The 144,179-nt window shown below is 40.2% G+C and overlaps 2 protein-coding genes across 5 annotated transcripts; one reads left to right on the top strand and one right to left on the bottom strand.

Annotated features, from left to right (window-relative positions):
• Window positions 1–33,706: 33,706 nt before the first annotated feature.
• On the top strand, window positions 33,707–96,318 carry LOC138205532 (semaphorin-3F-like). 4 transcript variants are annotated; one of them, XM_069161687.1, is made up of 19 exons: window positions 33,707–34,095; window positions 35,901–36,069; window positions 72,594–72,754; window positions 73,124–73,186; window positions 73,459–73,578; window positions 74,853–74,942; window positions 76,651–76,744; window positions 79,067–79,186; window positions 79,443–79,582; window positions 80,806–80,920; window positions 87,312–87,381; window positions 87,483–87,627; window positions 87,859–88,081; window positions 89,187–89,275; window positions 89,425–89,466; window positions 90,488–90,645; window positions 90,986–91,053; window positions 91,301–91,434; window positions 93,417–96,318. In XM_069161687.1, exons 2-19 carry the CDS (start codon window positions 35,952–35,954, stop codon window positions 93,864–93,866), a joined length of 2,400 nt encoding a protein of 799 aa, XP_069017788.1. In that variant the 5' UTR covers window positions 33,707–34,095; window positions 35,901–35,951; the 3' UTR covers window positions 93,867–96,318. The 4 variants fall into 4 exon arrangements, with proteins under 4 accessions (XP_069017788.1, XP_069017699.1, XP_069017958.1 ...); XM_069161598.1 differs by having other exon boundaries at window positions 90,488–90,647; window positions 90,973–91,053; XM_069161857.1 differs by lacking the exon at window positions 74,853–74,942.
• A 6,283-nt stretch (window positions 96,319–102,601) lies between these two features.
• Window positions 102,602–143,339, bottom strand: LOC138205439 (caM kinase-like vesicle-associated protein). Its single transcript, XM_069161500.1, has 11 exons — window positions 143,136–143,339; window positions 112,651–112,758; window positions 112,413–112,544; window positions 109,798–109,872; window positions 108,954–109,092; window positions 107,389–107,509; window positions 107,210–107,285; window positions 106,895–107,031; window positions 106,633–106,711; window positions 105,616–105,703; window positions 102,602–105,455 (listed from the first exon to the last, which is right to left on the bottom strand). Exons 2-11 carry the CDS (start codon window positions 112,743–112,745, stop codon window positions 105,099–105,101), a joined length of 1,299 nt encoding a protein of 432 aa, XP_069017601.1. The 5' UTR covers window positions 112,746–112,758; window positions 143,136–143,339; the 3' UTR covers window positions 102,602–105,098.
• Between the last annotated feature and the right edge of the window lie 840 nt (window positions 143,340–144,179).

Here is a 144,179-nt window from a genome sequence, read left to right as displayed (position 1 = left end):
GGTAAAGCATAAGAAAAATATCTTTAGTGTTGTGAATCAAGAGAGTCTGAGACACCTCTCTGTGTTTTCTGGAACCAGCCTTGAGTCTTAGAGCAGAGCAGCACTGTAGGGAGGAGGGTCAATAGTTTGCTCTTGCACAGCAGGCAGAACATGTTCCTTAAAAAGTGTTGGATTTTAGTGGCTGTTGAGTTTTTCAGTGTGTCTTAGCTGTTCATTCTTGCAAATATACACCTTTGCATTACTGAACTGCATCCTTGTTAGTGACAGGCAACCATGCCCTACCAGTTAGCAAATAATTGTTGGCAGGTCAGACATGACGGGAGCAGCAGTGGGCAAGAGAGGAATGATAGGTCGCAAAGAGAAAAGGGGATGAAAGGGTTAAGAGGGCACAGGGAGGGTCAGAAACTGGGTGCTGTGAACAACTCTGGGTGAGCAATCCTTTCAGCCAGGGTGTAGGGTGTCTCTACACAACATGCCAGCGTTTATTTAGCACCAGGCAACAAGTTGTAGGGAAACCCAATCTCCTTGCCGCGAGCCAGCCGCTCCTCCTTCAGAAAAGGCCGCCCCGATCTTCATGGCGTCTCCTCGCTCTCTTGTCTCTCTTTCCCTGCATGAAGTCCCCCGTTAGGTGACGTTTGAAGCCTCTTATAGCCCACCACTCAAGCTTTTCTACTGTGACCAAGTCACCGCCTCTCGTGTTACATCAGATGGTGGGTACTCTGTCAATGATGGCCCAAGGGCAGATGCATGAAGTTGTAAGGGGGAGGGTTCATCAGTTACTTTCCAAGTATGGCAGTTTGAAAATACTCCAAAAGAAAGGGGAGCCTGTGTACTTTCTGGACCATCTTCACTATATGCAACCAGATCGTGTACGTGTTCCCACGGAATCAACACGATTCAGAGTAACACTGGCTGACCAACCACGCTGATCATACAAATAATTTCTAAATGATCTATATGTCCTATTTTAAAAGATGGGTTTTGACCTCTCAGCTGTATATTCATTATGGAATCTGTTCACAACATTAATGAAGGATGACATAACTGGTTTAAAAAAAGAACATCTCAAGTCGTTAATGGGAGTAAGTTAGTGCCTCTAAATAAAGTTTTCCATCACACAGCATGGATTATGAAGCGAACACAGAAGGTGTGTTTGCCAGCTGTCACCCAGAGCTCGGACAGGAACGACCCTTTGGCTTACTCCTATCTCATTAGCATGCTAACAATGATTAGAAATTATCTGTATAGTATTTGAAGGCTTAACTGTTACATGGTGTTGTTTGGGGTGGCGTGTCAGGCACATGCAGAGTCGTGTCTGTCTAGCTTGATTAATGATGGGCAAGGTCAGCTAAACAAGCTCCCCGGCTCTCCATTTCCAGACAACAACCAGAGGTGTATGGTTCACTGTTTTCATTCAGCGGTGGATTTATCAGGACCGTGTTATCACGGCTGCCTGTTGCAAGTCTCAGGACCAATGATGTGGCTACAAGTGGTACCCCTAAATGGACTTTTAACTTGAAATTCAATGACCAGAGCAAAACTTGGATGACTTAATATATTATTTTAAGAAAGTCAGATCTTGATAATATATGACGTATTACACAATTTTGTTAGCGAAAGACTTCAGTATGGACAAAAAGAGACGCGAGAACTGAGTTACAAAATGTCTTTAAAATTCTGTGAACAACAACTATGTATTTGAAATGTAAGCGGAGTGGTACCAGTAAAAAATTATAGCAGAAAAAATTTTAACATTTGTTGCATTTTTAGCAGTGTTAGGGATGTGGATTGAGGGATCCTGGTGTCCAACCGGGTATCACACCAAAGTGTACCATACACCCATCAGTCTGACAAAGGTAGCGTGTGGTTACGTTTTACCTTGCCTAGGTGTCAAAGTAGGGAAACAATTCTGGTTTGAGTTAAATGTGACATGGTCGCAATTTGGTTAAGTTTACGTGTAAAAAAAACACTTGGTTAGGATTTGGAAAAGATCATGGTTGGGATCAAAATAAGTAATTTTATGTAATTAATGTTATGTAAGTTATTTATTACGCAAGTTGAATACGTTATATTATGTAAGTAACTTACTTATGGTACTTTCAAGAAATCCACTTTGATTTTTGCTTTTTCAAAGACTTGAGCACTTGCCTCCTGGGTGATGGTCCTGTGCTTGTTCTAGTCAACCATCCCCAATCTACTAGCTCCGTGGACTTCATCACTCTTTGTACTTTGTAACATTACCTCTGCCACATGACCTTTTTCAAGGACCCTGAACCTACATGGATGTCTTTTCACACCAAGGTGAAGGAAAAATTGACACTGACTTGGTATTCTCAGGTGGACTGATGGGTGCATAACACACTTTGATACCGATGCTGCAGTGTTAGTTGGAGCAACACTTTAGTTCAGACTGAAATATCCCAACAATTGGACCACTGATGTAGAATATTGACATTTATGTTCCACTGACATTCCCTCTACAACCATCATGAGGTGAACATTTTGGGTTTTCATGAAATGTCTCCTGTTGGATGGATTGCCATGAAAACTGGTATAAAAAAGTAAATGCTCCCCTAAAATGAAAGCCTCATGGACTAAAATTCATAGTAGAAAGAGTATAAATCAAGATATTTCCAGTTGGAGGTGTCCTGACAACAGACAAATGTTGTATGACACCCAGTGTAACATGTAGCAAACCCACCCAACTGTTGTTGTAACAATTATGCAAGTTATGTAGTCCAATATGCAACCCCATAAACCTAATAATAGTATTCATGTTCAGGCTAAGATATTATTCCATAGTACAAATGAATGAAGAATATACTGTATATAGTGTAATTATTGCTATATTCTAAATTAGGTGATGAAAGTAAGTCTAGATGACCATGTTTATCCTGTCTTCAAATTTTCTAAGCCTACAGTGATGCTGTGCTGCAATCAGTCTTTAACAACGTATATGTCTGAATAGCAAATAAGAAACAGACATTTAACCTCCTTCCAAATTCCTGTACATATTCTACTGGAAGTATTCAGGTGTGCCATTTTCACATTTTTGTTTCACTTGGAAGCAATTTCTCATCAGCAGTTCAGTATGAACCACACATTTTCAATCACAACCCTCATATGAATTCTATTATCACCTGATAATCTGTTAAGCGATGAGCCATTTGCAGAGTTTGAATGGAGACCCGATACTGTGAAAGTCTGTGAAAAATCAAGCGCAAACAGTTGTGTGATGAAAAGCAGATGTACAAAAACAAAATAAAAAAGTAAGCTCTAAAGATGATGTACTATGTGGTAAAACCCTTCTGGTCATATGACCCATTTGCCTGATGTACAGTTAGCTTCTCAGGCAGATAACTGAAAGGGTTGTGAGGTTACGAGAGGCCTGAAACCTTTGGTCAGACGGGCCCCATGTGCAAGTGATAAAAGTGTAAAAACACTAAACAAAAGGCATATGAGATGACATCTCTATCTTAGAGGACCTCAACATTCTTACAATAATGATAAGGACTGGTTCCCTGTGTGCCTGCATCACTGTCCAACAAACTGAGGTCAACTCCAGTACATGAGCCTATCTCTCAGAGCCGAATACACAAGCAGACCAATAACCATTCTTGAAAATAAAGGGATCAGCTAAAAGAGTTTTAAAAAGGCACATTTCTCTATTTTCTGGACCGTAGAGATTGATTTTATTGTAAATATCACCACTTTCTTGTGTTATACTGAATGATTTCCACATAAATTATTTATGTCTGTGATGAAAGCAAAGCTGGTCCATGCATTCTACTGTAGAAAGCGATTGAGAGCTGCAGCAAATGATGTGTAGCCACAGCCCACAAGCAATCACAGAGATCTAAGTCAAATACCCCTATTCCCTATCATGGCACAACAAAGGTTTTCCCAGCAGCCACTTGGTATTCCGTGCGGAGAACTTGCGTGAAGACGCCTCGACCCACAGCGGGAGGGGAAGCCACAGTCTTTTATATCAGGCATTGTTTTACGTATGTCTGCCTTTTGTTTTGAAGACCAGAGATTAAGGCTCACTGAGAAAAAGGCGGGTAATCCTCAAAGCAATGCAGGCAATTAAAGGTGATTAAATGATAACATCAATTTATGAAATATGGTTGTTTAATGCTAGTTATCTCAGGAGATATAACCAAAGGCTCCAGAGACATGCAGGTAATTAACAAGGCATGATAGGTGTAAACACCAATCAGTCGCAGGGGAAACACGCTCAAATGGTGCCGTGTTTTGTTCATTCACTCACACAAGCTGAAATCACAGTGTTTTGACATTGTGCAGACCCCAGACATACAGTCGATTGCTTGTTTGCTTTAACCAGACGTTGTACAAACATTCACATTTGGTGATGCTCAACTGCCATGAGGGACTACTTTTGGTAAAGCCTGTTTCCAGTCTGCTGTGCAATGAAGCAGTGGCAATAAATGTACCACAAGTTAAGTTTTTTTTCTGGTACGCTTTGGCTGGTGGTCATTGTAGACAGAAACATAAGATTACCTCCATATTGGTAAAATTTAGACCTCATGATTTACACCTAATGGCAGTATCCATTTTCAACCAGTCTAGTGAGTAATTATTAAGCCCTTTTCATGAAACTCCTTTTTTACTACAAAAGACTAAAATCTTGAAAACATTTTCAACATGATTCTAAAAGTACGAGTAGTGTGCAAAAACATAGCAATTCAACATGCATTGGCCCTGATACACAACACAGAGTTTTAGAAACTGCTGTTTTGCTGAGTACATTCTTGTTTCAAAGTAAGGAACTAAATCTTATTGTTATCTTGACCCCTTTAGGCCGAGGCTATTTTTTTTTTTTTTAATTTCCCACTAAAATAACCTTCCCCAGCTCAGTCAGTAAAACTGCAAAACTGTAAGGTCAAAATTAACCTTGAGCTAAGGACCAGAAATACTTGGAGGAATTTTTGGATACAATATGTGTCAATATCCTAATCACCAGGCATTGTGACATTTGAAAGCCTCCGGCAAAAATTAACACTTTTTACTTCCACCTAATCTGTAAATTAGAGTATATAACAGCCTTATAATGACGTCAATAAACATTGATTTTATTGAACCTGTTTTAAAAATTCTCAACTGCAACGCTACCAAATTTGATACAACAGAAAAGAAGCACAACAAATGTTACATTCATTTTTGTCTTAGTAGTACGAGGTGACTTTTTCAATGATTGCCACTCTTGGCAACCTTTGAAAAATGGCATGTATTCATTATATATATGTCCTGGTCCTGGTACAAGGACTTCCTGAGAGAAACTGGTTAAAATGTTTTACACCACTTGAATCGTGTGTTTTCAAACAATGTATAGTTTGTCAAATTTGATTTAGAATGAGCTGATTGCAATGAAAATACAATGACAGAAATTTCACTTTGTCAATATTCAGGTCTGTGAGTGTTGAGGGGTTAAGTATATGCGGCTATATCGTATAGTAGGTTGGACAAGAGAAAAGCCCTGTTCACAACCAGCACATCCACTATGTAGCATATCCCCCACTGAGTAGAAGATGGTCCTAGATTCTGTCAGAGTCATTAAGATTAGTTAAAAGTGTTAGCTACGATCGCACTTGTGGATTGGGCACAGTTTACACTCCAACAACCCCAACCAATGTTCGCCAATATGCTGAACAATCAATATAAGCTAAGCAGCCAAACCATGTTAGGGTTCAAATCATTTTGAGTCTGAGCTCATGTTTTCTCAAACATATCAAAACTACGGTGTAATACAAGAAATTTCAAAATGAGAAATGGAAAACCTACGTTTTTCTTCCCCATGTGCAATCAAGAACCCATTGTTAAAATATTTTCAAAGAATTTTTAGTGGTAAACCTGCCATCATTATCGGTGTAAACAGCATATTTGCCAATAAGAAGCAAAACTGTTACACCAGGATATTTATGTTTTTTTTACTAACTGCAACCCAGATCTGTCACTAACCTCAATCTGGTATTTTAGTTGTCGAACCATAACCACAGCCACAACCACATTCTTATTTACCACACTCTTTCCCTAATCTTATCAGATAACCTTTGACCTCTCTGCTGAACAGTCTTCTGAGGAGTCCAATACTAGTCTTAACCAATAATAAAGAGAAATAGACACAGGAAATCTAATTTCAAGTTGCAGTTATGGTAATACATTTGTGCTCCCAGTACCTCCAGCGAGAAAACCCATAGGGTCTGCTGGCCTTGAAGAAACTGTACTGAGTGCAGAAATTTATGTTCTAGGTCATGAGCTTATTAGGACTCCCTGCTTCACAAGAGCACCAACTGGTTTTAATAAAGTTTAGAATAAAACCAAATGCATTCAATGTGAGTTGAAAAAGTAACCCCGAACCTCGAACTAGGAGATTGCATTGCTTCACTGTTAACAATTAACATTTCTAAAGCGAAGTTTTGGGGGGGGAAATCCAAGTTTTTTTCATTGTACACAATCTCTTGTGTTTTCTGATGGAAATATGTGGAAAAAGAAGATACAACAAAGCTGCATCAAGGCATTGCTTTTGCATAAAAATGCATAATGTTGCAGTACAAAAGCCGTCGGTATTTAATTTCTCCTGTTTTCACAATAAACCTGATACAACAATGAAGCATACAAAAACATTGATGAGTGATCTAGCCAGTCAGTCTTCCACCCTTCTCTGCTTAGTTTAAGGATGTAGGTGACAGGATTTTTTTTTTGTCCCTCCAGAGGCCACACACACTGATATAATTCTAAACAGTCACCATCAAGAAATCACAAGCAATACAGAGCTACATTAAATATAGCCAACGTCTGCCTTGTTTCTCTGGAACATTTAACACATGTTGACAGAGTAAGCGGCCCTGTGCACCAAACCATGGTTCAGCTTTGAAGAACTCAGACTGCTCTTCTACTGTTTGTCATAAGGAACTGATATTTTGTGGATAAAACATACTACATTGTGAAAAAAATGAAGAATGAACACCAGATGCCATATACAGTATACATTTGAACCAGCGGAGGCAAGGGCACTTCCTAAATATACTAGCGTGCCTCGGATTCAGTTTTGAGTTGTTTTGCCTTCAGAGCACGCCTGACTGATAAGAATAGAGAGATGACAGATGTGATAGCTGAAGTCATTTGCTCCCAGTTTAGAGTTTGGGAACTTCACCTGAGACTGGAAGCATCCACTGACTTTTTAGGCAGATGCATTTTTGATATGGCAGTAAGAATCTGTGAATTCAAGGGTAACTAAACGTTTTAATTACATTTTTAGGTTTTTAATACACTAATTTTTGTTTATCTATCCAGTGTAAAAAGATTGTCAAAACCATAAAAATGAGATCCAACACATAAACTGAAATATCCCTTTAAAGTATTGTTTAAGTTTAAGGGCCGAGATGCATTAACACAATAAACTTAGACACCTCAATTTCAGTTTGTTCTGGGAATGTCATCACTCTATCCATAATTGAAATATGAATTATTTAGTAGAACACCTTATAGGTCACCCTTGCCAAATATTTCTAAGGTTGTATAAGAGACTTCCAGAGAGAGTGAAACGGTCTGTGTGTGTGTGTGTGTGTGTGTGTGTGTGTGTGTGTGTGTGTGTGTGTGTGTGTGTGTGTGTGTGTGTGTGTGTGTTTGTATTTGTATAAGTGAGTGAGAGTGCATTAACCAGACCCTCAGGCTTGACAAGTCTCTAGAAGGAGGGGAGAAGCCTGTCACAGTGCATTCAACTGCCACCAACTTACACTGAAAATCAGCTAAGCTCTGCTCTACATTCCCTGGGTTTAACCCTGTAGGCTGCAGCTACAGGTCAACTTATAAAAGGCAGATATCCGCTACACTGCAATATGATGAAAAGAAAGGAATGCGGCCACCTTTTCTGTGAACATACAACACAGAGAACTACTTTGGCTCTTCTTTCCGGTCACACAGTGTGCAATTCATGCTTACTCTCTAATGAAAGTAGGATGTGGAGGCTAACTCATCTAAATGCCAGGTCAGGCCTTCACCGTCAGGGCTGTTTTTCCACCCGTCCTCTCATCGTGACCTGGCACTTTCTCGGAGTTCACTTCTTTAAAAAGCCCCATTGAGCCTCTGCTGGCATGGACCTCTGCTCCAGATCACACAATGTTGCCTGTTCTCCACCTTTTAGTTCATTCATTAGTGACTCTGAATGCAAAGTGTCCGTTTATGTGTTTTGGAAGCCCTTATATTGTTATTCATCCCGTTTTTCCTGATCATGCTGAGAAGTTTAGCCTGGTAACGTTTCCATACATGTGTTTCAAATTCCTCAGGGGAAGTGGGATAATAAATGCATATCTATCAGTAAAGATTTAGAGTGTAAAGGTAATTGAGATAGGGGGAATTGAGTATCACATTTCTCCAGTAAAAGCATTAATTTCAAGAAAGAGTAATGACTGACTTCAACTCAATTACTTCTTACTTTGATCTATACAAGATGGTTAAATTATTTTGTTTCGGTGTCTTTTTGCCACATTGTACACTTTTTTAATTAGCTGCTTAAACAGTTATTTCTGTAATTGTATTTCTTAGTATGTTAGTATGCATAGTTTGTTGTGAATCACAAGCAAATATTATCATAATTTTCAGAAATAGCAATGACATTTCTTTTGCCCAATTGGGACAGAGGAACAAGCTGTTAACACAACAGAAACAAATGATCATTTATTAAAAGCTGCTTCACCAAAATAACAAACATTTGCCAGATCACACACTGGAGTGGCATAATCTAAATGTAAAATCATATATTCATTGTACTTTTAGCTCAGTTTTGATGTCCTGCAATGGATGAGAATTGCCATCTTATTTGGATGCTCAATGTTCCCCATGTTCATGAGCTGGTTGTGGTTTATGAGAGTTTTTTTGCCTTGTGAAAATAGTTCTCTGGTCCTGCTGGCAGTCAAGTTGATAAAAAAAATATGAGAGTAAACCAAAACAAAGAGCTGAAAAATACTAAAATGCTAAGTAGAGCAAAGAGGCACTGCAGAGTAAGGTGCAAATTCTCTCATTTATTAGTTCTAGCAATCTATTTCTCATACACAAGGTAATTTAATCAAATGGTTATTTAAACTAGAGTTACCGCCTCATGACTGCATGCCTCCACCACCCAAGTTTCAGTTGAAATTCACGTGTTTGACCAGACTCATATAATATACTGTTTGTAGCAAAGACTTTGACACACTTTGAACACATTAGGATTCTTTCCTAATTTGTTCACATTCTTGGCCAATAAAGCCGATTCTGACAGAAGACAACATTGTAGCCATGACAGTAGACAATGCTTCTACTAAAGACGTTGCTGCAAAGAAGCTACACATTCAAAAATGTTGATACTTTACACACATCTTCAACCTGACGACATCGAAGATCTATTTAATCACCACAGTTTCAAGGGGGACATAGGAGTAATGTCACCACCTCAGTTTCCGAACAAATGCAAAATATGGTCACAATCTCCCCTTCTGTTCCTGAGTTATGGCATTGCATTTACCAATGTAGGATGGATGTGATGCCACAGTGACCTTGACCTTTGACTAAAAAAAAAATCAAATCACTACAGCCAAGAAAATATTTGTGCCAAATTCGAAGAAATTCCTTCAAGATGTTCCTGAGCTATAGCTCTCACAGGAATCGTTGGGTGGAATTGATTTGAGGTCACAGTGATCTTCATCTTTGACCACCAAATATATATTTTGTTTTCTTTGAGTCCAGGTGAACCTTTGTGCCAATTCAAAAAAAAAAAAAAGGGATGGGATAGACACGAGGTCACCCTGACCTTTCACCACAAAAACCTATTCAACTCATCCCTGAGTCCAAGTGAACGTTTGTGGAAAGTCAATATCCTTAATTTTGCTTTTTCAGTTACAAATATGTTACAATATGTCCAGTAGCATTCCTTGTGAGATGAAGTACTGTACTGCCTCAGCTTCTCTTTTTTTAATGACTCATGGACTCACTAACTTGAGTGGGTGGAGTTGATGGAGGGCAAGGGTTCTGTGCTGCAATCAGCAGGAGAGTAATTAGGTCTTCCTGCAGACCTCACTGTGCGTCAGCCGAAGCAATGAAATGTCGTCACACACTGAAAACAAGGCACCTCCCTTCACCACTGTTGCTTGCTCTGACTCAACTCCTCTTGAGTCACTGACATTTAACTTGACAAGAACAATTACCTTTTTGTATTTATATATTTATTTTAGGGTTATAGTGATAGTGTACACAGCGGAATTATAAACTTGAATGGTGTGAACCAAACCACTCTGTTACCTTGCCATATTCCATTGTGTGAGATCTCCTCTACATAGTCTCACATGCATCACACTAGTTAGTAATTCTGGTTGACCCGTACCAAATGCACATCTGTATTTGATGATGCTTTTAAGTTGAGTTCAAAGTAAGGTCACTACAAATTACAAGAAAGGTCACTGCAGTGTTTTTTTTACAGAATGACACCTGGTGTTTTAACTAAAGACAGTGACTTATGGCCACAGAGGGAAGTGTCATTCCTTTACTAAGATACTGTCTTTTATTGGCCATTTGATTTTTTTTTACTGTAAAACCCCCAAAAATAAACAAAACCTGCTCTGCCCACATTGTTTCAGCCGAGGATGATGGACTCCAAACAGTCATCACCGTACCCATGTGCAACTTCCCTTGTGGAACAAGTGTGGCCTCTAATTGCACATTGCACCCAGGAATATGGGTAAATAAGGGGATTCAATAGAGCGGTGTTAGTTGGTGCCCTTGGCCAAACACTGAGTTTAGATGACATCAGCTTGTTCCTTTTAATGCATTATCTTCTAATCCTCTCTGCTTTGAACAAGGCTCACCCTAAAGCCTGCCGATAATTGGCTGTCATAAGTGAAAGTAGACAAGGACTGGGCTTGTGTGGATAATCAACTAGCTGGTGAAGAATGGAAAATCAGAAAGGAGGAAGAGGGCTGTTTCTTTTTCTTCTCAGCTCCAAGACCTGCAAGCTCAGCAATTCAAAGCTTGTTTTGTGAGTGAGAGTAAAATCTCTATCTGACCAAGATATTTCATTACATGTAAATGTAATTGTAACTCTGTAATGACAGAATATTAAAAAAAAAAAAAAAGTGCTGGGTGTATTTTACCAATGTACAATGTAATTGCTTTACTGCATAATATGTACTGTAAAGGAAGGGTGGTTCTTCTGCCAACTTTGGGTGTTTTCACACCTGAAAATTCAGACAGAGATCTGAACCAAAGTTTGTGTTTTTATTACATAGATTTGATCTAATTTGTTTGTGTTTTACACTGCAATTTTGCAAGCACAAGAAAGAGGTTTGCATAACATACCTACATCCTGGTGTCATCACCTACGTGGGCTGCATTTTTCCACGCTTGATTGACACTGATCAGTTTGTAAACAAGTGTGCGTCTGCTGTCAGCGTGTTGACAGTTCAGCTGGTAGAAAATAAAGTAGGATTTTCAAAATTTTAGTTTTTTCAAATTAACTTTTAATTTCTTTATCGGACCAAATTACAATTTTAATGCTCTGTCGTCCCCTCTCCCTCCCTGATATTGGTGCTAAATTTTTGCTTCTCTTCGGTTCTTTGTCTTCCTTTATTAATGGATGATGATTGCCTTCCTCAACTTACTGTAATTAGTCCGAAAGACTGACCCATCCAAAAAAAAAATGTTTTCGAAAACAAACTAAAACATGTTTTATCTCTACCAAGACCACCTTTTTTGGTCTGATCAAATTTTAGTCCTTTTTCCCAATCCATTGCCCAAGGCACCTTTATGTGCAGCAAAGCAAAATTTTGAGGTCTAGCACTTGATTCATTTGACTGAATGAAAAGCTGCACTCCTTCACTCCTGCGAACACTCAGGGTGGGAAACATGCTTTGGGCATCTCTGAAATACAGAACTGAAGACGTGCAACTTGTGTTTACATTGCACTCAAACTCCAGGCTGAGAGGATTCATTCAATTACATTGTTTTAATTAAGACAAACAGCCAGTGGTACCAAAGAATATGCCCATTGCAAATTTGATGCAATATCCCAGCTCTTGTCTTTTGGTTTATGTCCAGCCACTTCCATGCATCATTTCCTGTGAATCCCATGTGCATATGCACACCATTTGAATCCAGTGTCAGAATGACTTCACCAATGACTGCAAATTTCTACATACACATGAAAGGACACTCATATGTTTCAATATATTTAACGACATATGCAAAATAAATAAAAATGGCCTTAATACAATTAAAAACTGAAAGATTATAACTTTAGTAGGCAACCTCTGCCTAGAGAACACCGGCTACTTACTTTAACAGACAGAGGGCCATTTTAATTTGAAATATTATTGTCAGCTTGCTAATTAAGTTATACATTTGATAACATAACAGTATAACAGTTACAAAAACGGAACTGTAGTAATTTAATCAGACATCATTTCTAAGGACAGTGTCCAACCAAACTCAAATGCTGAAACAATTTTCTTTTGTTGAAAAGGAGACCAAATTTAACATTTAGTTTTGGCATAGAAAGATTTGTTGTAGAACCACAGGGAAACTTTTTATCAGTAAATTTAAATTCAGATTGTTTGTAATAATTCATTATTTTTAAAGCTTATATAGGGTGTTATAGATATAGTCAATGTGAAACACATTGTACAAAGTTGTACCTGTGTGTTTTGTTGTTTCATTATTACAAAGCCATGCAGCTGTGTCTGCAGAAAATAGAATTGGAAATTGCAAGCAGGCTGACAAAGCGAATGCAATGTAATTTCTTCAAATGGAGGAATTGACTTTAATACAGAATTTTGCAAATTAATTTCATCCTGCTCGTAACACATGTACTGAAAGAGTTGTAATCTTAATATGACAGGGAATAACATGCAATCTACATTTGCTACTCTGGTTTAAATTGTAAAAACTCTCATGAATGGGCTGCAGGTTAGTAAATACAATACACACATTTTGGTATATTTATTATTTTATTTTTGTGATCATTTCAGTGGCAGTGGAAATGGATTGTGTTTGGTAAATCACTAAATGTGCCACAGGCATATTGTTGAGAGTTTCAACACAAGCCAATCTCTTCATCTCATGTTGGCTGTTCTCCTCTTTCCAGTTTCCTTTTAACCTCTAAATGGACGAATAATGACCCAAAAAAAGCACACAGTTTAGTGAAAAATAGGAATTTAACTTCTTATAGATGTTCACCCTAAATGATATCGTGACAGCTGTCTTCATCTGCAGAGTGAATGTAAGAGAGAGGCTCTCTTTTGAAGTGTGAAGGGTAGAGGCAGTCACTCTTTGCAGGTCAAAGTAATTACAGAGCGGCTTGAAGTGAAAGGCCATGGAGGTCAGAGAGAAGTACCTGGTCTGGCCTCAGATTACTACCTGCTACAGGCTGACCACCCTCCAAAGGTTACTGTTAATACTGGAATCAGCCCTGTGTGTCGGTAACAGCATGCTTTCAACCCAATGTGGCTCACTTTAACAGCATGAAGAAGACTTTTAGTGTTTGTGAAACAGCCTCTTGTCTGTGAAAGGGGCCAGCTGAGGTGTTTGCTGTCACTGTCACTTTATCATGACTGCAGAGTACCTCTATTAAAACATCACACTTTGACTAAACCTCCCTATGTTGTAGCATCCCAGTATCACACCAAAGTGTGTAATCAGTCTACTAAAAGATAGCATTGCAGTGCAAGGCACCTTAAGTTTAGGCACCAAAAACCCATGTGTTTGGGAAAAAGATCATGGTTTGGGTTAAAATGTGACATTGACATAATTTGGTTAGGTTTTATAAAAAGATCATGATTTGGGTTCAAATAAGTCATTTTACAAATTTAACGTTGCTTATGTCACATGAGTTACTTAATGGTTGTTATGCACGGTAAAAATGTTATGTTCTCCAACTAATCCATACTGATTTTTGCTTTCTCACAGACTCGAACACCAGTGCTCCAGGTGTAAGTCATATCAAAACACCCCTGACCCCTTCCTTACCAGGACTTTATTGTTGTTTGTACTGTTACAGCCTTCTTCTTCACCTCTGATCATACGTGTGTGCTTTTAAAGCTTTGGCAAGACAAAACGTGACCCTGGCATGTTATTCTCTAGTGGACTTTTGAGTACATTACACGCTTTGGCATGCTACCAGGCTCTGCTTGCTTTGTTTTGTTAATTAGAATTTAAGTTGTTCCACACCAGTGCAATTATGTATATGTTCTGCTGTTGCCAGATGTATTATTTTGTGGATAGCCAACATATATCTTAAAACCTTTCTCTTTGCCCTGCTACTTGTTCTTCGTTTCTGTCCGGCATCTCTTAATTCAGGGATCATAGCCTTTACTAATGACCAATACAACTGAAAGCAAATCTATTTACTTAAAATAACCATGTTCAGTAAACTTTCCTTTTTTTTTTTAACCTTAAAGAAGTTTAAACCCACAGGAGAGAACAGTTAATATAGATTTTATTTCTTAATACAAAATAGAATAATAACACTGTCAAGATATCAAAGAGCATACATGGCAGCAGCCAGCTACTAATTAGTGTAGTATTATCTGTAGCTTAATTCATTATTGATATAGCTGAAAGCTGCAGTTGTATTTGTATAATTTCTTAGAATATCAAGTTAGGAGTAAATAACGAATATTAAAGATATTGTTTACAAAAATTCACATTTAATTAGCCAAAGGGATTTGATATATATTATGTATATTATATATACAAATGTAAAAAATTTCCAGATTTAAAGGCTTTAATTTAAAAAACTAACTTATTATAAGGTCAGCTCAGGCTAATTTGTTCAATGGAGATATGAGTAATAAAGTAAACAAATGTGATCGTGTGGGCCTGCTCGTAAGTTGGCCCTGTTACTGTCCTGCTGAGCGTGACGGAGCTACTGCTGGTCCACAGCTGTCTTCTGGCTTGAGGACATTATGATAAAACACTGTAACATGTAACATGTGTGCCAACAGAGAGGTCAGTGTGTGGGAAAGCATGTCAGTCAGTGTGTGAATGTGTGTGATAGGTCATAACCCCAACAAGCAGCATTTTAGCACATCCATAAATCATTGTCCGATCAACGTTTTCTGATATATGTGTGTATATATGTCTCTGTCTCAGCCAAAATGCTATGGTAAAAACACCCTGTGCATACCTCATTTGCTGAAGCAAAAAAAAAAAAAAAAGATCGCCAGCTCTTTTTTGCTGATGTTGATCTCTCTGTTGGACAGCCAGATGACATTTGTCACCAGTGCAGCTGAGATATAAGTGACTCTCAGCCTGAGATAAAAGAGGATGTCACTCAGCATCTGCAACAACCCTGCCCACCTGCTCCAAATACCGCACAACCCAACAGCTAATGAGATACCTGGCTGGATTAGCAGAGGGCTGCTGGAATACAGTATTTCATTAAGGGTCACTGCTGCTTGGCTGATTCCAGTCCAGCTCTGGTATCGAGCTTTGGCAGGACATGGCTGCAGGACAATGAGGTGATTATCTGTCACCTGATAACGCTGCCAAATACCAGCAATGCCATGTTGATTGAGCTGCTATCAAATGCCAGGATCTGTGGCTCTGGGGAACAGGTGGTAAATGCTTATCAGAGCTTCAAGAGACCTCCCCCAACCCCAGTCCAGTCTACAGTTTTACATTAGCCTGGCAAAGGCCATAACAGGGTTAGAAACAGCAGTCTGCAAGGTCTCAGTTCTAAAGTGTTCACGTTCAAAGATTACAATTCCTAAATCACTCCAAACTTCAACCAAATGTTTTAATGGCCATTAAATAAAAATACAAATACAATAAAAATACAACTCCCATGCTTTGTCTTGCACCTGAAATCATATGCTTGAAAGAAGTAACAGCTTCCAAAACAGGTTGTATCCAGTGAGGCTGTCTAATTCTAGCAAAATGTGACATTTTTACTTGAAGATGGTTTACTCTGGTTGTTTGATTACCTTGAAAGAGCAAATACAATTTGGCAAATATGCCTCAACTGAAAAAAACATTTCTAAATGATTTTTCAGTAAGCTGTCAGGTATTATAAAATTACATGGTAATTATTTTAGTAATTTAAAGCAACTTTCATTTCAGTTGCTCCCAGTGCTTTAGGTCAGCTATGGCTCATTCGTAGTGAATGTTTATATCATTTGGGGAACAGATTTAAGCTAAATAGGTGACAACACAGTGCTGACACAGCTATGGCTCCAGTTCATAAGAGATAAGCAGCCATGGTTGCAGGCATGAACAGGTGCTCGAGCGTACATGCAGCTCACTTGAACTCGACCTTTTAACCTGTTCCTTCAAACCCTCGGGGAGTCATAACTTCAACTTTGCTTTGTGGGATAAATGAGCAGTTGTCCTCTGTCAGTTTGGTTGGAAACACAACAATCATATACATTTGGATTGAAACATTAAGCATCTGTCATCAAACAGACCCCATTATGTGAGTCTTGTGGCCAAGTGGATGTTTTAAACTCTGCGAACCACTACTACCCTGGCAGAAAGGTTTGTGTATTAATTCTCTTCTTATGTCGTCCGATAGAAAAATATTGAAAACAATATTTTGATTTGTGTTAAATCAGTTGAAATTCAGACATTTGACACACAGGGAGTATAAAATATTCATGTACTTTAGAAAACAAGATGCTTTTTCTTTAATTTAGCCACATCTCCCATCCGTCTGTCCCATTCTCGTGGATCCAATAACTCAGGTATGCTTTGAGGGACTCTCTTCAAATTTGGCACAAGTGTTAACTTGGACTCAAAGATAAATTGAGATTGATTTTTCTGGAAAAAAGCAAAAGTTATCTTTGACCTCATGAACATTTTGACTCTGGACAACAAACTGCCACTTTGGTAGGCGGAAGCAAACATCTGTGAGGGGGTAATTCTGGTTCTTTTTAATTTGCATGTCATCATCGTTAACTATTTAGAAATATAGCTGTTACTCATTATGATATAGAACACCTTTTCAGAATCCACTGTGTCTGTATGTAACCTAATATATCATATTGAAGAACCTCCTATTGTGCTCACAGATGTATTGAAATCTCCCCATCTCACTGATAAAGACGCACATGTAGATGTAAACATCGCTCTTGGACGTGTCCGCTAAGGGTGAATGTTTGGCAGGTTGCTGAGAAGTCAGGGTGGTGAATAATAACCATTTATGAGAGAAACAAATCAGCTCTCCAGGTCACAAGCTGTAAATTATGGCTGTTATAGGATTGTAAAGTTTTCATGATAGGACAGACTCTGTGAATCTGTGCTGAACTGAAGAGTTAGATGCAAACCTATCTTCACTTAGGCTACTAAGTCCATGTGTGATTTACAGAGCAGGTCTGTTAGTGCGCATCAAATCAGGCATGTTCATGAGGACATTTATAAAAACCCATAAACCCTCTCTGATTGTCCTTCATGTCAACAGAGAGGTACCAGTTATTTATGGGAGCAGCTTCTTTTTACTAGTTAAAGTTTGATTTCTCTTTTAAAGATGGATTTTTGTCTTCACAGGATTAATACATGTTTCAATCTGTTATTAATAATTCATATTTAATTCAGCACTGTGTTGTAGAAACAGCAGCACTGGCAGCATGAGGGACCCACAGCAAAAGGGCCAAAATTCTTGATTCATCACTTCACAACACAAACATAACTATTATAAGAAAGGCTCCTTGCGAGGTAGTTTGAGTTCAAGTCAGCACCTTACCAAGGACTTGGTTGTCAAATAACAGGAGAGATGTTTAAAATTATTCACATCAGATGTCTAAATTTGGTTCTGAAATCACAATAAAAAAAGGCTGCAGGTTTTTCATTCTGATGATTTTGGCATCACAAACAAATAAAAAGCCAAATGTGTTATTCACAGTCACCAGTTGCTATGGGCACTTCACAATAAATGGAGGATGAGCTGTGTGCAGCTAATGCTGCTGAAAGTACCATTAGCATGGCTCTGATCTCGCACATGAAAGCGAGACATGCCAGACTTCCTTCACCCAACTGGAGGCGCTTACATGGTCTAGACACACAATGCTGGCAGAGAATCCCTCCCTTTAACTATGGGGTGGTCACCATGGATACCACATACTCAATTTCTATTATTCTCTGTGTGAAGGCCATACTACCTCAGAAATCCAACTCAAAGCATCAGAAATGAAAGCTTTGACTCTTCTTGTCTGGTGAACTATCACAGGATGGCGGTCATGATCAAACTGACTATTAACTTCATCTTGTCATGCATGAGCCACACGCATTGGTTAGAATATGGTGAAAAATGTAAGGTTTAACAGTTAACTGTGTTATGAGGGATTTAAATTTGACTTAATCAGACACATTCTTAACTCCAGTATCAGAGCCCATGTGTTACTACAACCCCACATGTACACATTCATTCATGCATGTGTAATGACATAAAACAATTTTATATGCACACACTACCACCTCAAAATGCTTTAATAATTCAAAACCAAAAGTTTCTCTGCCTGTTTCTCCTCTGTTTTTATCAGATATTCCTTTTGCTTGGTTGTCCTCCTGGGAGCAACAGTGCAAGGCTGAAGAATTTCAGTCTGGTTTATTCATTTCCCTTCACTTCCATCTTGATGTCAGCCTAGATCAAACAGTGGCATCTTGTCAGCTACAACTCACCTAACCTGCCATAGCCACACTTTTGTCTTTTAAGAATTGACTTTGTTGTTTTCAAAAGCATCAGATACTTTATTAAAATGTGTCTGTGTTATTTGTGCTATTCTGGAGGGCAAGAAGACTATCTTGATTCTGTGTCAGTATTAAAATCTGACACTTATGCAGACCGGAATACCACTTTCAGCAAGGCTGAACTGGGCTCTTGCTCTTCAACATAATTTTGAGACTGTAAGGGCCCTGGACTAGCCTGGATCTGCCTACCTCTTACTCACAGCTTTGGTCTTAACTGTGATTATAGTCTGGAAACCCTGTCCGCAATCAGGTTTGCTCTGCCACACTGAAGGGTCGACCATTCAGCAACCATTATGGGTGGCTAAGTGCAATAATAGTAAAGTTACAACGATGGTGGCAGTGGTAGGTTTGGGCCACAACATACCGTATGGTGGTCAATGCAGATTGGTTAAAGGCTACTACAATAGTTACAAAATTAACCTGAGCTCTATGACCATTAGAATGTAACAACTGGAAACAATCCTCAATGGAGTGTTGCCAGACCTGTATATTATTGTAGTGAATTTGGGTCTGGAATCACCAGGCTGGCATTGGCCTGCTGCGAGGATATGCACAGCCTCGGACTTTGGGAATCAGTAGTGTTGTTGCTCTGCTAATCAACAGGTCTGAGTCTTGTCTTGTAGTCCATATCCTCTATTCCCTGTATGGCCCTAAATAAAATTGATATTGTCACCTGTGTGCATGATTAACAACATTGACAGTCTACAACCATGATGTTAGTTTTGTGAGTATGTTTCTACCAATGCTTTTAAGCTAAATGCTAATGTCAGCGAGCTACCATGTGCGATGTGAATGTTTACCACATATTATACTTTCCACATTTGTGTTTGTGAAATTTGTAGTATATATTGTTTATACACTGATGCTCCTCTAATGATAGATTGTAATTTCATATAGTGCCATCATCAGAACAAAAATTCACTTGGTCCTGCAAAACTAATCATGATTAGTCAGCAATCGTTTGTTCCCATGCTTTAAAGAATGAATGTCATCCTTGTGGAGTTGCTAAAGAGTTGCAAAAGTATCAGGATATTAGCTGACAACCATTAATATCTGTACAAAATTGGTGACAATCTATGTAATGGATGTTGAGATATATGTCAATGAATACATGACAAACCTTGACATGCTGGCAGAGCTAGGTGAAAACTCAGGGGATCTTCAAAGTCAGCCTGCTTCCTCATTTGGCGACCATGAATGTCTGTAGAAGGTTGACAAACCAACATTGTCATCAATAGAGCAAAAAAAAAAAATATGATTTCTAATAAACCCAATTTGGTGCTGTTGTGCTGAATTTAGAGGGAGTTTGGTTATTCAATCTGTTAATTTGATACTGAGCATCATGAAGGTGAAGAAGTTTTTTAGGAATCTTGCAGACTTGAAGAACTGTAGATTTGCCAGTCCTGTGAGTGTGGGGAAAAAATGGACATTTGGATGCAGGCTATGTTCTATGGTCACTTAAACAAAACTATACAAACCACATCCTGTGTTCAAGCTAAAGGTTGATGGTAGATTAGAAGAACATTCACTCCGGTGCAAACTTAGATTTTTGGCCTTTCAAAGGAAACTCACCTTGCAGCAGCAGTACAGGTAAAAGAAAAACAAGTCTCTCATGCCTCATCAGCATTTGCTACTGGAAAGACATTCTAGCTGTTCTTGTGTTGCTATAAATAATACACTATTTCCTAGTGACAGGCACATTTCCCTGTCAATGGACCACCACTGTTTTCCAGCTTGTGATGTAAATACCCATGGTGGGAAACCCCAAAGGGTGGGGGCACAGGTGTGCATGAATGTTTTTGTGTGTATGCAATGGTATGGGAGTCTGGGGTTGTGAGTGTGTGTGTTTGCATGGATGTGCATAAGAAAGAGAGCAAAATAAATAAAGAGAGAGACAGCAGAGCTTCTATCAAGCAGTCTGGGTCAGAGTTCAGTAAGCAGCTCGCTCACTACAACCTCTGAGGATGTTTCAAAGTGTTTGTTTGCTCAGGCTGAAAATGGGTGGATGGATTTGCCTCTGTAAACTGTTGGCAATTCTTCATTGACTGACAGAGGTACATGTTTTACATATAACAGACCTGGAGTAACTATTCTTTCACTCATAGTGTGCATGTTTGAAATGTATTCAACCTTTTACGTGTTGGGATTTCCACGTGACGACAAAAAAAAAAAAAAAAAAAAAAGACAAAATACGTCTCCTCCACCTCTTTTGTCATGGCACAGTATGTTGAATCTCCTCCTTGCTTATCTGTCCTCTCATCGCCAAGCTGTGTCTCTAACCAGACCCCCATCAGAGAGGTGCTTGCTAATGCCTGAGTGTGCTGTCGGGCTGCCTGCTCGGATAGGGGGATTATCTGATCACCTGCTCCACGCTGCATTCCCTCGCTCTCTATCTGGGAGAGCTGAAGTATGTAGTTGCAGGTGCTATTTTCCTCCTCAGCCCTCCCTCTCTTGTATTTTCCCTCTTTACCTTTTCTCACCAGGACAATCCTCCAATTACTCACCATTGTGGGTCGCTATTGACACCATAAATTGCCATGCATCCCTGCAGGTATTTCTCACGAGAAAACATCTGATGTAAAGGCAAGAATACCCTCCAGAATTGTTACTGTAGAGCCTTAGACAAAAGAGCCTTTCATCCTTTCTTATTCAGGAGGAAAATAGTCTGAGCCCTGGGGATATTTGCTAACATGTTCCCGTAGTGGGTCATTTCCTACTGTAGTACTTCAAATGAAGACAAGCTAGTGAAATAAACATTCAAGCCAGATGGTATGGTGTTACATTGGAGCCACAGAAATAGTACTGTCCTTTATTTCTAAGTCAAATATCTCAAAGTGATTTGTGTAAATTGCTGTCCAAGCTGGGACTGAATTCTCAAACTCACACCCCAAGCAAACAGTGATTGCCCCCCTTCAATGAGAACCAAGCCTGCATGCATAGCCACTGGCTCCAGTCTGTGCTGTTGTGAGCTGCTCATCCATCACATAATGACTTAAATCCAGAATCAGGACAGTTTCTCTGATTTAGGATTTATTTTTTCCTTCTGGTTTTACTTTTTATGAAGCGTTAATGCTGACCCTGTCATCAATATTGCCTGCAGAGAACTAACAGCAATGGATCCACCCTTTGATAAAAAGGAATGTTTTTTAAAGCCTCTTCTAATGACCTGGCACCAGTGTGACTTGGTGACATGCATATATTGTCCTCAGACTCCCTTCACACTGCATAACATAATTAGATAGAAGCCCCTGAGGCAATTGCACAAATATGTTTCTTTCTTTATGCAAAACCAAAGAGGCCACTTTGAGGTTAGTTCGTTTTCTAACTGTGAGTGAAAGGTTGCTTCTTTTTTTTTTTTTTTTAAGTGTGAGTCATACTAACGTGCCAAAAGAAAATGTCGTGCATCGGGTTAGTGTTTGATGCCAGGGAGCAGATCTGGGCTGGAAAAATTCTCTTGAGGTGACACTGCCAATAGGTCGTATAAGGAAAGCACAAAGGGTTTCAGGGAAGGACAGAAATCCAGCCAGGCATAGAAACCAAAACAGTTTGTGGTTCAAAAGGTTCATGCGGAGTACTGTTTGATGAAGTCTCTTGCTCTGTTTTGTAAGGAATGAAAGCCAGCATCATTACCAACAGCATGTCACTGACAGGACTGCTGTGTTAATGCTAAATTGAAAACTATTAAAGGACATGACAGATGGTGTTTAAGAGAAAATGGGGGGGGGGGGCTTTTTTTTAGCACAGTTTCACATAACCTGCTCAAATATCATCTTGGTAGAGTGCGACCCACTGCATCACTCACGGCCATCAATAATTAGAAGTGCATAAAACTAATGACTTTGTCATCTGGAGCCCTGGGTAAAACATCTGTACTGTGTAAGGATGAGATGACATATGATCGTGATGTCTTCTCTAGCTGTCCACTCACATATGAACAAATTTCCAGTGGCTCTTTGTTATTGTTGCTGATGTAAAGGGATCCTTTCTGATGGGAAAAGTCAGGCTGTACTTACTTGCTTCACTAATAGGTACTTAAAAATAAAGATAGTAACACTGTGATTGATAATTCACAAGATTATCGAAATCTTATTAAAGAAGATCTTTTAAAATGTTATAATAGTACTTCCTCTATTTGGCATTACATGTCAAAACCTGCATTAGCAACAATGCAACTCAACTGCCAACAGTTCCGTTGGAAATCTGCGTGTTATACTTGTAAGAACCCTCAAGCCACACGCCCCAAACAGAGATGAGGAGCAGGCCACACACTCACATTTTTTGTTTTTCATTTTCACATTTAAAGCCTTCAGCCCCCAACAAAGTTTTACATCTACTTTTTCTTTGTTTAAAGGGGAAAACCTCTCATAAGGCTTCTAGAATGTTAGAGTATGCTACAACATCCTAGTATCATTTTTCCGTAAAGGCAAAGTGACATTCATGAATTTGAATTTGATTGAATACATGAGTACAGTGTCATGGTAATTTGGTCACTGCCATCATGGTACAGCTCAACTGTTGTTTTTTTTTACATTAGTCAAACTTAATCAATACTAAAACAAAACAAAAAATACTAAACATTGATATGAAAACCCTGCAGACCACTGTTTGGTCAGAGAGAATCATCAAAATCACTGTTTCTGCACGTGCAAAACGTGACATCCTGCAAAAACACCATTGTTAATTTGCCAGGCTACTATAGCAGACTCATTTTATGTATTCATTGGACCGCTCGATTAATGACAACCTGCAAAACCACATGGTGGTGAATTAAAGAGGTGAAGACGTTCCTCTTAATGGCTGTCGCTGAATGGATTCATGCAAATGTGTGTGTTGCGTTGAGGGGGACGTCACTGTAGTTTCAAAATCCAGAAAAGTACCTGGTACCAAAGGCATTTCGAGGTCAGTAGAGCTGGTACCGTCTGTGGCAAAGGTGCTTTATTGACTATTACACTCACAGATATATGACTCAAACTGGACTTCTCTTGCATTTTTGAATGGCTGATAATTCCTTGGTGGTTGCCACATCACTATATGTTTATAGAAAAGAAAGGAAGTGTTATTGAAGACATCCAGGGCCACATTATGTTCATGCCAATAGCCACTCCCATGACATCATGCAATCTCTTTGGTTTTGGTTCACACCCAAACACAGTAAAGGATTAATGTATAAAAAAGGATTGATCCTGTTTGTGTTAAGTTTGCAAAAGTCTATTTTTCTGATTAAGGCTAAATCCAAACTTGAAACTTGTAAAGTATGAGTATCATTTAGCGATGTTGACATGTTACTCAGTTCCCAAAGAAATTAATTCAATCCAGGCTTTGGCCTTTAGTGCTGCTGGCGCTGTGTAGTCTACAAACTGAGAAGCTGAGCGGCCCAGACATGCAGGGCCCACAGCCCCTCCAGCACTATGGCAGACAACACAAGCACCTCACATAGAGACCACGAGTTTTCACAGTACTTAAAACACAATGTTACTAAGTCTTCTGTCAGCCTCAGAACTCCCATGCAGGGGTGCATCTATGCTTTTGTATACACTTTAGGCAATAGGGGGTTATTGTGCTCAAGCTAGAGGACATCAAAGTGTTTGCACACCCTGCAAGTGCTACAGTTGCAGATGGTTTGAAGATAATTCTGAGTATGGCCGTGCACATCTTTCCTGTCAATCTTTATTGGAATCATGTAGAGATATTTATGGATACACTGAAGGGCCAAATTGTGTGTTTTTGTTATGTCCTCAGGCTCACACCTGCTGTATATCAGTCACAGTAGCGCAGCAACAGTTAACATGAGTCAGCAAACGGATTTGGCACAGAGGAACAATTAGTTACAGGATGCCGAGTCAACAGGTTATTCCCTTTGCAATAAGAAGTGTGTTTCCATCATAACTGGGTGGTGTACATGCGGGTAGTGTCAGGCACACCCTTAAATAGGTATCAATGGCAGTGGTATCATGTGAGCTGGTACGGACAAAAGAGGCAGCAGTAGGGAGGAAAACAAGAAGTTTGCTTCAGCATCCCTCCTTTGTGATTTAATGGGTTGAACAACTTTCTGGAAGAGTAAAACCAATTTGTGTCATATTGTCTTCAAGCAGATGCAGCCCTCCATAATATGTGACCCGACAACACAGAATGTACTTCCTGGAGAAATCGTATGCATGGTGCTGGTTTTGACTTGTGTGTTTTGTCAAAATTCTAATTGCCAAAAAGGTCAAATCATTTTTTGCGGTATTTATTTTCTGACAATATAGTTAGAAAGCCACTTTCTGGATGGGAGCTAGTTAACCCAGCTTGGTCGCTTGTGGCACGATCCTACCGTTAATAAAGATGAATCTCTAATGTGTGATAGAAATGTGCCTCATTCTGTTTTGTTTACCTCACTTTCCTCTAGCCTTTCTACAACTTCTAGGGAACATACCTGACCTTTCATCTGGCTGGATGACGGCTCATCATTGGGTGGAGATGGCACTATTAAGACCAGGAGAGCAAGAGGTTTACCTGGTGAGAAAAGTTTAGCCCTTTATTACTTCATACTGGTGTATTACATTTTATTAAGGTAAAGAAGTTTTTCTCACAGAATGTTAAATATTGTTCTAAAATGATGGCTGAAGAAAGATGCTCAACAATATTCACAGTAGTACAGTAAGCAAACTGGTTTTCAATTCTCAAATAAAGATAATTTAATTCGTTTGAGAGGGTGTTTGACTTAATGGGTGGGATGGGTGAGGGTGTGGGAGAGGAAAGTTGTATCCTGTCCCTGCAGAAACAATAGTTGTACAGGCCAGTACTGAAGGTTTGCAGGATTAGTTCATTTAGATAATTTAAGATAGCCTTTGGGATCTGGCAGGGGCGACTCCCAAAACCTCATCCAGGCTAGTTTACATGGTGCCATACACAAACAAAATTTAAGCTCAGGAGAACAAAAGTGTCACCATATTAATGGTTTCACTGGGTGGCTAAATTCCTCTAATGCCTTTGCTTATTTGTTTAGGAGGTTTCTTTAAAAAAGAGAAATTCACAGGGAAAATTAAGTTCAGGTGTTTGCAACATTCAGGTTCAAGGAATTATTTTATCCTCATTACAGATGCTATAATTTTATATACTTAGTCATGAATTCTAACATTGGTTTGGTGCTTAAGGCAGTATACCATGTATTGGTCTTTGCTAATAATCTCGACAATCAATTCATGATGAGCAGCAAAGGTGCAACTCGCCCAGCTGGTAAAAATGACGTGAGCTTAGGTGTATTGGTAGAACCTAAATATGGGTTCATTACACTGGGTCATGACCTTAGTGTCCTATCGAAAGGCAGGAAGTGAATAGGAGACCAAAGGAAGTGTTGCACCCTGACCCACTAGTAGTCCCATGACATCCACAGGAAGTATCCGTAGAGCAAAGGAGTGCCAAGTGAACAGCACAATAGATAGCAGGCCAGTGGGAGAGAGTGCAGAGCGCAGATTTCATATTACTATCTGCTTGTGTGTACATTCACTTTTATTATCCATGGTGGGAAACTACTGCATCTGGTGTCTTTTTGGCCGACTTGAACTTTTCAGAGGAAAGCTTCTTACATGGGGTTACTGCTTTTCAGTGAGACGAACTGTCAGCCTGAAGAGGTCCACGCATGCTGACAGAGACAGAAGGACTGCTCGTAGTTATTAGTAGGATGGTTGTGTAATGGGGTTGTGGTAAGTGTTTAAGTGTTATAGTAACAGCTTCTGCAGCTGTAGGAACAAAGTGGGTGTCACATGGCTTCTTTTTTAACATCAGTTGCGAAAGATAAGGCAGCAGAACTATGGAATAAACTGAGTCTGGGTCTGTATTATAACTCAACAAGCTCAACAAAAAAAAGCAAATTATACAGACACAATATATAAACATTTCAATTAATCATGCAATTATTTACCTCAGTGGAGTAAATTGGTAAAAGTTGGAAACAGTAAGTGGTTAATTTAGATTTGAAAAATAAAAATAAAACAGGGAGAAACAGTGAACCTGGCTCTTTCTAAAGAGAACAATATCAGCCTACAAGCAACTCCAAAGCTCTTAAGCAAACACCAAAGTGTAAAAAGGACATGTGGTTTTTCCAAAGGTTTTGTAGGGAGCTATTTCTTGACTGGAGGCACTTACAAAGTAACCAACTCACTCCAAGATATTAGTGCTCCTTGTCAAAAAATAATTGAGCACATACAGTAAAACTGTATTTTTACTGTACTTTTACATACTGTAAAACAGCAAATTGACATTTAGATTCTCGCAAGAATTTAACAAATATAACATTGTGAGCCTTAGAGGTGCTGGTAATAGGGCATTTTGCTGTCCTCAGAGCCAGGTTTTCTGTTACCCCTAAGATAAGCTGAGAGACCGCTGACAAGAGCTATATTTTTTATCATCTAACTTGCAGTATTTTTGGTAATATATCACAGCATTGGCCCACGTAAAAGAAACATTATTTTCTGGAAATTAGGCCTTAGAAAGTGGGGAGTCCTTTTATATTTGAGGACTGTGTTCACACCATTCTGAATGTTGAGGATACCAGTTTAACCCTACACTCTTCAACAATGGGTGTTGTGAGACGAGTCTAAGCTGTTTTCCAGCCATTTCATTTTTTTGCGGAAGTTGTTTTGGTGAATCATTTGCTTAGAAGTGAACTCAGGCATGACGAAAAAAACAAAGCAGGCCTTCCGTACTGCATTATCCACTTTTTTTTTTTTTTTTTTAATTCAACAGTTTCAGCGTGTTGGTTCGGGAGGAGAATGTTGACTGAAATAATCGGCTAGTGGCAGGTTAAGCGACTAACAACCCTGAACCCTGACCCCTAGAGTTCAACACATCTAGGGCTTAGATTCTAAATGAAGAATTTCATCCAAACAATCCAAAGAATCTTTGGAAAAGAAAAGCCCTTTTGGTTGTGCAATTCTCTGACAAAATAAGGGGACATGCGTCATTTGAATAAAGATAGCAGCTAATCTGTGTGGGCCCTTCCCCTCTTTCCTTGACATTTATTGCTGCATTGTCTTGGGATGGTGAGCAGGACCTCCAGGTTTATTTTTTGTTTTACACATTCTAATACATAATCATTGTATGTGTTAAAATTATTTCTTCTACATGTGTATCTAAATACTTCCGTGGTTCAGTGATGTAATCCAGTTTTTACCTCTCCCATGGGTTGTAGCAACACAACATCAACTCTGTCCTAGTCCTTTACCTCCCAGAAGGTTGGTGTGAAGAGGAAGTATGACGCATACTGAGTATGAATCATATATGACCCACCTATAGGAGTTGGTTGTGTGTGTGTGTGTGTGTGTGTTTTAAAAAAAGAATAATCAGACCCAGTCCTCTACTGAATGAAATCACCATTCCGACTTTGCTAGATGGATTATTTGTTCAAATTTTGCCACTCAGCTTTACAGTGACAGCCAAAAAAAAGACCCTACACAGCCAGTGTTAGAGAACAGAGGTGTATTGAGAATCCCAGAGTGGGTTGGCTTTTTCTCCCCGGGCTGATGTCTCGGTTTGTGATTTTATTCAATTACAGAGTATTTACCTTTCACATAATGTCAACACTGATGTGGAGCAGTGGTGGGTAAAAATTAACTCACCTGTTCCGCAACACACACATTATATTATGTCCAAGACACATTTAATTCAACTGACACAGAAATACATGTGCACACACACTGTGGCATGAGTTTGTTTATACAGCTCGGTCAAGACCAGCGTACGGTCCTCATTCCCTTGCCCATTTGATGTGTGAAAAGTGGAAGGAAATCAAACCCATTTCCTTCATTCTGGCCGCTGTGGGTTGTGGTTCCCTGGAGTAGAAGGGGTGAGACTGGCAGTAAAGTATCGTTAGGCCGGGCGAGTCTGGGAAGTGTATGGAGCTCCACATGCTGCCAAAAACAACAGAGGAAACTGTTGCTCAAACCACAGGTAGGGGGAAAGGAAGGGAGTCCAAACACTGAATTGTAATCTTCGTTCCAAGGAATCACAGTTTCATTCAGTGTGATCAGGAAGCCTGAAATTCCCTTCTCCTCCTCTGTTCTACCTAATTTGCTTGTTTAACAGACTCACTATCTCACTCACACTCAGCCTCCCACCTCAGGAGATGAGAAAAGTTTGTCCTAAACACTCTTGTATTATTGAACAAGTTTTATACTCTCGAGAGTTTTTCTGTGATCCAGATATGATACTTTTCTTTTCTCATTTAAATGCTAATAACTTTGAGGACATCATCTCGACAGAAAATGCTGGGAGCGAAGCTTTTCTCCTATCTGGTCGCAGCACAAGGTGGGCACCTGCATGCCTGCTCAATTTGAAATATTACAAAGTCTTGTTAGAGAAACAAGACAGTTTAAGCTTAATTCGAAGGCTTTGTGCATGTGTATGTGCACAAGTATGTGGCCGTGTTTGTGTGAGAGTGTGTCAGCTGCAGACCTAATCATTTCAGGAATCAGTATTATGCCTGACTATCAGGTGTAATGCTAATGCGAAACAAAGAGCACATTATAATTTAGATTCCTCCCCTTTTCAGAGAGAGTCAATGCCTATGCTGGAAGCAACACCTCAGTTTGTCTGAAAAGCCCAAATTAGTGTTATCTTATAATGTGGTAATGTATTTGTTACCTCATAGTTGCTTATTTAAATAAAGATAAATGTATTGGTCAACTTCTTTGCTTTCTGACTGGGAGTTTGATGAATTCATCCAAAAAAGAGCCTAAAGAGGCTAAATGAACATGCAGGTACGGAACCCCAAAATGTCCAATACTGAATAAAAAAAACATGACATGATGAGATAAATATTGAGATGAATTATTATGTAAAGTCCCATATACATTAACCACACATTTATTAAGAACTTGAGACAATATTAAAATCAAACTTTATTGTGAAATATTGTTAAGTTAATTTCAAGTGATTCCAAAAGGCCTATTCTCAAAAGTTAGCTTTAAGTTCATCATGTCATTTGCCACAACGACACTTCTTATCTCTCAATGTCATTTTTCATAACAGTGGTGCAGCTAAATCTACAGCTGTTGTTGAGCGTAATTGATTGGCTGAATTATTGGAGGGTAGAGGCTACACCACTGCACAACACAAAGCAAACCATATGAAATATAATGTGACATAATGAAATACAAAGTTGCATGAAAGGGGAAGTGACCTTTGGTAAAAGGACATTTGAAAAGAAGAATATAACTCATGAAATCAAAATGTACTTCAATAAAACAAAAAAAAAAAAAAAAAATCATCTTTAAATTATTTCATATATTTCATGCATGTTTTGTATCTATTAAATAGAAATTATAGCTTTGCACATGCTAGTGTTAAGTGGAAGACTGGACTCCTCTTGGCTGCTGCATGTGGTCATTCACCACGGCTAAGCTAAAATTAGCTGTTGATGGTCTGTTAGGACTTTCTAATGGTAATGTGGCTGCTTGTTAAACCTCAATGATGTATTTAACAAGCAGCTGTGGTGGCAAGTACACCTACTCAAGGACTGTACGGAAGCATTTTGAGGTGCTTTATGTTTGCATTTTGTGTCATTCTATACTTATACTGCACTACATTTCAGAAAAAAACATTATACTTTCTACTTCACCATATTTATCTGCCAGCTCAGTACTATACTGATTGAGATTTTGTATCATAATGAACATAAATTAGGTTTACCTTCAACCAACTGCAACATTAAAATTCCACTTACACATTAATGTATGAACATAGTTTAAAGACTAGTGAAATGTGTCAAGGTACTTTCAACAGAGTTAGTTTCTGTCACAAAAAAAAGTCTGAAGTATTGTGGTAACTTGTAATACGTCACAACTTTCTTCTAATAGTGATGAGTTGTTGAACTTTCCTAACACTGGTTGTGATACATATTTCATTCTGAAAAGAAGAAATAAAGAGTAATGATCCTACAGTTGTGAAACAGACAAAGCAAAGCAAAAACAACAGAAACATTTCATCACTGCATTTTTATATCAGATAGAACCTGAGATCTTTTACGGTTCAGTACAACACAACCCTCCAAAACAATGTCTATAGAGATTCCAGTGTGTCACATCTCTCCACACACACAGAAACTTGGATTCCGTTACCGATGATCCCTTGAACTGTTAGAATCACAAATGCTGATATAACACCTGGCATCCGTTTCCGCCCTGCAGGCAGAGTCACAGAAAGCAATGTTCACACCTCATCTGGAATGCAGGTTCTTCTGCAGATCATTAAAAACAACTTCATACACCACTTAGATAGATGTCAACAGCAGCTCGGAATCGTGCACTGGCAAGATTTGTATCAGAAATATTACAGTTCAGGACCACTTACGAGCAAGAAATCGTCCTGTGCAATGTACACAACTCACCTTGGATTCCCATCGAGCAGAACAGCACATGCACACATGGACTATATGCAATCAGGGCTGATAGCTGATTTTTTTTTGGGTTGCTTTCAGAAAACTGGACGGGTGAGGAATGTATCTGTGGAGGAGCTCAAGGCCCTGGTTCTAAGAAAATCGGCCCTGTCTTTACTGAATAGATAAGTTGTCTCCAAAAGGATGAAGTCCACTTGAACTCATCAGACGGATCCTTTTCTATTTGACCTCTGCCAAGTCACTTTAAAAAAGAACCTTTATGTCGAATCAGACTGCAGAGTGAAGGCTACAGAGCCAACGTCATGACTTCATATGGAAGAAAAGTCGAGCAGGACATCTTCTTTTGACCTCATTGAGCCGAGAGTTGAACACCTTTACAAACTTTCTCTCTAACATCCCGACAGGCTTAATGGTGAATCGCCATTAAAGCTCCAGATTGAATGAGAGGCAGATAATGCAGGTATGAAAGGACACTGAATGGAATATGATTAAAAATGGGAAAATGTTTAATTTTCTCAATGAGCTTTAGAAAATCTTCACAGGCGGTAACTCAAAAACTTTGAAGCGTCCAATCAGTGTTTGAATAGACGAGCAAATTAAGCACTTTAATGTCATTTTTTCATGTACCATCAAATGAATTACATTTCTCACCCTTTTTTTCAAATCAATTGGTACATAACCAAGATAAGACTTTTAATTTCTGATAAGTCGGACCCAACAATCATTACATTGTCTGTGCTCTAAGTCACTAAAATTGACTTGGCAGGTCAAACATTCAATAGAAAGAAGTCAATGTAACTCTTATAAACTTGTATGCATAAAACTTTTACCCGCCGAATGGTAAAGTTAATAGAAGTTATTTTTATGTCCTTAATACACACATTTAAAAGTATAACTACGGTAGGTAAAAATGAATTTGTCAGCATGTAAATATTGAAAAGGATTAATTTTAAAGCCACTCACTTGTTGAGAAAAAAGTGACCACATGCAGGCACCGTTTAAGCCAATTCTTGTTGAAAATGTTCCCTCCACACCTCATGTGTGGGTGGCAGATGGTGGCTCACTGGTTGTCACAGAGATAGAAGATGGAAATCAAACAACTCCTTGGTGAAAGACTCTCTGCCGTACCAGAGCAGCTGCAGAAGGGATAGGAGACCTAACCAGAGATGGTAAACGCAGACATTCACACAGCATTTGTTTTTTTTTCTTCTCTTTTTCTAAATTTATATCAAAGCAGGGATTGTTAATGTGGCAATAATAATACAAAACGGCTTTGCTTCGCAATACGTCCTAATAGCCCATAGGCTATTATTATGTATTGACTAATATTGATGTCACTGCCACTACCTTCATTTAAATGTAAATGTTTGTCATCATCTCTCCACCAGACATTGGAGTTGTTATAATTTATATCTTCATGTCACAGTTGATCAAATGACTGCAATATGATAGGTGCAGCTTGTAGTGACAAACCCAGAGAATTCTCACCTTCTTTAAGCTGATTGGTTTCATTTTACGGGGCAACAAGTGTGATGGACACCAAGCCAAACTTTATGATTAGCCTTAATCCCAGCCAATCCTCACAAAAGCGGTCCAAATTTTATTACCCATAATTATGTTTAAAACACTCCTTTAGTTGCCTGGTTTCGTCATTAAAATACAATGAATCCCAACAAGCATTACAATAATGAACAATAATATCCGCTGAGTGTTTTAGAGAGCAATAATAAGCCAGAACTTCAAATGATGGCTAATGGTGTACCATATATTCTTCATGAAGGCAATATATCAGTGTTGTGTTTATATCAGATTTCAGTAGTTCAAACATCAGCAAATACTGACTAAGATGTCATGCATAAACCAATAAAACTCACTTGCATCTGATTGAAGAATCTTAAAATGTGCTCAAACATGCAACATGTTTTTATTATTTATCACTGCTAACAATGGTTATTGAATCATGACGTCATTAATAGAAGCCGAATTTGGGTTGCCAGGTTGTGAAAATCCTTTGGGCTGGTTCTATTGTTTAACCACTTATTTGTATAAAAGTGCGGCTGACAGCTGCTTTTTATTTTAACATGTTATTAAAAGCCTTTGTTTAATTTCTTATTGGCTCAGACAGAGAAATTCACAGGGAAGTATACTAACAAATAGAAAAGATGAGAAGCAGACAATGGGATTTTTAACAACCCAAAAACCAAATTGTGTTATTCCCTTACAACAATTTTTTTGGATAAATAATATTAAACTATTGACAAATCAATCATAAATCCACATAATCTCATAAAAACTTACTTTCATTCACTTTTGTCCTATGTGTAGTTATGAATATAATTAAACGAAAATACAAATATATTTAAAGTAGCTTATATCATGTAAACGACCTGTTTGGCTCTCTGACAGCATGCCGTGGTTTAAAACGGTGGTAAATCACGTCTCCCATGGCTGGCTGGCTGGCTGATGGGCGGCTCGGCTCGTCGCTGCCCGCCCTGTGGGTGTGTTTAAGGCAAATAGGCCTCTGCATCCACCTGCTAGCGCCCTGCCTCCCTCCAGTCAGGAGCTCCCAACTTTCCTACGGAGCACACGCCGCGCGCCCGGACCTCACTATTCACCGCGGGGACTTTTGGTTTCCAACTGATTTATTTTCCCACGAGATGTTTGATTGCGCTTGTGTGACAAGACAGCATCTCCTCGCCTCGCGGTTTCGCGCAAGGTTGAATTAGAGAAACATTATCTCCCTTTTACAACTGTATTTCTCTCATTGTTTCACTGACAACTCCGGGGCCAATACGCACGCGGCGCGCACAGGTACAGACTTTCCCCCATCCCAGCCCACCCCTGAACAGGGACTGTCCAGAAGCCGCGCCAGGATTTTCTATTGTTATTATTGATTTCAACTTGGAGAGAGAGAGGGATCGATCTGTTGGAATTGGTTTGTTCAATGACTTGCAAGGTTGGATCTGAACTTATATTCGGAAAGCTGTGAGGTAAGCCTAAGTGTACTGCTTCTTTTTGCTTTTTATTTTCAATTTAACCTGTTTTACTATGACAATTATATACAGATCACCTGTTTGCAGCTTCGCACCCCTTTATGTCCTCATCTATCATTTGTAACATACCCCACTGACTGTTTTATCATCTCTTAAAGGCTAAACATTGAAATAGAAATTCCAATTTACGATTTCTATTCCCCAATGATCACAAGCATAAATCTTAAATGATCATCATTACTGCTTATTTCATAGCTGTGCAGTTTACCGTGCGCTCTAATACCACACCAGACTGTTTACAGTTCTGTCGCCCATGTGTAGCCAAGGCTGCCAGTCTGTTACGCACAGATTTTAGTCTATAGCATGTTTCAGCAACATTTAACATCATTTTTTTATTGTCTGCTGCTGAAGAACGTGGTGATCAATATCCTTTATTAATTCAGTTTTAACGTCATTTTCATACTTAGTTGAGGCTTTTTGTGTGTTTTAATTGATGTGAAATGTAAAAAAAAAAAAAAGGTTTTAAATGGTCACCAAATGCAAGATATTGCTTTTTTTTTGTCCACTGGATTAAACCATTACTTTATCCACTGAGCCCCGCCCAACCTAAAATTTTAGTTTTTTTTGTATATAACTTTTAATGAAGTATTCCATTGGTCCAATACGTGTCAGTTAATGACTTAACATAAACAATGAAGCTGCTATCAGTATCCTCAGGCTCCATGGACGAAAATAGATGGACTATAGGTTTCCATAAATGCTCCCTTTGTACACTTGAATTTATGTATTCAAAATTCCTTAGATGAAGTATATATATTTAGTTTCATGGTATAATGTGAGAGTGTGTATTTCACAATCCTCAGTGTCATTTGTGAGCAGTGTCTTGCTTGATTTCATGTGCATGTGTGAAGGACTTGGCCTCTGTCTCAGAATAAACAGCTGGATGGTTAACAAATTGTCAGTAAACAGCTGAGGTTTAAACAGCTGCTTATGCTCATAAATCCGCTCCAGCCGACCCGTCTGAGTAACTGTGTGGTTTGAGATGGAGACCCGGTCCAGTTGCAGTACAAAGATGGGGAGACAAGCTTTTGTGAGTGTCCAGTCAGTGAGGTCAGGGTTCTATATGGGGATCGAGAGGTGAAAACAAGTTTCATTGGCAAAAGGTGGCCTGTTAGACAAGTCTTTCTGATGATCCATGATGTATGTGTGAATCATTGGTCTCTCCCTGGTGTTTGTCAGTCATTAACTCAAGACTTAATTGGGGGCCACTACTGCTTTGTTTGGGGGGTTGTTAAGCTGTTCCAGTTAGTGTTTGAAGCTGTCAGCATTTGTAACCCCTTTAGCAAGCAACAAGTAAGAATTGTATTATTAAATTGCACCGTGTATCTTTTTTTTCTCGAGTAAGTGTGAGTATAACCTGGTATTAGGTGAACCTGTAATTACAGAGCAGCAGCGCACACGTGTAGTGTCATGAAACAGGAATGTGTTCTGGGTGCGTGGAGATGAGCAGGAGAGTCAGTGCAGTCTCGCCATCACTTTGTCACACTCTGGAAAACAAACATAATTTTTACCAAATGGAAATGTGTACACATCTCTAAAAGCTTGGCTCCTCTCCATCGGGACTCATGAAGCTCCCAGAAATCTGGGCGTAAATCTTTACACCTCGGTGCTGCGTCGCCCAAAACTCGCAGGCATGGGGCCCTTGGGAGCTGTTGATTTGACGTCACATAAATTAATAAATGAAAACAGTATAAAGTTGAGATGGCATCTGCCCCTCTCATGTTTTCTTCTTCTCCTTGCAGACTTTTGTTTTTTAAAACCTCTCTTTGGGTGCCATTGGAGGTCGCTCCACCATGCAGCTGGACGGTCTGTGGACGGTCCATGCCCTCCTGGCACTGTCCGCCTTGGCTTTTGGGAACCAAGTGAGCAACGACCCTTTGGCTGCACCCCGAGTCTTCGTCTCCTTCAAAGGTAGGAACCTGATCCTCCTCTTCCACTCTCCTCTTCCCTCCCTGCCTTTCATTCTTGGTTTGCTGCTGGTTTTCTACTATTTTTAACTGTTTAGATGTAATGCTGGTTTCTTTAATTCTGCCATGTGTTTGCTCATTGAATGACTGATGACATGACAGTTGTGTAATTGGAGCGATTGTGGCTTGAATAAGTGCTGAAGGATTTTGCAGAGGAAGAACATACAGCATCACCAGAGCCGCACTGAGCAGACCGCAAACAAATCATGCAGTTCTCATACGCTGTCCCCTCCTCAGACCTCCAGGCCTTGTAATAACCACCAGATGCTTCCACTGGCCTATATTGCACAAGCAATTAAAAACACAAATAGTGACTGAGCAGATGCACTATTGCCTTTGTCTTGTTCGTACTCATTTTGAAAGAACATACATGATTACTGTCTTAGGTAATCACGTGGCATCTTTATCTTCAATCTTCTTTATTATAAAATCCCTAAAGTGGAGCAACAAAGAGAAATGGGATAATAAGGAGTATGTAATAACTCTATGGCCATTATGTGATTATTCCCTGGTGACTCAGACGGGTACTTTAGGGGGGCTGCATTTGTGCCTTTTTTTCGGCGGCCGTACAGATTAGGTGAGATGGGTTGCCGGGTTCTCCGGAGCGCAGGGAGAGAGAGGGTATTATCGAAAGCAAATTGCCAGGATCAGCCAAGCAGAGCGACGTCCCTGGGGCCTGTCCTGCTCTGAGATCAAGCCTTTGATTAGCATCCACAGAGGGAGCGAGCGGCAGCGCCCCTGTTTGCTTTGCTTTCCGTTTCCCAGCGCTCCCCCTAGTAGTACAAGTTGACTTAATTAAGTGGACTGGCACAGTTCATTGTTGAAGGCGTTTTTCTGCTTTAATCAAGTGGGATTTAACACATCAGTGAGCGCACATGCAGTGCTCAGCAGTTTTTTCATTTTCCACATATCATTTTAGTCAGCGGCAGTGTTGTTTTTAGAGAACTGTATAAATTGTGTGTGGTTTTTTTTTTACTCTATAAGCTTTTCTATGAGCAGACAAGCGTGCGTATAGGTGCATCTCTGGATGACTGAGCTCCCCTGAAAATATTTGAAAGCAGTGGACTACACTGCTCTTTGGCTGACAAGGAAAAAGCTCAGCTCTGCTGCTTACCTGTATGTGTTTGCCTCTCTAGTCAATATGAATTTCACAGTCTACTGCTGCTGCCTCTCTCAGAGGAATGCACCCCCCTCTCCATTCAATATTATGACTCTCTGCTTTAATTGCTTTTAGAGAGGCCCATGTAGTCCTTACCTTGGCAAGCTGGCTGCACTTCCCCTGATGCATCATGATGGGTTAAGTTTTTGCTTGAGCTGTTTGAGGAAGGCAGTTTGCCTCTGAGCAGCAGCTGTAATGGAACACAGCAAGAAGACAAGTGTGGACAATATGCAGGTTTTTAATGTGAGACTGCAGGAAGGAATGGGTTAACTGCCAGGTTTATAATTACTGATCATTATGCCAGTGAGTCACACTGTGATGAAAAACTTAAATTGCATCTATAAAGCTGCACGTCTCTCTCAGTGTTGAACTAAACACATGTTCCAAACTGATTAACCCAGTAGCTGAAAAGTGAGGTTAAGAACCATGACCTCCAGCTGGGAGGCCCTCACTTCCCTAATAAAGCAGGTAGAGTAAATCATGTAACCTAATTGCTTTGCTTTTTGCTCCATGTCCTGTGCACAGATTTTATGACAGGAAAACACATTCTGTGATCCAGCACAGTCTCAAAATACTTAAGACGTTGAAAAATGTATCTGCTTATAGGCATTTCAACGAGATTAGAGTTTGTAAAGTCTGACGGATAAACCTTGGAAGTAGACTTTGTTCAGGCTTATCACGTCCTCTGCGTTAGTAAGCTGAGGAGAAAGGGCAGAGTGAGGTGGGCAATAGAAGCCTGCCGCAGTTCAAATAGCAAGTAGTCGTAATCAGTGTCAGATGAGCAAACTGAATGTTTCAAAGAATGATCCACCGTTCATAATCAGTTTGCATTTTAAGGTTGACTCAGACAAGACTGCTGTCGCCAGTGATTCCCAGAGGGACTCATCAGATAGTCTACCTGGAGCTGCTGAGTACTTATTTAATGCCCGCTTCTCTAAAGTGAGACATTTCATTAGAAAATACTTCCCTTGTTTTTCTTGAAGGTAGTTCAAGTTGCTATTTATTTTTTCTAAACCGACTGCATTTTATTATAAAACCCTTTACTTAAAAAAAAAAAAATCTAAATATGTGTAAAAAAAAAAAAAAAAAAAAAATCATGAATGGAAACAGCAAAAAAACAAAACACTAGCAATATCTCAAAAAAGTTTTTATGTTCGGCTGAAGTGGTATAGTTGATGTACGGATGAAAATAAAATGTGAATTTTGTGAATAAATGGTGAAACGTGAGACTTTAACGTCCATTGCATCTTTCAACGAGAGGACTGCAGAAAACATAAACATCATATATGTGTGGATCAGCAAGGATACATGAAACAAAAAAATATTACCATCATGTTTTCTACATTGTTTTCAACAGGGGCTATTTTAATGACATTCATTTATCCTGTACGGTTAAATGGCATCTGAGTGGAGAAGTAGCACCACCAGCTCACAATGCACACAACACCTGTAAGTCATCATAACAGTTGTTGCATTGATGAGCGTTTTCTTTTGTTTAGCACATTCTTTGGAATTTTCATAGTAAAGCAATCATTCTTGATCTGCATCTGTTCAAATTTGGCGCCTTCAGATCATTTTGTATGGCTGTCCATCACTGAAGTGAAATGCTGAATTAACATATCAAAGGATTGTGTGTGCTTTGCCGCTCTGGGAGACTCCCAAGTCATTCAAGAGCCGTTGTAGTTTAAAGCCATTAAAGGGTCAACTGATTTACATGTGCTGTTTGTTTTTTAACATTCTTTCTCTTGGGTCACACTGTGAGGTACAGAAAACATGTATTTTCCTAAATGGATGAAACGCTCTCTGGAAGTTCTTGCCATGCCATGTTTTATAAAAAGTGTAACATTACTACTGTTGGCCCACATTCAGCTATGACATATTATATTTGAGTTCATGCATTAAGAAGATCCAAATCTAAATCCTTACTTATGGCTCTCTGCTATTTCAAGCCTTATACCTCACATGAACCTCTGCCTCATCTGGGCTGCCTTGACTTCATTCACTTAAAATAATCACACAACATCTCTTTCCATCCATAGTGACTAAAAGCCTTTAGTGGGGAGTTTTTCTCAGTCTGCTTTGATAAAAAAAAAAAAAAAAAGGCAGCAGGTAAACACCAGTTTAGAGTAAACAGATGCATGTGGTCATGAATCTCCATCATTGTAAATTTTGACTCTGGAAAGTCTTTGCCGATATAATCTACAGCTGATGGCAGAACCATGTCCGACACCACAAAGAGCATGTGAGAACTAACACAGTGCACCTCACATATTTTCTTTGTTTTATTTTCATTGTTAAATAAGGCTCCTCTGCCAACCACGGCAATTATGGTCAATCAGTACAAAGGTAGAGTCCTTTAAATGCCATAACATCATAAGGATTACAGTGCGCAGACACACACACACACACACACACACACACACACACACACACACACACACACACACACACACACACACACCCCTCCTCCCTGTACATAAGGCCAAATCCACCGGGATGTCACCAGAATGTGGGTCAGCTTTGCTACAATGCACATGCTCACTGCTCGCAGTGCAGGTGGTAGTGAGAGAAAGCCGCTCAGGCTCATCATTATTCCAAATATTTCTCATCCGCACGCCCTCCTGTGAACAGCTAACAGCAGGCTACTATTTTTACTCCTCAGCAAAGTCTTGAGACTATATCGGGCATGAGTGTGTGAGTGTGTGAGTGCGTGTTTTTGTGTGGGTGGCAGGGTAGAGGGTTAGAAACTCCCCTCCGGGGTTAAACGCCAGGCATTCTGGTATGTGTGTTTCTGAAGTGTGGATTTTTTTTCTTTTTAGTTTGGCTTTTAATTCCCGGGAATAACAAAAAACAAATATTGAATCTGAAAATATGATTTAGAAGCAGTTTAAGAGGGAAGAAGTTGTTTTGATGAGTCAGCAGTTCTCTATCAGTTCAACACTGGGCTTGTCCTTTTACTGCCACCCTGTCACTTATGCTAGTAAATGTTTAACCTGTTAATACTGCTGTTAACACAATACATTCCACTGGTCACTTTCTTCTTTGCACTTCAGAGGTATACATTAGTGGTCAGAATTATCTTGCACTCTTATCACTGTTGGTCTGATCGGCTATGACAGCATGCAATTTGAGGCTGGAGCCTCGAGTGTTTACTCAGTATTAAGTGTTTGAATGAGCAACATAAATGTGTTTTTTTTAGTTTTTGTTATTGTTTTTGGCAAACTTGCGTCCAGCCTCCTTCTGCACTGGGAAGTAAAAAAAAAGTTCTGAGGCTGTTTCTGCTTTGCACGAACAGAGCGCAGCCCCGTGATATACACAGAGCAGGAGCAAGCAGTAACTTTGGTGAGTAAGTATTCCAGGTTATGCCTCCACAATCATGAACAATCGTTGCATATGCAATTTCACCATGGACATGAAACCTGAGCAGAGAACACACATCGAATTTTGTGTCAAACTTTTAGGGATCAGAGAGAAGTCGCAGGGAACCAAACCCGGCAAGTAGGGGGGGTTACAACTGTGTTGCGGGTGAGAAACTCGCCCGTTTTCAGTTGCACCCTGAGAAGTCTGACACTGGGGGACAAATTCACGCTGTGCACAACCCCATATATATCATTGATATCTGGTTATGCTCCTTACCTGACGCACCTTCTTCAATCTTGGACAGTGATGTTCTGCCCCTCTTGAAGTGTGAATGTCACTGGAAATACCTCGCCTGGCTCATTGCGTCATAGCTTTAGGCTTTATAAAGCATTTCAAGGGTTTCCGTTGCAGATTTCCTAAGTTTGAAACGAAATTCGATGTGTGCTCTCTGCTCAGGTCCATGGTGAAATCAAACGTGCTCACACACCAGTGGTAAAAAAAACAAACACATGTAACACAAGTGCTGATGTTGATCAAGAAAAACATCTTTGAACACTTACTCATTAAAGGTATAGTATCCCCCTGCTCCATGTGCATTACTATTATGCACTCTGTTTACGCATGTTTTCATCGCACCTGCTATATTGGCTTAAGGTGATCATTACTGACAACTCCCTGCCCAGTCAACTTTTGTTGCAAGGTCTTTATGATAGACAGTCCATCACCCTAACTGTAATATTGTAGTCCAACCACAAGTAGAAGCCATGAAACCACTGCCCCAGTAGTCTGCTGATGTTTGGCTGTGATCTCTAATTGCTGTTTGTGAGGGCCGAGTCCATGTATCCCCACGGCAGCAAAGAAATGACTGCCGAAGCATTGAAAACCGCTATTGCTTTGGCCATGTCCCAGACCTCAGCTTGTATCCACAGCAAAGGCCCAGTTATGTTTAGTGTAAAACTCTCTTCTCCCTCAGCAGGCACACAGAAGTCATTTGTAGTGCTGTGGTTAACCACTGAACGCAATCGGCAGGGTGGTGATGGTGGTTTAAATGCAAACGCAGCTTGGTCCAGAGCAACTTGCACTCTGCTGCAATCCAGCTTTCAAGAGCGTCACTTAATTGTAAGGTCCTGGTTGGCCAGAAGCCATTCTTAACTGTGTAAAACGTTTTAGATTCGATTGAGTGGGTATAGAGAAGAGTGTGGATATTAAGGTGAAAAGGGGGCTGTAGTGTGAGGTCTAGTCTGGGCCCTGGGTTACTGAAACAGTGTCAATGCTCAACTGTGGTGCACATGAACTTAACAATAAGCAGAAACATCCATTCCTCAAAATTTATGGAGAGTAATTGTACTGCATTTAAAGCCACACACCTCTGTGGAATAATATATAGTTCATGCATGACCCCATCCTGCCTGTACTTGTGTACATTATGAAGAAATGGGAGAAGCTTTATTATACATTTTAAGTAGCTTTGTTTCTGTGCTAAAAAAAAATTTAACTAGAGATTTGTCTAGAAAGAATTCAAGGCTGAATTCATGTCAGAAGGGGATGCAGCCCACCTTGAAATGCATTCATCTCTTTGACAAAGCTTATTTCTGAGCACACAGTGGCATGTTTTCACTTCATTGAATTTCATTCAAATCTTGCTGCAGTCATACTAAAATTCAATGTGATTGTCACCTGGCCACAGTCCTTGTCCAACTTTCGGCATGAACGATTATCTGGTCAGAGGTAATCACTGAGCAGCATACATGTCGAAAATCATCAGACTGACAGGTCAGGAATTGAGGATCGATTATCTGTCTGTCTCTGAGGCCCTGTAACCTAAACTCTGCCCCCTGCTTGGTGGATGACTGATAGCACCATGATTACTTTTTATTTCCGCACCACTTAGTAGGTTGTTTTGATTGGAATGCACTGAAGATGAAAAATAACAGTGCACTTTTTGTGTTGATTTGTCACATATAAACCACCAGGGGACATTTCTGTAGATAATATATGAGCGTGAACATCATACAAATTCTGCATCTGTATGTTTAAAGCAAACCTATATTCTTAGCTTGTTTGTATCAAAATTTCTCAGCATGATAACAAAACTTTTACCCACATCAGTAATTAAAAGTGATGTTATGTATGTAGTGCTTGATCACCTTTAGATGTGGCACAAATCCATCACCAAAAAGTTTTGTTAGCTAAATTAAATCATAAACATCAATATAACAGAAGACAGCACTGGCACCATCCTCACCTCTCTGCTTGTCAGGTACATGTGTGGGACAGAGGTGTTGCCTGAAAAGATGAGTATATCGTCACCTTTCACTACATTGCCCCCCGAATCCAGCAGGGAATCTCATGTCCCGTCTCTAATGGTGCCAATTTCCCTCTGTAAACAAAATCATGGACACAGTGTCATCTCATAGCTGTGTCAGCCAACCATAAGTGAGCCTCCCACCCGCCGCTGATGCTGCAGCTCCTGGAATATCTGTTTTATTCTCTCCTTGCCATGCTTATTAAACACACACAAGCCTTTCTTTATGATGGTCCATGAATTGAGTCATTGTATTTCAGTGTTATAGAATATAGCCACTTGGCACCTTGCTCTACTTGATTCTCATGCCATATGGCTGCAAAGTTGTAAAGTGTATCGTAGGCTGCTTGGGTGGTCCTAATGTTCGATAAAAGAGGAAATAGTATCAGCGCTTGGATTCTCTTTCTCCGACATATGGCCGATGGTTGCTGCAAAATATTGTGTGTGTGCTGGTGCAGAAGTGTTAGTATGTAACGAGGCTCTTATGCTTCTTCAGGGAATTATCGAGGACAGGGAGAACTGAAGGTGACAGAGTTATATTTAAATGGTCTAACTAAGGCTACAACTAAGAACAAATGATAAATTGATTAAAACAACAGTCAAATAAATAATGCAACTTATTCATTTCACTATCATTTTAATCAATTTTATCATTTAATTGACAAAATGTAGAACGAATGAACCAGAACCCAAGGTGACATCTCCAATACCTTATCTGCTGAGTACCAAACTTTGATAGTTTTACGGCACCAACTGAATTGCTTCGATACTAAATGTCCTGTCATTCGGAACCAAATTCCCATACCTTGGCTCCATCCACACTAATATATTTTCATTTTAAAATGCATATTTCACTTGCTGTCTTTTCTCTCTTCCTGGCATGGGAACAGCAGTAAATGCAGAGGCACCATGGGGTTTGGGATTTCTGGCATGGCAGCGTCGCTCTCTTTTAGCATCTGCAGAAAGAAGGATATGTTGTGTTGAGAGCATGGTGTTCCCTCTTTGGTCAGGGTTTCACCTATGGAGCAGCCTCCTGAGTCGGGTTACGGACCGTGTCAGTAGCTCGCCACTGATACCGAGATCGTCTCTCAAAAAGACTGAGGACCCAGTGTTGTCTGTTCGTCTTCTCTTTCATGTGCATGTTGTTGCATCTGTTGCCCCGGCCTGGAACCCCCTCCTCACCAGACTGGAAAATACCAGCCAAATTGTCCAGATACTGTGAATCACTTTCTCTCCATCGGTGCAGCATCTTCTCCACACATGTTTTGGTTTATGGGACTACAATTGTGCTTTTTTCCAGCTTTACCTGAAGTGGCCAAAAATACAGAGTTTGAGCATCCATTACAAACAGGACAGCGCTGATACAATTATGTCTTTTAACATGTTGGAGCAGTAAGTGATTCCATATGTTACAACCAAGTAATAAGACAGTACTTGGTTATTTACTACAATCACAAAAGCTGCCAGGGTAAGGTTTTCCTCTCCATATAGAAGCTGGAGACGATGTCAGTCACATCGTGGGAGCGCTGTCAGGTGTGATTAAATGTTTCATTGATGTGGAGTAAACCATCATTCACCATCTCTTGTTATTGTACTACCTTTTCTCTTTGTTCAAGAAATCACTTGTACATAATGATGTTGTGTTCTCAGGCTTAACATTTTGGTGACCAGGTTGGTATCTAGCACACCTGCCAAGCTTCAAGGTTGGTCTTTTTTTTCAGTGGCATAATTAAGACTTCCTGTGGGACTTCATGTCTTTTCTCACTGGTGAAAGGAGGGCATTAGTGGAGACTGGATGAACAGGTTGAGGACTCAGACTAGCTTTGTCTCCGCACCGCCGCTGGGGCTGAGCATTGTATATTCTTAGCACTAGTGTTTCTCTTGTGGCAGATTAGGGTGTCAGGTAGAATAATGGTCCAGATGGATTAGATCAGTTCTTGGATTCAGCTCAAACCTGCATCCAAGTTTCACAATGGGTTTATGCTTTAGAATGTGATGTTGTGTGATTTATTTTGTAAAAGTGTTACTCATGAAACACAGGGAGAACATATAGAAAAGATGAGAAGCAGTCTGTAGAGGGGAACATTCATTCAGTGGCCACCTGCATGTATGACTCTAAATTGAGCTACTTTTATAACATTTTTCTTTGTCTTGTCACCTTGACAAAGGAACGACTTGCAAATAAATCGTAGACAAGAAGTTGCTTTTGCTTTTTGGTGCATGAAAATATGGATGATCTTCAACATGTAATGATCTCCTATCTGGGCTTCAGCGCGTCTCTTAAAGCCACCCTGTGAAAGCACTCCCTTCAGCCCCCTCTCCAAAACACTACAAACCGCCTTGTCTTCAACCTCCGCAAATTCTTCCGCATCACCTCCCTCCCTCCCTCTCTTCCACTCGCTGTCCGTAGCAGCTCCTATCATATTCAAAGCCCAGTGCTGCCACTCCGGTCTTTGAAGGTATCTGCCCCCCCGCCTCCCTCCCCCACCCTGTACCTCAAGCCCTGTGGCTCCAACCCTGCACACCACATCACCCACTCCCTGCTCTGCGTTAAGGTGCAAGAACGCGCTTTGGCTCGCTCTTCGCTGCAAAAAGCCAAGTCATCACTTGTTCACTCTTGTTCTTTCCTTCCGGCTCCAGAATGGTTACCGCGCTCCAGCTTGAACAGAGGAGTCACTCCCTTTCTGCGGTTATAGGCTTTATAGTTAACTGATCGAGAAGTACCTCGAACCTCTGAATCATATCTGCTTCATGAGCTATCTGCTTTAGCTCACACTAGCTGCTCTGGAAAGCCTTTTCTTTGTGTCTTTAGATTGGATTTTATTCATCTCGTATCACACATTTTCCTTACATTGGCATTTTGTAGTGAAAGGCATAGGAGGACCACTGGATCCTCACTACTGGTTTGATGTCATTTGATTGATTTTGAATAAAAGGTTATTGTACTCCCCTGCCCCTAGGTACATTGCTCTTAACTTTAAAGTATCCACAAGTACTCAAATGTAGGACTGAGGCATGCTGCACTTCCTGGCGAATAGGAGTGTTCATGGAGGTTTGTTTAAAGCCTGTCTCCATGCATGCGTAGATCCCTGAAGATGTTAAGTATATGGGAGTTTCTTAGAAAGGTCAAGTGGGAGGGCATGACCCTGACTGGAGGGGTCAAGGCCACTGCTCCTTTCTGATCTACAACCTCATCATAATTTCTCACCCTCTGTCAGTGGGGGATTGAGTTTCAGATGTGTCTTGCTGCCGACACTGCTCAGACTTGCACCCACTGATATGACCTCGTCTCTCTGAGGCCTACAGTAAATCCACCAGGGAGAAGTTAGTGCAATGATCTATCACGCCAGAGTGAGGCAAAAAATAATTGACATGTACAGATTGTATATTTTGTGTTGTAAGTACAGCTGAAATGTTGTGCAGGACCATCAGTTTGTTAGTAGCTGAGGCATATATTTTTCACAAATTAATAGTGCGTGCATTTGGTCCCAAAAGCATAATTATGTTAAAATATATATTTTTTAAATTTACACTTTTACTTTGTAAAACTATCTACTATGATGAATCACTCATTGGTGTGTGTGAAATGGGTGACTGTGGATATAAGCACTATGCAGAATAAATGCTGCAGTTTACTGTGTAGAGAATGATTTAGTGTACAACAAAACAGAACGTATAAAGTTTATTCAAGTAAAATCTAAGACCATAGGTGAAAATTTGTAGGTAACCCCTTAAGACCTGGGCAGTGTTTTAAAATTTCCACCTGAAAAAAAATCCCAGAAGTCCAGTTGCCAAACTGGAAAGCTAAAATGAACAACTTTGACCTGTATGAATAAGTACAAGTCTCTATCAAAAGGGCCTAAGTAACAGCCTTATAACAATGACTGAATCCAAATGTATATAACTTGGTCTGTTTAAAAATCATCTGCAACGCTCAAATTTAATGCTGCAGAAATAAAGCACAACAAATACTGCATCCATTTTAGTCACAGCAGTACCAGACAGCCATCAGTGAAGTGTTTTTTCTGCATTATGTTCTGTATTTTTTTTTTCATAACTGCCAATATATACACTGATATAGATATTGATGTGATATCACAAGCTGGCCGATATACAGGTCAGGCTCTAAAATGTTGTGTAGTTGGAGCACTTAAAAGAAAAGAAGTAAACAATTTTGGGGGGACCAAAGATATTTACCGAATAAAATACAGGTGTAGCTTGTAAATAAATGGTTGACTGACACATAATCTCCTGTCATGATCATATTGATAGACTTTGCAAAATACTGAGTATTAAGTACTTAGTATTTTTGCTGATATTTGGATTAAGTCCCTATTGGAATAACTGAGTGTGTTCAAGCGAGGTATGAGTGCGTAGTGTGTAGAAACTTTACAACTGCAGCTTGTTCTCCATGTTTAATGTGTCTGGTTGCTGTTACTCAGTGGTTAATCAGTACAGTCAGTTGCATTGATTAGGTTAGATGACGCATTGGATCAAAATGTGAAACTGAGACTGATCGGAGACGGGGCAGGTTGTAATTTGGCTTAATGTCACAATTTCAGAAAATTTGAACCTATATCATAAAATACACACACAGAGCAGCATGTGACCTCTTGTAATCGTAAAGACACAGAGTCCAAATTAAAGTTTTCACTTTGTGATTAAGACCAGCAAATACTCAGTATGAACCCATAGTCATCAGAGAAAAAGTAGTTTGGAGTTTGAGTTAGGATACAGAAAGTGCACGCTGTACAGATCATCATTTTAGAGTTCACTCAAGCATTTGAAGAGTAAATCCAAACCTTTCAGCAAGTTTTCTCCATGCTTCCCACCTCCTCATCTGGTCACTGATGAGGTCATACTCTTTTCCACTCTGCTAAGGGGAATTGAAGCTGTTTGGAAGACACACTGAAGAGTTTAGCCCATAAGAGCACTCAGGCATAATACAATGCATGCACTTTGATGCCTTTGTAGTGGCGTGGTTTTTGAAATGCTGATTTGGAGATTTCTCTATTGCTGCCTCCTGCATGTTGGTGGAGTAGGTGTTAATTGCAGTGTGTGTGGATGGACTCTCGATCACACCCACTGAGGCCGGGCCGGCGGTGACCCCCCTCGACAGGCTGTTTTTGTCAACGACCCATCCTTTCAGGCCCCCTCCTGCGGCGGTGCCTCCTCCTGATTGGTAAAGGAGTGGAGAAAGGGGGAACCCTGGCATGCAATTCCCCTCGTTGTTGTTGTTGTTTGGCGTCACCCACACACTCTTCCCCCTGTGAAGGTCCTAAAGCTGCAGGGGCGTTTGTGTAGGTTTGCCTCTTATTCAGAAGTTCATTCACATTCTGGGAGACCTGGGGGTGGGCGTCAAACTGGCATCAGGCCTTTTTTGTCAATGAATGCGCCGCACAGCATCCCGCAGGCCTTTCTCTGTGCTGCCTATAGATTCCTCAGTCCAGGTCTAAGGAGCACCACTGTGGAGCTGCAAAAGGGAAGACAGCGGTTTAGAGTAGAGGTGAAAAATTAGGTCCTCGGATGGAGGGAAAATGAAAGTCAAGAAGAGGAAAAGGGGACTGTTTACATCCTCCACTCCTGCCTGGCATGCTGCCAAACCAATAGTGGGTGATGTGTTGCAATATGAAAGAACACTGGATTATGAGTATCAGGGGGAATGTTTGTGAAACTATTTGATTATGCCCTAATGTTGCTCACTTTGTACAATCACTCACATCCACTTTTTGATTCTCTGATCTCCCTGCTTGTCTGAGCAAGATGTACATGCTCTTGAGCTCTGCAAGTCTCATTGTTTTGTTAATCTTCAGATGATAGAGGGTGGTGTTGCAGTGTGTGCTAAGTCCCTGTTTGACTTCTTAACTCGGTTGCTTGTTTTCCTCCTTAGCTCTTCAATGGAGGGTTAATGAATACTTTATTGGTACTTTACTGTGTGTATCTTAGTGGCCGTATTTAATTTCCCTCCCTTAGGGATGTCCTGTGGCGTTTCCCAGAGTTTCGGAGCAGCCTACTTTGCATTTCCTTTCTGTGAGAAGACAAACGGGCCTGGAGTCCTAGATGAAGCGCTCTGACAGAGGAAGGGCGAGACAGAGAAAAGGGAGCAGAGAGAGGACGACAGGCAGGCGAGAGTGCGGGCTAGGATTTCACTCCTACTTCCTTCCCTCCAAGCTCTGAATCAGTCGCTCTCATGGGCTGCATTGTGGATCAGGTTTTTACCCCCCACTCCTCTCCTCCTACCTTCCCAAGTTTTGACATGCTTATGTTTTATCTTCCAGGGTGGAAATAAAAGTGTGCAGTGAGGAATAGAGTTGCAGAAAATGCAGTTGGTTGGATGAGTTTTCAAGGTTAGAAAGTAAAGTTTCACACACAGAGAGTCCTGTCAGTAACTGTACTCTGTTGGATGCATCCATACTAAGCTGAAGTTCAACTCCACTGGTGTGTGTGTGTGTGTATCATCAGGCATACATTTGTCACCATTGTGATTGTATTTCTGCCAGAACAAACTTCCCAACCCCACCAAAGATTGATATGGATATCGTCACCCACCTTTAGAAGTGTTTCTTCTCTTCTGCTCATACCTCTGTCAGACAGAGCTCAATAATGCAGCTCAACTGTGATGAGTGTTTGCTATTCTAAAGCCTGTAATTAAGTCAGTTAACCTCCCTTTTTTCCGTCACACTGCACAACCAGCGAGGAGTTTCAGGGGGTCCCAGCGCCCACCTCTGTCACACGCTGGATTCTGTGGTGAGCGATGGCTTTTTAATGGAGTCCTCCCAGCAGAAAAAAAAATAAAAAAATAGTGGAACCAACCCGAGGGAGTATTTAAAAAGACTGGCGAAAAGAGCAGTGATGAATAAGCCGGCCTTCCTGTTTTCTTAAATGTGGAAGCTGCATTGAGTAAAGGTAATTGATCGGAACTAATTAACAGTGGAGAGATAAACGATGGTTAGGTGAGATGTGCCGCTTTTAATGGCACACTGTGGGGATGGAAAGCTCAGTGGAATTAACTCCTCAGCGACTGCGTTGAGGCTGCGAGCCAATTCTAAAGCCCAGTCATGAGTTTGTGTTTGTGGGTTAATCTCCAAGGAACCTTAGGACTCACTGGCACTGCTAGAGTGTGTGGAAATGGTTTGTAAATCAGTTTCATTTTCCAACATTAGATTTAGCTTATTTTGGAGTTGCACTTAGTTCCCAAAAGGTTTTTGTTTTTAAGAGGTGAAGTATTGCATCAGAAATAAAACTTTCTCTTTTGTAATGCTTGGACTTGTGCAGTGATGCAGCAGGTGCTTTCTGCATGTGACAGTCTATGATGCTGCTGGCAGTTTTGATAGAGGGTCCAATACGTGTGCATGGACTCTCATTAGCAAGAACACACATTTATTTGTTCTTTCATATCAGAATCAGACACACAAGACACAGTTAGAAGTAATTATCATACATAATGACTACATTTGTTATGATTTGCATGGCTGCAGGAGATGCAGGAGTATCCTCTGGTTGTAGCTAAAGCAACAGTACACGACAGCTCAGTGAACTAAAGTCAACACCGATGTATATCCCGTAAGATTTTTTAATTATACCTAATTTGAGTTGCGTAATACCAGCTTGTTATTTTCACCTTGTCAAAACATGACAGGAAGAAAAGAACCTCTTGTGGAATCCAACGACCCAACTCTGAAATAGCTTCTAATGCAGAAACACCGGAGTCGCTGATAGATGCAGCGATGAGTCTTTTTACAGCTGGGACCGACCTCGGCCTCCTCATCCTTCCAGGTTTAACACATCCCCAGGTCTCTCTCTCTCTTAGCAACATGCCTCAGCTGCTTGGCAATGGCTGCCTCTTGAGATGTCAAGAAAATTCACTTTCATGCGTTAATCAAAGGGGAAGTCTGAGCGAGCTCTGAAAAGAGCTGTCATGATCCCAGACAGTCACCGACAGACCTGATCGTTTACCTGTCAAAGAGTTTCCTCTCCTTTTTAATTCTGCTTTATAATTTGTGAGTTTATCGTGACTGATGCTTTCACGTCATGTGAAATGTTTGTTTATGCGCCTGTGGACCTCATCGTTCTTTTTGTCTCGGTGGTTTGGGTGTCACACTCAAGGTTTACTGTGAGCAATCTCTTAAAAAGTCATCTAAATTTAATTAAATGCTATTTCCACTTGAGATGTAAAATATAAGACTGCGTCAGTATACTTTTTTATTCTTACTCCCTTTACTGTGGCACACAATAGATTCAATTAGAGATCAGGACTGGCGACAGATGGATGTGAGGAAGGGAAGTGTTCCTGTTAAATGCTCCATTTCAGTGGAGCTTGCATCTGCAGCCTTGGTTCTGACTACATCCCTTTCCATGCTTGTTAGGAAATAAAAAGGCCTTGAGGTTGATTGTGATAAATACCATCTGAAAAAAACGAGTCCTTGCCAGCAATACATCATTGTTAACCTCAGTGGGCTGTAGAGTGAGCAGATATTTATGGCATATCTCTGTCGTGTCAGGAAAAATACGTGGAAAAACCGACACTATAAAATCCATGAGCTATCTTATCTTTTGAACATGAAATAAAATGAATATGTAATCATATGCACATGTAGCAATCTTTTAAAACTTGATGTATCCATGCAATAAGACAATGAGGGTTCCAGGAGCTTTTCTGTATGTAGCAGCTCACCCTCATGATATTGCTGCCAAAGCAAGTGTGGTTTATATTAACAGTAAAAAGGATAATATACAGCGTTTTCTCAAGGGACCATTCCAACATTGCATGTGTGAATCCCTTAATTGCAAATTGCATGCAGTTTACTGTAGATCATAATCCTAACAATAAAGTTGATTTTAAAATTTGTAAATGTTTGTCAGACTGTATGTCTTGAACATTGTTCGATTATGTTAGCTACAAAAATTGTTGCATGCAATTACTTTTAAGAGTAAGGAATTCACTTCTGGAGAAGAACTTTTTTTTAACTTTTTTAGCTAACAAATTCCAATCCACTAATACACCCGTCAGTCCACCAGAGGAGGCTGTATTAATGATACGTTTTGCCTCGCCTACGCATGAAAAGTAAGGTGCCTTAGGTTTAGACACCAAATTAGTTGGTTATGAAAAGATCATGGTTTGGGTTAAAAGAAAGTAATTCGATGTCAGTAACATTACGTAGGTCACGCACATTTCATAAGTTAAATACGTTATATTATGCAAGTAACTTACTTAAGTTACGTTAAAAAAAAAAAATCCACGTTGACTTCTGCTTCCTCAATGACTCAAACACTTGTTGTCTGAGTTAAAGTCCTATCATTGATCCATCCAACCAACCCCGGACTCCTCCGTATGCGACCTTTATGACCCTTTGTATGTAGGCACATGACCTCGTTTTTTGATCCAGGTCATACTTGCGTGTACTTTTCCCTTCTCGGCGAGGGAAAATGGGACACTGACATGGTTATAGGTCGACCTGTGTTTTACACACTTTGACCTGATACCAGGGTGCTAATTCGTATATCTGTTTGCCTCTTGTTTGTCTAGAAGTTGGATGTTTTATATAAATAAACTGTTATCATTTCAAGCAAGTTTCAAGTTTTCTAACAAAAGCTAATAAAAACCTTCCTGAGATGTAAAAAAAGAATAACAAAATCTACTAATCCCTTTGACATTTTGGAAAAAGCTGTCAATTATCTAACATAATAAAATTAGTTTTGAATAGGCTGCAATATGGCATGACACTTTAATGGCGATTTACTCAAATTAATCCTCTGCTATTCCCAGAGGTGATATACTGCCATTAATCAGACATCATTCCCAAATATTTTCTCTGCAGTAAACTCTCTCTGGCTCAAATACAAACCATACATCTCAGATGAATACTCCACATTCTCTAGATAAACTTGCCTGGGGAAGCAGATTACTCCCTCCTCACAGGGAGGTTCCACAAGAGCTCTGTTTTGACTTGTCTGGCTTAATTGTTGTGTCAATTAAAATGTTTTTCAGAAACATTATGCGGGCGGGGCGGGGGCCGGGAGGATCACGAGAGGCTTCAGCTTGTTCGCAGCTGTGCGTTGCCGGTAGTGTTGATGATGAAGGGAGAGTGAAAGAAAGTGAGGTTGAGTTGCTTGTGGAGCTGAAGTGGTGAGCAGCCAAACAAAAGCACAAGGAGTATGTTCCCTGTCTACTCTGTGTAAAATGTAGATGCAAAGTCAGTAAAAGGTGAGGAAAAACTACTTAAGCTGAAAGTGCTGACAGGTCAGAGAGAAAATATCTTCACTAAATTCATTGACTTGGGCTTTTTAAAAAAATGTCACAAACACAGCAATTTCTAATAGATTTATAATGAAATTAATGTATTGAACGCATGGAGTTAATTAAACACAAGAAAAGTACGTGACAGTTGCCTTTATAATTTTACTTTAGGCCATTTGAAAAAAAGTTATGTGAAATTGTTAATGTCATCACCATGGCTCTTACTGTATGTTGAACGTCAATGAAGCCAACGATAACATGCCAGATGAACAGAGTGAGTGGAGTGAGTTCTGTTTTTCATTGCCGATGTGTTATCTATTAATGGGTTCCCCTTTGGGACACGAAGATCTCAAACCATGATGGGTTTCATACCAAACTGAAAGTTAATTGCTGGTTGATGCAGGGCCACAGACGAGTGTGAGACCAAGGCAGTTCCCTCCACAGGATTTTGCAGAGACTATCCTCCCAAAAAGAATGACAGCATCAGATGTTTTATCACATAAGTGACAAAGCCCTTCAGTGGTAAATGAGGGAAGTCAAGTTACGTTATTAAAAACTGATAAAGTTTGTGTAAAGAAAGGAGGTTGGGGTGGATATGGGCCACATTGAAGTCTCAGCCCATCCATCCAAGACGGGTTCATTTCCTCTTTCTAACTGAGAGTCAATGGGTTTTTTTTTTAAAGCTTGACCAAGATCATTCCCTAATCTTAACCACATGTTTAATATTGTAGCCATGACAACTACGGTCCCTCAATGAAGTACATTTAAAACCAAACCAGAATGTTTATTTTAACTTAACCTAGACAAAGGGAATCCTGCCTTGGGAGATATCATCACAGATTATTTGTATTATTCTGTGGTGTTCTACAACTGGTGAGTCTTAAAACTTAAAAAAAAAAAAAAAAAAAAAAAAAAACAACAACAACAACAAAAAAACTATCACTCAGACTGAATACTGGATCATTATTTAATCTTCTCCATAACCGTAACCCCCACAACACATTTGTCTTTTTTTAAACACCTTGCTATTTATACCCACTAAGGTCCGAGCTCTAAGGAAGAGTCCTCCAGCTCTGTCAAAGCAGGATATTGCCTCAAACGGGAATAAACTGGAGTTCACTACAATTATCTCAGTTACACAGGGCCCCAAAACTACTTTCTACCACTTGCACATTTTTTCACTTTCCTTTTCTGACCTGTATTTGTATGTTATGTGTATGTCTCAGTAGGTGAAAGGATAATTTATTTCCAAAGTTGTTCAATCTCCAGTCCGTTTTGCAGTGAGAGTTGTGAATGTAACAAAAGAAAAAGAAAAACGTTTTGGTCTGGAGTGCCTCCTTCCCTCTGGTTTCTTGTCCTTACCATCTCGGAATTCATTCTGAACAAAAGCTGTATTTGAGCCACTTTGCAATCTATACTTCCGACCTCTTCTGTTGCTCATTACCTACTGCCAGAAGTACTCAAGAGGAGGGCTGCGGGGTCACAGAGTAGGATATCCTTCCTGTCAGTCAAATGTCAGGGTTGTCAGGTGTGTCAGATTTAAACCCAAGTGAGGGAAGGCTGACTGGTCATTAAAATCTCTCAGGGAGGCAGAGTTTTGAATTTAGCCCAATATTTCCACAGCTGTCAAAGTGGCTGTGTGTCTGCTGCCATGTGCGGATGTCACCTCAGGCATGACTGAGTCGAGAGAGACAGGTTTCCTCCAGATTAATGAGGAAGGGAGATGATGGCAGGCAGGGGGCAGAGATTGTGGGTAAAATATGATTGGCTCTTCTTTTCTGTTTTTTTTTTTTTTTTTTAACTTAATGTAGACTTTAGTAGACTTGTGTGACCCACTGCTGCTCCCAGGTCATATGGGCTTGTGACCTGTGGGTGGATGCAGGACAATGCACCACAGGATTTAGAGAAAAGGAAATGCATTCTGGGGTTATACCACTCCTCATCTCAGTCATGCGACCTGAAGAAATGTGATATGGATCTGAAACAGCACATCACAAAATTCATTGTGTTTGTAGTTGTGGTTCTCTGATGAGAAATACTTTCTAATCTCAGTGGTATTGGCCAATAGGGAATGCAAGCAAAGTGAACCTGCTAAGAGACATGCATTGTAGTACAGCCAACTTATTTACTCCTTTTCAAGCTTTTATTTACTCTCCCCCTTCCCTCCCACCCACTCCCTGCTGCGTTCTGCTGTCAGGCCAGCCTCAAAAGTTATAAGTCACTGTGGATTTGGGAGCCTTTTCATTGGTTTGTGTAGGGGCGTCCTTTTTGTGAGCTTCAAAGTTTGGGGTCAAAGCCAGGCTATCATGGACCCACAAGAATTATGGATGTGTGAAGTGCGACTTTGTTATTGAAATGATAAAAGGAAGTCCTATAGGGATTGTATATTATACCCCTCCATGAAAAGACAACAGAATGGTTGTTAGAGGGAGTGTGTACTTGTCAAATGAGAAGGGAAAGTGTTCAGGAAGACACATAAAGCTGTTTTTTTTCCACCTGGTTGTAGTGTGACTCAACTGGAGAACAACAGCGCTGACCTCTAAGTGCACTCAGTCTCTTAGAGCGATTGCAGGCTGTGACAGACCATGATGCCGCCCCATTAGCTGAGATAAGGCAGGCAGGGATTGAGAAGCTCAGATCAATGAGTCATTATGGGGAGTGCGGAGTGTTGCGGCCAGAGCGGGATGCTTACAGTCATGGCTTAGTGGCAGCGCGGCCCAGCAATCCCTTAGCCACTTCCCATCAACCCACAGCAAGGCCATTCTGATAGAAAAAACCAGTAGGATTTTCTCTGGATTAACAGTTGATTCCATGTCAAATATGCTATCCAGGAATAATGAGGCATGTCATCAACCTTTTCACCTTACGCGTTTCAGTTTTCCACAGCGAGCCAGTAGCTTTATTACCTTGGCATGGTTTGATTTACCTTATTTCCCATTTATGGATTCAGATTTTCTGTGAAATGTAGTTGTTACATATAAGGATTGGCTTCCTTTTTTCCTCAATGGTCTCAGGTTTTTCCCGAAGAGGATTCCAACTGTTTTTACCTGGCTGCAAACACTCTTAAAATTGTTTAAAAGATGACTACCATTTATGACAATGTAGATCTGATATTGTGTTTTTTGCCCATGATCCCTTTAAGTCACAATCATATTTTTGAATTGCTGAGAAATTGGGCATGTCACTTTATTTTGAGGTAAAATTGACATGCACTCACAACCAAGTTATTGCACAGAAAATGTTGGGTGTTTACAGTTTAGGTAATAATTTTACCCTAAACATATTGTTTGACCATCCAAATAAATTTGGTTTACCTGGGGCTTTGTTTGAAACCTGTTCAACTGTATGACTTTTTTTTTACCCTTTCTAACTTTTGATTTAGTAAGTGTGATGTTATACATAGTTAGAAACACCTAATATACATTATTATGACATCATTTAAAAGTGTTTCATCAGGCAGAATTAGATTTGCATAACAAATAGATAACTAATAAACTCTGATGATTTTCAAGTGTTTATTGCCCAAGACAAATGTAAATTTGGGGTGCGGCGTCACCAAGCGAGCAGTCATCATGGGTGAACAACAACATTATCCTTGTGTTGGAGATGACAGCATAGATGCTCATATGACTCAAGAAAGTGTCTTTTTTGTAGAAATCTTTTTGTGCAATTTAGAAATGGATCATGATTCTTGAATAGTCTTTCAAAAATAATAAATGGAATAATTTACGTGACCATCTGTTTGTTTTATTTTCCTGTGCCTGGCTGTAATGTACCTAAAAGCTGTTTGCTAACTGCTATTAAACGCAAAAGGAGGAGAAGAAGAACACAATACTGCCATGCTCCGGTGTGTGGCACTGTGAGATAAGAACAGCAAAAATATGCACAGACAATTACAGTTCTGCGTGGAACCCCTTCCAAAAATAAGTGAAAAGATGAGATAAGGTGCAGTGTAAACTCTGCAAGGCTTATCATAGGTCTACCTCATCTTGAGAACTAAGCACTGAGCTGATGGTCCATCCATAAATATAATCAATGGCAAGCTTTGACACCAGACAAAGTAAGTTTGATGTTAGACATGCAGAGCGAACAACGGCCCTCATCTTAAACATTACAGCTATAAAGACATGCTTCTTATCAGATTCTTTGTTAAAGACAAGAGATCTGGAAGTTTGATGGCATTTGTTGAGCCTGAGTTAATGGTGTAAGGGAGTCTGTGTGTGTGTATGTGTGTGTTTGTTTGTGTGTGTACATGTGAAGTTTGGGTGTGGTGAAGGCATTGGTTGTGTTTAAATAATAATTGTGGACTGGTTTCCGGTGAATATAGAATTTTATTTTGGCTTTACATTCCCATCTCTAGTACAATTTTGTGTGTTGTGAACGGAGACCATCCCCGCTCTCATTCTCCTGCAGAGGCTTCCCATTTAAAATGCCCTACCTTTCCTGAGGCACAGTGTTACTTTAATAGCCACTCCTCTGTGTTACTCTCTGACTACATTTTGGCTGATATTGATCAAACTTGAAAGGGGAGCCCTTAAGTGAATGTGTAAAACGTCCTGGTAATCAATGATTGACAGTTGGTATTTCCCTCATCAAGGTCACCTCGCCAATTTCAAGGTGTAGAAGAGCTGCAGGGCAATCAAGTGATGAGAGAGAAAGAGGGTTTGTTTTGTCTCCTCAGATTTGGCTGTACCAGAGGGAGGTTGTGCTGAGAGAACGACTTTCAATCACAGCAGCACTTCAGCTCCAAGAGAACACGGCTGAAAGGAGAAAAGGGGAAATTGATCTTTGTGCCACCAGCATATCTGCACCCTGCTAGACATAATGGTGCTGGAATGCCCCCTTTTTCAGTCTGCAGTTAAATCTTCAACTAATAAAACTCAGACACAACCACAGCACAGTCCAATTCAGTCAGAATCAGTAAATCACACTTTGAGTGTCTTTTTCTTAGCTATATGATTCATGTAATATACACCCGTTGTTGAAAAGAAGGTGTATAGTCGTGTCGTTAAAACTCAGCCAAGACAACCTGTGGACTTGTATTCCGCCTGCAGAAGCTGCTACATGTCACTGTTTAACCTCGTTGCACCTAAAGTCACTAAATACATTTTGACAAGCACACTTCCTTCTATCGTGAAATAAAAGTAAGTCGTTAAATGAGTTCCTGCTGGGCTGTGAGCGAAATGCAATACCCATCAAGTTCAGCACTTATGAGCTCCTTGCTTAAGGTCACATGCCGGTGGAGTTTTGTTCATAAACGTCCTACTTCTTTAGATTAATTCTGTTGGGCCGGGACGTGAGAAAAGCAGAAGAACGTCCTGCTGATGCAGAAAGCATACGATTTCCTTGGGAGATTCCTTGAGTTGGGGAAGAAATTAAGTGTTTATGGTGGGGTAAAAAGAGGCTGTGCTGAGGGGGTTATGAAGGAGGAGAACGAGGATGCTTTGGCTGCATGGTTCTCCTTTTTTTTTTCTCTGAGAGCTAAGGTTTTTGGTCAACATTGCCAAAGCAAACACCTCCATATTCCACCTCAGAGGAACCAATCTAAACCTTTCACACGCTTCTTGCTTTCACCTATTCTTTACCTTCCATCTGGAGTTACCACATTTCTGGTTTTGCATCTGCTCTAATGGACATTTTCAGCTTGTTTCCCTGACAGCATTGTCGCATTTCGTCTTCACACATGTGCTGCAGCGTCCGAACCATCACAGGTCACCCTCGTTGTGTGCGATGCACTTCAATTGCGTGTGCATATGTGCATGCTATGCATATTATCCGTACGTGTGTGAGTAGAGCCATGGGGACGAGGTCTAAGAAGGCATGCACACAGAAACATCTCTCTCTGCTTCTCTCTCTGTTCATCTCCCACAGTTATCGGGCTAATTCTATCACCCTGTTAGCTGCCGGGAGATTACCAGTGACAAACTGGGATGACTAAATCGGCTTGGTAAACTCGCTGACCCCTGCAAACTTCCACCCACCCCCTGAGCCACTATCTTCTTAACACCACCTTACATGGGCATAGAGCATGGTCTGCCAAAATAAACTTCTTAACAGATAAAGCTCTGAGGAACTGTCCAGGTGTAGAATGCATAGAAACAACCCTCACAAAAAACTCAATCAGCACTCATACAGTACAAATTAATTAGTAGAATAGAGGAGATAAAATGGATTTTCTTGCATTAATTTCAAAACGTCTTGGTTAACATGCAGGTATTTCTATGTTAATAGTCCTGATTTCTTGTGTTTTATGTTTTTGTTTTTATGTTTTTTTTCTCTGCTGACACAAAACATCTGAAAATAAATTGGTCAGTTGGGGACAACCTATCCCACCAGATTGATTCGTAGATTCTTAAGGGAACCTATTATATTGTTCTGACTCAGAAAGAGGATAAGAGGGCAGAGCCTTAAAAGGCCCTTTAACACAACCGCGGTTTAGGAACAGCAGGCTTACGGCATCAGCGAGCAGGATGGAATCAGTGACTTTTGCTCGTGTAACTTCCACATGGGTTTCCTTTAGTAGCTGCAGCACTGTATTAGTTGAGTTCAGAAGGAGTTAGCTGACCTTTGGTTCCCATGGATCCATGTGTTTGGGGTGCAGCCCATTTCGGGCTTACCCTGGCTGACAGGCCCAGCGAGGAAACGGCAGCCGAAAACACAAAGCTGTTTGTAAAAGGCTAATCGCCTTCATTTCAAAAGACCGCCCTTTGAATAGAGAAAGTAAGTGATGAGGCAAAATGCAATGAAGCTGCTGACATACGCGTGAAAAAGGGGGATTTGTTTTCTAATCCCATTTCCTGTCCCCAAGGCCTGGGAATCAGGGGCACATCAGACCTCAGCTGATCATCTGCCTCTGTTCAAAGAGGCGATGGACTAAGGGGAGGGAGACGTCCCATCAGCCTCCTACTTCGGTCAACATCATCTGCCTCATGTCAACTGTGACTGATGACCGCAAGAGTACCACATGGTGACTAAAACAGTAAATGCTTTCCTGCCCACAACTTCTCCACAAACCTGCCCACCCAAGAAACAGGAAGACGAGCGCTGAGGTGGCACTGTGTGCACTTACCCAGGATGAGGGAACAGCGGGAGACTGGTGGGAGGAAGAGACCTGGAGCAGAGCCACAATGGCTGCTGTCACAATCTGTCCTGCCTCGGTGTCATCCTCAGGAAGGGGCTGGAACAACTGGCCTCCCACACTGTGACCCCACACTGCCTTAACAAATAAGGCATTCATAACCATGGGGCATGATAGTGGGCCAGCGGTGTCAGATACATTTGGTTGCTACATCCTGTGTCTGTTCAACTGTAAATCTTCCAGTGGGCTGTCAGGATGCACCTGAGACACAGAGATGTATTGTCGCATTGAGACATTTTTCCAGTTTTCTCAGTGGTGAATTCAAGCTGACAAGATGTTGCCCCATTGATACAATTAAAATCACCAGTTATTTCCCTTCACTGGATGTAAACTACTTTGAAATATTTAATGGTAAAACTGTAGAGGATAAAGGCTTAGTTTACCACAGCACAACATACAAAACTGTCAACATAACATCAATAAAAATAGAGAAAATTGAAACCCTCGCCTGGAAGTCAGCCCATAGCTGCTTAAACCTGTCTTTTTGATGCTTTTTGATGCCCTTTGATGTAACTATTTATGTCTATCACACCAGATGTGTCACAAAGATGCGCATTTATGAGATAATGTGTCACTAATGATGAAAAGTAAATATTTTTGAAGGGAACCCCCGAGCAGATTCTCACAAAAGTGACATATCCACTGTAGATTCATGTATTTAAAAAAAAAAAAAAAAAAAAAAAAAAAAAAATCACTTTGTTACTGAAATTTGACTACAGCTTTCAGGTCATTCGAATGCAACTGAGGCTAAATTCGAGTTATGAAGTGTCATCAGACTAATGTTAGTAGATTTCTTTGGTTTTAATGGGCTACTGTCCTTTAACAGTCTTCCAGTCTGTCTCCCATATCTGCTCTGCTTTTGGTGAAGTGCAGTTTCTGTGTTCTCACGGAGAGTTTCTCCAACATTTAACAGAGTGAGACTCAGATAGATCCATCTTCATTACAATAAAGCTGTTCTGGTCTCATAGCTGTCTGTTTCTCCCAGGTGCACACACTCTCTGGACTCAGACAGCAGAACCAGAGATGGTGGAGTGTGTCTCTGCCTCTGAGTGTTTCCATGTAAATGCGGATTATACTCTGACATGATGCTGAGACTTGCCAGGTTAAGATAAGGGATGCTAAAGGTAACAGGGCTCTTTCAGCTATGGTTTTATGCTTAGTCTTTGTGGCTGCTGCTCCTCAAAGACCTTCTGCTAATTCTGAAGTACTCTGCCTGTTCTGATATAAATATGTGTGCTCTGCTACCTCCTCTGGACTAAATCAGCATTAAAATGAATTTACCATGCTAAAGGAAACCAGAAGGTATGCACATAACTGTGGCTAGACAGATACCATATACCGGTGATTCATTGGTTCTTGGGGTGTAGTAATTCATACTCTTAGTGCATGTGGATCGCCACTGAGCTGGAACTCTGGGAAGTGTTAGAGTGATGGCAGAGAGGTTACAACCCTGATCCCAGTGAGCCATACTCGACATGCACTCTCCCTCTTTCCTTTACCCCCTGGTGAACACAGGCTCATTGCGATTCTGGACAGGCGGTCCAGTAATGCCACTTTACCCCAGGCAATCCCTGTTTCCTGATTCCACTCAGGCTGAGGAGAGATAACCCTGACCCTGAGCTAATCCCAGATTAAACCAGAACATAAAGCACTGCCACTGCTGCCCAGTGGCCTTTAACCTCCCCGTGTCTCCTGGCTCAGGCTGCAGCAGCCCCACTGACCAGCACTTTCAAAAGATGTCATCCAAGTGTCATCCGGAGAACGTTATAGCATCTGTGCTATTTAGAATAATCTTAAAAACTGATTGCTTTAGATAAAGGCAGCAACTACTAACTTTTTTCAACTATAGTAATTTGTGACTGAGTCTGATTCAGAACCACAGTAGGTATAAAGAGGTTGCCAAAGGATTGCAGGAATCGACATATGGGATGGGAACGGCGCAAGACGTGTCACTGCTGAGCTAGAGACTGTTAATAAAACACATGTCCGTTAAAACAGAGCCATGTTTATGCAGATGTGTGCGATTAGATCAAGACTCTCAAGGGAGGATCTCCTTCCCTACTGGTTCTCCACATTTCACATCCTCCTCAGCTGGACCTTTGCTTTTATAGGTTTATACTAGAGTAAGAAAGAAGGATGATCATTTGTTTATAAAAGGAACACAGGTCCAACAGCACACGTTGTTTATTTAAAATGAATATACAGTGATGCTAAGGGTGACACACTTCAAGTTTTGTGAATGGATTCTTTGGAGCACATGTGTCTGCTGTTACAAGAGTTCACAAAAATGGAGATAAATGTGTACCTCTTCTCTCACCCTCTCACCCCTTCTGCCTGTCCATCAGCGCATTGGCAACAGGAGAGGGGCTTAGGTGATGGGAGCCAGAGGCCCTGTGATAAGGCCATCTCTCTGCATGAGAGCTCATCAGAGCTGACAGTGAATACAAATTGGTGCCATTAGCAAGGACGGGGAGGAATGGGGGTCTACAGTCGTTCCTAATTATAGAGCGGGTGAGCCCCCCAGGTCGGCAGGGGGAGTGGAAGGGCGTGGGGTACAGAAGTAACGAGGTGGCGACGGCGGTAAACAGCAAGGTGTCACGTCTCCCACTGATGCAGAGCATAGTGGTGCGACTTCTGGATACTGTGAGGACAGATGTGGTGGTTAATGATGTGCAATAGGGAGCACTTTTTGTGCATAACCATTATGACAGATCACATTCAACATGTGTTGAGACAAGAGAGGGTCACACCTTTTCCCTAGTGATGGTGCTCACAGCAACAGAACACAAACAGCGTGCCATGAATAGCCAAGTAGCTTCACATTATTGAGGTTTAATGACTGGTACAATCTGGCAGGGAATCACATCATATCAAACACTTATTTGTGTATTTTTATTTTTTATGACAACAATAATTGTCATAATAAAAAAAAGGTTCAGATGTTTTTGGTCATAGTGCTTGATTCATTTGGGATTTTCAAAGTGCAAGGTGTCCACATATGGCAACTGGTGTTTCCAAGTGGCAACTCAGCTTGACATCACCCATTGGTTTGTGAACTTCCATTTTGAAGCCTTGAGTCTGTCATTTTGGCCGTTGTTTTTTTGGAGCCAGAGGTTACCATATTTAGACAAGCTGGGGGGGAGTGAGTGGTGGATCTGACTGACAACTTGAGGACACTAACCCCACTCACAAATCACATATCATATTAATTATGAAATTATTTTCAGAAACCAAAACACTGATCAGAAGGACTTTATTAAGCAAATGACACCATAATGACTTGTAAATACAAAATGTATTGACTTAGTATTTCATGAGAGAAGTTGACGCCTTTTGAATGGGAGTCGATTGGAGTCAAAGGCTTTATGGAGTCAGCCTCTAGTGGCTCTCAGTGGCATGGCACTTTAAGGCAGTTTCCATTGTCTTCACTCTTTAGACCCGGAGGCTACTGCCATTTTATATATACAGCCTATGGGTGTTTCCAGTGTGACTGACCAATCTTAGCATGTGAATTCACAAAAAAGCATCATAAACCAAACTAGACTACCACATACAGAGATAGATTCTGTGTTTTTGTCCGTATGCTTCAATGGTTGAGCAGCAACCACACATTTTATATCTGGTGCTGGCAAGTGTGGTTGTAGCGACTGACCAAGTGTGTGGATATTTAAACTTCTCTCTGAGTCCCTTTTCCCCCCGTTCTGCATCTGCTTGTATGGTGCTTGTATGGTACTTGTATGTACAAACAGATGCAACAGTATAAATTCCCTTAAGAAAAAGTGTTCACATGTTTGTGCTGTCATCCCTACTTGAACTATTATTTAATCTCACCCACATCTCACTCTATGGCAGCTGTTAGTTTTGAGCTTTTCTCCTTATGACTGAACTCAATTTTGCATTTTAAAAATGCTGCCGGAATGAAATAAAATCCAGATTATACAATATAATACAACAAAATGAAACGAGAATACAATATGTTATTGTTCTGACACCAATACGGATAATGAATAGAGAAGATAATACGTTTTGCAGCAAATGTGATTTAGGCCATCGTCTTGTCTTTGTGTCTTGCCCTGTCAATCTCATCAAGTTTGAAGTAAGATGATCGCAAGTTGCTCGTGTTGATTCTTCTGATGTGGAGCAGGTGTTTGTACAGCCATGCTAATGTCTGTGTTTTCTCTCCAAGCAGCAAGAAGCAGAGCCTGCCTCTTTACCAAGCTACAGACACACACAGACCCCTGGAGAGGATGTGGCCAAGCTTGCAGCACATCACAATAGATTACTATTCCTTTGTGGGTCCGGCTCTTTGGCATTACCAGTCGGTCAGATCATATCTCTGGATCCTGTGCCCTTGCATATTTGTTATCTGATGTGACACAGTGGCGGAGCCTGGGATGACTTTTATCATCCTCCGCCCCACAGAGTGACTAAGCCGAGCCAAGCAGCTGCTGCGTTCTCATGCTGTTATCGTTCCATTTCATTTAGCAGCACGACTAACCTCATGCCCACTCTCCAGTAATCACAGAAGCATTCCTTAACAACTATGTCACTTCTCTGCTGGCTTTGAAGCGTGCAACTTTACACAAACCCAAATAACTAATGTAAATGTTTGACATGAAGACAAGTTGTGTTGAAAGACGCCGTTGAAGGAGAGTGAGGCTGAGAGCTCGGTGGGCCCCGACGGTCGCTGATTAGAAGGGGCTCCGCTAACAAGATAGCAGTGCAGGTGGCAGTCCAGGCCTCCAGCGGGCACACACTTGTCCACAAGCAGGAGAAGGTTCTTTAATCTCCATCTTCATGTTAGTGTGCTCAGTGATTGCCCCTATATTAGGCACTTCCTTATCCTGCAGATACAGGAAATCACTGTGTGAAAGTTGTGCTAGATTAAGATTAGAGAGAGAACACAACCTCTCTCAAATAGCGGTATCTGGATACATGCCAACCTGGCTCCTACTGTGTCAATTCTGTAATGTCTTTGACTTTTTTCAAAGTGTAATCAAAGAAGTCATCTGAAAACACATCGCCACATTTTGTGAAAGGCACAGTACAAGATGTGTGTACTGTGTTTTGCCTTTTTCAAGCTACAGGTGCAAATTTATTTAAACGCAACGGTTAGATACCACACAGCTAGCCAATTATTAGCATTTATGTTGTAACTTAAAGGTCCATATTTTACACTTTTCCAGTGTTTCATTTGCATGCTTGATATCATAAGAAGATGTTTTCGGGGTTTTGAGCACCAAAAGCGGTCTCATTATAGTTTTACATCTCCCCTCTTTAGCCTCTCTCTGGAGCTCGACCAAGTACAGGCTGTTTTGTGTCTGTTTCTTTTAGGTGTATTGATATCAATGACCTTCTCTTCTGATTGGCTGATTAGTTTTCTGAGTGATGCATGCTTAGGCCATTCACCGACTTCCTTTGGTCTTGTGGCTTACTAGCTCCACGACAGAGGAGTGTTTGATATTTTCTTCTATTTTAAAGGTTGGACAGTGGGCCATGCTTAAAGGCAGACATGAGCTTGAGTTTGTGACATCACAAACTTATGGAAGTCCAAATGGCGCAATTGCTGTGTGCATTTTCTCTATGCCATGAGCGTTTTGACACTTTCACAGTATTTATACAGACCTACACCTGCTTTTTAATTAATAAATAAATAAATATATTAATTTATATAATATTGGACATTTGCTTTAGCTAAGTAGTATTTTTTTCCAAACTTATTCAAATCAAACCAAAGCATCACACAGAAAAGCCTGGAATAAAATCGGAAAGAAAATTATTGGCCAGTTTGTAATGGCTAAGTAAACAGAAATCTGCTGAAGCAACATCAGAAGGCCGTGTTAGAGAAGGATGAAGACAGATTGACACAGTCCTCCCAGATCACGCAACAGATAGCATATGTCCATGTGCTCCATCTCAGCCCAGATTCTCAGCTTCAACTCTTCAAACCTAACAAACAAGATGTGTGCCGAAGAATATGAATGCACTTTTATACAGGTAGACAGGAAGCAGACACTTATGAATATTTCAGTCACTAAGACACATATGAATTAATGAGAATTATGTCATGTTGAGCAAGTCTCTTAAACCTGTGGCACTGTCGCCTGTGGCGTCTAAACTCATTACTGCACCTTGTTAAAAGTTGACCCAACTGCCAACTAGGCAACCCCCACCCCCCAAAAAAAGAGTCTCTGAAGCTATTTTGTGCAGCTCCATTGTTGCTCTTGCAATGATGTGTGTCCTCCGAGAAGTAATAAGATTGTCTGAACTGCAGTTTTCCTTCTATGCATTGACAGCATCCAAAATATTTGGCCAGGATTCCTGACAAGTGCTGCCTTTGATGTGTGAGAGCATGCCACCGCTCCCGCCTCCTCTTAAACACCCTAATTATCACTCCTTCCACTCCGATGTATGTGTGAGTGTGAACTAACACGCCTCTTTCTGATGGGTTGGAAACTGCCTCAGGTCACTGCTCAGGTAGTGCAGCTTGTTTGTGATGTGCCAGGGGCTAAAGGGGTATTTCTGTCACTCTACCTTACAACATTAAATCAAACCTTATTTAACACTACATCTTTTAATATAGAGTTGTTTCGGTGAAATATATCATAGCTTATTTTTTTTTAATGGTGTTGTTTCACGTAGATTTTGCAGTGATCCCTGGATAGAAGGGCAGGTTGATGCAGTGGCTGCAGTGTCCAATTATCATTTCCACAATCTAAAACCACACAGCCGTGAATTAAACAGATTATTGCTACACACTCTGCTCGTCCACGTTGCTGATCACTCCCTTTTTGTTCTGTGTCAAAGCCACGAACCTTTGTCTCTTCCCATCACCATCCCCCAACCCTCCCTTACCTTCCGTACATATCTACAGGGAGCATAGCAGGCTTCAAGCAGCAACATGCTCTGCACTGACACTGGCAGCAGCCTGCACTTTTAATTTACCCAATTTGAAACCAGAGAAATATGCAGTGGGTTGGAACACCCGTATCAGTGTCACCTAGCGAGTGCGCGCCAACCTGTCATGTGCCAGGATGTGTATTTACCCCCTCTTAATTCTGTCTCTCTCTGTCAGTGTTTTGTTTAAACACACAGTCTGAAGTTTTCCATGATCCAATCACTTACCCGATGCTTCTTGTGAATTTGCCAGGAAAGTTATGAGTGGGACGAGCTGTGTACTGTAAAGCCACACTGGATGCAGTAATCGCTCCTTAATGAAAGGAAGTTCTAATGTTACCAGAGCACACCGCGGGTAGGACGCATTAACAGCTGAATATGATACATAAAACTCAGTCTCCTCTTTCCCTTGTGTGACAGCATGGTGGGAAATCATCTCACAGAAGACGGTATTGACCAGTGTGCTTTCTTATTTCTGGAGATGGGATCTTGAGAGTGCACTCCATGCCAGTGAACCTTTCCTGTTCGAACATATTTCCAAAGTAAACTCGGCCGTTGGCTATTAATTTAAGATGGGAAGATATGCTATAACATGCAGGCCTGCAGCCCCGGAGATCACCGTCAGCAGCCAAGTATTCTCTCATGAGGAGGAGGAGGAGGAGGGCTGGCTCAGTCTGACAGTGAGGCATGTGTCTCCGCTATATTTCTATACCTCATTTAACCAGGGAAGCTTATAAAAATACATCTACGCTCATAATGGTCTGAGCAAAGGTTTGCAATCGAATGGTGCGACACATCCAGCACTTTCCAGCACAACGATTGTATTGTATTACTGACCATCTCCAGTACATTGGCTGAGGTTTAACATGAAATATTCTTCCACAAATCTAAAAAAAACGTTACGTGTGCCATTAACTGCAGACTTTGGAAAGACAGTGTTGCATTTGCAAGTCCAGTCTCTTTCAGTGAATGAAGCACTCATGTATTTAGTCACAGCAACCTGTGTTTATTCTCAGGAAATAAATCTAATGAATGCAATGAAAATTCATTGGCCAATAAATAAAACAAACCATCTGTGTACTTTTTGCTACTTGGCTCCTCGCTTGAGTGCTGGCCCAGCTTCATTGCTACTGGACTCACTTCCCTGCTCACCTCTTTTTTTTTTCATGCAAGGACCATATTTGAGATTTAGCGGTTGTGCAGCCAGGCAGTGAAATAACAGTAGCACCATCCCGGCCTCAGGTTGGTAGTGCTGGACTGATGAAACGGGTAGTGATGGTGTGTGTGAGAATTAAAGGCTTTCTAAAACTTAAATACTGTAGAGCATCTCTTAAGGATTCCTTGGAAGCATCTGCACATGTATCAGCATGTATGACAAAGACTCCCAACCTATTCGCTGAGAATCTTTGTTTTCAACCATAAATATTGAACAATGAATGTTTTGGTGGCCTGTGAATTCGATTTTAACTTTGAATAAACCTGGATTTGCTCTAGTCTCTTGTTTTTTTTTTTTTTTTTTTTTTAAACTTGTCTATAACGTTGATATGACATTGATATTTGAATGTGATTTTGTGTTTGCTTGCACTTTTTAAAATATTTCCTTGACATTTATATTTTATGTGGCTGTTTTTTTCCGTTATAAAGTGTACTGGGACGATTTTCCATGATGATTTTGCTCTGTAGATAAAACTGAAGTGAAATTGAATTGAATAAATAGTCCAAATGCACTTTCTGCAACTGGCCCACATGAATCCCCAGGCTGGAGCTTCTAGCTTTGCACTATTTCACTGTCAAAATTCTGAAGATTTTTTGACACCCTATTTTGAAGGACTTGGCACATTAATCACTTAATTTTAGGGAAGGTCATGCTGCTTATGTCAGGTACTGTACACACATCACTAAATGTTACTTCTTACTTACTTTGACTGAACTAGAAGTAAACATTTTTTTTAAATTACCAATAGTAAAAATGACACAATGGAAAGACCTGCATTTTGAATAACGGTAAATGCCTTTTAATTGATTGTTATGTATTATTTTTGTGATCTATAGCTCTGCACAACATTTAGCAGGTGGCTCTGATGCCGACATTAAACTAGTATGTCTTTAGGACTCATCTGACCTAGTTCTCAAACAGCAGCGAGCACCTTTCTTGTGGCCATTAAGGAGTGTTGAATTGTGGAAACAGGCAGCAGGCTGTGTCAGCCAATAGCACCTTGAGATGCTGGTTGTGAGTAGAGAATTGTCTGTGTTCAGCAGACTGAGGAGAACAGACTCACTATGGGCAGAGAGGTCTGAGCTTAGTCCTGTGGAACCTCTTAACTTTACTGTGCACTGCTACACCTGCACAACTTACATGAGCAAGAAATATGAAAAATGTCATGAAAATACCTCTTCTTATATGCATGCAAATGCAGGCGTGCTACTGTAAAAATATAAGTGACTGGGGACAGGGAATGACCGTGAGTGTGAGGATCAGGTTCCCTCACTGGCTTACTTTCACCTCTAATAGAGCCATTGCCATTCCACATGGGGGAAGCGATGTGTTTCTGAAACAAAGCCCCCCCTGTGTGTGTGCAGACCCCCCAGAGTGAACCTAAGCCATACACGCAGTAATGGGCTACTTTAAGGGTTTATCTGGTTCTAATAGACATACTCGTACTCTGCTCCCAGCATTTAAATCTCCAGGATGTGTGTGGAAAATGCTGTCATGCCTTAATGTGCCTGACAAAGAGCACAGTAGTTCAGCTTCTCTGAGCCTTTTCCGTTTGAAATTGTAATCTGCTTCTGCAAATTTTCAGCTGAGTCTGAGAAACGGTGTATCGAGTGGGCAGTTTGACCGGTTGGGCTGACCAGGGATCATTTGCAAATTTGATTTGATTTTGTTTTTGCTTCGAAGCTTATTGCCAGCTCTTCAAACTATTAGTGTACCAACGCACTTTAACACAACCCCCCAAACTCCTCTTTCTGTTCTCGATTAAACAAAAGCCACTCCACGGCGTCATTCTTAAGCAGTCTAGTCTCTCTGCATGTTTTTCCAAGCTGATTGTGGCTGGGATGTTTGCCTGGCACTGGTGTAAGCCCAGGGACCTGCTGGGCGACTTGACCTCCGGAGCAGAGTAGCAAACGAGCTCAGCCTGCTGCCATTATACATCCTCGATCGACATTTCAAGCAAGCGAAATGCCTTGTGACCCGGCCTGAGGCCCAGATTGACTTTGGGACTGAGCTGAAAGAGGTTGGAATGACTTCACACCTTTTTTTTTTTAAATTGTTTACTAGTTTTTCAACAGTTTTATTCTCAAGATAAGAAAGCCCGATGTAATGTAGACTTTGGCATGAGTTCTTATGTGAATCCTGTGCAGCATTACTTCGACAGAGCTCTCGCAAGTTCTGATTCACTCAGAATGAGCGCGTTGCGGATTGGATTTCTTTGCCATCACCTAACGGGCGTAGCTCTCAGTTGTTGGCTATAAGGTGTGAGGAAAGACATTAGCGTTAATTAGCTATGTTTGAACTGTGACAGAATTCAGACACGCCGTGGAATACATTTCGACCAGACTATCTGTGTATTATCAGATGACTGTGCGATTAGATTGCAAGTGTTTGTTTCTTAGCATGCAGCTCTCTATAGGGCGTGTTGTTGCTTTGCACTGCTCAGCATTCCCTCTTCAGCTGACAGATGGTCCTATCAAGCTTCTCTCTGACAACAAACACACACTGAGGAGTCGCTGACAACCTGCTTCAGGAAGGGCTTTGACTGGTCCTCGGAATGTGTGTGTGTGTACAATGCATTCGTATCCAGTGTGTTTCTATCTGCACAGACACACATGGAGCTGGAGTGTATGGGGACTCATCATTCAACTTAAGACTCCAACACAAATAATCACAGTGTCCGGCCACATGTCGCAGCTCCTCTACACTGAACTCTGACAGCTGCCAATCACTCTGCTGACCTGTAAACATTCCCTCGGTGGGCAAAGTTATTAAATCAAACTCTACAAATATAGCAAGTCTAATGCTATTAATCTTTGCTTATTGACGTAACCCATGTTAAATTTAGATCTGGCTGGAAAGACTGGTAATATCAGATTCCATAGGGAGTCCATTTAAAAAGGTCTCTAGATGGTGTTTATTTTAAGGCCCAATGGTGGACATGTTGATGGTGTTGCATGCTTGGGTGTCCAGACCTCTTCCTCAGAAAGACCTAACAACCTCGCTGGAATGTTTCTCAGCAACTTCAAACACACTTCAAACATGACTGCACATACAGAGCTCGCAAAAAAATACTGCCCTGAAATCAAATCTGGAAATGACCAGCCTTGTTTTTAAAAGTCTTGAGGAGTTGCCTTTAAGGTCTGACACCCCACGTTGACTATATTTCATGCTTGGCTCGTTTAATTTTACACTGGCACACCTCTGTTCTGATATGTCATATTTAACAGTCAAACACAGCTAACTGTATTTGACAGTTTATCCCCTGGTTTCCCTTCACCACATTTTGGCTGCTAAATCAACACAAAAATAACTCGGGGTAACCTCAAAGTGTCCTTCTCAGTTCAGCTTTCTGTGGTCTGCTGCTTGTAGAATAAAGCTAAACAGTGAAACGGGACTTTCCTGCTGTTTGAGTGAAACTTCTGTGTTTGTCTAACAATATGTGAATGTCAGCCTCTAATGCCTCTCCCCTATAGATTGCAGAAGGAGTGTGTTTGTCTATGGTGGGGCATGGGGCCTTTGCTGTCTTAGCACTGGCCTCTATGCTCTGCCTGTTCTGTGGTTGCTGAACCAAAAAGAACATATCAAACAAACACTCCAAGACAGAGCTGTAGGGAGGTTGGGTTACTCTCGACATGTGAGGACGTGTCGATGACATTGTGTCACCAAAGGCGCACACTCCTTTGACCTTCAGAGAGTCGTGTCCAAGCGGGATGGAAGAGCTGAAATCCATCGAAATTCTGTCATGTATACCCCTATTACCCTAACTTATATGTGGTATGAATTTGTAGAAAACATCACATGTAACTGTCAAACTACTGTATGTGTTTCCTTACCTCCCACTGGACGTCACAGACTTCCACTGATAGGAGACTTTCGAGATTGTTTGATCCACTCAGGCAGTATTAAGCCATCAACACGGTGTGACAGATACTCAGTAGCACTTGTCTCTAATGTGTGGTGTAAAGTTACAGCAGTGTTGGTGGAAAACCATCAGATAAGTCCACATGCAGAAGTGGCATGAGGAATGTGTCACTTGTGCACGCATGTGCGTGTGAGTGTGTGTGTGTGTGTGTGCGTGTGTGTGTGTGTGTGTGTGTGTAAATGTGCATATGTAACTGCAGCTGTCATTTATGGATACATTTCTGTCTTCATACAGAGCTGCGATCTACCGGTACCGCTCATCACTTCGCCTACCTGCTCAACACATCTGACTACCGGATCCTCCGTATGGATGAGGACCATGATCGCATGTATGTTGGCAGCAAGGACCACATCCTGTCCCTCGATCTCCATGACATCAACAAGGACCCACATATCGTAAGACCTTTCCCATGTTCTGTCTCCCCTTAGCTACACCCCTTAACCCTGAAATGGGCTGTTACACTGGGATGAAGCAAACGACTTTACCTCAGTGCACAAAGCAGCTGCCCCCAGGGCAACATGTTCTGTTCTACTGCCCCAGCAGCAGTCATTCCGGTTAGTTCACATGTAGTTTTTGTTGGAATACAGTTTTTCTGCTGTCGGTTCATTAAAACACTGTAACTGGGGTATAACAATCCCAACAGGACTAATATTTGACTGGGTGGATATCCCTTTTGCAATTTTAACCCAAAAATCCAATAAAAGCCAATGATGTATAACAGGTTGGACTATTGCTATAAAATGTCCTATGTTCCTCCCTTGCAGATACACTGGCCAGTGTCTGAACGAAGAAGGATGGAGTGCCTTGTGAGTGGGAAAGACGCCAATGTAAGTATGCGTGTTGACAACACTCATAACCACAGTAGGGTTGTTCAGCTGACGTGACTTCCATCAACTTGATTGCCCAAAAAATAAAATATCTTGTTTTTTTGTAAACATGCTACATTAAGAGTATACAACTCCCTTCATTTTTCCCACTAGTTTTCATGTGAGAAACCTGTTAAAAAAAACTCAACTGTAGCTTTGGACTTGGCCCAGAATTGTTTTTTTATTTGGATGTTTATTGCAGTTTAATTGACTTCAGTCTTTATGATTTCCAGGAGGAATGTGCAAACTTCATCCGTTTGATCGAGCCATGGAACCGGACTCAGCTGTACATCTGTGGGACAGGAGCTTACAATCCAGTCTGTACCTTTGTCAACCGTGGACGCAAACCTCAGGTTAGGATTAAAGAATTGAGGACTGTAGAGGCCAAGAAAGTGATCTTAGCATATACAAATGGCTTTCTCCATCTGCATCATGAATGGCAAAGCTTGCCTTCTCTTTTTTCTTTCATTTACCCGGGATCTTACCCTCCATCCACATTACACTTTATGATGATTTTCCTCCATCATTAAGCCTGCTTGTGGTACCATGTGTCCCCATATGGCAGAGCAGCGAGCACACCAGCCTCACCAATGCACAGCTGTTGTCCCCAGTGAGCTGTTAAAGCTACTCTGTTTAGTCTCAACCTTTAATGGGACCTCTTGAATTTCCTAAACCAAGCCAGGCATCACTACCTCGCCATACTCCCCTTTAACACCTCACTCTTCCCTAATATCACACTTGTTCCCTAATGATGACCAGGGGACTTTTTTAAAAAGCAATAAATAAAATGTAAATTTCCCATTGGACTCTCCCTGGAGATCACAGAGAACTTGCAACGGCAAGCATGGCTTGCACGAGTCTCTTGTTGCACACTGTTCCTATGGTGACCCCTTGCTAATGAAGGGCTTCCATCCAGTCGCTCACCCATCCATCCACCTCTTCATGCATCCATCCAGGCCTCCCGCCAGCCTCCATCGTGTGAGACGTTGGGTAATTGGAAGTGGGAGCTCCCATTATGGGGTGCAAGTGGAATGTTCCAGTTCTTGTCCGTTAATGAGAGGGCTGTTATTTTCCCCGTCACACTGAACAGACAGGTCTGAGTCGTAGCCCCGTGAGCACCTTTCTTAGCCAGGCTGGGGGAGTTCTCCATGATTACAAAAACATGAAATGATACGCTCCGTACAGATGCATGCACACACATATCCTGTTAAACCATTGCCGGATATATTCCTAAAATTTGCAGAGCTTAAAGTGCGAGCCTTGTAGCTTTTGTAAACTGTAATAGCTAAATGTTTTGCTTTGGCAGCAGCTTTTAGGGCTCATATGTAGCATACTGTGACAGCCTTTATTGACTCAACCACAGGATTGAGAACTATTTTTGTTGCCTTTTCCACCATCTGGTCAAAAAAAGCTACACACATTCCCTGAACAATCTTGCACACAAACACACATCTATATATTTTCCTTATGATCTTGCATTATATTGACTTCAATAGTTTTGGTTTGGGGAGTTTCTCATCGTCTCTTGAAGCCAGGACACTCTCATCTGCAGCAGCGTCAGGAAGGGCCTCAATCCTTCCTCATCAGTGGCGTAACATCCAGACTGTATTGCTGTTTCCTGTTTTAGACATCCATGTATCTGCAGATGGCCCAGGCCAGAGGAAGGGCTAGCCGCGCAGCTGAACCCAGCGCGGTGCACGAGACACTTGGACTAAAGGTGCGATGTGGGCCCTGTCTGCACAGCGGCCCTGAGTACTGCCTGGGCTCGCGGTCACCAGCAGCATGCTCCCTCTCTTTGTGTCTGAGCACATCACCATCTCTTAACTTGGCCTTCATTTGGTTATCTCCGTAACATTTGGCATGCATTTTTTTCGTCCATGCACAACCTTTGAAGTTTTGTATGATTTCTAAATGCATTTAACTCCATGTCATTTTATTTTTCCTATGTTTCATTCATGTTTTCTTTGTGTAAGCCTCATTGTCTGAGCACCCTTTCTTATTCGTCATTGTCCTTTTAGTGCTTTGCATCTGCACTAAATGCCATGTTTTGCATGAGAGCTGGGTTATCAAGTGGAAATGGCTTATCAGGCTGCTGGAAAATTGCTAGGAACAGATTTAATTAAAAAGGCTTTTAATTCTATTCAGTGCATGACATATTCATTTTTATTTAGCATATATTTAGCTTCGCCCATAAACAACCAAATCCATCATCTTGCTTATCTGAGGCAGTGCAGGGTGTCCCACCCACCAGTCCTTCACCCCACAGAGCCCTCCACCTCCTGCAGGAATGTGGTACAGACTCTCCCACAGAGGCGGCAGGACTAGTCAGCATCTGACCCACTCCCACAGCAGGCTCTGTTAGCCCAGAGCAAACATCAGCCATCTGTAGCCAACTAGCTATGCAGCAAAAGCAATAAAAGGGACACATACTTGAATGTGTCTTTACTGTTTGAGCTCTCCAAGCACTTTAAAACACAGAAAGGGGCTTTTGAAGGACTTTAGTTGATGTGGGACACTTTGAAAATGGTCCAACTCTTTTTTTAGTTGGATTTTTTTTTCTACATTTTGCAACTTTTCTGAAGGGTCATATTTTATGGCAGGGTTGTAAAAACATGTTCAGGGCACAGCTTCCCTTCGGAACACATAAATGTTTGTGACCTTTTTCTTACACGTCACTATCTGGCATGGCTTCGAGTGAGCTGCCAGCACCTTCTTATTTGCACGAGCGGTGATTTTAATCAGAGATGAGTAGGGAGTTGCAAAGGGATGTGTGTATGAGCCATTGAAGTGAGTTTGGCACAATTCCATAGTCTTCCTGCTTTAGTGCTGATGGACAGTGACAGAGATGTCTCCACAGAGATGTCTCCATTTCTGTCCCTGCTGGGGGTGAAAAATGAGGGATTGGACATGCTCTGGTCTGTGAGGCGGGGCTAAGGACATGCCATTGCATGCCACTATTTCATTTCCCCCACTCTCATACGCAAATTCCTGCCAATCACCTTTCAGTGCTTGCGTGCTGGGATGCCACGAGCGGTGAACATCAGTCATCCAGCCTCCATCCCAGGCTTGTTTTCACTGTGCCGGATTACAGGTGTCAGCAGTCGGCCTACCCACCCATAGGCACCAAGAAGCAGAGATATTTGGCATGCAGCTTATTATGGCGAAAGAAGAAGCCCACGACACATGTTTCCTGCAGTAGAGTGGCACGGAAATGGATTAGAAATCCCTCGCTTTCCCCGCATGTATTTTTCTCTATGAACATATGCTCATTATTCTAATACTTCATCCCCCATCACACCCTATAGGTCCCACAGGAGTCAGAGGCAGCGCATATGCTTCCTCATTTTCCCTACACAAGGGAATCACAGTGACAAGATGAAGAGTGCTGAATTTATAGCCATCTCCATGTGACTTTCCCATTTCAGGAAGAAATCTTCCATTTAGAGCCGGGAAGAGTGGAATCCGGGAAGGGAAAGTGCTCCTATGACCCGAAGCTCAACAGCGTGTCAGCTTTGATCAGTGAGTATCATCTGGGTTTGGTCACATAAGGGCATAGACACGGGTTCAGTCCAGCCCAGCTCCTTCTAACAACAGCAGTCTCATCCTATATGGATTCTACCTATTTGATTTGCTCTTTTTTTATATGGTCTTCTCTCTGCTAGCTATTTATATTTTGGGCGCACTTTGTTAAAATTATTTATTGTCAGCCAGTGATTGGCTGATGGTCAGGTCATGTGTCTATTGTGAGTATATTTCCCACAGTGGTTTGCCTAGCCTAATGATCCCAATCATTAAATCCCAAGGAATTTCTCCTTGTTAGGGTGGAGATGGGCGCATTATTATGTCCCTATTAATATGTGAATCTGCCACTGGGGAATTAGTGTTTTCAAATCAAAATACTTGTGACATGTTGGAAAAACCTTTAAGGGCTTGTATTACCATTTGAAAACCTAAAACTCGCTCTGGTGAATGTGGGAATTTACTAGTAGCATCTGATTATACCGTGTTTAAATTTGGGATTAATGTCTCAAAAACAAAATCACTGCACCAAAATATCAACAAAATGATTATCTATTTTTTCTGTATTCAGTATCCATTTGGAACAAGGTTCATTTTGGACACTGTGTCTTCTGGTATCATCTGTCGTTGCACTCATGAAGGCAGCATCCTCTGTCCCTCTGCCCAAGGTCACTTAGTCAGGTCCAGACCACACAGTTGCCACCAGTGAAAGGCGATCTGCTCTCAGCAGGGCGAGACAGCGGGTGTAAATCACTGGCACCGCTTTCCCACATTAACACAGTGCCAGCTGACCAGTATGGAACCAGTGACTGTCATCCAAGATGGATTTGCCTCCCACTTCCACCAGTTAGCATCATACAAGAGAGACTGTTGTTAATGTTGATAAGGATTAAGAACCCTGTACAATAGATTTACCATCGACCACTGACTGCTCAGCTCTCCACCACATTAGACATCCTATCATCCGTGGACATTTTAATGATGTATCATCAATCTCCCTACAGCACTGCTGTGGACCATGACATTGAATACAATCGTGGTCGAACAATGTTCCTCCTCACTCCATCTTTGAGAGCTCTGAGAGTCACACCTGCTCTCCAGTGGGGCCCACACAGCAGCTGGAAGACCAACACCTTGCCCTCCTGTGGTTTAACAAGGCTGTTGTGTACATTTGTCAGTCAGCACACATAGATGTGTTCATATTTTATGTCCTTATGATGTGATTGTGAGGGAGGTTTGAGTGTTGTTGTTGGTATTTTATGTGCTCTGTAACTTCTTAATTGTTTCCTTGGACGTTTCTTGGAAAGTACAGTGTCATTTAGTATTAATGAAAGGAAGATAAAGTTCTCAAGTGTTCAGAAACAATACACAGAGCAAATTAATTTGACATTTAAAAAAAATAATTTGAAATGATATGGTGGTTTTGTAGTTGGTTAGGGTTTATATATTTGTTGAAATCCAGAGTAATTTCTTTGAACAGTTTAATTACAATGCAAAGAAAAGCTAAGACAGATCCCACTCAATTTAAGTGAATATTGATTTATTCCTGGAAATTAAGTCATCCATATTTGTTGAATTGTATGCTCTCTAACTACACAGAAAGAAAAATAAGAATATTGTATATAGTTTTCTATTTTCCTGAACATTAATAGCAAGTTGCAGTTTTCACTAGAATACTTCTTAACAGATAAGGAATTCTGTTTCTGTTATTGTCAACAAATACAGGGCAAACAAATACAACAATAGCAAATTCATCCTTTGCAGCCTTTGTAGACAAAGCCTGATACTTCTTACTCTCCTGTGACATAGAACGTCATTGTTGTCTAAAAACTATTAAAAGTGAACTGTATTGTTACACTGAGTAACATGACCCTAATGACACTGAATATGGACCCTGCCATTTATTGCATCACCAAATCTGTATTAATCCACAGCTGAAAATAGTCCCCAACAAATACACGAATTGCTCCTGTTTGAATAACATTTTATTCTGAAAACGACAAGGCCCAGCTGTTTTAAGAAGTGAATTAGCCTTTTCTGAAAATAGAATTATATATTTCTCACCTATTTATAAAGACCTAGATTTTCTGTAGTGGGTTTGGGTTCTGCATGCAGACATGTCTGACAGTTTAAAAATGACAAACTGATGGTATTTGTGGCTCTGGTCCTCTTTTTTTTTTGGTATGCATTTGTAATACTGAGCTGTGTTGTGGAACAAAGAATCCTGAGATGGTTCTACTTTGTTTTGTGCCAAGGGTGGTGCTGCAATAATGTCAGTGTCAAGGAATTTTACTAAACTGAGCTGTTTTCTCTCTTTCTCAGATGGTGAACTGTATGCTGGGGTCTATGTTGACTTTATGGGAACTGACTCTGCCATTTTCCGTACTTTGGGGACAAAGACTGCCATGCGAACAGATCAGTACAACTCCAGATGGTTGAATGGTAATAGTCTTATTTAGCCTATAAATAATATTGGAGGCTTTTATCCAGCCTCTGCAGCTTTCTTGCATGACTTCTAAATATACAATCCAAACCGGGTTACACATGTATACAATGTACAGATTTTGGTATTTGCATCTGTTTAGAATCCCTCAGCAAGTGATAAACAGGAAACAGTAAAGTTTATAAAAGATTCAAAACAGATGTTTTCCCAAATTTTTCCTCCACCTAAACATCATACAATCTCTTCTCCCAACAGACCCAACTTTCATCCGTGTACACCTCATCCCAGATAGTGCGGAGAGAAATGACGACAAGCTGTACTTCTTTTTCCGGGAGAAGTCCTCCGAGATGGGCCAGAGTCCCGTGACCCAGTCCCGCATAGGACGCATCTGCCTGGTGTGTACAGAGTGAAGAGTGTGTTTGTTTTGAGGCGTGATCATAATGAAAAGAAAACCTGCAGCACCAATATGGAAGGGATGGAGTCTCCCGAGGCGAGGCACCCGCTGTGTTTGAAAGGTTACAGGCTCGGGACTAGTATTTGGCTAACGCTAACGTGCTGGAATCCACATGTGTCTTTAACCTTCCTGTCTACAATGCATCCCTCTGTCAGTGATTGACCTCTGACCTCTGACCCCGTGATCTCCTGGCTTCTTCTCCCTGGTAGTCCTAAAACACTCGAAGCTTTCAGTGTGCATGCCCCAGAAATACAGTACAAAGTGAGCTGAGCCAGAAAAACAAATAATAACAAATGTCTCCAGAAAGCTTGTGGGGCATCTTTCTCAGCTGATCGTGTTGACATATTGAGCGCGCAGGTTTGCGTGCACGTGTGAGCATAACAGCGGGGATGTGAGACTGAGTACGAGTGATGAAATGTGGCGTACGTGTGCCCGTTGCTTCAGCTGTTGGCCGTTGTATTTATTTGAGTGGGTCAGGCACTGACCCGGCACACAAACACTCATCCCCCTCTCAGTGGGCTCAGCCACGGCCTCTAGAGATCCGGTCCTGTCATTCTTACTTTGCAAAACATCTGGATATTCTTACTTGGCACCCTGCACAACACCAAAAATACACTCACTGTAATTAAACTGGGAATTGTGAAAATATGTCAACTCCCAAAAAGGGATCGCATGAAGAATGTGAAACCGATGACCAAGCTTTGAAAATAAATATTTAATCACTGTAAAGATGCTGGTTGTGGAGGATTCTGAAGCACATACTGGTTGCAGCTTTTCCTTACTGGGATGAATTCTGGCTTCACTCCACCACAGATGGAGGAGTCGAAATAGGAGGAAACAGTGTTTACCAACCCCATCCCCAACCAACCCCGTCTTTAGCTTCCTGGCTTTGCAAACCAACATGTACTGTAGTGTGCGTGTGTGTGTGTGTGTGTGTGTGTGTGTGTGTGTGTGTGTGTGTGTGTGTGTGTGTGTGTGTGTGTGTGTGTGTGTGTGTGTGTTGTGTGTGTGCGTTTACGTGTGTGTGTTGGTGTGTGTGTGTGTGTGGTGGTGGGGGGGTGGGGGTGGTTCCACCTGGGTTTGTTCTCAGTAGGAAGAACAAGAGGAGAATTAAATTGATATGCTAAACTGTGTTTTGTGTCAACCCCCCCTTCTCAAAAACAGAACGATGATGGAGGCCACTGCTGTCTGGTCAACAAGTGGAGCACCTTCCTGAAGGCAAGGTTAATCTGCTCGGTGCCCGGGGCCGACGGAATGGAGACGCACTTTGACGAGCTGCGTGAGTACAAAGGCCTTTACACCTGCAAACTGAGATCACACTGTGGTTCCCTCCACTGTTTTTAGTTGATGTGATGATGTGGAGGTCACTTGATGGGGGTGGGGTGGGATGATGTTGTATAGACTTTCTTGTCAGTCAAACGCTGCCATCACTGTGATCACAGCTCTTTTGCCAGATTACATCCTACACATGTATGGCTGCAACTAACAGTTATTTTTTTTACTATAAATTAATCTGCAGATTACTTTCTCTATTAACAGAGTTTTTGTTTGATAAAAAGTCAAGAATAGTTAAAAACTCCATACTGCAAGACAACTTTTTCAAGTTGAATGTTTTATGTGAAAAAAGAACATGTTTAGCTTAATTTCATATATGAACAAAACAAATTATCAAATCTTCACATCAATTCTTGGCATTTTAACAAATTAAATGACAGAAAATAATTGATCAATTATTCGAGCAGTTAATGTTCATCATCTAATCAATTAATTGACATAGTTTAATCAACTTTCTGTGCAGGCATCAATTTGGTCTTTTCTGAGAACAGCAAATGTTATAGCTTATACCTTAGATATTAAAACATCACTGTGTTTATCACTGACAAAATAAACATTTTTAGCATTCAAGAGATATTAGTATTACTCATTTATCCTCAGACAATAACTTTTGTTACACCCTGCTTTGTACAGACACCATATCGGTTCTTTGGACAGTTAATCATTTTGACAGCAGGTTATCGAATAGCAAAGTGAAAAAGGACATGCATGGATTTATTTTCAGACGTATTCATTTTCAGGTTTTTGTAATATATGATCACATCTGAACTATTAAGTGGAGAACAGTCTGCTCCAGGCGTTGTTTCTGCTGTAACACCTGCCAAGAATGTATGCACACACACACACACACACACACACACACACACACACACACACACACACACACACACACACACACACACACACACACACACACACACACACACTCACACTCGCACTAAAGCACAGTCCTTGACCCATATGGCAGCTCACTGCAATCATATGGCCCATACACCACACTGTAAAACACAGATAATCCCACCACTGTAGTTGTCATTTTCTTTCAAGATGTCTTGAACAAAAGTGTTTTTTTTATGTGTATGGAGGCGGGCTGATGGTGGGCAGATCGGATCACCAAGCAGGAATGTCTGCAACTGTGAGACTATTAGGCTCTCCAGGGGAAGCTCTTTCTCTGTCTGTCTCCACTGGTTTAAAATAGAGCCCAAGAGTGATAGGGAGACTGATGCGTGAGGCTACTGTTGCTCTTGAACTAATCACAAGAATGAAAAGTGCCTACCATGATCGTTTTTTTGTCTCTTTATCTCGCTGACACATTCCTAACTTTATCTCCACCTGCCTGCAGTTTAAAAGCACTAATTTGTTTTTACAGGTGACATTTATTTTATACCTCTCTGAACAACTGCAAAAGCGACACACACTTGAAAACTCTGTGGCCTCTTTGTGTGTGCAGCCACTTCACAAAAATGACGAGGAAGCGGTTCTGAGTGGGGAATGGGTTGGCTGTGCCTTTACAAACGAGGGTTCTGTCTCTACTGGTTAGGTCAGTGTTGACACAGACACAGCGTGCGGTGCAGAGTGGGTCTGTGAGAGGGTTGGAGAGTCGTCAGCGTTTGGCACTGATGATGCATTTTAGGATATTGCTTGAATAAGGTCTGTAAATGTGTAGTGGAAAAGGCTGGTGAATGAACAGGGACAGGCATGCCAGGGTAGACATGCCCAGAGAAAAGGAAAGACTACATGTCAGTTTGTACAGCAGCCATCCCTGCCAAGGACTCCTAGAGGGGACAGTAAATTGGATATGATTGAGTTTCATGCTAATGGCCTCACATTTACTGTCTAGTTTGAATGTTTATAAAGCTCTCTTGCAGGAGGGTTTGTCGTTACAGAGGAGATTTCAGGATTTCACACGGGCAAATGGGTCTTAAACTACTGCGAATGTAGGTAATTTGGGAAATAAACGTATTTGCTTACTTACTGATAGATAGATGGGAACATGTAAATCTCTGATGTCAATTAAATATGAATTTATAGGCAGTTAGCTTAGGTTTGTATAGATGCTGGTTAAAAGAAGAAAACAGCTTGTCTGCCTCTGTTCAAAGGTAACAAAATCCACGTACCTGCTCCTCGTAAGCTCACTCTCAAAACTTTTTTGGGGGGGGGAATCTGTACAAAAACGTAAGCATATAGATGACAGTGGCTTTGCCTGTTAACCAATGGTAAAATTGCCAATTATGTTTTCTTTTTCATTTGTTATGAAGTTTGTTCGTTGTCTCTGTGCCCGCGTATTTTTTTGTGTGTTTTTTTTTTAGTGTACGCCGGTTTCCTACCACAATCCAAAGACAAGCATGTTAGGTTGTTTGGTGATTCTAAATTGGCTGTAGGTGTGAATGTGAGCATGAAAGGTCTGTTCTTATGTGTTTGCCCTTTGATGGACGGGCAACATGTCCAGCGGCCTTTGCCCATAGTCTGCTGGGATAGGCTCCAGCCTCCACGACCCTGCACAGGATTAAAGTAGGTAGCGCCTATAGTTAATGAATAGATGGATTTGTTATACACTTTAAAGGAGCTTTGGACAAAGGAGGTTAGCTGTGTTTTGATGTATTTATGCTAAACTAACCTTATGGTTTCGATGGTTTCAATATTCTCATCAAAATCAAGAAAGCTTATAAACATCTTTCCCAAAATGTCAAACTACATCTTTAAAGGTCCAATGTGTAGGATTTAGGGGGATATGTTGACAGAACTGGAATATGACATATGACTTCCTCAGTGAAAAATCACCTGAAACTGAAAATTGTTGTGTGTTCGTTAGCCTCAAAAAAGCCCTACGGAGGTAGTAGGTCCTCCTTCATGGAGGCCGCCATGTTGCACAGCCATGTTTCTACAGTAGTCCAGACTGGACAAACCAAACACGGGCTCTTTTTTACATTATTTGAAGGCCACTACAGATTCCCCTGCACACTCGGAAAGGAAAGGGTGACGTGATGTGGTATTCAGCTGGTTGATCTGCAATCTCACCACTAGATGCTAGCTCTTCTACTGCTCTTTAAAAGCCTACATAGCCTACTGTAGGCTACATGTAGTAAAGAGACACCGTAGACTCATTACACTACACACCAAGATGAAGCCACAGTTGATGGGTATTGCATTAATTTGCCCAGGGTCCTCTGTTCCCCAGTTCCCTAACCCTAACCCAAGTGGCCATGTCATAAGTGGATACAGATCTGGGGGATATTTTTGTTCAGGTTCTCATTGTGTGATACATAAATCTGGAGAGTAGCGGACCCTGGGAACATAGTAATGACTCCACTAATTGTGGCTTCATATTTACCGTGCAGATTTCAGAATTCTCAAGTTAGCCAAGCTAACCGGCCTCTTGCTGGCTGAAGCCTCTTATTTACTGTACAGATTTGAAATTTAAGGGTATCACTTTTACCATTATATCTTGGCAAGCTAATAAGAATGTTTTCTAAAATATACTGCTTATTTTGGCATTAGTAACAAGGAACTTTAGATGCCTTACACTGAGGATTATTTCAAGCCAAGACATGTTTTCAGACCGATACTTTAGTGAGAAAACTCTTGAACTTTGCCCCATTCTTTAAAAAGTTATTAAACTGACTATATACGTCAGTTGTTGAAATGTCTACACCAGCTGTAGTCTCATTTAGAAAAACATTTTGGCAAAGCACACCTGAGACCTGGGGAGTTTTTATAGTTAGAATATGTAACATTATTGGCTTTACCTCACAACTTGTACCTAAATGACCCACAATGGTCTAAAACAGATTTAACATGCTTTTATGTTATGACATACACAGAAATTGGAAGAAGTGCATACGTTTTATATGAGTGATGCTTTAAAATACATGTCCAGACCAATAGGCGGGGGGATGAAAAGGCAAAGACAGAGAAAGAGGCAGCGATACTCGGGGGAACAGACTAATCCAAAACCTTAAGGTTGATCAAGCAGAAAATCTGTTTTGAAGAAATGGAATATACAAGGGCCAAGCTTTTATTGCTATACAAGCATAAGAAAGACAGTTGTGGAATCTGGATTCTTTCCTAGTTGTTATTAACAAGCAAGATCCCCCAAAGTGAAGTCATCACTGCCCTGTCAGGACAGCTCTTAGTGCAAATCACGAAATAATTATTTTCTTGAATCCTTGATCTGTTTTTAGTGACTGTATGTGAGCTATAATAGCTCTATCTTTGCCTCAGAGGTATCTTGTCTGCATGCGTGTGCACTTATGTTTTCTTGCGTGCAAATTACTCATTTCTGCAGGACAACAGCTGTACGTCATGACAAGGATCATATGTTGCGTGACACCCATAACAATCCGTCGTGCTGCGGCCATGCTAACCCATGACCGTTCCACTGCTTGGGCCATAGCAGCTGTGGAAGATGGCATAGCGGTCCGTGCGTGTGGGGATGAGTGTGAATCTGGTAGCCATTCACAAATAAGGACAATGTACTTGCTATCTCTTAGCTGCATCCTTTTCTCCAGAGATAAGTTTGTGTTTGCAGACAGTCCTGAGACTGTGTAGCCTAACTAGTGTGGACATGACCAAAACCCAGCATTTTACATTCAAAGACAATGCTCACCCCATTCATGTATCATTCTATCTACATCGCTGCATGACAGCTAATTTCTCATGTTGGTCTATATGGGACTGTGAGCGCATACATCTTGATTGGTGTACTTACTCTTTTCTAGGATGCGATCAGTTCACCTTTTGTTTCCACACTTCCCAAGCTTTAATAGTCATATTTTTAGCTCTACTCCCCTCATCTGTCACTTCTTTACTTTCTCACTGATTGCATTTTTACTCTTAGTCATTTCCCTGTACAACTAGGTTGGGAGCATATTCTCTGTTTAATGCTGAAGGCCCTTGTCCTATTGTAGGCAGTGTTGAACGTGTCCCCTGGGACAAGTATTTAGGTCAGGTACTGAACAGCCGAGAGACTTATTACCCATCATGTGTTAAGCTCCTCTTTATATGTTGCTGTGGACCTTTACTCGGTATCAACAAAAGGATCATCTAAATCAGGCAGTCCCTGATGTCAGAGCCCTGTAGGACAGCTAATGTGAGCGTTTGTGATTTAAAGAGCTCCAGAATTGGCTTAAAATTTTATGATGCAGTTCTCCTTTGGGAGAGAAGAGATATTTCCTTTCCATCGAAGTGGAAGACATGAACTATAGATGCAGGAGGGAAGAGGATCCTTCCACATGGTGTTTGAATTTTTGGAGAAATCTATGGGGTTTACAGTCATGTTGCTCCAGTCTAGACTGTAAAAAAACCACAGTGTTTGTGTCTGTAGCTCAGCTGAAAATAAATGTGAAAAATGCGTTTGGTGCTTAGATTACTTCGTTTAGATGGTTGAGTGATGGCTTAGTTGTTCACAAACCTTTTCTGTCAAGCTTCCATTCAGAAGCTGAAAACAGTTATGCGCCCAATAATTTAATTATTATCATTAACATTATTGGGTGCAACTAATAAAAAAAGAAACCACCTTCAGTTTTTGTACTCTTGTCTATCTACTTCCCTGAAGTAAATCATAAACATTCAATATAGTTAAGCTATATACTCTATATTTTCCTCCCTTCCATTGTACCACATAGAGCACATTTACTGTCCATCTATTGCTATTACCTTTATGGATTTTATTGCAAAACCAAACACCACTGTTAATATTAGCTCTTCTCTATGAGGCTTATATTGTATTGTTAAACTATAATCTGGCTTCTCCTATGAATAAAATGAACAGAAAGAAACTGTTAAATTGTTAATTATGAAAGCTTTGTTAATTTTTTAACTAAAGATGTATTATTTTTACTTAGCCAATAAGCATTTTATAGATTGAAAATGACATTTACGTGACCCTGTAAATAACTAATTATACAAAAATGACAACAAGTAATTGTAAATTTACACCTTGCTCAAATTTTGTTCAACATTTGCTCAGCTGTTGTATGGGGAGAAGCAAACGAGTGAAGACTGAGAAACTTTAGTCTTTCATGAACAATTGTGGCCAAGCTGAAGTTACCCACATTCAAACACCTAACAAACCTTTGTTATTTGGTGGAATTATGGATTTCAGGGACTCAAATACAACCATAAAGACCAAGACCCACTTTGTTCATTATCCAAATCCAGTGGTGGGTATTATGTGTTTTCAACAAAGATGGAGGTTCATCTATTTTGTGCAACAGTCCTTCCAGGGCAGTTCCACTGACTAAAACCTGTATAAATATGAGTAAAGAAGGGTACTTGTGCTGTGGAGCGTGATGTTTCTCTTAACACTGACTTATCTCCTCTCTTTTTTCTTACAGGAGATGTTTACATACAGCCAACACAGGATATAAAAAATCCTGTGATATATGGAGTCTTCTCTGTCTCTGGGTTAGTGCACTCTAACATATAATGTCTGTACTCTGTTGCTGTTACTTTGTGAGACAAACTTATCTTTTTTATTTTTCTCTTCTTACACTTTTACTCCACAGCTCTGTGTTCAAAGGCTCAGCGGTTTGTGTGTACTCCATGGCCGACATCCGCATGGTCTTCAATGGACCCTTCGCCCATAAGGAGGGTCCCAATTACCAGTGGGTGGCCTACACCGGGAAGATCCCCTACCCTCGGCCCGGCACGGTGAGCCTCACCCCACACTGGCCCCACTCATGAACCTCACAGCAAGCTGCCATAACAATGACTTCTCTCTGATGCAGACCTCAAATTGCAACCCCTTGAACAAGATGCAGGCATCAGCATAACTGAACTCAACATTTTACTTCAAAACAAGGCTTTTTTTAAAATCTGATTATGTCTGTTTTTATGTCCGCTTTGGCCCTCATGCTCAGAATATAAATGCTTCTCCCCCAGTGCCCAGGAGGTACGTTCACCCCCAACATGAAGTCCACTAAGGACTATCCAGATGAGGTGATTAACTTCATGAGGAATCACCCTGCCATGCATAATGCCGTGTACCCAGTCCACAAGCGCCCCCTTGTGGTTCGGACCAATGTGGACTATGAGTTCACCACCATCACAGTGGACCAGGTGACAGCTGCAGATGGCAACTATGAAGTGCTGTTCTTAGGAACTGGTGAGTGTTTTTTTTAAAATGTGATTCTATATGATAGACGGAGCCTACTCCCCCTTTTTTTTTTGCCTGCTTACAAAATCATGACTGCTTTTTTTAGGGTTATTTTTAACCTTAACGTGTGTACAAAAAGTCACTCTGAACTCATGAACCCTTTGATCAGAGTCAGCATGGTGAATGACAGTGTCAGTGGGGAGTTGAATAATGGAGAACAGAATCCCCTGTGGAAATAAATCCCATGTAAGTGGAGGGCTTGTCTCGCCCTGCAATCATTTATCATCAAGAGAAAAGCATTCTTGCCTTTTGTGCTTGAGTGGAAATTTAACCAATCAAAAGGTTTGCAGCACACTCTGCTCACATGAAGTAAACAACAGGAGATTTGTACCTGGAGGGCAGGGTTGGATCAGCAGTGGGGGGAGAAGAGAAACAGAAGAGGAGGAAGGAGCGTTATAGTTAGCATATCCATCACCTTAATCTTGCCCACTGGTGTAAGAGAGATTATCTGTTTGTCTGCATGTCTTGAAGCTTTAATAAGGCTTCTGGTGTGACAGCAGCCACCGCACAGTACGCTGCCCTCACATGTTGCATATGACGCCTCTTAACATCATGGCTTCTTTGTTCATCTGTGCATTACGGGGAAGGAGTTATGGCCCTGTGTGTGCGATGGCGACCACTGTGGAGGAATGCATGTCCTTTCAGCTGCTGTCAGAGGCAAGCATTCAGCCCTGCACCGGGCTCAATGCACAAGTCATAATAAATCTCAGGTATCACAGGAGCTCTTTACAGAAATCACACACAGCCGTGATAGGCCAGAGAATGTCTTACGGCGTCCAAATGAATAGGTCAAGGTAAGAATGACAGAAAAGGTTGGTCATGGTAGCGGCAGTGAGCATACAAAGTGGAGCAGAGCTTCACATGATTGAGTAAAGGTTAAACTGAAGAGAACCAAGTCACAGAGATGAAGAGTACAGTGCAGCCTGTTGATATGAGGATTATTGCTTGTTGGAAGCTGCTGAGAGAATAAAATGTGAATCCAAGGGGCTGTTGACAGGCGCAGGGGTGTGCGGTTGCAGGTGTGGAGCTGACAGGTGTGTGTTGTGGTCCACAGACAAGGGGACAGTTCAGAAAGTCATCGTGCTGCCCAGAGATGACCTGCAGACAGAGGAGCTGGTCCTGGAGGAGGTTGAGGTTTTCAAGGTCAGCTTTTATCGCAATTCCTGCACCTTCCCCAGTACAATAAATGTTTTGTCCTCCTTTTTTTTTTCTGTTGCTAGTTTCCCTATTTTACTTTCATCCGAAATGAAGATAACATGCTATGCTCACAATGGGTTTTTTTCTCCAACAAGGTCCCTACTCCTATAACAACAATGAAGATCTCATCTAAACGGGTAAGTGGTTATGGGCAACAGGTTTTCTTAACCTTGGTTCACATGAAGACGAAAGAAACCCTTCAGTGAAATTAATCATATTTGGAAAGGTCACAAGGTACAGTACATGCATACAGCTGTATTTCCCTGCTGTGTCCTTCCTCATAATTCATAGAAAAGACATAAGTCTGGAAGACAATGACAAAAGAAATATGGAAAAGACATTCAAAGTTGAGTGTTTTCTTTCAAAGTGATTAAAATACTTGGCTTCTGCTGCAGGTCATGACATCATTCTGCAGACAGAGAGTTAGGATTACACACAGCCTGCCAGATTGATGAATTTCAGACAGCTGATCATAAAATTATGATGGCAACCTGATAGAGTTGAGCTCAATATTCTCCCAGATGATCCGGAGCCTTCTGGTGTTTCAGTGCCGGATTAGATTTTATACTTATTTCATTGCATCCATATGGGTTTGTGAAGTATGGAAGCAAATAATGGACAAATAGAAAACGTATTTCACAAGCTACTAATTGTCTAATGGTTGAATTTAATCACCACTGAATATTTAATATTGAATTTAAACCACTAAAAAAATTAACTTTGAAAATTACATTTATTTAAATGTATATGGTCAAAATTGTTGAAAGTTTTAAGTTTGCCACAAATGTATGTAAAACATTCAAGTACTCTGGCTCAGTTGCTCATGTTTAGGTCTGAATCTGATACCTTGAAATTTAGTGTGTGGATTTTATCAAGCTGTGTTTGAACATCAGTTTATATATTCAAACTGTGCTCAATGAAATTCAGTAATCTCAGTATTATTTTTTATATATTGGGCACCTTCATTTTTTTTTTTATCTGAATTTGTAAATCTTAAAAGTATACATACTGCAGATCAAGTTTTGGAAACCTCACGTATGATTGATGCTGCTCAGTGCAGCTGCCATAAAAAGAATACAAATCTCTTATTCTCAATTTCTTCATCAAAGTGTCCAACATTGATTTTAACACCATTTTCCATCCCTTTTCTTTCAACAGCAACAGCTGTATGTGTCATCTGTGGTTGGGCTGACCCAATTGGCTCTTCACCGCTGCGACGTGTACGGTGAGGCCTGCGCTGACTGCTGCCTGGCCCGGGATCCTTACTGCGCCTGGGATGGCAAGTCCTGCTCCCGTTACTCCGCCTCGCAGAAGAGGTGAGCACCAACAGCAGTGTTAGCATGAGCTACGCTAACTACATAACTAACAGATTGACTCAGTTGGTGTGTTGAAGGATCTTTAAAATCCGACTACCTGGATGGCTGAACTGCTGTTTTATTGGCATTCCTAATCTGTCACATTCACCATAGTCTTTGGGTTAACTGTGGTCAATGACACTAATAAATCAATTATAAAATAGCACGTTGGTGGTTTACGGTTAGACGATAGATAATATTGAATACTTTATGTATTGCTGTATGGCTTTGAATGGCTTGCGGTTGCTTTATGATTTTTTTTTTCTCTCCTTATTCGGCAATACTGGTCTGACCCCTTTAGACGTAGCCGGAGGCAGGACGTCAAGTACGGGAACCCAATTCGCCAGTGCAGAGGCTTCAACTCAAACAGTAAGATATGCGTTCCTCAGCCTGAGTTTCTATTTGTTTACTAATGAACTCTGACGGTTGACATGTCTCTTTGTTGCTACGACAAACAGTTCAAGGTGCTCATTTTGATGAGCTGTAATGACTGTATTCCGGCAGCTGTTTAGGATTGCTGAAAGGACTTTGATTTGCCACAACTGAGATTTTGGTTCTAAGGAGCTCATGGTAATGAGTGTTTTGGTTGCCATGGAAATCTCTCTCTGCCCCGCAGCCAATAAGAACACTCTGGAGATGGTGCAGTACGGGGTGGAGGGAAGCAGCACCTTCCTGGAGTGTCAGGCCCGCTCCCCACATGCTGTCATCAAATGGCATCTGCAGAGAGATAACAGTGACCGCAGGAAAGAGGTGAGTCGCCTAATAGTGCATTTTTAGTTAGTTTTGTTATATGATCATACTATCTTATGGAGTAGTTTACTCAAATGCATAGTTATCCAATATGAAACCTAACATAAACTTCTTGAAATATCGGATTAGCTTGAATGCCCTGATGTGGATTAGTGACTGATGAACATTTCCTCAGATGAATAAGAATAATTTTAATTTGGAAATAATCACCACAGTATTTAATTTCATTTTGTTACTTTGTTGTATGAAGAGATGAAGATTTATGTGCAGTGTGACACATTTGAAAAATAACTCCAGTGTAATTTCCCCTTGATGATCTGTAGACATGATTAAGTGATTCAGGCTCTGATTGAATGAAGCCTGATTTCTCACAAAGACCTCCGACTGTCCTCAGGCCCAAGGGAAGGACACAAAGGGCAGCTGTGAAAAGCCCTCTGCTGTGATATACAGTATAACCCTGAGGCAGTAGTTAAAGTTTTATTGTGAAGCTATGTAATGTTGCTGCCTCTCTTTTATTGACTATTCTGTTGGATGGTCTCTATTCCCACCGACAGAACAAAAGCAGACTTTGCTGCTGCCTGCCGCTTCTGATTCCTAGCAAAAAAGGTTTCATCACCAAATCCGATTTCTGGGTATAGATAAACACAAAGAAATGAAATGATAGAATGAAATCAGTTACTGCTGATTGCATTTGGATTGAGTGTTCAGTTAGTGAGTTTCATCCACAGTAAAAAAAATGTAAACAGTTTGGGCTAGAGTTGTTTTGTGGTGCACGAGAAAGGTTGACTGATCTTTTCACATTCGTTTAGATTTATTTCAATTTTTACCTCAGTATACAGGAAACCCCCACATAAGCAGTATTTTCCAGTATAGCCATTTTCCAATAAAAGAGTGCGGAAGTTTATTAAGCACACTGAATAGTAAGGACATCCTCTCACTCATGAAAATACAAAAACTGTACATGGCACGACAAGCTCAGATGATTTTTTTTTAAACAAAGAAGGAGGATCAACCACATACATTCACTCTGAGGTGCTGAGAAGGGAGATGCAATTATATCTAGAAGATATCAAGTTATATCTAGAGGAACATACAGGTCTGCTGTACATGACAGAGACTTGGCATAGAATTTAAAATGTTTTTTGTCTACTAAGATTTTAAGGATTGAACATATTTCTGAAAAGTCGGACATACTTTTAATGTTTTAAAATATTTGGGAGTTTTTACAGCTGCTATCTTGGCAAATAAAATAAAAAGCCCAATAAAGTATATAATAATCATAACTAAATAAATACTTGTCATCCCACAATAGGCACTTAAAGGTCCTATATTTACACTTTATGTACCAAAAACGATCTCATTATAGATGTACATATCAGCTTTTCTCTGGAGTTCTACCAAGAACAGAGCTTTGTGTCTGTGTCTTAAAGGCACACTGATATCTGTGAGCCTTTTACAAACTTCCAGAAGTCGAAACAGCACAGTTGCTCAAGTGTTTGACACTTTCACAGTATTTACAATATATAGTACTTAGATCTGTTTTATCATTTAAAAAAGACTTGGTAATCTGATTTAATTTCATAGGGGACCTTTAAGGCTTCAAGACTGCAAGGGTAGGTACTGACAACCTGAGATCTGTCTCAAAAGTACACATTGGCTTTAAATTAAAATTAGATTAGATGTGATGTTTGTACAAATTACGCTATACTTTAGTTAATTTTGTTAGATGGTTAAAGTGCTAATTATGCCCTTATTTATACTCCTATATATGAGGGGCATAAATTGCAGTAAAACAAATTGAGGCAGGAAATGAAACAAAATCAAAGCCCTAATAATGAATTAATCTAGATAATTCCAGTGTCGGCCAAATACAACTATTTTTGTAGATGAAGCAGGTACAGGTATTGTCTTTACATTACAACCCTAATGCACAGGATGTCCACCCTAGAGGTTGTTCATGAACCCTTTTTCTGTTTCTGCAGATGCGTTCTGATGGTCGGATGTTGAAAACAGAGCAAGGTCTGCTCCTGCGGTCTCTGCAGCCCTCTGACTCTGGCATGTACCAATGCACGGCCACGGAGAAGAACTTCAAACACACGCTGGTCAAGCTGCAGCTGGTGGTGCTGTCGAGCCGCGCTGTCAACAACGCATTGGTGGAGGGCGGTGGAGGCCTGGTGCCATCCTCTCTGCACTCCAGCACCCAGTGGACCCCCAGCGCAGGCCAGTACAAGGACCTGTTGACCATCCTGAGCCAGCCAGAGATGAGCCTGATCAATCAGTACTGCCAGGACTACTGGCAGTTCGGAGACCCGCTGATGGGCGCCCTCAAAGCCAAAGACCTGAAGGAGCTTAAGGAGCAGAAGAAGCCCCGCAACCGCCGGCATCACGGGGACGAGGAGGAGGAAGAGGGGCACGAGGAAGTAGAGACATGAGGAGCCCCGACTTTGTGTCTGAAACACCCTCAACGCAGCCCTCCCCCCTACACTTCCCCACCCCTGTATGAACTGGGAGAGACTCAATGAGAGTAGCAACGTGAAAAAAAATCCACAAACCGGAAAAAAAAAAAAAAAAACTGAGAAAAAGGAAGCTTACAAACAAAACCCCACATACATCCACTCAAACCGTAAGATATATGATACACAGTATTTATTGTAGGTTGTATATAGTATCATTCTGTGGATTACTTTGTACTTATAGAAAAAAACATGCTCTTTGTGTATAGGTACCTTTGGGGCAAAATATTGTTATTATTGATGTTGTTAATTTTATTGTTGCTGTTACTGTCATTACAAAACTCATCTGTCAGCATCAAATGACCTTGGCAAATGTTTGGAATGTGTTATCAGGCGTGTAAGCTGTTTGGAGCGAGCTGTGAGGAGCTCTCTGTAACGGGGAAATGACTTGTTGATAAGAGGTGACGGGGATTGCTGTTGTTTCTTGCTTGTTTTGACTCAATGTTAGGACTCTTTTATTTCTGGACTCTTCAGGAGCGCCTGCGCTGGAACCTCCTCGTGGCTGCATGCAGACAGACACTACATATTGCAATGGGACCTTTGACATATGGTCCCGATCATTGTGGGGAAACAGTCCTCTCTCCTATGGGAACCCAGACTGTACAAATATGCTCACTGTTGTAATTGGGCCCTTTAAATGCAAACCGGTGCTTGCCCTTCGTTTTTTTTTTTTTTTGTTTGTTTTTGTTTTTGTTTTTTTTAAATTTCCTTCTTGATTGGAGGGCTAATTGTAAAATAATGCAGCACCATTGCTATGTGCCGGATCAAACTCTGATCATGATTAAATATATATTACATTTGCATAACAAAAGAATGACAAAATTCTCAATTGTATTGTACTCTGAGTAACCTGTGGCTTCTTCTGGTCATGAACTTAAGTGAAAGAGTGAGGCACAGTTGAAAGAAGCAAGCATCATGTCAGTTATTATAGGATCTGTGAGGAAATATAATAGTGGGTACAAACGTCCTTTGAACTGAGGTGCAATACGGGTCAAGGTTTTGCACAAAGGGCATTATTCTTTTACTTTCAAGGGACTTTGGCTGGGGCCAAATGCAACAAGCACACTCGGGCAAGTTATAGTTGACTTCTGTGTAAAAAGACACTTAGTGTATGATGACAGAGGTGCCTGGATCAGACAGCAGTTGTTAGCAGTTCACAGGTCTGAGCACACAAGAAATATTTTGTTGTTTCCTCTTTGACATTCATGTGTTGGGAAAAAAAAAAGAAAAAAAAATGCCTGTATACACAACAGAGCATTGTAACAATGTTGTGACACTAACCAAAATATTGAATATTGGGAAGCTGGCTTTCATTGTGTGCATGAACCTGTATTTGTACTGTAATTCTGATAAGATAGTGCGTGGTTGTTTTTTTTTCTGTTTTTCATCTCTGTGGGTGGACAGTACTGTCGGAGGGACTTTCTCAGAACAGCAAAAATGGGAAAAACAAATGCTTTAAAGTAGTTTCGAATGTCCCCTGTAAAAAGCATGGGACATCTTTTTTATTGACATTGACATAAATGTAGATTTTATCAAAGTATAAAGTGAAATAATCTTCTTTAGGCTTTTGAACAGGACATCAAGTGGAAGAGTATCATTTAAGAATTGTAAACAAGTGGCATAGTAATTACACACACAAAGAGGCGCTTCAAAAAATGAGTGACTGTTCTATTGGAATTTTTATGCTCACCCTCTTCAACGCCTTGCTATTAAAAACATCAGGACTCAAGAAAGTCAAATAATTAAGATTATATGGCAGAGGAAAATTTACATTTGGTTCAAGTTGAAAAATAATGTTCATATTATTTTGACATTAAGAGGCTTTTAATATACCTCGCCTAGCTTGTATTCAGAATGTATAAAAGTCAGCATGGACGCCTCTGGCAAGATGTATGCATAATTCATGCATGCAGGGGTATCTGTGTCTTCTCCTCGATTTGGGATTTGCTTGAACTCCCAGAATCAGTCAAAGCTCCTGATTGTCTCATGTAAATGAGACCAGGGTCCTACAGAAAAAAGAAAAAAAAGAAAGATGCAGAGAAAGGTTGTACAATTTGTTGGTATTTTTTTGTTTTGTTTTGTTTTGTTTTTTTAATGTGTCTTTAGTTTTTGAGTGTTTTTCTTTTCTTTATTTTTGCATCATGAGACTTTATGAAAAAGAAAAAAAAGAAAATGCACAGAGGTGATGTTATTGTAATGACTTGTGTAAATTACTCTATCTTCCCTTTCCATTGTTGTTGCTGACTAATAAATTAAAGCTCTATATTTTATAAGAATGGAATGCTCCCCCCCTTCATTGTGATTCGCTTGATGCTGGATGTTTTCCATGTTCTGCCCAGAACCCTCTGGATCCTTGGAATAAAGTTGTACCTGTTAAAGAGTTATGTATGCACATTTGTATAAAATATACACACTGCATTTGAATTTGCAATGAAACTGTTGGAAGGTGGAAAAAACGTTCCAATGAACGGACACAGGAGATTTGTTCTCTTTTTATAAATGAGTGGCTTTTTATAGTTGGACCTAATAGGTATGCAAATTCCTGATTCGCATTGGTTAATTGCGTCAGGCTTGATCAGTACTTAAAGGTTCATTAATCAACATTTTTAGTGCTCATCAGTGCCAGATTATCAACAACCATGTAGGCACCTTACAGGGTGTCTGTTAATCAATAATTTATTGACAAAAGGAGACATTTTGCTTTAAAAAGACTGAAAACATACTGTTATATTTTCAACTGCTTAGTGAAGAGTAAAAAAAAAAAAATCTCTTTATTTTTCTTCCTCCAAAGGCTACATTTTTTATTTTATTTTAATGTTGATTTTTATATAAATACATTTTTCCGGTTTTATAACTACTTACTGTTTCGCATGGAAACAGTAATTTAACTGCGCCGACAAAAACAATATACAACGAGATAATCTTTTAATGTGAATGTTCAAGCTTCAACTAGTTTTTTATAAGATGTGTCCTAACAACAGGTAAAATAATGTTAATACTGGTCTTTATACACAAGTAATAGTCAGAAATAATTCATTGCCCCTTTCAATGTCTGAGAACAGTTTCACTTTAATTTTGACACCACTCTCTTACAGTTATTTTCTGACTATTTGAAGGCATAATGGAGCATTATTGTTATTCTGGTCTGTACACATATTGTGCAATATTTCATGAATCTCTACACGCTTAAGACCCCATAGTCAGCGTTATTATTTCCATCATATACTCAGATGTTCACGAAGGCGAACTCTGGCTCACTGCACCTGAGGGAAACAGGCTGTTGTCAGGTTGGAGTAGTGTCAGTCAAGCCCATCAGAGTTTCTGCACCTCATAAAAGCCTTGATGGCTGAGTTGACCCCTGATCACTGATCATCCAAGAGTGACTCACATTCTCCAACAACAATCTAGGTCAAGCATAAAATGGTAGAGAAGAAACAAAGACAGAGAGAGAGAGAAGAAAAAGGACACTAGGGAAAAGCATGTAGCGTAAAAACGTGAGAAGGTAACTCCATGACAGTAGCTTGGGCTTATGAATATTTGTAAATGGTTGTCAGCAGATGATTACTGGGTTATTATTATTTCTGGACAACAATGGTGCTCTGAAGCTCAAGTTCAGGTTTTGGATATACAAAAAAACTTGTTTGTAGATACATATGTTATTGGTTATGGTCTTTTTGTGGGATTTATGGAAAATAACAAAAGTATACAATATGACAAGAAAATAAGAAAAACTCCTGGGAACCTACAGCACAAACATGGTGGTACGGTTGAAACCACGAAATGTATGACGTTTTAATAAAAGCCAATAACAGAAGGTGTGCTGATACAGGCCAACAATCACATGAAGGTCATTTTCATACTTTTTTAAGATGACTATAATCTAACCTAATGGTGCTCCCCTGGGCACCTTTAAGCATAAATGTTTTCCTGTTATATAATGCCACAACAAAGTGGAATATGAATAAATAACCAGGAATTCATGTCCCTTGAACTTTCAGACAACCTCAAATAGTTCATAATTCATGTAAGTTAAAACATAATGAACAAACTAAGAGAGGCAGTGATGCAAAAGATTTTACTTCCTTGTTTTCACTTATATAAATTATACATGAAAAACAGATCAGATAAAGTTGTTTCTTCTGTTGGCTGTATTTTCTCTTGCAAAGTATCAGACAAGAGCACAACATACCTTTGTTTGATCCGTATGTCATAAAGGCAGTCCAGGCCATTCTACAAAGAGAACTTTATCTGCTCAGTTTAGCGTCAATGACACATTTTACAATGTGGCGATGAGAACATGTCTGCAGACACCTTTTCATCCCGGCATGGATTTGTTTCAGGACAAGAGACAATATGTCGGATGGTTTGGAAAACCAATCACGGGACATTCCAAGCATCAGATGACATCTGGGCTTTAGAGAACTCTGTTGTCCCTCACTTCATTCTGCCCCATAGACAGAGCTCTGTTCCCTCTGCTTATCTGATCCCTACCAGAGAACAGCAGAGCACACGGGGTGAGTCAGGGCAGGAGACCGACAGTCCTGAATAGAGGACACAAATATTCAGGGTCAGCTTCCCCCACAGTGGCTGTTAAAATCACATCTGTGTCTTTACCACACTGATTACTTCAGATCCAGCCTCCTCTGCCTCTGAATCAGAAACTGGCTTGAAACCAAAAAGCTGAGACACATTTTGGAAACTCAAAACGACCCACAACAAAGGCTGACCCATCAAAATCTGATCAGACATTTCTGAGCACCATTCTTCACAACACAACAGAGATGTGTTACTGTAGATACTTATTTCCATTGTGGCATATCACATGACTCAATGCCAAGCTGTGGCACCACCAACATCATTCAGTTGACTTTTCAGATGTGGAATTCATCTCAGTCTTATCTTTGAGCCTGATCTGGTTCTGTCTGTGGCTATCTGCTTTGTCTCTTTCAGACGAAGAGCTGTCGGACAGTGACCGCATTGTCGGAGCAGAGACACTCAGGAGTCGGATACAAAGAGGCAGAAGTTTGGTATGAAACTGGGTCTTTGTTCTCAGGCATCTTTCTGAAGACCTACAGACTTGGCAAATGTTAAAAACTCAGAGTATTGAAGAGATAATGAACTGATATCTATTTAAAGCCTCAAACTGGATTTGGTTACAAACGGGGTTAAAGCATTTACCTCCGAAAGTGACTGGATCTTTTATTTTACATATTACACCCTATTCTGGCCTTTATAAACTTCCATTCTTCATATTGTCAGCCTTTCTCATGCAGTTACCACATGTAGAACAGACTCAGGGGAAAGTGTGGAATAACTATTATCGACCGCCAACACCTGTCAAAGTAAAGCAGAGAAAAGACGTAACAACAGTGCTCTCTGCTGCTCAGAACAGGATCCCCACATACAGCTGCATTATATGTTGTCAACCAACAGATGGCAAGATGCGATCTGGACATGAGGCACCAGCATTGTCTACTCAGGAAATCTACAAGGCACACAAATATCCATTAAAAAAATGTGCAAATATAACAAACATAAGTATAATATTGGGAAAAATTCTAGTAGGATGTTAGGTTGCTTACAACAATTTAACAATTTAATAAAACATGCACATGGTCAGTGGTGGGAGAGATTCTCAGATTTTAGAAAATACCAATACCATAGAAGCGGGGGTTTCTGGTACAACTTCACCTAATGCCAAGATGCATGAAGAAGGAAAATGAAATCTACACAAGTCAAAACTCAAGTAACATGTAGAATATAGAAGAACTTTCAGGAGAAAAGAAATTTAAAAAGTAAAAAATAAAAATAAAATTAAAGACAACGAATGGACATGGTCATGTAGCTCTTGGCCAAATTTTACTCCACAGCAGCGGATGGGCAAGGGGAGGGTCCACTAAGGTGCATGGTTGACAACATATTTGGTGCATAAACTGCAGAAGTGTATTTTGGTGTGGCAGTCAAGTTTGCGTAGGCGGGGCTTTAACACAAAATGTTTGTTTTTTTTGGCCTGGCATACTTGAAAGCAAAAATATAATTTTCTGATCACAAAAAACTTGTCATGAAGTGATATATAAACAAAACATTAATATGCAGAATTTAAAAATCAAAGATGCAAAAACATGAAACAAATAATCAAAAAAGAGCAGAGAGCTGTAGCCAACATCAAAGATAATTACATCATTAGAGTTTGTTTTTTCAAATCCTCATCTGAAAAGTAAATTATAATTATATGTCGTGGAGTAAAAAATATAGTATTTACTCCTAAAGATTTGTGTATAGAATGGAAAGTAAACTAAGTAAAGTACAGGTACCTCAAAATTGTTGTACTTAAAGATACCCTGTGTCATCTTCTTTGTAGTGATGTTTACATTCATACTCATTGTTTAAAAGGCTCTTCCATTAAAGATTTAGTATCTATCTTATATGTTCATAAATGGTAGGTTGGAACGAGCTAGCCAATCACATGTAAGACACAGTTCGTAAAGGTCGGCTTTACGCAGAGTGTTTCAGAAGCTCTAGTTAAACTAAATGGTCGACACTTTGTATCATTCTCAGTTTTCTGTAAGTGGATTGGCCCTGCTAAATGTGTGTTTGACTGAAAAGTAAGTAACTGGTCTTTGCATACAATGTCTCATTTCAGCTAAAGCCTCGGTATTGGAACAGTTATGTTGTGCTTCTTTGTGTTTCACCATGTGTATGCTGAGGGAAAAAAACAACTTTTAAATTCCCATTATGTGGTATGAGGGAACAGACGTATATATTTTTTGCAGACATTTGAGTCTGCTCCATCGATTCTGGTAAGTCCAGTTAAGTTATGGTTAAAACCCTGCTCACCAGAGGGCAGTCTTAGCCCTCTTTTTGGAATAGTGCACAGTCTATGGGCACAGCAGGAATGTCTACAGTGTTTTAGGTCTTGTCTGAGCAGGCTGTACTACTGACTTCTCTCATAAATTTGTATTCATCGTGCAATCTGTTTGCTTATATTTATTGTTATTTTTTTTTTCCATTCGTAAGTTTAAATTTGTTGGGAATGCCTCACAATGAGATATCCTATATTTTATTTGACCATATCTGGAGGATTCACAGGCTCTGAATATCCAAAAGTACATTTTTATGAGGAACTCTGATCTCCTCTTTAGTGTGTCCTGAGCGGTACGCAGAAGTGAATACAGCTTCAACCCACCAGAGTAGCACACATTCTTTTTTTTTTTCCTGGAGACAATTGTACCAAATACAAGTACATTTCCTTCCTTACAAAACATTATTTCAAATCCTGTTTCGCTTTCATCCTGCTTGTTAGCAGTCGTGGTAATCACCATGTCACGTGTAGCTAAAGAAATACAGTAAGTAAAATGACTTTGTGGCTGTACACTACAATATTTAAACCCATATAAAGAATATGATTTATATAGATTATTATATCAGCTATCAAATACTTAAATATTTATTTTCCTTGGTACAGGTAATTTGTTTGTAAAAAAAATAATGACCACATATCATACTCAATTAATTTGTTTTTTTAGCATCCTAAATCATATTATTGAGTGCTCTTCCTATCCTGCCAAAGCTCCATATCCCTCACTTGTCTTTTGACTTTTCATTGCCTTAGAATTTGTTTTGGCTATCTTCTGTATTTTCCAACATGTTTGAAGGTCTGCTCTGCATACTGATTACAAGTAATTATGAATGAAACATTATATATGTGGGTGCGTTTTCTGCAGGACCTCATTTGCAGTCAGCAGTAAACTGAAATGCACAGTGGATTAGTTGTTGTGATCAATTGCTTCTTTAACCCTTAGGGTGACGATAACATCCATTGATCACTCTTAGAATTTGTTGCTTGGAATAATGTTATCAGTATGAAACTGATCCCTGATAGAGTGAAAGATGGAAACATAACAAAGCAAAAGAAAACACCTGGTACAAGCAGAGCTGTGAAAATCTTAGAGCTTTGTAATTCATCTTCCAGTTATTTTAGCATTTTCACATTAATTGCACAGATTAACTCCATAAAAGTGCAATTACGGTTTTAGCTACTACTTTAATTAATATGCAAGTTTTGCCCACAGGATGAAATATTTTCGTATACCTTGTAAAATGATATTTTCCTCTCGGCAAAGACAAACTCTGATCAATGGTCTTTCATCTCTATGCTGCTGATTAAAAGGAACAGAAAGCTGACACTTCTCTCATCCTACCAATGTTAATGAAGTCATCCAGTGGCACAGACACAGAGTTAGGATCCCCCTGAGCCCTGCTGGCTGCTTATGATTGCACAATGGGCATGTAAAAGAGAAAGGCTCCTGAGAAGAAGACTGCTTAAATCCCAGAGGGACCGGAAAGTGAAATCTCTGCATTACTATTTCACTGTGATGCAGTTCAAGTATCCTGGAAAGTGTCACCAAATGGCACTGCTGTGATTTCTTTCCAAACACAAGTTCACACCCCACAAGGATGGGTGCTAAACTTGTGCTAATTGAGCGTGTGTAACACAGATGCTCTCCTCCGGGTTAGGGGGAAAGCAGAGTGTAATGACGCAGGCTGTTTCCCACATTTTCTCAAAATAATCCTCACTGGTTTGAGAGATGCCATGCACCCTCTGTTTGCTGACTGTCGACTTGGAAGAGAAACGAGAACAGATCACACGTGAGTAAACAGATGAACTCAACTTTATTACCATCTAAGTCATTAACTCAGTCAAGGAGTACGGTACAGATCTCACAAATGCAGGACAGGACCTGCAGGTGACCACGGGTCCTGGCAAACATCACATCTACAAATACACCTGTAAGTGCGTGGCAAAATTAACAGACATGGAATACTAAATACAGTGAGAAATGTATTGGAAAAAGCATTGCTTCAAAGTGTATAACATTATTTAAACAGTATCTATTTGCCATCTAAACAAAGAGAACAGACTACATGAAATAATCCATTCACGTTAAAATAAATCTCTTATATCCTTCTGATTAAGCCTCTTGTTAAAATTGAAATATCTATTTTAGGCAATGTAAGAAAAAATATGGCAATATAATCTGAATGATTGGTGTGTCTACCAATCTAGCTTTGCATGAATTAAAAAGAGATATATGTATAAATAAAGGAATCTTTAATAACAAAGTCAAACTTGAAATTATGTAATAAAGGTGATCTGTTTTCTCCTCATTTGACTTGAAATGCACATTTTCATATGAATTCACAGGTGTGCACAGTAAATACTCTTGACAACAGTTTGGGTAAAGTCAGACAAAGTGGCTGTGCACAAGCCATGACATATTACAGTTTAATTAAGTCATTTAATAGTCATACTGACAGTGTGGCTGCTGTCCTCATGTGGCCAAGGAGCAAAACCCACATGTTTCAAGCGTGTTATAACAGGAAAACATTTATTTGACAGCAGCCATATGTAAATGGCTGTGTGTGTCAGCAGCCCTGATGGGCCTGACAGCTGGCAAGGACTACAGACTTCTACTTACAGGTACGTGGACTGTATCGAAAGGACACCAGGAATCACAGTTTCTGCAGCCAGTCGAATATTGCTCAATTTCCTCTAGAGTGATTACAGAGATCTCCTTCTGCAGCTCATTATTAATGCTCGAGGGGACCAGTGACAAGAAAGGATAGATTGTTCTTACAGTTCATCAAGTATCAGCTGAAAATCAATTAAATAAACAAATAACTGAAAGAGATGAAAAATTCTGTAAAACATATATTAAAAAAATATAAATAATAAATAAATTACATTAAAAAAAAGTCACGCATATGCTTCATACACATTTCAGTACAATACAGGTGAACAAAGCTGATTTGGTGATGACAACTCAAGTTACCATAAAGTCAAAGTGGTATATGTCCTCCCTTGAAAGCCCGCATATATCAGTCAATGCACATTTTGTTTCAACCAAATATTAAGACATGAGTGGCATCTGAGTCAGTATTTGAACACAAACGTCCTGATCAAATCAAATTTGATAGAGTTCTAGCGAAACTAAAAAAACAACAACAACAACAACAACAACAACAACATGTAAATGATGTCATGACGTGAGCTGTGATTTGTCTAAAAAAGAAAAGCTACAAATTAATTTGGATGCATAGAACTGCTATGTAATGAAAACTGTTTTTGTGTGGTTTTTTTTTTTCATATAACTTACATTAAAAGCAGTGGCACTAAATGAACAGTAGCAATAGACAGCATAATGTATAGTATGCTTATGAAAAGAACATTAGCCTAGACACGGCTTGCGGCAAGAGGCGAGGGTGCTGTGGACTACGATAGGACGAGGTTAGCAGTAGCGTATCTTTATCCACCAAGAAGTGGGTGTGAATGTAAAATGAACAGCAAAAAGTGAGAATACATGCTGTTTTGGCTACTTCTACAAAGGTCTCTATGTACAGAATCTTTACACGTACAGCTATGAGGTTCTTTCCCGAGCAGGAACTTAGCAAAGGAACATAGTGTGCGTGTGCTCATGTGTGAAGCTGCCTCGTTTTAAAATAAAGTACCGGGCTTAAAAAAAAAAACTCCCAGTCACCAATTTCAGCATTGTTTAACGCACAAGAACTGGTAAGTGTTGACAATAACAGATAGTAATGTGAAAGGATTAGGCCTATACGTAATCTTCTCCATGTATGAGGGCCAGCACTTTACGGTCCAAATTTCAGGAGCAAAACTTTTCAACTGATTCTAAGAACAAATACTGTAATTGTGAGACTGGCAGAGAGAAGTTCCCCAAGTTGGCTCATTAAAATGGAATCAAACCTGGTTTCAGCACAATTATGTCTCCCTATACTCTCTGATCACTTTGAGAAGAATCAGAAAAAAAAGACTTTAGCTGTAGGCCACAGCTTGACAGCGAATTCATTTTGCCCTGAAAACTCAAGTGTGAGGATATAGATGTGGTGTATGTGATTTGACGTACACTAGAGGGTTAGTGAAAAAAAAAAAAAGAAAACCGCATGTGAAACAAAAGCCAATGCAACACAGCACTCAGGAAAGGTAGCACACAGCCTCCATGAGATGATACTAATGCTGCAAGTAAGAGAGAAGGAGAGTCAGTGTCACCATGCTAGCAGCTAATGTACAGTGTGCAGGAGTTGGTGGGGGAGTGCAGAGGTTGCACAGGGAGGGGTAGGCCGGGGGGGGGTTTAACCCTGCTCATCCCCAGCCTCGGCAGCTGTGTGAAGAGCGGACGAAGCTTCCCCGTTGCAACGCGATGTGGGCTCTGGCCCCTGCGGCGCCGGGCTCGGCTGCTGCGGCTCTTCGGCTGCCACCCCGGCTCCAGCCCCCGGCGCCGGTTGGCTTATCTCTGCTCCAGTGGGGAGCTCAGTGACTGCAGCGGGGGCACCCTCGGGAGCTGCGGCAGATGAAGGCGTGGGGTGGTCGGCAGCAGCCTGGGGAGCTGCAGGGTCCGCTGGGGCGCCGGCTGCAGGGACACTGGCCTTCGAATCGCTGCTCTCAGGTGCTCTGAGTCTCTTCATGATGGTGGTGACACGCACAGCTTTCTGTTTGAGAAGAAAGACGAAACTGAACTCCAACGTGCTGAAGTCAATGTCTCAACTCACAGTTGCACAATACTTTGCTACTATACTTTATTGTTCACGGATTGCACAGCTACTGTTTGTGAAGAAGAGCTTCCGGAAAGAGAGAACAAACATGTCTTACCTTCCACTTAGCTCTGGCAAAATTCTTCTCTATTTGTGCACACACATTTTCCTTGATATTCTTATCTGAAGCTGCACCACCAGAGATCCTGTTGTACAAAATGAGAAAAACATAACAGACCTTTATGCTTCCCCTATCTTCGGATGCCACAACTGCTGCCCACAGAATTACTCAATTTGTTGTTCATTCAACTGACTGGTAAACTTTCGCAAAGACAGATAACCTTTAGGGATTATTGCACTTTTTATTTTTATTTTATTTTATTTTTGCTTCGGCATTTTTCTTCTTATTTTTGACACTGACTGCCAATTAATATGTACATATACAGCTGGCTCTCAAATACTTGTGAGTAGCGACAGCAGTCGAAATGTAAAAGTGACTAATGCATGTGTTTTAACTTCAGTCACACCATTGCAACATGCAATAATTCAGACTGAGGTGTCTCTGTATGAAAAAGTAACAACTTCAAATGACTCAGTAACTGGTATAAAGAAACAAGTATTTGATCATATATTTACCAAATCAACTTGAAATGTGACAAGTGGTCAAAAATATAATTCTTAAAGGGCTGTAAGCATGCTAACATTTGTTAATAAGCACTAAATGCTAAATTTTATGTCTTTCCATCCACAGTTGTCAGGACATTTCAACAATGATCAGATACTGTCAACCTGCTGATGACATCAAAGTAAAACTAATCGGATCACTGAATCTAGGGTATAGTCTCTGGGAATATGATTCTTTATCAAAGTTTGGGCCAATCCAATATTATTTTCTTATAATTTAGACATTGCTGCTCAAAGAGCCACACTGCGGCTGATAAAAGTCTTATAAGTGCTAAGCTCTAATCAAGAACAGTGTTTAACCTGTAAAATGAACAAAAGTTTTTACTGTGATTCCATCAAGGGAAACATTCTGCTTTTAAGCATCTTTTCAGATTATATGAATACAGTCTGAATACCCTGCTCTGATTTAAATGGTCTACACAAAAGCCCATATCCGAGCTCTCCTGCCTACCATTCATGGTTTATAGCCTCCTGGGCTGTCAGTCTCTGGTCTTGATCCACCTCCATCAAACGAGAAACCAGACTCTTCGCTGTCAGGGAAAGATCACACAGAAGAAAAAAGGGGTTTATTTTCCTAGTGGATGGGAGCCTACATATGGCATGTGTTTGAACACTCCAAAGGTAAGAAATTGGCAAATTCTCCAAATTTGAAATGTTTACCCAGAGAGCTGTCAGTGTGTTCCTTCACAATGTTAACTTTATCATCTAAGTACCTGAATCAGAGATGTCATCCCAGTACGGAGAGTCAAACTCATAATCGCCTGCCAGGATCTTTCGAAACAGGTTCTTGTCATGGTTTTCATAATCATCGTCATCGGTTTCATCGTAGAAAGGAGGGTTGCCTGACAGCCTTAGGTAAGAAAAAAACAACATTAAGAGTCAAAAATCATTTACATACCATAGTCAAACAAGCCGCTAATATCATAGATCATAACAGACAATGTCAACCACATTTTCAGCAAACTTTTACCATGACACCAAGTGACTTTAATATCAAACTCTCATTATATATCATGCTCACAACTTACAGTATGTACATGATGACACCTGTTGCCCAGCAGTCCACCGGCCGGCCATATCGCTGCCTGCCAACCACCTCCGGGGCTGAACAAGACAACAGAAACTTTCATCAAAGCCTGTGCCCGTTTGGAAGCTACAGTAAGCTGTCATGTGACACCGTCTTATTTGGTCAAATGAATGTTCTCACCCAGGTACTCTGGTGTACCACAGGGGTCTTTGATCAGTCCGTTCTCCAGCTTGGCAAGATGGAAGTCACTGATGACTATTTTAGAGTGCTTCAGGCGGTTGTAGTAAACCAAGTTCTCCAGCTATGGAAGATGACAACATCTGATGTAATATTTGTGTTTATTGAAGCCATTCATGCACGAGTTTAAGTTTCACTGGTGAGATAATTTCCAAAACGAAAATAATTAGAAGACTTTAAACAAAAAAGTTCAGTTGGCCTGTGTGACAGTTCAAAACAAACTTCATTGTATTTAAGCCGTATGTGATTAGATTAGAATTTAAAAGTGATAACACCTTTTGAGCGTCATCATACACTAACCACCTTTTCAAAGTAAATATGTAAATAGAATCTGTTCTTGAATCTGCTCAGTAAAAAGTCTCCAGCAGTAGATTTAACATGATCACCATCTTTTAGCGTCTTACCTGGGAATATTATTTGTTGAAGTTTAGTTTTTAAAAGGTACTGTATTTGTAAATGCAAATTTTGACCTGATGATGACATAGAGAGTCAGAAGATCATCAGAGTTATGAGGAAAGTTTTTGTGTAAGATTTCATGGTATTTCATCAGATTGATATCTCAGATGTCTTACTCTGGACCAAAGAAGTTTACCGACTGACAGACTGGCCTGGAGCAATGCCGCTAGCTTGGCTGTTCAATACTTTCGTAACACCTACAGTTTCCATATGTGAAGTAGGCAGCTCTCAATATACTTGAAGTGAGCAGAGATGGTCTTTAGGATGACCGTATGAGATTTTACTGTGGATCATACATTGACATTGACAAAATAGCTTGACGGATTTGCTAACTCTACTGATTAAATATTATGTTTATGGATGCTGTCATTATTAAACATATTTGTATTGTCAGCAAGTAGCACCTCCAAATGATGAAAACTATGTGAATGTGAAACATATTTAGCCATAGCTTTGGGGAAAAATAACGTCACCACGTAGCGTGAAAATAGTGTGCACTCCATGGCTGACATTATCTGCTGGGTTAAGAATACAATTTGAAAGTCTTAAACAAGACATTAAAAAGATAAAACACGTTGAAAAGGAATCATTTTGGTCGTGGAACAGATCTGTAAGGTAGCAACAGCAGACTGCAGGCAGCTGTTGCAGGATGACACACTTGTTAAGCAGGAAGCCTGGCTCAATTAAAGTGGGTTCTTCTCTTCTCTTCCTTTTTTTTTCTTTTTCAAAGTTGAAGTTTATATTTGGAGCAGCTGATAACAGCAAAGAAGTGTGTTAGCAGGTGAAAAGTTATAAGGCCATTTATAAGAACTGGACTGAATTGTATTGATACGTTTATGAGATTTTAACCTTCATTTCATGGTGATCACATTATTCTTAACAAATGAATGATCATACAAGATCCCCTGAAAATAATAAAAAAAAAGATATTCTTTACACAGTACTCTGTTTCATTGCTTGGGTGTACCTGTGTGATAACACCATGTGTGTTGTTATCTTGATTATTTCCACCTGCAATATTTTCAAGGACCTGCGCTACCATAGCATGTTACCTTGAGGTTTCTGTGAACAATATGGAGGGAGTGGAGGTAGGCGACAGCCTCCAACACTTGGCGCACCACGTTGCTGGTGTCTCGCTCTGAGTAGTAGCCTTGATCCAGAATCCAGTCAAACACCTCTCTGCCTGTTGCACTGTGGAAACAGGAAGGCCCGTGTCACATGTTGTTGTTGAAAATTACAAATGTGGTTTCATCTCAGCATTGAAAAGTTTTCAGAAATCCTTTTTTCCATTTTTATAGAGCTTATCTATCTTGTCTTTGTTGTTTGGGATGCTTAAAATAGATCATAATGAGGCACCAGTCAGTGGTAGACAAACTATAATGTTATTGGTTTAAATCTTACTGAGATTGTTTCTGTCATTCTTCATTCATTCAAACAATTAGGCAATACAGAAATATCTGATAGTAATTTGCCCAAATGATAAACACCATTTATGTAAATTAAAATGTTGTCATTGGTGTCCTTAGACAAGATCACATCAGGGAAATGATGAGCTATACGTTCTCTTGGATGTTTCTTTTGGGGATTTCTCTTCTTGCCAGAATACCTAAACCTACAAATCAAGTGTCCTCAAAGGAGGAGACAAGTATCCTACAATTAGCATTCCCATGGAAATGTATCAAATTCCCTAAGAATACATGCTGATGAGAATGGAGCAGCTGGCAAACAATCATATCTGAATACCAACTGAGAGGAGCTCAGAGCTCGTCTCATATCTACAGGCCCTTAGGCTACAACGGCTCATTACCCACGAGTGTATAATCAACAGATACAGTTGAGGCCCAAGCTACTGAAAAGAATAACAGAGGGCTTTTCCCCTGCAGCATCTGGACTCACAGTTCCAGGAAGAGGAAGTACTCTTTTTTGGTCTCGAAGACATCCACCAGTTGGAGAATATTGGCATGTTTCACCCTGAGAAGTGTCAGAAACAAGAAGACGGAAATGATGATGTTACGAGTCATAAATGACATTTAAAATGTTTATTCAGTTGAATTAATAATAGAAAAACCACGCTGCAGTGGACATGGAAGCTGAGCTGCTCCACGTAGCAACATGGAAATAAACAATGTGCAATTGCAAAAGATATTCTCAAAAAGAGATCTACATGTGTAACTTCTCATCCATAGAAAGGCAGATTCATGTGATCTGATGTAACCATTTGGGCATAAAGACAACCATGCAGCAGCATGGTGCTGAGCAGCTGACCATTCCTTCAACAACCACAGCGCCAGTTGGGAAACTTCGGGCTGCATAGTGTTGTTATTACCTGTCAATTGACAAGGAAGTAGACAAAATAGTTCTGTTGCCTGAATGAATATTTCTTTTAACTTGTACTGAAAAACATTGTCAAAAAGGAGTAAAGTGAGTCACCCCTAACAGGTATGGTGTTTCATTACTATAATTCACATGTCTCATAGGATCAGGAGCCGGTGTTATGTGTTTGACAGGTTTGACCATTTTTGTTCCATAAGGGATATTTTTACAAGGACGTGTGTTATAAATAATTTTGCATTTTAAATTCAAACTGTGAAATAAATAGTAACGTAGCGACAGTGAACGTACTCCTCCAGGTTACAAATGGGGAGAGATTCTGTACACAGTGTAGCTTGGCTTCCTGCACCAGTTATATGTGGACAATACTATTGTGTTTCTTTACAATTAGTCAGGGGTTATTCACCGCAGGCAGCTGTTGTGACAACATAAAGATGCAGTGGTGGAGTCATTTCTGTAAACTCACCCATGAATGTGAACTGCATGCATTGGCGTACACTTCTGATAAACACTCTGTTTGCTATCCTTGCATAGGACTGGTGCACTAAGTATTATCATGATAATACATTTGAAAAATGTCTACACACCATTGAAGATGCCCTCCAGAAATTTTTTGACATTTAAAAAAAAAGGATGGTGTCTGATGTGGTTTCTGTACAACAACGTTGAATTACCCTGTTAAGAAATCTTAAAAATGATTTCAACTCCTTCTCTGCTCCAGCATCTATAGACACGCAAAGTCTTCATTTCAGAAGTTTCATTGCTGGGCATAATGTGTCCTACTCCTCTCAAAAGTCCATCCTCAGTATTGACACATCTGCGACTTAGTAGGATACAGAACCGGGGTGGGTTTCCACACAAACTGTGATGTTACTGTAGCAGGGTAGACTCTGGATTTGGTGGAGAAGAGTTGGTATTGGTGGTCAGGTATGACGTTGTGGCTTTAAGCAAAGATAACGTTGCCAAAGTGTGTAAGCACAAGTCATAGTAGTTTAAATGTAAAACAGGTAGAGCAGAGGTCATGGGTGTGAGTATCGGATGGAGTAGTTGAGCCTTCCTTAAGTGTCGTGGGTCTAACTTGACGAAACACCGGTGAAAGGAGGTGCCCACACTTCATAATCCCAGTGCTTATTGCTAAGGCATTGTACCAGGTGGTTTCTTACTTTGGTGTATAAGCATATGATGCATAGCATTAGTATAGAATGCTGTGAATTGGGTGACATGTTTTGCAGATAGAAATAATAAGTCAGTTGACCAGTACAATATTATTACGCATTCATTTGGCTCTTTGTGTGTACTGTAAAACCTGTTAACTCTTAGACTGAAATTAAAGCTGAGCACAAGGTGTTTCCTTTTTTATCAAATGAATGTGAAAACAGCCCTCAGCTTAACACACATAAAAACAAACCACATATGAAATGTTTTTTTTGTTGTTGTTTTTTTTGTAGGATGGTGTTCAAATCAGTGACAATAACAAAGGTATCAAAAACTGAAACTGACTATGAAGGAACCATAATGTCAGTACAAGTGACCAATGGGATTTTTTTTTTTAGTTCATTCCTGGTAATAACAATAATAATAATAAAAAAAACTAGACTAATACTCTTTGCTTTTCTAATGCCTATACTCATGGATTTTATATTTAAAACTACATTAACTGTTTTGCCAGCAGTTATTCACAGCCTTTGACACCATCATCATATTTGTTTTTTCCCTCAAACCCCAATTGAAGATTAGAGCACGAAAAGCAGAGCGGGGCACATCCCTGTTATTGAGGTGTCTGAAGTGTAATTTTCAGAGGAATATGAGTCGATGTTTTGAAAGGCTTCTTTTAAAGAAATCACACCTTCATCTTCATCTCACTCCACTGCTTTGCGTGCTGTCAGTGACAAATTGTTTAATAAGGCCCAGGTTATGCAAATGTAAGTTTTACTGGAAAGTTAGATAATCAGAGAGAAGCTGTGAAAAAAAACAGTGGCTGTGTGTGATCACTCAGCAAAATGAGATTCGCTTGACTTTTTCTTTTTATCAGAGTGAGCACTGAGCTGGGTTTTCTTTTTGCCAACTGATGTTGTCTGTAAAATTAGTGTTTAAAAAGATGAAACAGGGAAAAGAAAATCAACCTTTTTTTTGACAGTCTCATTGCGAAAACTAATCATTAACCACAATGAACAACTCACATCTTTAAGATGAGGATCTCATTTTTGGCAGCCTTCCGGACTTTCCTCCCGTCCTTTTTCAGGAACTTTTTACATGTGAACATTTTCACTGTAGTTTTGTCCTTGGCCCTGAATATCTCACAGAACTCCTCCCTGAAAAGGAGCATTCAATGGCATTAAAAAACTAAAAATAAATAAAGCATCATTCAAGTATATATATTCAATAGATATAGCACTAAACAGATGTTTAAATACTCACGATTTAACAATCTGACCCAGGTCATATTTATCGGTCACGTCTGAAGGATTGTTGTAATCCTTCTTTTCCCCGATTGTTAAACAGCCAAATGGCATGGCCACTCCTGACCTGTGGTGAGAGAAATAAAAAAGGAAAGAGATATTGTTTCCATCAATCTATCAGGGTATCCCAACTACTGGTTGATTATTTCTTCAATTTGGTCTCACACTGTGCCATAATGGTCCACTGGCTGATGACTTGGCAAAAATGTGGCCCTCCCTCAGTCATAAGGAATTACTTCAATAATGCTGAGAAAGCTTTTCAAAAGTGCGAGAGCTAAAGAGCCACCAGAGGCAGTATTCGTGCGGCAGGTTGTTTCACTGTAACAGAGCTTTTCATGATCCTGCATTATTAAAGGACAAAGCCATAGAGATATCAGTCTCAGCTTTATGCTTGCATCTCATAACTTATGAAGGTCTGCACTGAATGTTCCAGTACTTTTCTGTGAGCTGAGAGTTACAAACCACAGGGGTCAGGGAGCATAAGGACCAGCGGCTAATATGAACAGCGAGCCCAGCGAGGTAACCGCAGCAACAAGTGAAGCATTTCCAATCAAGAGAGGGAGCCAGCAATTACAGGCAGAGCACCACAGGACTCACAGCGGAATTAAAGTACTTTACGAGCCCTGCATCAACACTTGAACACCTAATTGCGGTGCAGCCTCTCTGTTCCTCGCTCTAACAGCAGAGGGAAATTTGCGACATGCCTGCGATTTCTTTTTCACTGAGAATTACAGGTTTTATATTCAGTTGTTATTCTGTGTTTCATGGGAGAAGAAGGGTGATGTTTTTTTCTTCTTTGTATTCCTCTCCCTGCACAGCACAGTCAGGAGCACTGATCCCTAAGCATGAAGAAAATTAGCTGTTTTCAGATCGTGGAACAATAAAAGTGTCAGGGTCCACTTCAATTAAGACTCTATGTCTTGTTGTCTGTGTATAGGCATATGTTTGTGTGTGTAAGAAACCTAGAATCGATCCTGTTTACTCTGCAAACCAACCACACGCTTCGATAAACATGCAAATTTACCCTAAAAACGGACATAAAATATTTAATAATAAATTATTACGATGTGCAATATGCTACAGCTACAGGTGACAGATTACGAGGTCAGGAAGTTGAATCCATGCCCACAGTTTAGAAATCTGTGCAATTACTATGTCAATCCATCTGCTCAGTTTATTTTTATGTTCAGTATATACATATATATATATATATATATATATATATATATATGTGTGTGTGTATACGTGTATGTGTGTGATGGTGGCTCAATATTCAGGCTAATACCCCGACAATTATACTAACGAGAATCCAGCATGTGACCCTTAAAATTTTAAACATCATGATGATCAAACAACATCAGCCCAATCACTTTCTTCTTCATAAAAAACAGTAAAACATTAAAAACAGGCTATTTGCTGTAAGGTGACCAACACACTGCCACAATAAATATTTTAATTAAGAATGCTTTTTTTCTTCTTTCTGTGTGGTTGCTCTAGACTGCCCACTACACTGGGAGATACATGTAGTATGTCTATTTTTATACCAAAATATCAACATCCTGCATATCATGGTACAGTAAATCTTTTGTGGACACAATTAAGAAACTGGGTTGATTTAGTAACCTGAATACCTAATAAATTAGACATTTCAATTCAATAATGCCATAACGGAGAATTGCTAATTGATTTACAACATTGCCTGCAGTGGCTTATACTAGGTGTTAAAAGAATAGCTCCCTTAATATAGACAGCATGGCTAATCTCTGACGGTTCAAATTTCTATTATGTCTTTGACATATTGTCATAATACCGTTCAGGTAAAGTAATCTTTACTGAAAAACAATGAATCTATTGTGCACTTATATTAACCAGCTAAACGTGAGTAGATTAACACCAAGCACGTGTTATTAAATGCTCTCCTGATTTAAATCCCTGGACAGATTAAAGACATCTGGTGGGAAAACAGTTGTGCCTCTCTCCATAACTACCAGTGATGTGTCCTTGAATAAGGCATTACACTACTTACTTGTGAAGTAAAACAACTCAGGGACCAACAGCGCAACACTGCAGCCTTGCTGACTCCTGGACTGTGTGAATAGTCTGTACATAAAGTTTAAAAAAACGACTGCACAGCAAAAATTCCGCCTCATGAATATCGGGTACAAAATATTTATTTCCTGCACAACAACCGTCTGCATCAACACTCTGGGTGATGGATGTCCACATGTAAATGAGGACAGGCAGTATGAGAAGTATAGTGTAATGGGTAAGGGCAATCTGTTCACTGCAGCTCCGAGAACCGACTCATAATCCAATCTAAATGAACAAGGCTCAGCACGGACGTCTCAAATTGCAGAGAGAAAACTGTGCTCTCTCAACTTCCTTTTCTCATGTGAGTCACGAGTCAGTGTAATGCAATCAGTGTAAGGGGCTGATCTTTCCTGCCTGACTATCTCTCAATACACTGTACATGTTTAACAGCGTTAAATGTTTTGGCTCAGTGTGCTGCGAAGACGAAAGCAAAATTCTGCAGGGACTGGGATTTAAATGAAAGCAATTCAGAGTAGGTCTGACAGACAGAGCAGGTGTTAGAAAACATATCAGAGAAAAGATATACTATTCAAGAAAATATTTGTATTCAGCAAGTAGTTATGACAGCCCACAAGAGAGTTGTAGCACTGCAGAGAAGTTAAATAGATTTGAGGAAAAGAGAGTGAGAATTAACATCCACACAACAAATCCAAAATCAGATAAGATAATTCCTCAAAGATGGTCAGCCTCTCCCAACAAAAAAGTGTGAATTAGTGTAATGGATGCAGAACTTGTGAAGCATATCAGGCCAAAGTAGCCGGATGCTGGCCATAACATGTAATGGAGGCTGCATAATGGGCCCATTTGGATTGACCACAATCAGCAACATTCAGACATTATCACCCAGTGCGCTGACTGTTATCCGACCTGCGGGAAAACCAGTGAATGGCTTGTGATGCTTTATGTTCCAGCGTGTGACCTGGATCTGCCAGCAGGGCCAGCTTGGGACACACCAAGGAATTTCTGCAGGTGCAGTGAGGATTAACAGGACAGAAGATGGGTAATGATAAAAGGATGGAGGCTTATTAGATGAGCGAAGCGCTTCCTCCAGCCAGGCAAGGAAGTGAAAAATCAATGAGAAACTCTTGTAGCGCTTGGCAAAGTTTAGGATTAGGCTAAATACAGTGCTAAATGTGCACTGTGTCAAGACTTTTTAAACCAGCGGTAAAGGGGATTATTTCACCTGCCACTATAGCATAATGTTGGGTTACGCCTTGGGGAAATAACTGCTACCTGTTTGGTATGGTAAGCCTATACATATGTGAGGGAGCAGCCGTTTGCACTAATCCCACCATAAAATCCCTCAGAGATGGAGAAGGGTCTCCATGTTTTTAGAACGATTTCATTTGCTGTTTAGGTTTTCACTCTGTCTCTGTCCTTCTCTCACCCCTTTCCCCCATTACTCTCCCTCATGCTCAGCAGCAAATAAATGAGGATGAACAGTAAAGATCAGATCCCATAGATCACACTTGTGCTGACTGTAGGCTATTACAGATTTACTGACGTGAACCCAAGCAGTGCTAAGCTTCGGCGGTTATGTACAAACTATATTTTACACAGACAAATGTTCACCAAAGAAACATAAAACATATATTTTGAAAAATAAACCAAATTGTTTTGGACATAGCATGTTTGGCAAGTGACTGAATCTTCAGGCTCAGAAATATATAGGGCTTTTCCGCCAAACCTAAGAGAAAAATCCTATTTTCTTGATTTTAGTTTTGACTGCTGATATGAACTGAGCTTTGTATTGTATCTATGTTGGATCACATCATCTACCTGTAATGTGAAAGCGGTCCCTTTACTATTTTGGTTTACTATCACTGCTCTCATCAGACTTTACCAGCAGCAAGAAGCTGTTTGCAGTAAAATGCTTAAAACACACAGACCAGTGCCAAGCAGCCTATAGACAAAAAAAAAGCAGCTATCTGGAGAGCATAATGGCGCTATAGAGTCAGAGATTTGGTAGTAAATATGGCAACACACAGTAATGTCATGGGTTTCTGAACTTGGGACCGCAAGTGACCATACTTGGCTGAGCTGGGGAGGAGCGAGGGGTCAATCTGACTGAAAACCCGAGGACACTACATTGGCAACGTGTGTGCACCCCAGGCCTGTCAATCAAACTAGGCACAGGCCATAACATATCTCTCTTTGAGGGCTTATATCTATTTAATTATGGAAATATTTTAAAAAGGACCACCAGAACACTGATCAAAAAGGGAGAGTGTAGCTAATGACACCATAATGACTTGTGTGAATTGACTTGGAACTTAATGACAGAAGATGACACTTTTTGAATGGGAGTCTATTGCAGCAAGAGGATTTTTGGAGCCGGTCCCTAGTATTTGCTTTCCTTTTACGTCTATGGTAAAAACAAAAGTTATTTGAGTTAATGTTGCATTTATATTTGTCAAGCGCAGGTTTAAGTTCAGTATGACCCCGATTACCCTCTGATTCTGAAAAGTGAAGCCAATAAAGGACTGCCTTAAAGTGCAATACCACGAGCGTCGCAAGGGGCTTGGCTTTAAATAGACTCCATAGACTGCCATCCAACTTCTCTCATGAAATACAAAGTCAATCTTTTTTTTTCTTTTTTTTTTCAAAAAGTCACTCCTTCTTATTAGTTCTCTGGTGGTACATCTGGTAATAATACTATGATTAATTAGATATAGGGCCATAAAAAGCAGTATGTTTAGGACCATGTCTGTTTGATTGACAAGTCTGTGGTGCAGTCAGGTTTCCTCTGTTTCCCAGTTAGATTTAGTCAGATCCACTGCTTGCTCCTCCACAGCTCTTCAAAAAATGTTCACTTCTGGCTCCAAAGAAACAAGAACGTGATGGCCGAAATGACAGACTCCAGGCTTCAAAACGGCAGTTCACAAACCAGTGGATGACCCCTTAGCTATATCTCTGAACTCCCTCCTCCCCACAAATGGGCTTGCTGAACAATTTGAGAATTGCTACAATGGTCTGTTTGCTTTAACAATTTATAACACTGCAATCACAAATCCAAGGTTCTTATCGAGTGCGCAGCAAAGATACTCAGGAAATGGTATTGCTCACTTCAAACTTCGAGTTGAACGTTTTTTACAATTATTAATACCTCGCAGTACATACCAATGTTGATTCCCCTTAGCACAGTGCATTGTTGAGTGTTTTGGACAAACTAGTAATCCTTTTTTTTTTTTTTTTTTTTAAAAAAGGATCAGCTTAACCATCTAAAATATCATCTCTTACTTTTTCAGTCTCTCCCTTTCTCGGTATGTTGCTGGAGATTGGTCGGAGCCTCAGCCCCACAACGAGAGCCTCTCCAGCTATTAGGAAATAAACATCCTTGACATTCATTTTCTTTCATCCCTGCTGATCTACTGAGATTGCCCAAGAGACTGTGATTGCACCTAGCCTTCAGCTAAAAGAGAAGATAAGGTCAACACAGATGGGCCTAGCGACAAAGTAGAAAATAGTTCACAGAACATTTTACTAAGCGTATTAGTTTCACATTAACAGCTCAACATTATGAGCTCCCTAAGTCCCACATCACATGACTGTTCAACAAAGCATCTCAGGCATCTCAGACATACACATACTGCATGTAAGTTGCCGAGGCACCAAAAGCCATGTAGTTTGGTTTGGGAAAAGATCATGGTTTGGGTTAAAATAAGTATGTTACTTTCATAAGTAACATTACATTCATAAGTTAATTTGCATTGCGTCACTTTACATAAGGGACATTGCGATGTGAAAGTGGGCTGCCTTATAAATGAAAGTGAAAGCTTGTGAGAACATCAACACTTCTATCAAGTCAGATCTCCACTGGATTTATCTGCTATAAAGAGACTAGAAAAAGTATCACATCCACATATATTCATGATGATATCAAATCACAGAGTTAAGAGGTGGACGATACTCACCCTTGATCTCAGAGATCAGACATAGCTGCAAAGTCAGCACAGTGATCTGAATAGCCTTTTAAAACAAATCCTGTGCGTACTTATAAAAATCTCATCCGACATGACTTGACTTGATTTAATGGGAAACATCACTCACTTATCAGGTATACCAGAAACAAATCTGATTATAGTTCTTAATATACAAGATATATAGCTCTTAAATTTTGTCGGTGGAATAGCACATGGATCTTACAGGCATAACATCGCCGTTGGTGTAAAACAAATCCCTTTAAAGTCAGGTGTGGACACAACATGTCAAGAACGGCCAGGTGTGAAGCGTGAGTAGGTGTGTGGAAACCAAGTCATTAAGGCAGACAAGTGGTGATGACCATATAATTAAAACACACTTTATTTACACATGCAATTTTGTACTTACAGCTATTATGTTGTGAAGGTACAGCAACAAGCAAATCTAATCCCATTAACGTCAAAGCTGTCCACCTTTGATTGAACATTTATGTATATAGGGCTGAACCAATGGCCAAGACAATCCATTAGAGCTGGAGTTACTGAGAGGACAGTGGACTTGTAGTAGAATATTAGTGTTATGCAATACATCTTAATGCCTCTGTTAGTGGTGTCAACATGATAACAACACTAATACTTGAAATCTGCTATATAATTGGTTAAATGGAGCCCAGCATGGAAACCAAATACAAATACTTTATATGTATATTATTTACCAAAATATAGCACAAACTGCATTAATTCAGTGGCAGTTCAGTGTATTCATGGAAACACTTCTCAGAAACTCACTAGGGAGGAGAAAACAACACTCTGCAACATCATCACTGCCTCATTACTGCACCTTACAAGAACTATGTCTTTAGATTTGACTTTAAGGGGAAATGGCTTCTTGGAAATGTTGACATAAAAGTTTGCATGCACTGTCTCTGTTTTTTTTTACTGCACTAATTAAAGTTGTAGTGCAGCGTATCAGGCTTGCGGTTTCAACCTTTGGAGGGCCAGCAGAGGAGCGTGGACCAGAGAGCTACATATAACAAGGGGAGAAAAGCAGGGTAACAACAGTAGATAGGAAACACGTGAAGACATGGAAAGTTGCATCAATCAGCAGCATGTGTGGAGCAGGATCAGAATAAAGATGGTGCCAAAGTTTTTTTTTTAAAGTGGGCGCATACACAATTGAATTCATTATTCATGGGTGGCAGTCTCTATTTCCACAGTGTGTCTCACTGGGCCCATGGTTTGTGTCTTTCTTGTATCGAGAAATCGCTATGTCCCGGGGCGCTTGTTTAACACTGTGCTAGGAGCAGAAGCCTGGCAGCTCTGGCAGTGCTGTAATAATTACCAGCCATCTCTCCTTAGCCCTCAGCTAATCCCAGTTCAGTGTACTGCACTGCTTGTCGCTGTCAGCGTTAGCCCCCCACAGAGCAAATCTTTCAAGAATCCACTACATCTCTCATTTGTTTGCCAGACACCACAAGGAACGGAGGCTCTTTGAGGTCTCATTCAAGGCCACGGACCCTCGTCATCCAATCACCTTCTAAGAACGATCATGCTCCACAGTATGTGTTGTCATTCATTCAAAACAAGGCTCTGCATCTGTCTCGCATTGCTGCATTCTTCTCTGAATGTGAAAACACTGCAGTGGCTATTTCAGCAGCAGAGTGATCTTGAGAAAAAGATCACTGCTCTCCAATTCACTTCCTTCCCACTTCCTTCTGTCTTCCTGTGCCATCGGTCTCTCACAGCCACGCTGGGAGCCCTCCTGTGGCCAATCACTTGCAGCGGCTACATCACAGGCTTAAACTTGCTCCTTACAAGAGTCCCAAGACAAATTACTGTACAGCCACGTCTTACAAAGAGTCATGGTTCTAGTTAAACCTATTGCCAGCCCTTCCAGGACTGGCAGACAGCCTTTTCTGCACTTGCTGCCCACCATTATTTTTCAGCTCCAGTGCTGAGACACAAAAAGCACAGCCTTAATTAGGCAGGACAGAATGTTATCATTTATGTTTTATAGTGAACAGCTCGTCATTGCCTGCACGCATTATGAGGAATCATCATCAGAGCTGACTAACAGCACAACAACATGCCGTAGCTGCTTTTTGTTGCTTTTGGCACAGTAGACCTAAACTTTGGCAAAAATAACAGAATTCGTTCCGACCGACATCTGACTAGAAGGGATTTCAAACCTGGAAAACAGTCACACATAGCTGTCCATGATAAACCCTGTGACTGCACCTGCCTGTCGTGTCTTTTTAGTCCTGCCAGCACCAAACACATTCATCTCACATGTCCGCTACACAAAGGAAACAGTTGTGTAACAGATAACCAAATATCTACGGTACAGGAAGCCAACAGAAACAAGTGCATCCCATTGCTGATTTTAAAAGCCCTTTGCTGTATTCTGTCTGCATAACCTGTAAGTCATAAAGACATTGTGAATATGAGATGTTGTGGTTTGGTTACATCAATTATTTAAGTGGTTCAAGCTAGTAGATAAGCTGACTCTGCTACTAGTGCTTGAATAGCAATTGTGCGCTGTGCTTGGTTTGCCAGGGGGAGAAGTTTCATTTCCTGCATTTCAAATCTGCTGTGTGGAGACTGTTGGGAGATGATTTAAATGATTTTGTTCATGACTTGTGCTCATTTATAAGCCTGATGCATGTATATGTTTATAAAATAAGCAACCCAATCTCAATGAATAAATTAATAGCAAAATCAATCACTGAATAAATAGTTACATTACCAATTACACAACAGTAATGTGTCACATTACTTTTACTCAGTCCAGGTTAGTCAAAGGTGCTTGTAGAGAGATTTATGCTGCTGGGAATGACATCACGCTTGAGCTGACCGTGTTCCAGAACAACTCGGAAAAGCCAGATAAGCAACACAATTTAGTAATGTGTGCATACAAACACCGTAGCAACATGCCCAGAGATAGAAGTTACTATGTGTACGACGAGTTAATGATACAAATAAATGTGCTAATAAACAGTATTACTCTAGCTTTCTCCAGACCGTGTGGTTACACCCTACCATTCTACATAAAACTAAAATAAGAACACACAATATGTGAATATGACAACTTTGAAATTACCAGGATTCCTATTTATTGTTCCCAGGAATCACATTTCTCATCTTTTGGTAAAAGTGAACATCCACATCAACCCCCTTTACCAAACAGAGCAAAACAGATATTAACTATTAATCTAACCCCTGTTAAAATGTTGAAGTAACAAAGTGTTACTGGTATTAGTAAATTGCAACACCTTGCAGTACTTGGTATTGAAACAAGTAATCACAATACAACATTTCACCAAGTAATAGCTTAACGCCCAACACCAGAGGTGTTGCACCTCTTGAACTTTAAGGGTCACGTACCGCGGCACATTTTTCAGGTTGGATAAAATTGTTAAAATTCTATTTTCATAATAAGTATTAGCCTCAATAATTCCATTTACAAACCAAAGGGGGGTTTCTGTATGTTTGTATTTGTATCAAAGTGACTGTTGGACTCCCCCTCACTGCAATAGTAAACAGTATAATAATTTGATTTTAATTAAATAAGATTTGTAGGACTGCTCAGGTTTTGTCTCTTACATTTAGATCAATATTAGATTTTTTTTTAATTAGCAGAATTGATTAAATGAATTCCTAAATAAAGAGGGTTTTAGATTATTCTACAAGTATATTTAATGATGTTACAGTGTAATAAACAATTAGACTGTTTCTGGCACAGTTATTTCTTTAAAAAACTGCAATCTAAAGCATGACAATTGTTTGAAGGAAGACAATACTTTTGGCGACAACAGTTTCAGTAAAGTGAACATTTAGCTAAACTATAGCTAACCAGCAATAAAATGGATTACCTATGCAGTTAAGTAATCAGTTGGTCAGCAGATGTAGAACAAACAAACAAAAAAGTCACTGCAACAATTGAATCCTGCTGAGGCCGAGCTGTATGTTTGGAAATGTAGTCCACCCATGACTGCATGGCCACTTTTGACCTGTAATATGGTTTCCTGAGGGTTCTTCAGTACAACCTCGGTAGCCTGCTGTATATACTGTATATTTAGTGTCTTGTTCTTCAGGCTCGTAAGTGCTTTCCCTATAGAAAGAGTGTGTGAGAACCAACGGCAGCATGTTTTGATAAAACATCTGCAGACACATCATCCAGAGGGAGAATATTGCATTTGAATGTACAGACATGAGTGCACGCCTGAATGCACATATGCGGTACGGAAAGAATCACCTTTCCTATTTGCAATATATACAGTTACTATTTCAAATTTTAGCCCAAGAAATGTCTCCACTGTCAAAACTCCTGTACCTTTGTGTCACTTTTAGTCTGACGCAGGAAAGCGTTGGTGGGAATGAAGTGAATCACATTATGAAGTGGTAACAGAACTGCTTGGATGACCCCTTTAAAGATTCAGACCAAAGAATGTATGATGAATTCAAGTTCAGGGAGTATGTGAGGCAAACAGGGTTAATGCAGGAGTCTGAGCAACCACAACATCAGACACCATAAAGTCTCACAATGGTGAACACATCATCTCTGTACACTTATCCATACACACCGATCCAGACATTTATACTTGTCATATCATTTATAGGATGCCTCCATTACTGTACTGCAAACAAACAATAAGAAGGCTGAGAATTGTAGCATTTCAAAGAGAAGCCTAAAAAAAATACATTTCAATTTGAAGATAAGGCTCGACAGATGTTACGATGTTTTTCCTACACCTCCTAAAATATTTTGTTTACTTATACTGTGTGGGAGTAAACATAATGGCATGTAGAACGCTTATCGTTTCTGTATCCTAATGAGCTTTACTTTCTCAAACAGGTTTTCTATGTTTTCTTTAGCATCTGTATTTTTACTGTGATCTTCAGGTGATCTTCAGTTGCATCAAACAAGTAAAAAGTAAGGCACTGATATTATTTTGCATTTTGGAGTACAGTATAGTTGAGACCATGGTAAAAGGCCAAAAATATTATTTATACATAAGAAACCCAGCAAATGTTGTTTCCCTGTAATTCTAGGGATGTTATGTAGATAACATCTGTGTGTGCCTTGTCATAATTTGCTAAAAGACCATCCTCCTGTGTGAGGTCCTTATTCATTAATACCACAGTGTAAAACCCAATACACAAGTAATACATTATCGGTTAATCTGTTGATCGTTTTTGTTTACAGTAAATAAAATGTTAGAAAATCCAAGAGTTTTCGATTTCAATTTTCAATTTTCAATTTTCAATTCCATTAAACCAGAGACACACAAGAAACCCTCATGAAAGTTTTTATTTTTTTTTATCACTTCAACAATCTAAACTGTTGATCAGTTTTCTTTTGAACAACCAATTGATTCTTAAAAACTGTTTTTCACTTGAAAAGCACCTCTTGTTTGAGTCCGGTTACCTGTCAGTTTATTTAAACGTGTATTATTTGAAAATTTCAGACTTTGGTTTCCCCCCAATGGTAGTATGACAATGCAGGCCATTGGACACTGACATAAATGGTTTGAAAGCAACATACCACGCTAATTTTGGTTGTGATTGTCACATTTTCTGAAACAAACAGAAGTATTTACAAGATGCTAAAATCATATGCACGTTAAATCCCTTTAATGCTCCTTTTATATTTAACATTTTCTTGTAATGTTTGAAAATAATGAGGTAAACAACTAAACTCTATGTTGTGATTGGCAATTATAAACGCTGACAATTAACCTGAGTAAAATGATCTTTAATCTGACAATATTTTAATTGGAGCACAGCATCCTCCTGACTCCAAAAACAGGTCTGTTGTTTACATGAGGAGGCCCAGCTCCTTCTCCACAACACACGTCTTTTCTAAACCAATCGCATCAGTTCCTCCATGCTGCTTCAGTGGACAGAAACTTTAATTGCTGTGCATAAAATCGACATTACATGAAAAATTATCATTGAAAGGCAGGGATAAATAAAGCGGACTCGCTTTTATTGCCAAGCTCACGCTAATTGAAAGTCCCCTCAGAGTGCTGACTGTGAAATTGATAGAGCAAAAGAGACACAAATTATGAGCAGTAAATTCACAAAAGCCCATTAATGAAACTGATAGTAGAAGAATTGATAACATTTGAAAGCAAACAATACTACACTACAGTGTAAGCCTTGAACTATTTCCTGTGGAAAACTTGAGGAAAACTGGGTTGCGCTGCAGCTGAACCATTACATTAGCTGAATAAATTTTTTTTTTTAAAACTCCCCCCCCCTCACATGAAATGCTTTGTCTCCGTCTTTAGCTCATATTCTTGGATTCCATCAAGTTTTTACCTGCAGCGACAACCACCTCTGACTCTGATTACATCGACTTCCTAAATCTGCTTCCACATGTCTCATTGAAGCAGGAGAGCTAAAACTTCAGATGTCAGTACATTATGAACTCCAGTCGCTCTACCTGCACTGCCATAGTTCTAATTACAGAATGAAATTGTTATACTCAAGATTCAGCTTCAGCTTTAACATGCAAAGTCAGTGGAAAGACAGGAAAAACATGCATGTTTTTGCCTGGGGCAGCAACAACTAGGTGAAGATGCATCAGGAACTAAACAATTTTCAGCTTGAGCGAATCATTCTCAGTTAACCTAGGGCTTTATGAGTCTGCATGATAAACTATACAAAAAAGGGAAAATAAAGAGAAACAGGGGGAAAAAACGGAAAAAAAAACCTGAAGTTCTGTTCAGTCTGGATCAGTCAAATGCCAAGCTTACAGATAATTTCTGTACACTTGGTATTCCAGCAAGAAATGATGCAAAATTATAGGTTTTTCTTCAGTGGTAGGATAACGTTCTTTAAAAACATTCTCAAAACATTTTCAAAATGTTTTTTGGAGAACATTATCCTTAGGAGAACTTTCACAACACACACAAACAAATTTTAGTCAAAACATTACCAGAATATTGCATAAAATGATAGTCCAGTGGTTATAGTACATAGTTAAAACATGAAGCAAAAATTCTATTTGCTTTCTGTTTCAACAAACCAGAAGAATCTCTATCCATGCGAGCAGCTACGTGAAGAGGTGCACCGAGAAGGTCTGTAACAAATTAGAAATAGTTATTGAGATATTTCAACAAAAAAACGAAACTTTAAAATGCATAGTGTAAACCCATATCATGCCAAAGTGTGCAATACACCTGGCAGTCCACTAGACGAAACCATGTCAGTGTAAAAAGTAAGGTGCCTTAGGTATTGCCAGCGAAACCATGTGGTTACGGTTGGAGAAAAATAAATCATGGTTTGGGTTTAAATAAATAATTTCCAATATGCAACGTTACTATGTCATGTAAGTTACTCAATAGACATTATGTAAGTTAATGGTACATTAACATATATATATATATATATATATATATATATATATGTAAAACATTACATGTTATATAAATAGCGTACTTGCAATCGAGAAAAAAATGTCTCAAAAAACTCAAACACCAGTTGTACAAGTAAAAGTCCTTTCTTTGTTACTTCCAACCACCCCTGACCTCCTCTCTGATCAGACTTTGTACTTCGTTACATAACCTCCTTCTTTGAGCCCGGTCATACGTGCGTGAAATTTTACAATTTGGGTTAGGGGTAAGGGTTTGAGCAAAGTCAGTAGGGGATGTTTGTACAAAACTGGCTGCAAATCCCTTTAATAAATGTGGAGAAATTTCAGTGGAAGTAAAGATTTTGATGAAAACTTAGAGGATGACCAAAGTCAGTAGGATTTATCTTCTCAGAATTGACAATTTCATTAAAAAAAAAACATTCCCCAAAATCTATTGAATAGTTGTGGGAGAATATTTCAGTCTGAACCAAAGTGGTGGGAACCATCTAAGAAATGTAACAAGCTGCTTCACAGAAGAGACAGTGGTGTATCTGTATAAGACTGACAATATGTTCCTGCCAAAGACTGCAAGCACAAAAGAAGAACACATTTCTCCTCAAATTTAACACGACAACAAATTATTTCCTGCACCATCTCCTTATCCTCTCACACAATTTGTTGTTTTCCCTCCTCTGTGTTAAGTCAATAGTTTGTGTCTAATGCTCTCATTAGTTTCTGCTCTATCTCTGCGTAGCATTGCATGCTGCATGGCTCCATCTTTTATTCTCTCTTCTCATTCAGTTTGAACATCTCTATTCTCCATCTGGGAGAGGAGGCTTCTCTTTTTTCTCCTTATATCATCGTTTCACTGAGCTGAAAATAGGAAGTTCAGAGCATGAAAATGTCTTTGTCAGAGTGGGGCATATGAGGCTGGTGCGGCTGCCACTGCCGCTGCTGTACCCACTGCCTGATGCTTAAAACAAGGCAGATCTGGAGGGTTTTGTCTGAAGTCCAGCACAACTGAATCCACTATGATGAACACATTGCTCAAAGGCAATGCATATGTGATAAAGATGTGGGTATCTGACTGGTTTAGATTCATTCTCTGTGATTTTTGTTGCTAATGAAATAGCCTCAATCTACAGGGAGGGCAAAGACTGCAAATGTAAATCACTTCAAAATATATCATGTAAAACATCTAATATGATGCTTAGATTTTCATGAAATATACATAAGAAAGAACAAGCTAACAATAAAGTACAATTGTAAAACAAGTTCAGTAATTTCAAGTGTTTTAAGGCTGAGCCGTATGGATCTGTGTCTAACTGTCATAAATCAAGCCCTGACGGTGTACGCACCACCACATACATGTATAGATTTTGATATTCACCAAAAACAGTGAGTTAGCAAAAAACAGGAACACTGCAGCAGAAGATTTAACGTTAAATAAAAGCAATTTTTGTAAAGAGAAGAGACTTCATGGCCAGGGCACCATGACGTTGCTCGTTAGAAGTGTGTTACGGAGTTCTTGAAGGGGACAGGAACTGATGGGTTGGACTGCTGCAGAGCTGTTGTTGCCTGAGGACTTGGTGTGAAATCACAAAGAAGTTTCTTTCTAACGCATGCTGCTTTGGCGAGAAGCATCAAAACTGGAACAAGGATATTCTATCAGTTTAGGTTAGTTAATGTGACGGTTGTCTCCTCTTCTTATTGTTTCATTTTGTGCTGTGGCACAGTTAACGATGAATATCTTCAAACACAGTTGTGCTGGAACGATATCAAAAGAAAAAAAATCGTCACATTTAACATGTACGTCCAATCAGTTTTGATGTATGTGGTAAATTGAAGCAATAAATTCCACAACAATTCCTCTGTCTCTGGAAAGAAGCAACAAGAGATCCGTCATTTGACGTGTACAGTAATATAGTTGGTGGCCAGAAGAACCACAGGCTAATTGAGCAGTCGCTGTCACCGGGGGGCGCTGTAGATGCTGCACCAAAACTCTTCACTTGTACCGCAACTAGTTACATCTCCAACAGCTAAAAATACCATCATGAGTGCAGAGGATATTATAAACGAGTATACATTTTACAGTGTTTTGGCTGATTGGAATATCCAACTGTATTAATTCGAGGTAAGTCGGAAGAAATTCAGCAGAGAGACAGTGACACTGCAGCTGCGTTAGCAGTGTAAGAGGATACAGCTGAAGGGCAGCATTCAGAAATGTAGCTGCTGAGAGCAAACAGCATCTGGTTAGGGGGTTGCCATTTAGTGCCCTTCACTATAATATCAGTGTCACTTTTAATACGGTAAAACAAAGCCATAACAGGATAATGGTAATGTTCTGACTAGTGGATAAAAGCAGCTCCATGGACAGTTCCAAAAAGGGGAGCAGCTTCAGTGTTGTGAAAGTGGTTTGGTTATAAAAGATCAGATCTAGAACAAACCACAGCATTGGGACGTTTGTGCTGACAAATAAAACCATGACGCGGTGTTGTAGTTGTACATTATTGCAATGAATAATAATATATTTTTCAGTATTTTGTCAGTATTATCACAGAAAACCCTTGAAATTTGGTGATATTATTTTAGGGACATATCACCCACCCCTACTGGTGGTACCTTTTGCTCAAATTGCCCTCTGATACCAACATGAAAAGAGTCCTGCTGCTGCGATGAATTTCAGTGTGGGCAGTTTTTCGTTGAATGATGATGTCACTGACACCGACCAAGAAAGCCGGTGTTGCTGTGGTTATATATGAAAACTTTGTCCTCACTTGAACAGAGGTGTGCTGGATAATAACATTAAACTGTAAAAGACAAGTAAAACCAGCAGGGCCGAGATTTTGTCACTTATGTTTTAGCCAACAAAAGTAGGCAAGGGGTGTGATACTTTGAACAAGCAGTTTTCTCAACATGTTGTGTTCTTTGTGTTTAAAATAGCTGTTGACGTTACAGTATATGATCAGTAGCTGCCTGACAAATAACCACCTTCTTACTTGTCTTTTGCTCTATGCAGACAATATCGTTTGGCTGCCTATTGGGTTTTTTTTTGTGGAGTAGCTACAACGAGAGACTGAAGGATTTGGGGGTTAGGCATCAGATGCTTGCGAGTAATGCATCTGATGTAGGCCTACTAAATATAGGCATTGCCACATGGCTCCACTAGCAGGAAAACAAAAGAAAAACCTCTGCTTTCTTTGTGATTTTAGCAAGCACAGAGGAATGTATTGCTTCATTTAACTTGTCAAACCCGAGTGGAACTTGAAAAGTGGCCAATATTCTCTTAAACATTAAGGACGATCAGATCATTTTTTCACCTTTTTAAAAACCGAGATTTTCTTCTGAATCCTCAGTATTTAGGCTCATAGTCAGTCATCAGAGCACAATACTTTTGAATGACACTGCTTTTATATCAGAGACAAAAACAACAGGACAGGGAGAGAGATTTTGGCAGGATGCCATTGTTGTTCTGATTAAACTGAAGTTCAAAAGCAACTGTTAGCCAAATTGGCTGGTGAGTTTCCATTGTCTTTTCCAAATATGACATAATCCAAATGTTACTCGTCAAAAACAACCTCGCAGCAGTGAGCCATTGGTTCTATGACAATATATTGTCCTACTACTGCACTGCATGTTGTTTGGCAGCATGGATCTGCAACCACATCTGGTGAAGTTGCTTGCTGGTTTAGAGGAATAATCAGTCATGTTTAAATGCTTTGTTTAACCAAGTGCCAATATGTGTGTATCAGAGGGGGTTTGCAAGCATTGTTGATCAATATTAGTCATTCAGGTACATTGTTTTAGTAGAAATGCTTCACATCCTAAACATTTTGAAGCTTTCAGTCATTTATTGTTTATACTTAAATGGGTTGTAGTGGGCTGCTGATATCATAATGAAATCTTGTAATGAATGATACGACATTCAATACTGGCAAATGTGAAAATAATGTGTGAAAGAAGATCAACTGTTGTCTTGAACAATGAATGCAGAAAACGCTCATTACTAGTCAGTTCTATTCGGACAAAGATAAGGTTAATTAAACTTGCTTAAACAATAACTGTGTGGAAGAAGGGGTGTATATACTGTAGCTCGACATGCATTAATCGAGTCCAGGTTTCAACAGCACTATTAAGGTCATTATAAATGCTAAAAACTGAATTTAAAAAAATGATTGTCTTAATAGTATTATTAAAAAATTAAATCTAAAATATTTTGCAAAACACAAATTTCAACTGAAATTACAATCAGTACATGCAAAAATAGCAATTCAATTTAATAAAATAAAAATGTCATATTTTAATCAGGATTCTTTCCTGATTAGGCTGAATTGCTTCCAGTAGTCAGTTACATTAGTTTAGTACTCAAACAGGCAGCAATGATGATGCTTTATAATTAAAATTAAATGAAACCGTAATATTTTTTAAATGTCTAATTTAATCTCTAGAGTACTTTTAATTTTTTTTTATTATTTAATTTCTATGTCTGTTTGTCTGAGAATTTTTTTTTTAAGTTTGTTGAAAAGGAGGCATTGTTTATCCACTTCACCCGAAGGTAGAATGCTGATCAGTGTGCATCTACAGGATTTATGGATTTGATCTAACAGCCACACTCTCCCGTCACAACCGGGCGCCGAGTACAGATTCACTTTTTCAAATAAGTAGTTGTGCGTGTTTGCGCGTGTGCTTTGGGCTGGGAGGGCTTCTATTTCCCGGATGGTGCTTATAAAAATAATCCTCATTGTTACAGAGACGAAGTTGACAAGTTAGCTGTTCTACCTCAGCAATCATCACAAAATATGATGCGTGGGCCTAAGTGGCCATGTACAAATGAGCCATTAGTGAATTGCTGCAAAGTCATTAATTAGATCAGACACGACTCGCAAGCTGCAGGCATAAATATCCAGGATGTCTACAGAGGGCTTTAAAACACTGTCATATCCTGATGATTTCAACTGTGCACTGAGAGCAGGTTAATTTACTGTTTGCGTCCTATTTGAAAATAATTGCCTGTATTTTTGGCCGAAAACTTTGACTGAAAACACGCTGCTCCGACGGGATCAAAGAGCACACCAGTGCAGTGATAATCATTGTTTCTTTTTTGTCAGAAGTTCAAGTTGTATTTTCCACAAAAACCAACAGGATTTTAGTGTGTAAACCAAGTCAGTTCTGTAATATTCTGCACCGCCTCATTATATTTACAAGCTATTGTCTCTGGGGTAGTAAACCCATTAGGATGAGGGATGTGTAATCTCTTTTTACAGGATGTTCATGAAAATTAGGTTCATGTCACTGCTGTGTGTTTTTAGATACTTAGCAAGAGAAGCCAGCTTGCTCTGAATATCTAGCTGCTTTACAAATGACAGCAGAATGGAGCAGCTGTATTTCTTGCTGTGTGGAGGTAAACATGTTGGAGACACTGCTAAATGACTTTAAGCAAATTCATGTCATATTGGGAAACTGAGTAACACTGCAGTGGCTCTGAAATTTCAAATGAACATAAGTGCAGTCTCCATGGTTACATAGTGGTCACACGGGTGAAACGGAAGAAGATCTGGAAGCCCGGAAGAGATGACATATTCATGGTGAAGAAAGAGCTTTGCCTGCTGAGAGGGGGAAACGATCTCGCTCCTCAGACCGGGGCGAGGACATGTGTTACAGCGCACTGTAAGCTGCCAACCCCATGAGGGGCAAAGAGCTGTCCTGTATATGGTCCCGACGGAATCACAGCACTGCCTGCTCAACAGCCCAGCCCCCCTGCTCCTCAGCAGAGCCCTGGGAAACTTGATCGCCATGCTGGCTACAATTCCTGTCGTACACATGCAAACACTGAGCCGCCCAAAAAACGTCATCTAGTTTGCATTTCAGCCCATGCCTAAATTGTTCTTAGGCATTCATGCATGTTTCACACCCACTGTGAACAAATTTGTCCTTCTCAAAGGGAACAAGAGCACCGTCCAACCTTTATAGGTTGTGTACTCCAACTCAGCTTCACTTGCTGCATTGTAAGTACCAAAAAGTGATGTCTAAGGAATCTGTGTGATAAATCAACGTTTTTACTCAGAAGTGAAGTATCATTAAGTCAGAGCCAAAAGAACGTATTTTTAGGGATTTGTAAATTTTGGGGAAATCATACCAGGAATGTTAGTCTCCCAAAAGTTAAAGCAGGATGTGTAAATCCTGCACACCCCTTCAGCAGATTATCATCTCATCCAAAAAAAAGTTGTATTACATATGCTCCACATTTACAGTATGGTGGAGGAGGTCATTGCACATATGCATATAACACAGTATTGTATGAAATATTTATGAAACCGCACTGAACCAGAAAACACTGACTCTCACTACAATATCCATTCACTAATGTTACTAAGCTTTCAACCAGATCACAAGTCGATGTTTCCTTTTTGCCATGATAGTAATGTGTCCGTCTGTGGCAGCACCAGTCCAACATGGTATCACTCCAAAAAGTGCAATACACCTACCAGTCCTCTACAGCATACCATGTCAGTGCCTCGTTTTGCCTCATAGCCCTGGAAAACCACGAGGTCAGGGTTAGGCACAAAAACTTGGGTTAGGAAATGATGTCTTTAAAGAAATCTGCATCGCTTTCTCCTGGACCATAAGTAAAGTCCATAGTTTGATCCCTCCAACTGTCTCCAAATACGTCCGTCACACAAGCTTCATAACAACCTTGGTCATCGTGCAACAACTTTCCACACAAAGGGGAGGCAAAAGGTGATGGTGACATCGTACCTTTTAGCAGACTGGGCTGGTAAATTGGTCCAGTACTTATTTTATATCTGTGGTCCTCAGAGGATGAATCCTCCAGACTCCCCTCCAGGTCAGTTTTCACGTAAAAATAATGATTTTGGTGCTCTCTGACTTTTCCTTCATTGCCACCATTCGATTAGATTGCATGCATATCAGTATGCTGATGTTAGCATTTATCTTAAAGCACCACTGACCCTCAGGTCTGCCTCCCAGACTTGCTAGCACAGTTATTAGTCCTGTTTTTAAACATGTCCAGTTCCATGGAAACAAGGCAAATTCTCCTGTTAAAGATCATGTGATGGGATTAAAAGCTACAGGACACCTGCTAAATGGACCTCCATGTTATATTGATTGCAGCTGCTATTTCCAAGGTCAACAATACATATTAAGCCGCCACACAAATACAACATATGCTGTATATTTACTGTTCTAAAGTCTCACTAATCAAACTGCTGCTACTATATATCAATGTTGAATCCCATTGAAAACGTGAATGTTTTATGCCATATGCGACATGTGGTCCTCCTTTAGTCATGTCCTCATGACGACAATGTTTCTGGCAGAGATAACATGCAACTGTGCAGGCACAACAAAGCCAGTCTAAACTGACTGACTCATTTAAATCTGTGCTTCATGGCAGTAAACAAGTGTCCACAGCACAAGTGTGCACTGGGAAAATTGGAGCCATAACACTGAAAGCCCATGGGGTTGGTCCTCTGATGCATGCCTGGCCTTTCTCGTAGAAGTTAATGCGGGTGGAAAGCAGGCTCGCTGCTCTTCAAAAACTGACTATCCACCACAAAGCTGGACTCATGCTTCTTTTCCTCCCACGTGAATGAAAAAATCCTATCTCTGAGGCCTTTCTCCAGTCAATAGTAGCAGTCTGTACCTAAATATACTCTCCTCTCTTGTCTTGCTTTGTCTAGGCAACGATACAGTTAATCTGCTCTTGGTTGTGTTGGTGCGCTCCATGAGAGGAGAGAAAGAAGCTCACGTAACACATAGAGAGAACGTGAGGGGAGGAGTGGTGTAGAGCCAGGTGACTCAGAACATGTGACGGCGGGTCACGGCGGTGGGAGGTGGTGAGATGAATGACTGAAGTGTGAATCCTGGTCGCTAATGGAGGCATCCACCTCCACCAAGCTCTTTTCATAAAGTCTGTGATTAGCTCATCTCCAGCCTAGTGTTAGCTACATGCCTTCAGCCTTTGAGCTTCGTGTTTAAATATCCCTTTGTGAATTTTTACTTTACATAAAATCTCCATTTATTGCAAAATATCCAGATCAGGTTGTAAAGCAGGAGCCGCAGCGTTTATTTATCCAACTACAAAACCTGATGACGTGCACATAATACCACAAAGGCTAATATATACCAAGGGAAAATGGCTTATTTCAGTTTTTAATAGGCTGTATTGAGGTAAGACAGCTTGGCTGTTTTGCTTTATGTAAAATCTGTAATGCTTCCTCTTCACACTTCACTAGCTAATCTGACCATTCACTGCGGCTGTTGTTAGTTGCCTTGGTTACAAAGTCAGTGTGCCATCATAGTACAGTACCGTTCCTGCTCAATGCAGAGAAGCACATCATTGCTTTGGAGGAGAGTGTATGTTGTATGCTGCATACAGCTAAATTTAGAAGATTTTTTTTTTCTGGTTAATCTTTTGGATGTCCAAGGAGTTTGTTTATGTCACCGAGCAGCACGTAAAGATAAAACATTCATGTACATTACTGCATGGATCAGTGCTACAATTGTGCCTTTCATGCAAGGGGAGCAGGAACAGTTGTTTTGAAGGATTTTATTGGATCTGCTCATTCGCGTCTACCACCTGCTCTCTCAGCCCAGTTTCCCTCCTCCTTTGTTGTCACTGATTTTGGAAAGCTGGATTCATTCAATGGGAAATTTCTGCATATCATTAAAGCACAATTTTGTCTAATTACCGAACCATATTTGAGTGTTCAGAAGACATAAATACTGTGTGTCTTCTCCAAATATGATAAATGTGGCCAGCACAGTCTACTGTGCTACTGTACTCTTTTAATCCTGGGAGTTTTCCAGTTTACCGGAGGACTCATTACTAAACCACCTCCTGTTTAAAGAGAGCTAAAAGCATAATTCTCTTTAAATACTTGAAAGTCATAAAGATGTTGCTGCAGTTTCCTGACACCTGCAGCTATAATTGACATTTTTCTCTACTTTAATAGCAAAACAACCTGTAAAAATTAGAAATGGGTCTCGTACTGATGAACCGACAGAGAAGTATCACCTTCTAAGTCTGAAGCACCTCTTTGCTTTTCTTTTTACTTCAGTTCCAGCTTATTGACTTACCTGTCCAGGCCACACCTTTATGTTTTGGGCCACTGTCATCACCAGGGTTCAAATTACTCTTTTTCCGTGCGCACCCGCTATTAAACATGTCACATGCACGCGCACATGGAAGTGTGCGGCAGCGTAGTCAATCGCTGGGATACTACAAAAAATATTCTCCTTCCCTCTCCTTTGTTTGCTGTCTCTTAATTTTCCGTGTTGTATCCTATTTTCCTCAAATGGGAGTAAATGGAATTAGGTTTATTTGGTATGGGATGAGGGAATTAGCACACAACATTGACATTTTTACTATTATTATTTGTCTTGGGAACCTTATTGTACAGAAAATCTAAATGTATAAAGTGTGACTACAAAAATGGACAATGTTTTAGGGCTCCCCATAAATGTTGTCAAAGTAGACTTTCCCCTGACCTCCCCTTTGCTCCCCTATAATTCAAACCATGCTCATCGGGTTTTTTTTTGTTTTGTTTTTGTTTTTTTTTATCCTCAACAGACAGTTGTTTTAAATGTAAAAGCTCTATAAACCCACTGTTAACTACCTGCAACTCATGTCAGGCAGACAGTTAGCAACAGTAGTTCATAGCAGCTGCAATAAAGAGCCTGATATTTCCTCAGTAGTTGGGAGATGAAAGACTGAGCTAAGAGAGAGAATACTGCATTCATCAGGTGGACTCAAACACAGCTCCAAATGACTGATAATGTTGCACTGAAACTGCTGGGTGCAAAGTGTTTGCTAACGAGTTTGCTCTATTACCTAAAAGGTAATAATACAGTATGTGGATGTCGTATGTACAACCTGTTTCTACTGCTTTCAAAGTGACAACAAAACCTGCTACTCCAGGTTTAATGCTTTGTTTTACGGTCGCAATAACGATAATGGCAATCTATAAATACTCTTTGCTGTGCTATTTAGACAGTAGTTAAATATTTAAATCTTTTTTCTTTTGAAAATCATTAATTTGTAATTTGCGATATACAGTAAGGGACCCAATCCGCTGCAATTATAAGATTGAAGTGTCTTTCTGCTTTCTATGCCCACCTCTGACACTTCCGATTTAATTGTACACTGTCTGAAAAGTTGCTAGCTCTGTCACCACGGCTTTTCTTCCCATTCTCCTCCTAAACTGTACTGTTGCGCTTTCGAAAATTGCTTGCTGACAAATCTTAACTTGTCATCTTCCTTAAAATCCACAGAAAATCAAACACAGGCCATACAGCCTTTTAAACCTTCATTGTGCCTGTATATTAAGGTGCCCATAAACATCATCCCTTCTTCAGGCTGATGTCAGACTGTCATTACATCCTGATTCAAGGGGCAACACAAAAGACATCTCTATCCATGTCACCTCGGTGACAAACCACCAGAGCACGAGGGAGCGACATCGATTGTAGTCATGCAACAGCCTGTTGTCTTCAGGCCCTGTCATGCAACTTTAATGAAAATAGATTTCCCCTGTCCTTCACCTGTGCAACATGCAGTAGAAACACTACAATATGTAGAGGAGACAATATTAATAGAGACTGAGAATCCAATATCACTGACATGTGACAAACATCAATACCTGGAAGTACAGCGTCCATTTATAGTATCTCAGAAATGAATGTGGTTTTTTGTATTACATTTACAGAAGGTTGTACTTTTCTCAGATTTTGGTTAGTAACAGAAGATGTAACTGGAAATGTCCACCCATTTCATCAGTGTCTTGTTGCATGAGCAGAACCGTGCTGCAGACATGAGTTGATGCATAAAATGTCAACAGAGAAATTAAATTAGACACTCAAATATCAAACGCTGCCATTTTCATTAGGATGTAGTCAGCAAACACCACAAATCAATAATATTACCTTCCATACTTCTTTAACTCCTCTTTTGACTATTATTATTGTGAATGGGAAAATGACAGAGCAGGCAGCTTGGTGACAATCTAAGTGGTGTTGACGGCAATGCTCCACAAATGTACTGCACAGTGGAAGGGAGAGGATATGCCAGATCAAGACTGCGCTAACGTCACTGCATGCCTTTGCATAAGCGACTCACTTGCAGATGAAAATGTCTACAGTGGCAGCATGAATCAATGCTGAGGTGAAATATTAATCCATTTCAATTTAAAATTCCCCTTCAAACTTTCTATTTGTGGATACTAGGCAGGGTGGCTCTTTGAAGCTGCATGGTTCCATAAGTAACCCTTTCTCTAAAGATGAGGTTTGAGGGCAGAAAACACCCCTGTTTGATTTCCTCACCAACACTTTTGTTTTTTATTATTTCAGCCTCCCTCTCTCCCAACACCAATTGTTTCCTCTTCATAAACAGAGATGTCAGTGTCACATGTAATTGAAACATAATTTCAGTTCTGTTCTCCCTTGATATGACTGACAGCAGAGTACATGTCAGCAACTTGCTCTCCGATGCATGCGCCAAGAACAAACCCGCCAGGAAAGAAAGCAAAGGTGAGACTGACAATCCACAGCTGATCTGTTCTACAGAGGGTACGCACTGATGTCACTTTTTCATGTGGCACTACCTCCCTCACCAACACTGAATGACTAAACAAACTTGGGCTGCAGCAAGTCGGTGGAGCTGCAATACTGAGAGGGAAACAAACAAAACCTCTTAAAAAAAGTAAAGGCGAGAATAAACAATGATCCATATGTGGCAGTACACAGTCAGTGCTCTGTGGAATTTGAAATGCAGCCAGAAATAGAGTTTCCTGATACATATTGTATGTGTAACTACAGTTTGTAGTTCAACACTGGAAACACTATTACACTGTATACACTTGAGGCATACAGATGTCTGGGCCTATTCTAAAGACCCTGAGAACTTGGTTTGTAGTCCTTAAGGCTGGTTATGTTTGAAAATATTCAATACCAATTGATACCGGTTCCTTAACAACACTTATTTTGATACCACATTTATGAAATCCATTTTAAGAAAAAGAAAGTTACATCACACATTATGGTATAAATCTTTAGTTTTCATTCAGTGTAGCGGGGGAGGGTGTAACCCATTCTTTTCTCTTTAGATACAATAACAGATGTCCCCTAAGTGCCTCACATGTAAGTTGTCACTAGACACTACAATTTACTGATGTTCCCTAAACGCCTCACATACTATCACTAGACACCAGCTAGCCCGTTGTGCACAGAGAAGTCTTCAGTCACTGTAACACACATACAGACTGTATGAAAAAAATGGACGGAGCTTCTGGGTCAGAAGCTCATCAGATAGTTGCCTGGCATCTATCTAAGGATAAGGAATCATTCACAGACGTCCCATCCTACTGCGTATAGACCTTGTGTAAATTTTACCCAATCAGCATGCACCAAAACCGGCCACCACTGCAGCTACCTGGGGTGTCCACCAAAGCATTTTTTTACACCACCACAGCATGCTTTTTTTTTTTTAAATTGTTTTTAATGAGCGCGCCACCCTTTTTCAAATTTCAGGAGCGTGACTAGGCGCTGAGTGTTTATTCTGCGCCCAGCGCAGTGTGTGCTGTTTTTTTCTGGTCACCAGAAATTTAAAAATGTTCAACTTTGGGTAGAATGCTATGCTTGTAACTTTCAAGAAGAGGCGGGACAAATGCACTGAACCACCGACACTGGTCACTGATTGGTCCACCCTTTGGTGGTTGAAGAGCAACCACTAATACGAGAAGTGTATCCTGTATATAATCACAGTGGAAAACGGAAGTTGTGAGCAGTGGTTAATGTGGAAGTGTTTTAAAGGGCAATACCATCGAAGGCCCCTGGGGGTTGGCTCAATAAAGCCTATGACTCCATAGATTCTCATTCAACTTCTCAGAAATTACCAAAGTGAAGAAATATTTTCCATAAGTCATTATCGTGTCATTCACTAACTTTACTCCTTCTGATTAAGTTCTCAGAAATCTTACTGAAAAATAATTCTATAATCAATTAGATATAGAGCCTCAAAGAGCTTTATATTTGTGGGTGTATCTGGTTTGATATGGGCTCTGGCCCAAAATACCAACAGACGAAATGCCAAACTACAGGGTGATTGCCACATGAGCGCACCTACCGAAAGGTGTATAGCCAAGACCCTGTTTGAAAAGAGTGAAAAAAAGATCTTACAGGTAAGATTTGCTAAACCCAGTTTAAACCGAGACATTTTATCAATGTGAGTGGGCTCACCCAAGTAGAGGCTACAGTATGTATAACAAATGCTGTGGCTCACTGACGAGGAAGTGATTAATGATGAATGCTAGCAGGCTTTGACAATATAGCAATATAGGTATTTTCACATTTCTTCTATGCAAAATGGTAGACGGGGACGGTTGCATGTACACCGCTCATGAGGAGTAAACAGGCAATGGTGATATTGACAGAACGATGTCATCACACACATTCCCTCTAGGAGCTGTGCCCTGCCTCCTTCTGAGTATCCGCCAATGAGAAGAAATGAATTCAAAGTTACTCTAGAAAATGTACTTTATTTAATAGATAAAGGAGAGTGACTCAGAATGTAACAATAATATGAAAAATAATAACTGCTGTGAGGTGTGATGACAGACAAAAGATGATCTGTAGGCGGTCTGTGTTGAAACAGTGACATTCACTGTCATCGCAGCTCTCATGAAGATGCTGACAAACAACCAGTAATGTATGCAATGCATCCATCATCTCTGTCACAAACATGAGCATCTTCCCTTTCATGTTGAGATTAGCAGCTTAATGTCAGATGCTGCGTGGCAAAAAATGCTTAACAGCTGCCACAGGTACCACTGCAGGATTTTTCACTGTAGTATCCCCCTCATTTTACTCATTCGCTCATCGCAGCGGGATATTGATCCACTGCACTACGAGCCTGCTACGGGAAAAAAAACCTGTGTGTTGCTGTGCAGCTTGTCTCTGACTTCATGTTGTCACTTATTTCTGCTTGGCTGCTTGAATCATGTGAGGACAGCTTTGGTTAGCTTTGGCTTGATGGGTGAACAGCAGCAGCAGTAAAATTGGAAAACCATTGGAGACCATTAACTAAAATTATACACTCTGAATCAGATAATAGTGGCAGCATGAACATACGTGGAACTCGATAGTGATTTATTTTGCTAGTTTACAGGACAAAAAAAAAAGAGTGTTTTAAAGCGTCACATTATATTTGCATGGCATCACATTTATGAAACAGAACACATCTGCAGGCTATTTGGAAATGTTTTTAATGAGCAAGCATGTATCACGTTATGTCATCCGCGCTCCAATGTGGCAATTTATATCTTTGGCCTGCTTATTGAGTCTGGAAAAGATGCAAGTAAAATATACAGTTTGTATGGCGAGAATCTGTATTTATGAGTTACACCTCACATGCGGGTTATGTAAAGTCAATACAACAGTCAGCCTCTGCAGTGGCTAAGTATCCACACGCTTTTGATTCTACTCTTCAAAGCGAGAGACTGCACTCACAGTCCACACACAACAGTCCTCATAAAAAGAACCAATCCTATCTTATTACTTAGATCTAACCCTTGCACACTTGCTGGATGTTCTGACTTAAGTCATTAAATTCTCCTCTCTGGTATGACACAGGTCCCTCTCTCTCACTCTGAAGTCCACTATGTTTATTTTCTCACTGTCAACAATATAATGAAATGCCACACTGGGAGCATCTCTGTCAGCAGCACCATCTCCTCCCTCAGACAATTACTGCACTTTAGTGTCAAAATGTTGAGCTCACTGTCCATAGAGAAGCTTACCCTGCCTTCCCAGATTAATACAAAGGGCAAAGGTATGGCAAAATGAAGAAATAAATTAACTTCTCTACAACGCATCCCTGCAACTGCAATGTCCACTTGTTAGAACAGTGTTTGTGATAAATGAAGAGTAGACTTGGATAATCGTTCTGGCCCTCTGTGTGATATCCTCACTGCTGTTTATGCCCCGATATTGCTGCTCATTGTCAAGTGTGTATTTAGAGCTACACACAGTACAAGTACTCAGCACAATACACTCACTTTGTCTTACACGGTGAAGTTAGGGTGTCGTGTTGCTCTTGCACATTAGTGGCTCTCTACGGTCCCACAAAGATTTTAACGAGAACCAGTAAAATATCTCTCAGACAAAGGATACTATAGTACAATATGTACTCAAAATAGAAGAGAACCGCAGCACTAATAAAGACAAAGTAATAAAAGCATTACATAATGGGATATACTGGTGCAGTACTTCTAGTGAAAGCATAGATGTGAATGAGCAGGCTTTGATTGAAATTGATCCAACAGCTATGTATACAGCTCAGAAACTTCTACTTCACTCTCATCTCAGTCATTTTTTTCCATTAATTAACAATATTCCTGTTACCCTCCTTATTTCACCAGCATTAGCACTTTGTACATCTGCAGTCGCCTTTTCAAACCACTCCCTACATTTCCACGTCTATTATACCAGGAGCTCTCAAGAGCGGATGCAACACAAAGTTGGAGTGGTTCTCCCCGGAGATCTAATTGTGTACAAATTGTGAGGCTATGTAGTAATTTGCTGTGCTTTCCTGTGGCTGCTGCTGCCACTGGGCCACCTGGGGTCCAACAGAGGCCTGGACCTCTTCCGGGACTGAACAAATCATTACATACAGCTCACTAGTGACCCAGTGCGCATCGCTCATCTTAAAGGACCTTAAGGACGTGACATATGGATGAATGACATCAATCTATCGGGGAAACGCTCCCATGGTGGAATTTCTTTTCCTTGTGTAAATCCAAGTGTGTGGTTCAACTGGCCTATGAGGTTATCTAAGGTGCAGACATGAATGTATTGTGCATTCAAAATATTAAACTTCAGACATAGATTGATTCTGAGTCACTCCGAGTCTGATTGAAAGACAGGAGTTCACAGAGATTTGTGTTAGTGTCTCAGGCTACAGTAAGAAGGCTCATCTATCCACTCCAAGCTGATGGAGTTATGCTTTGGTCCTAAGCCTTTGCAGCATGCGAACACAGATTTCCAAAACGCTATTTAACTTAATTACAGTATATACCGAGGTGTTGAATAACCAATGATAGCAATGATCCTTAATCTAAAAAAAAAAATCCTTGATGCTTTATATCTGATTGTACATTTTCAGTACAGTAAGAGGGAAATTCCGTTTTTTCGTAAAAGTCATAATTATATCTGTGGCATTAGAGGTCTTCATCCCCTACTGAGCAATAAGTGGCCTGAAGTTGCCCTTAACCATGTTTAACCCCCGGTCACTTTCCAACAAGACGTGAAAAATCACAGTGGACACAGTGTCTGAGGAGGTTGCTGACCTTTGACACAGCACTGTCTGTCTGGAATTTCATATTAAAAGTTTGCAGTGAGAAGAGGTTTCCACACAAATCACTGAAATTGATGGTTTCTGACAGAAAGTTGCTCAGTGTTGGGACAGCAACATCCCCGCAGAGTTGCAGCATCAGCACTTACTCTACATACATACTGTATGTGACTGGAGCCAGTGAAGACAAAGTTTTGCAATAAAGTACTGGAAGTGAAGAATTAAACCTAAAAATGTAAATAAGGAAATAGGATGAAGAGGGGGGTCTGATCAAAGTTTAATATTCTGAATGCATACCCACATTAATGCTGCAACTGTAAACTTTGTTAAGAATATTTAAATTAAGTATCTCACTGGCTTTCTGTGTGTGTCTGGATGTGTTCAGTTTTGTCAGCATTATCTGGTAATACAACGTCATACAAAAGAGATTTGTCTATACCAAGATGGTGTAAAATAAATGTAATTGTGGATGACATTAGGTCTCATGGTAGGTCGGAGGAGCGCTCTTTAATCCGTCAATTGTTGTTCATTCACAAACATGTAACAAACTTAAATGGTTCGTAGTAATGTTATAAATAAACATAGGTGTATCGATAAAGGGAGGAAAATGCTGCAAGTCGTCGCATTTTGTGCTTTTCCTGCGCATTCTGCTCTGAGTTCACTGATTACGAGATCTGAACGGTTATTCAGGAAACATCACAACTTACCTTGACACCAAATTCCGTCTTTAAACGTACGATCCGGTGACTGCCAAAGTCGAGTCTGTCCTTGGAGAACCCCCCAACTCCTAATATACTAAACGTTCCTGTGAAGTTTAGAGAGAAGAAAAGTACTTCTACACCAAATTCTTGCGCTCCTGCAGCCCGTAGTACTGTACCATCTGTTGTGCCTGCGCGCGTCGAGCTCTGCGCGGTGAGGAGGAGCGGATAGGATAGGATAGGGGAGGAGAGGGGAGGGGAGGGGAGGGTAGAAGAGGGGAGGGAGGGGTGAAGTGTCCGGAGCGCACGAGAGCGTACTTAGGAGAAGAGGGGTCAGAGACCATCTCAAATGTAACTGAACAGTAACTGTAAATATTTATATTTGCAGCGATCATAATCTTGCTTTAGATTTATTCCGGTATAACATGTCAAGCGGTGGACTGACACATTAAAGCAGTGTGAATTTAATATGAGTCTATATAATATATATGTGTATTGCCTATTGGTACTCCAAACAATGTGCTGGCTCTACCAGACCTCTGCCAAACAGCTGCCAGCCAATCGGAGCTCTTGCTTTGGCTCTGTGGGCTGGACTTAATTATTTTACCTTGTAACAACATAATTATATATTTTAATATTATATATTATAATTTAATGATTTTTTTTTTTTAATTTGAGTTTTAGGGTGCATCTCTTGAATGCTAATTATATGCTAAATAATTCCTTTTAGGGTAGCTTTTAACCCCATTGAGAGAAAGTCTTTTATTATTCCAGTGGCACCCACCAAACTCCAGAAGATTTGGGTCACTTGAAATTGTTTGTAGTTTTGTTGTTTGTTTGTTTTGTTGTTGTCTGTTCAGTTTTTATTTTATACGTTTTACAGGGGTGTTGATTAAATTGTGATGGATTGACTGTTCTGTTAACATAAAGGGTTGAGGACCCAACTGCACGAGCATCCATCAAACAGAAGTTTTACTCACGAGTTTCCGGTATCCAGGTAACCCAAAAATAAACAGCAGCCCAAGCAAAGTTCAAAAATGCAAAGCACAAATC

Source organism: Embiotoca jacksoni, unplaced genomic scaffold (assembly GCF_022577435.1).
Source record: "Embiotoca jacksoni isolate LCO1_2020_lvr unplaced genomic scaffold, fEmbJac1.0.p SCAF_1, whole genome shotgun sequence".
NCBI lineage: Eukaryota > Metazoa > Chordata > Actinopteri > Embiotocidae > Embiotoca > Embiotoca jacksoni.
This window is presented reverse-complemented; position numbering and strand designations above follow the sequence as displayed.

Coding starts and splice junctions, on each gene's coding strand:
- LOC138205532 (XM_069161598.1), top strand. CDS start 35,952: ATGCAGCTGGACGGTCTGTGGACGGTCCATGCCCTCCTGGCACTGTCC. Junction 36,070..72,593: donor AGTCTTCGTCTCCTTCAAAG/GTAGGAACCTGA, acceptor GTCTTCATACAG/AGCTGCGATCTACCGGTACC. Junction 88,082..89,186: donor AGTGCTGTTCTTAGGAACTG/GTGAGTGTTTTT, acceptor TGTGGTCCACAG/ACAAGGGGACAGTTCAGAAA.
- LOC138205439 (XM_069161500.1), bottom strand. CDS start 112,745: ATGCCATTTGGCTGTTTAACAATCGGGGAAAAGAAGGATTACAACAAT. Junction 109,873..112,412: donor GAGATCCTCATCTTAAAGAT/GTGAGTTGTTCA, acceptor GACACTTCTCAG/GGTGAAACATGCCAATATTC. Junction 109,093..109,797: donor TACTTCCTCTTCCTGGAACT/GTGAGTCCAGAT, acceptor CTGTTTCCACAG/TGCAACAGGCAGAGAGGTGT.